Source organism: Macrobrachium nipponense, chromosome 37 (genome assembly GCF_015104395.2).
Source record: "Macrobrachium nipponense isolate FS-2020 chromosome 37, ASM1510439v2, whole genome shotgun sequence".
Lineage (NCBI taxonomy): Eukaryota > Metazoa > Arthropoda > Malacostraca > Decapoda > Palaemonidae > Macrobrachium > Macrobrachium nipponense.
The window spans coordinates 13,982,332-14,084,605 of NC_061097.1; the positions used below are offsets into that span (position 1 = coordinate 13,982,332).

Sequence of the window (102,274 nt, forward strand, 5' to 3'; positions counted from 1 at the left end):
AGGTGGCACGCCAAGACCATACCGACCACGCCACTGAGGCGGTACAGAAGCCTTTGACGCACATGCTTAGGCAAAACATGAGTAGTCTCCCTTAAAGTGGATTTAACCACCGTTTCCTTCAGTGGCAAAAGAAATCAGGACAGCTGAAGAACGAGACGACAGTAGTGTATGCTAGAACAAATTTAAAATAATTCCATGGTCTCTGAACCTTTTCATAATTGGGTCCCCTTGTTTTTAGTGTTGGAGGGGGGGGGGGGTTGGGGGGGGGGGGTTAGGTCCTTGAGGCCTTTTCTTCTATAAGAGGGTGTAGTTGTAACCTAGCAATGGGGTTTGGAGGTTATACTTCTCGGGCATTCCATTGAGGTTTCAGAGATGTATATTTCTGGTGACAGAAGTTCACTCTCGACGTGGTTCGGAAGTCACATAAAGCCGTTGGTCCCGTTGCTAAATAACCACTGGTTCCATGCAACGTAACACCATAAAAAAAAAAATTATACTTCTTGCCTAAGGCAGCCCTGGAGGTAGTTGCAACACTAAGTTACATTCTGCAATTTAACCGAAAGGTGTAGTTGATATATTTTCAAGAAAACAGCCATTATTGCCGACAGCTCTTGTCGCTGAAAGAGATTGGGGAGGTGTTTGGGAACATGGTTGGCAATCCAGCCATACTCAGTGCTGGTTTCCAGCCTGAATAAATGAGGAAGGCTGGAATCAGAAGCGCAGCCATCCATGAAATAATCTGCTAAAGTCAATTAAGAAATCAGCCGTTCAAAATAGAAACAGCTGAAGACGGTTAATTACAAACAGCGGCCCCAAATAATGATTACGTTGAAAAGAAGAACGACCCTGTATTGCGTTGCCTTAACCTTAGTCTTGGTTTATTTGTATCTACAATAGTACAAGAGTAACAAGAGCGCTTATTTGAGAAACCACTGCCGTCGAGGATACACCTCAACCTAGCAGGTAAGCAAAACAGCGAAGGAGGGTTTACTAGCCTGTTAACTCTTCCCAATGAATTCACTAACTATAAAAAAGCACCTTAACTTGCCAGAAGTACTGTAGATGACTATAGAATCATTATACAATAGTATTATAGTTATTATTCAGGTACCTGAATTTTTGCCATATTTGTTCTGTAGTAAGTCATTAGAACCGTCACCAATACATATTATATTACCACAGGGGTGAAAATTAAGTCAATGAAGCCTTGACAAACTCAGCGAACCCCTGTTTATAAAGAAAGGAAATAACGTAAGGGAAATATGAAAAACAAATCACCAATTGGCTTTGCATAAAGGACATAGATAGTGTGAGATAAATTTTACTGTTCAAACCTAATCGCACTTTTAAAAAATAAGGAGCAAGGAACATAATTGAAAATGTGAAGAAACTGGGCTCGGTCACTGAACTAACGAGGCATTGAAGCTTGGTAAGCACTTTCAAGAGCCTCTCCTTCCCCACCCTAAAGTTTTCGAACTATGTAACCATTATGTTTACCAAACTACCATCTTTCATGGTCTCATGATTATTTCGCCCATAGTAGCCTGATCCATAGATATAGAGACGACCCCCCTATATCTATGGGGTGATCTGTCTTTCCATCTATGCTAATCGTTTTGCCACATCACCATATCTCTGCATTTTCATCCTTCCAGTTCTCTTCATTCAACAATTATTGTGCAAATAATTCATTTCACTAGTTCTTATTCTTTTTCTCAACTATACCCATGCTTAATTGGCTCAACAATTATTTATAAGTTCCTAACCTTTAATTTCCTAATTACTTTTCCTCTCCTCGATCCTAATCTCTTGCAGAGATTCTGCCACTTTCCATGTGTCACCCTTCCTGTGATTATCCTTTCTCATTCTACAATCCTATTTCAGTTCCTCCTTCCGAAACACGTTCAAACTATTTCACCATTTCCGCAGTTTTTCATCTCCCACCAATTGACAATGTATCGTCTGCAAACTCCTGTTACTACACATACCGATGGCTCTTTTTCTTACCTATCCTCCAAACTTTCACCATGCACATATGTTGCTTTTATTGTTCCTTGTTTCTCTCATCTTGATATCCTTAAAATATTATAAAATATCCAAAGAGACAGAACTACTATTGTTTGAGACAATCTTTTTTTTTGGCAGCATATAAGTTATTCCTTTAAAGAAAGACACATTCATCTCGAGCTTTGATATTCTAAAACAGATGTTAATCGCTCTGGAGAAAATACCACACACATTCCAAATCGTCCACACTGCATCTCCTGCCAATAGTACAATTAGCACTCAAGTTAATATACACTTCTCCGAACTTTTCACCTGTGTGCGCACTTGTGTGTTAGAATTTATATATATATATATATATATATATATATATATCTATATATTATACGTATTATATCTATCTATATATATATATCTATATATATATATATATATAGATAGATATATATAGGATATTATATATCTATATATATATATATATATATATATATATATATATATTATATATATATATTATACGTATAGCATATATATATAGATATATATATATATATATATATATAAAAGTACAAATGACTAATTAAATTGCAAGTCTAAGGTCTAAGCTCATAGAAACCACGGGCACAAATATATATATATATATATAATATATATATTATATATATATATATAATAATATAATAATATATTAATTTTGCTGTGCAAATTATTTCAATATGTACATTCTAAATTTCTAAACTCTTACAGGGGGAACTCTATATAATATATAATATATATATATTAATATATATATATAATATAATAATAGATAGATAATATATATATATATATATATTATATATTATATATATCTCTATAATATATAATTAATAATATGGTATTATATATATATATATATATCTATATATATATATATTATATATTATATATAATAATATATATATTATAAATGTCAATAACTTAATAATTGCAAGTCTAGGTCTAAGCTCATAGAAACACGGGCACAAATTATATATATATATGATATATATATATATATATATATATATATATATATATATATATTATATATATATATATATATAATTTTGCGTGCAAATATTTCATATGTACATTATAATTTCTAAACTCTTACAGGGGGAACTCCTTACTTGAGCGCAACAAAACCTGTGTTAATAGTCCAGTGAAGTATTGGCGGATTGATACAAAGAATCGTTCCGCATCTGGATAAACAATGGAATAGGTGCGTTCTTTCACACATATTTCGTGTCGCTTTAGTTCTATAGTTATTTCGGAAGATAAAGTAAATTTTACGGAGAAGATTGTTTTGAAACAAAGAAATTTTTATTACAAAAGTTCTGAATTGATTAGTCAATCTCAGTGAGATACCTTTGTTATATTTATTAAAAATAATGAATGCTGTCATGTGTTGCACTTGGATACTGTGTACACCAGCAGTATAAAGGTATTTCTGTTGGGGGTTGAATATATCTTACTATTAGGGCATCTAAAAAGGCAGCCATTAAATGTGAAATATTGAAGAAACAATTTTATCAAAATTTACATTAGCAAGACTTAATATGCAGTATGGCCGCGGCAGTATTTGCTCTGATATATTGGAATGCCTTACTAGAGGTCGTAAGAATATATTTCAGCTCATTGCTATTTTTCATAGAGGAAATGGAAGGCATAATATCATTACTTGTTTTTTTTATACGCACACAGTTCATGATAAAATTGATAAAGGATCTTCCCTCTATTTTATTCTGGTCTAGAAAAGATAATGACTCTAGATTAGTATATTCACCTTGTTTCATCTTCGCTACAGTTGCTATGACTGCAGATAACTCACAGTAAATAATTCAATTTTCCTTCAGGACAAGTTATTCATTTTCTATTGTGTTCCTGCGATAAATTTCTCTCTCTAATCTTATTATATACTGTAAATGATTGGAATAATCTCAATGGCTTTAACATAATGCTACGAATCTCAACAGATATCTAAAAAAAAGTATTGTGAAGTCGAATGAGATTCATTATGCGCATGGGAGAAAATAAAAAAGTCATATTATCTAACTTTTTTGTTGTGTTTATTCATTTGACACCATACGTTTTTTGATAATGCCTTTTGGTATTGAGTTAAATGTCGATTATATATTATAAACATCCTGGAGTGGATTTCGAGGAAGTTTTTATTTTTTCATTTATGCGCAAGCTATTCTTGTTTATGGTGCAGGATACCTGCTCGTAGTTTCTCATTGTTTTAACATTTCTACACTTCGTTGGAAATGTATATTATTATTATTACTTGTGATGGATATATTCAATTTAATATTTTTTCATATAAGATACGTGGTAATTATTTTTCATCTTAAATAAAATGTTATCTAATTTAAAAAATCCGAGCCATGTGTCATTCCCTTGAAGAATTTGTGTTTCATAAATGTTAGGTGGTAATTCTTGTTCATCGCAGATAGGAAATATTAACAAACTGTTAATAAGAGAAAAATAATCTTAGACATGTGTCATAACTACGTACTAAAAAGAATGCAACCAAGAACCTTTAGACTCGCAAGTGCGCTCGAGCCTCCGCGGTGTATTGTTATGATGTTGATGGTTCCAGCGCTGATAGTTACTACTTCTTGGTGACAGAAAAGTCCATCATCATGACTAGTTAGGCAGCAGTGGTTGAAAATGCTGTTTCAGTGTTAAAATATGCTGACGCTTAAGTGAATCCAGAAGCTAAATAATGAAGCGCCAAACACCATCATGCACACCACCATAACTCTGGCATTTGTTATTGTGTTGCCGTTATCATTTTGTACTGGTGAGTGTCATCCATCGTAAGTTAGCTACGACTTGCCTGAATTGGTCGCTTATTTTAAGTGCCGGTATGAAGTGTTTCATGAGAGGTGAAGAAATATAAGGAAGTTAGGTTATAATTGGCGACTATTGTCTTAGTAGGCTCCGCATAGGAATAGGTAGCTACCTGGCTAGTAGGTAACCTTGTGTAGGGCAGGCTACTTTGTACCCTAACAAAGCTTACAATAGACAAGCTTCGTATGGCTAAAGTTTGATTTTTTATTTAGTTACGTGGGTCATGTTGTTTTTCACAGGTCAGGCAGGCTCTCGTGGATGTTAGAATATTGAGATGCAGTGATAGCCTATACCTATTTGTAGCCTAGCTACCTAGGCTAATTACTAAGAAAAATTCCATAGAATAAGATATTCTAGTGTAAAAAATGTATACTAAATATTTACATTTTTACTTTATCAATAAGATTCGTGAAATATTTCGCGAGAGGTTTCGATGTTATTCTGATGAATTTGATGATGACTGGATAAAACTACAATAGGGGGGAACAACCGATTGGACTAGCCGATCCAGTTTCCACCGCGTGTGAAGCCACCATCCGAAAAAGTACTTTAACATGGGGTAGTTCGCAGATCCGGGGACAGATCTGACAATTCCAGAACCATTACTCCAAATAACAAAATGCATAGAATAAAAGTTGTCCAGAATTCCAATATATACCAGAAAAGTCACTTATCCGACTATTTTACGCCAAAATACCATCCGCCGATATTTCCCGTGAAACTAATATTTTTCAAAGTACCCACTTGATGTGAAGGCTGACACGGCGGTCCAGAGCTCCCGTAGTTCTTGAGTTTGGCCGCGGACAGGTGCTGTACGTCGGCCCGCCCCCAACCGGGCGGGGAAATTTTAAACCAAACCAATCCTGTATCAGGTTGACCCAGGTCATTCCCAAGGGACATGGATTAACTTCCTCCCAACCAATAAAACGTGTCCCTGAATATGAATCAGACAATCATACCTGCAGTCACAAAATTTGCCCTTTCCGTTCTACACCGCCGCCATGGATAGAACTCATTTCCGTATGTTTCCGAAAAGTGGTTACTGCTGACCAGTTTGATCAATATACACATTTGTATATTGGTATCCTTCTCGAGTTTTTAAGAAACACGGACGAATTTATGAAGTGGGCTATATAGGGAAGGGCTACTTGGGGACTATTCGGGGAATGCACATCATGCAACACAGCGAACCGACGATTCATGAAACATGGGACTAGCGAGGCCACGGGCCAAGCGATATACATGTGGCGATGTACAAACGTAAGTGTGGTAAGAAGGTATCAGTTCGGCATGGATCGTTTTTTGAAAAGTCGCGTTTGTCTCTTGAGACAATTATATATTAATATTTTGCTTCACAAAGAAGATCCCACAGTGTGTTGTCACAGATTTGATTATGCCCTTAGCGCCGAACACCATGGTCGATTGGTATAATTTTCTTTTTGTAGAGATGTATGTTGCCAAATCCTGTGTGCTTATAATAAGAAAATCGGTGGTCCTGGTCATATTGTTGAGATCGACGAACCTAAATTTGGAAACGGAAGTACAACCGTGGCCGAAAGGTAGACGGATCTTGGGTGTTCGGTGGCAATTGGGACCGGCAGACACGTGAGACCTTTTTCAAGGTGGTTCCCGACCGATCTGCCGAAACTCTGATCCCGGTGTTTGCTTGAAACGTACTTCCAGAAACCACAATCATATCTGATTGCTGGAAGTCGTACAGCAAAGTCCGGGATATATTATTTTGCGCATAATGTCGTGAACCAACAGCGTTAAACTTTGTTAGCCCTGACGGACCCGAATGTACACACGAACACTATAGAATCGCAGTGGCGTGTCCTAAACGGAGCGCGCTACCGAGACACGGTACGCAGAAAGAACTTTACGAAAGCTATTTTTCTACGTACTGTATCCAGAAGCGGTATCTACAAGATGTTCCGTGTCCATTTCGGGCGTTCCTGAAATTAATCAAACGTATCTACCCGCTCAAAAGCCGCCCGACATCCCCCATCTCAAATTGGATTTCCCGGCCCGAAACAATAAGGCCAGGACCTTCTACCAGCGAGACACGTGATCCCTCACCCGTTCCAAAGAGGCCGAGACTGATGCCTTCTTCTACCCCTTCATGGTCGTCAGACAGCAGCGACTTTGAAATGTGAATAAGGTAAGTTGTATATTAATGTTTGTTAGCCTTAAAACTAGTGTTTGGGTTAGTTCGAAGCCAGTACCGAACCAAGCACGTGTTCGAACAGTACTGTTTCGGTTATTTCGAAGCCTGTACCGGAGCACATGTTCGAACAGTAAGGCCGTGACGAACGATGAAGGTGTTCAATGTTACAGTTATGGTGGGGAGAAATAGGCTAGTCGTGGTTTTTTGTATGTACTGTGGCTAATTCACTGTAACCTCTGTGGTTAGCGCGCGCAGCGCAATATTACCTCTTGCCAGAACATGTCTCGCCTGCCAAGAATCTTTAAAAATGCGGATAAGGCGTGTAGCGCCGTTCCGCCACGGCCTACTGTAAGCTCTGTGGTTAGCGCGCGCAGCGCAATATTACCTCTTGCCAGAACATGTCTCGCCTGCCAAGAATCTTTAAAATGCGGAATAAGGCGCGTAGCGCCGTTCCGCCGCGGCCTACTGTAAGCTCTGTGGTTAGCGCGCGCAGCGCAATATTACCTCTTGCCAGAACATGTCTCGCCTGCCAAGAATCTTTAAAAATGCGGATAATATAATGTCGGTTAGTGGTAGATAGCCTAGCCTACGTCAACCTTAAATGCAGAGTAAGGGGTCGGAGCCTATGTCGGTTAGTGGTAGCCTAGTCTAGAAGTTTTACATGTAGGCTAGCCGTTCTAAAGTTTTGCAATGTAAGTGGTCTTAGCCTAGCCTAGCCTACGTCAACCTTGAATGCAGAGTAAGGGGTCAAATTTTTGCATTAAGTGTCACAGTTCTGGGCCTCATAACCGGGAATTGAGAGTTACGTTCGCCGTGAAAGTCGTTCGCCGCTTCCCCCACCCAAAAACCCCGGTTTCCCAATGGGTCCCCCATTACCGTTTGATGTTTTTTACGCTTTTTTTTTACTGGGGCAATTACAAAAAAGGGCAATAAACGTTATTCTCAGATATTTTTCCCGCGAAAATCGCTCGTCCCCGGATCTGTAGTGGCTCCCCATCTCGACGTATGCAGGGTCACTTGTGTCAATAAACTTTCCATTCCATGTGTTAAATCCACGCACCTCTTGTACCCATAGATGCTGGGGCACTTTCTTCACAAAAATTGTAAACAATGACTTCCAACCATGACTTATCCAAGGAAACTACGATTTTTTGGTAGAAGAAGAAGAAGCGTGCACTAGATAATTATTTAAATAAATAGTTAAACGGCAGTATAAGGTCATGAATTGCATAAATTTTTTACATGTTCATTATTATTAATTTGAAAATATTCGTTGTTGAAAAAGTAACTAGATTCCTGACTCAAATATCAACAATTTTGTTGTGAACGGTACCTACGGTGTTCTTTGCATTCTTCTATTGTTTATCAGTATTGCCATTTAGTGTGTGGTTACCCTCCAAACTGGGAAGAAGACTTACACAAAGCCAGGGAAATAAGTAGTAAAATAGCATATCTATTTGTAGTATATATACATATTAGAAAAATTTTATCATTACTGCATTACTATGACAACTAGAATTCATGGAAACAGTTTGTAAATGCATCGGCGTATGTGTGAAGCTCCACTAGATTGGCAACGATGAGTCATTTTGCTGTCTGCTCGTATCTAGGTACTTTAGAAATATCTCATTTTTCGGGGGGTTAATTTGGTTGCAAAAAAGGGATAATAGACATGAATTAGATAAACATTTTGAAGTAACAAAGTAAAGTTAAACCAAATAGTGAGTAAAGTAAACAATTAAGGGAATAAAGCTTTGCTCCTCATAAACCGTGTGCTTGTGTGCTGCCTGTAACTGTGTTTGTGAAGTGAGCGCTTAGGAACCAGGAACCGCAACATGGTTCAAGTGCAGTTTGGAGTGAATCAAACTAAAACATGTATATTGTTCCGACACGGCATACAAACCTTCGGTCCTTTTACAATAGGAAGGTACTAGCGGCAGCTGGATATGGTCGTAAGCTTTCGAACAAGGGGTTCGGTAGTTAACTGCTTGTCCGACAGGCGCGCGCGCGCGACTGGGAGGTAAACAAATCACTTTTGCTTTCGGCCTCACAGCGAGTGGACGTGTGTGTTCGACGCTCTCTGACCCGCTTCTCGTCGTTTGCTTTCTTAAGTATTGGTTGTGTGTGTATGAAAGAGTTAATTGTAAGTACAATCATTCTCTCTTTTCATATTAATTCACCTAATTGTTTATGATGGAATCTCCTCGCCTCGCTACCCCACGGAGACTATGCCCGGGTACCGAAGGGCGTAAATGCGGGAAGTTCCGCTCTTTCCCGGAGATAGACCCTCATATTTTGTGTGCTCGGTGTCGGGGGCGCGAATGCACCCGAGCCGAGCCTTGTGATGTGTGTAATGATTGGTCGGAGGCGCAGTGGACTTTGTATGAGGGCAGGAAGAAGCGAAGGCCTGCAAAGGAGTCGTCGGAAAGCTCTCCCGCGACTCCTTTGGTGACGGACACTTCGTCTTCTTTCCTGCCGCCCGCTCAACTTCCATGTCTCGCGCCTTCCCCTTCGGGGGGGGTGTCTAGGTCCTTCTCTTCTCCTGACTTGTCGAGTGTGGAGGAGGGCGCTAGATACCCTGACGTCCAGTTGTACTCTGGGTCCTCTATCCGTTCGTCTTCGCGCGAGCGGGTAGAGGATCCCCCTAATCACCCGACTTTTGCCTCCTCAGGTGCGGTTGCCGCGAAGGATGACCTCGGACAGGTGTGGGCATCGTTGGGGTTGCAGGGCGTGCCGAGTGTCCAGGGGCTGCTCTACCTCCATCTCGCTGGCGCCGTGGCGGTCACCCATGCAACGATCTCGACCACCACCACGACCCTTACAACACCCGGCTACGCTTCACCTCCTCACCTGGTGTACACCCAGCACGCGGTCTCTGTGACACCCACTACATCGGTGCAGGGGCCAGTCGCCGTAACTCGGGGGTGGGAGTGTGATGCGCCACCTGGGTTTGCCGTGCTGCCGCGACCGGACTTCGTGTGCCCGAAGAGCTCGCCCCTGGACCTCCCACCGGTACCTAGGATGTCTGTGCGCTGGTCCGCCCATCTGGACCGCCTACACAGTCTGCCGTACCTGCCGTGACCACTGCTGCCGTTCCTGTACCTGCTCCTGCTGTCTCGTCTGCCGTTCCTGTGATGCCTGCACCTGCTGATGTTGTTCCTGTTCCTGGCGCCGCTGCTCCCGATGCTGATCTGTTCGGACAGGTGCGTCCGGGCCCTGTTGCTTCGGCAACAGCAGCCCCGGCTCCGTCCTGGATGACAGATCTGACGTCGGTCCTGAGAAGGTTGACGAAGAAGAAGAAGAAAGAGGAGGAAGGTGTCGTCGTCGTCTTCATTGTCTTCTTCGTCGTCGTCGTCGTCTGCCGCCTCTTCCCCTTCTTCTTCTAAGGCTCCCCCGCCGAAGAAGAAGAAGGTCGCCTCCCCCCCCCCTAAGAAGTCTCCTTCGGGAACTTCTAAGGGGCCCGTCTCGCTCTGGTGAGACGGGGGGTTCTTCCGCTGGTCACCCTGCTCCTTCGGGGCAGGACCCGTCTCTTCTTCCGCAAGGAAGAAGACTACGGGGACCAGAGGAGTGCCGGCTAACACCGGCACTTCCTCACCTGCTGTCAGTGGTTCGGCCACAGCAGCAGGGTCCGTCTCGGCCGCTCGTTCGCGAGAGGTACCGAGTGTACGGTCGCCTCACCAGCGACCGTGCAGCCAGGAACCAGACCTCTGAGTCCGTCTCAGCGTCAGGTTCACGGCACGGAGCGGAAGACTGGTGACAGCCGCTCACGCGACTCTCACCAGACCAGCTCTCGCTCTCGCGGCGAGCAGCTGGCTACCCGGGCGCGACGTGACGGTCCATGACCGGCCACGGGCTGAGGCTGGGAAGAGGTCCCCCCGTTCGCCGGCACCAGCAACGGCCTGGTACCAGCGAACTGACGCACCGTGAGGATACGCACCGATCTCACCGTGACAGTGGAGCTCGCGGTCGCCTGACCGTCACTCTCACAGAGAGCGATCGGGTACGGCGACCAGCACCAGCTCCTCTGACACACGAGACCGGGGCCGCTGTTCTCGTCCAGCCGTTCTCCACAGCGAGACGGCTCGACTAGGTCTGCAGCTCGATCGCCACCCGCGGATTGGCGATCGCCTGCAGTCTTCCAAGCCCGCTGGTTCTGCCAGCGAGCGAGGAGGGAGCGTCAGGTCTTCCTCTCCCATACCTTCAACTCCTCGGGTTACACCCGGGAGGGGCGAGGTATTGAGGATTGATCGTGAGGGGTGCGCCCTTCAGGATCCCACCACGTCGTCGTACGTACCAGGTTGCTCGGTTCTCGGACCAGCCAGGTCGTACGCACAGGTGGTTGGAGGAGGACCGAGAGGGGTCTGTCGCTGCTCCTCTCCTTGAGGGAGGAGGGTCTCGGGAGGTGCTCCTGTTTGAGGGACTGGACGGTCCGACTCCGCAGGACGCAGTCACTCCTGAGATCCAGAGGAACTTTGCCGAGGTTATTGCGCTGATTCGTCAGCACAACGACCTCGCGGAAGGATCGCCGCTCCCCCACCATCCGAGCCCACGTCCCGGCTCGAGTCGTTCTGGGGCCCGAAGAGGGAACCCAGACCGACGGTGGGTTTGCCGCGTTCTGAGCTTGCGGACTCAGTGCTGGACCAGGTTGAATCGCTTGTCTCCGGACAAGACGGTTCGCTCAAGTCTGGCAGGTCGAGCAAGCTGCTTCCACCTCCTCTGCTGTCGACAGCGCTTTTTTTTTTTAATTTTTACGTGCCATCCCGAAGACCCGATGCCGCCCCAAACAGGTTGAACCGGAGTTAGCCAGGCTAACTCCGGGTGTGTCTCTGCAGCAGCTCCTGTCCGAGAACCTGTGGTTCTCGCAGCAAGAGGCACTCGGCCTGGAATCTACCGCCATGGCAGCTTTCCAGGCGTCTCCTGGCTAGATCTGTGGTCCCTCAGTATCTAAGGTCGCAGCCAACTCCGGGGGAATTTCTCCCGAAGATGACTCGGCCTTCGGAGGGACTTTGCCAGTCTGGGGGAAGAGCCATCTCCTTCCTTGCCCACAGACGGTGAAAACCTGTGGGCCAACCTGGTTCTCCGACGAAGGGACGCTTGTCCTTACTTGGGTTTCCAGGGCGGCTGGGCGTGAAGCGGCGTTGGGACTTCGCAACGGACCTTTTGACGGAGTTCCACGTCTCTCTTCCCAGGAGAGATGGTGGACCGCTGCGGCGTGGACGAAAGACGGCGCACTGACGACAGTGACCGCTGGTTCACCAGGCGGTCTCGAAGGCTTCTGGGCAGCCTCGGACTGCGGCCAAGTCTAAGAGCTCGGCTAGCGCTTCCTCGGTGGCTAAGACGGTAGCTGCGTCGAAGCCCCAGGGGAAAGACTCTGTCTTCTTCGACTTCTGGCAAGGGGAGCCGTAACCAGCCCTCCTCCCAGCCCTCCTCCCTCCGTGGAGGCTCTGGGAAGAAGTCGAAGAAAGGGGGGAAACGCTAGGGACGGCGTTCCCCCTCACCTGCTGCCGGAAGTGGGGGCGGGGGGGTGCTGGCCAGCCATTGGGCAACTTGGCAGCGCTACGGCGCCGAGACCTGGATTGTAGATGTCCTTCGGGAGGGATATCTATTACCCTTCGAATCTCGGCCACCCCTCACCTCCAACCCGGTCCAACAGCAGTCGTACGTTCCAGGGTCATCGAAGGACGTAGCACTGAGACAGGAGATCAAGGACCATGCTGAGCAAGAGAGTGTCGAAATCGTCACGGATCAGTCACCGGGCTTTTACAGTCGACTCTTCCTGGTGGAAAAGTCTACGGGAGGCTGGCGCGCGGTGATAGATCTCTCTCCCCTGAACCGGTTTGTTCGCCAGCCCGGTTCACGATGGAGACGGCACGCTCAGTGCTCGACTCCATCAGGGAGAACGATTTCATGCTTTCAGTGGACTTGAAGGATGCGTATTTCCCAAATACCCATTCATCAGTCCTCCAGAAAGTACCTCCGCTTCATCCTCCGACGGGACGGTGTACCAGTTCAGGGCGGGCACTTTGCTTTGGTCTCTCAACCGCCCCACAGGTGTTCACGCGAGTGTTCACTCTGGTGTCTGCTTGGGCCCATTCGCACGGGATACGTCTGATGAGGTATCTCGACGATTGGTTAGTCCTGGCGAGCTCCCGCTCGCAGTTGCTACAGGACAGGGATCGACTGCTCGAGTTCTGTCGCGATCTGGGGACGTTGGACTTCGAAAAGTCCGATCTCGAGCCCAAGCAGAGGATGAAGTACCTGGGTATGCTGATCGACACGGTAGCAGGGCGAGTCTTCCCCGCAGACTCGCGGATCAGCAGGTTCAGGGAGGCAGCCAACCAGTTCCTGTCTCGGCAGGAACAGGCAGCTCAGCGATGGCAAGTCGTGATCGGACACCTGTCGTCACTCGAGAAGTTAGTCCCTCACGGGCGTCTTCACCTGCGGTCTCTTCAGTGGAGACTAAAGGAGAGTTGGTCACAGGCGACGGATCCCCAAGCTTTCGTGTCATGACACAGGAGGTGAGGCAGGACCTAGCCTGGTGGCTGGACGACAGGAACCTCTTAAGAGGAGTGCCCCTGCGCACTCCCCCCCGGACATGCAGCTGTTCTCAGACGCATCGACCGAGGGATGGGGCGCACACCGGTGGAGGAGTTGCTGACTTTCAGGAGTGTGGGACGAGAACGACAAGCACCTTCACATCAATGTACTGGAACTCAAGGCAGCGTTCCTCGCTCTCCAAGAGTTTCAGGACCGCTTGATGGGACACTCAGTGGTGTTGATGTGCGACAACACCACGGTGGTGGCTTACGTCAACAAACAGGGGGGACTAGTGTCTCTCCCGTTGTACCAGTTGACTCGGCAGGTGCACGAGTGGGCCGAGGCACACTCAATAGAGCTGTCGGCACGCTACATTCCAGGGAAGAGGAATGTAGTAGCAGACACGCTCAGCCGTCGGGATCAGGTGATAGGAACCGAATGGTCTCTACACCAGGACGTGGCGGAAAGGCTCTTCGACCTGTGGGGGCGACCAGTCGTGGATCTGTTCGCCACCCGGCACAACAGGAAGCTCCAGGTGTTCTTCTCGGCCGTGCCGGACCCATGGGCAGCTGCAGAGGACGCTCTTCAACACCCAGTGGGACAACCTCTTCGCCTATGCCTTTCCCCGTTCAGCCTGATTCGCAAGGTGATCAGTCGAGCACTGGTCACCCGAATCTCAGGATGATCCTGGTGGCTCCCAAATGGCCACAGGCCATTTGGTATCCGGACCTGCTGGCTCTTCTCGCAGGAGAACCGAGAGAGATTCCCCCTTGGCACAACCTTCTCGCCCAGCCACACGTCGAGCGGTACCACCGAGCAGTCCAGTCTCTACGTCTTCACGGCTGGCTGTTATCCACCATCTCTTGCGAACGAGAGGCTTTTCTCGTAGGCGCAAGCAAACAGAGATGGCTGGAAACGTCTGTCAGTCCTCTGCAGCTGGGTGTACCAGGGGAAGTGGGCCGTCTTCTGTGGTTGGTGTCGTAGACGGGGTCTATCTCCTCTCAGAGCCACTCTTCAGCAGGTAGCGGATTTCCTCGTTTTTTGTCTTCGCCGAGAGAAGCTCCTCTCAGTCCCCCACAGTCAAAGGATACAGAGCCGCCTTGGCGCTCGTCCTGAAACTGAGGGGATTGGACATCTCGAACTCGTTCGAGATCTCCTTGCTTATGAGGAGCTTCGAAAGGTCTTGCCCACCCAGGGAACTCAGGCCCCCTGCGTGGGATGGGACGTGACTCTCGTCCTTAGGAGTCTGACTCGAACGCCGTTCGAGCCACTCCGAGAGTCGTCAGACAGGGATCTGACCCTCAAGACCCTCTTCTTGCTGGCCCTGGCATCGGCGAAGAGAGTAGGGGAACTTCATGGTCTTTCCTATGATGTACGACACTCCCAGGGGATGGGGATCTGTGACGCTCGATTTCGTCCCGAACTTCGTTGCGAAGACTCAGAAACCGTCGATCCCTGACGACAGGTTCGAGTCATTCACGATTCCCTCCCTATTGGACTTCACCGATAATGATGCGGATGAGATGCTGCTTTGTCCTGTGAGGGCGCTACGGCGCTATCTGAAGAGAACTCGACACCTCAGGCCTGAGTGTCGACGCCTCTCGTTAGCACCGGGGTCACCAAGAAAGAAGTATCCAAGAACACTCTTTCATTGGCTGGCGTCGAGGTCATCAGAGGGCGTATGAGGCTGATGGTAGTGACAACATCCGTACGTCCCGTCCGAGAGCTCACGAAGTCAGAAGTATTGGCCCCTCGTTGGCGTTTCGTAAGAACTTCTCCGTGGCGCAGGTCCTGAAGGCAGGGGTCTGGTCTAACCAGACTACCTTTACGTCCTTCTACCTTCGGGATATTGCCCACAGGTCCTTGGATACCTTTTCCTTGGGACCCGTGGTGGCTGCTCACAAGTTGTGTAGCTAACCCAGACCCTCGCAGGTGCGAACAGCATCGAGTCCTGGTGTGACTGTGTGGATGGATGTGTGAGTGAGTGAGTGACTGGCTCTCTCTTCCATCTTTTCTCCTCCTCTACCTGTGGGCAGAGGGCCACGGTCGTCACTACGCTGGATGAGGACGAGATGCAGGTGAGCTATATGACAGAGCCCCATCCTATCCCTTTCACTAGGGATAGGAGCAGAATATCCACCACTTTCCTTCTACAAGGGGGAAGTGGATGCCTACAAGAGTCAAACCCATGACTTTATATTTGCTCCTGTACAGGAACAAGTTCTTACATTGCTGGTACGAAGAGATACGCATGCCTCTCTCTTAGTACTCGGTCCAGAGGTCTGACCATTGATCCTGCGGTGCACACCCCGATCAATCGACAGAGGCTTGGATCCCTCCCTCGCTCTTACGACCAGGGAGGCTTCCAAGGTTGGGCGAACACCAGTCTGTTCACAAAAGACTCAGATTCCTCCCACCAAGAAGTGAGTCTTCCTATTGTAAAAGGACCGAAGGTTTTGTATGCCGTGTTGGAACAAATGACAATTTGTCTAAAATTGCATTTTTCCTAACTATACAAACCTGAGGTCCTTTTACACATAGCCCCACCTCATGCCACCCCTCACTCTGCAGTTTTTGCTTGGGCCAAAAGCAAAAGTGATTTGTTTACCTCCCAGTCGCGCTTGCGCGCGTCCTGTCGGACAAGCAGTTAACTACCGAACCCCTTGTCGAAAGCTTACGACCTATCCAGCTGCCGCTAGTACCTTCCCTATTGTAAAAGGACCTCAGGTTTGTATAGTTAGGAAAAAATGCAATTTTAGACAAAATTGTCATATTACAATCAAATAAGCACTGTGGAGTATCAGATGTGCATTAAGATAAAACCACCGATACAAGGTAAAAATGATTTCAGTTCAAACCATGACCCCATGAATAGTTTCATACTTTCACTAATATAGGCAACAAAATGTTTTCATACAATCAACTTACCTGTCAGTATATACATAGCTAAGACTCCGTCGTCCCCGACAGAAATTCAAATTTCGCGCCACTCGCTACAGGTAGGTCAGGTGATCTACCGGCCTGCCCTGGGCGGCAGGACTAGGAACCATTCCCGTTTTCTACTCATATATTTTCTGTCGCCGGTGGTATCAACATCGTTGCTGCCACCTCTTGACTGGAATTCACTTTTCTAAACAATTGATCATCTTTTTGTGGACTTTTTGGTGACGTACCTGGATCGTTGTTTTGGCATTCGCTACTGTGGACTGGATTTGGACTTGTTTTTTTTATTTTTCTTCAGAATGTCTGATTCAAGTGTTTGTGTGAGAATGTGTGAATGAATGTAGGCTGCAAGGTGAGGATACCGAAGCTTCGGGTTGATCCTCACACTGTATGTCGCAAATGTAGGGGTTTTGTTGATTGTTCTATTTCTAACACCTGTCATGAGTGTGAGAGGTTGAATGTTGAGGAATGGAAGACTCTAACTTCTTATTGAAGAAGTTAGAAAGGGATAGAGTCAGAAGGGCTGCATCTAAGATTGCGGGTAGTAGTACAAGGCCTATTGAGCCTTTGGATAATTCTAACTCTTCTCTTAATTATGATTCTGTATCAGGACCCTCACTGGCTTTACATTCAGATTCGGCCTCGGAAATTGCTGAACTGAAGGCTACTCTTCACAGGATGAGATCCAAAATGGCTACCATGAAAGGTAAGGACTGTGAAAGTGATTTTAGTGAAGTGAGTGCCCCAGTGTTGTGGAGGGGGCGGTCTGACCGTCTTCTGCGACGCTCCCAGGCCTAGACCTCTTCCAAGCTCCCAAGCCCAGAGGAGAAGGAAAGTTGAAAGCCGTACGGAGGTTGTGGAGAATTCCCCCCGGTCAGGCGTCCCTTCAGCAGGTGCTGTATATAGACAGACTGCTCAGGACCGCTATCGAAAAAGCGTCCTCAGAGAGTGCTTCTCTTCGTCCGCTTCTCCCTCTCCTAAACGAGGGTGGAAGGATTCGGACTTGTCCAGGCCCCTGAAAAGGCACTGGAGAGATCCTGTATTGGATTCAAGCCCAGAACGCTTTTCGGAAGAAGCGCCTCCTTCCATCAAGAAGGCGAAGAGGGTTTTGACGTCCCTTGATGTGGGCAAAACGCCTTCGAGGTCTCACTCCCGTTCAAGAAGAGCAGGAGAGGCTTCCAAGAGGATCATTTTGGCGGTGCAGGAACAGCTATCCGCCTTGGTAGGAGTCCTTTCGAAGATCCTCCTCGTAAGAAAGACGTGAGACTGCCGATCAAGAAGACTCGTCTTCCTTCTCCCGACAGGAGTGAGGCTCCTGTGGGACGTGAGTCTTTTGAGAATGACTCGGATAGAGACTCTTTGGACGAATTTGATTCGCCAGACAAGCGCGTGGCGCCAGTCAAGCGCGAGGCGTCCTTCAGACGAGAAGCGTCTTCTAGGATTAGAGCGTCAGACAAGCGAGAAACGCTTTACAAACGGGTGGGTACTCCCAGATGGGATACGTCTGCCAGACCAACAGCTTCAGCCGAGCGCGAGGTAACTCCCAGGCGTGAGGATTCAGCCAAGCGCGAGGCGCTAGACAAGCATCTGACATACAAGGATGTGGCACCAGAAAGGCGCGAGACTTCAACCAGGCGCGAGGAGTCAGTCAGGCGCGAGAGCTTTGAGAGGCGCGAGACACCAGTCAGGCGCGAGGCGCCAGCCAAGCGCGAGGAGTCAGTCAGACGCGAGACGCAAGCCAGGCGCGAGGATCCTGCCAGGCGCGAGGCGCCAGCCAAGCGCGAGGAGTCAGCCAGGCGCGAGACGCCAGCCAAGCGCGAGGCGCCAGCCAGGCGCGAGGCGCCAGCCAAGCGCGAAGAGCCAGCCAAGTACGAAGAGCCAGCCAAGCATAGGAGCTCTTTACACTCTCTTAGCCCCTCTCCTATTAGGAGTTTGTCTCCCGTAGAGAGAGTTTTTGAACAGGAAGACCCAGAACGGGAAGTGGCCTCTCCTTCTGATCCTATTTTGGAAGAGGACTCAGAGGAAGAGTCTCACGGCAAAGAAGGACTGTCTAACTATAAAGTTTTGACAGCTCTCCTTCTCCAGGAATACGGAGATGCATTGATCCCTGCCGCTCCTCCTTCGCCTCGTTCACTCTTTTCATGCTCTAAGACGCCGAAATCGTCGGCTTTCCTGAAAATGAGACCGACGATTTCTATGAAAAGAGCTCTGCAATCGCTGGATAGCTGGATGCTAACTAAGAAAGAGCTAGTAAGGACAGTGTTTTGCATGCCTCCCGCTAGACTTATGGGCAAGAGAGGGATTTGGTACCAGACTGGGGAGAATATGGGTCTCACTCTTCCAGCTTCAGCTGAAGCTGACTTTTCCAGTCTGGTAGATGCATCCAGGAGACATAGCCTTCACACTGCTAAGATTACTTGGGGGCTTTCAGAGTTGGATCATCTCCTCAAGGGACTTTTTCACATTCTAGAAGTCTTTAACTTCCTAGATTGGTCCCTTGGGGTGATGTCCAAGAAGGCTCATGCCCCTGAAGGGCTAGAACCGGACGTACTCCTGGCAATTTTGTCATGTATTGACAAGGCGGTGCAGGACGGCTCAGGGGAAGTTTCTTCCTTATTTGGAGCAGGTCTCTTGAAGAAGAGATCTGTTTTTAGCGCTTTCTTGACGAAAGCAGTATCACATCGCAAAGAGCAGCTTGTTATTCGCCCCTAGGTCGATTTTCTGTCCCGTCACAGTTGGTGAGGGATATTTCCCGATCTCTGACGGAGAAAGCGACACAGGATCTTCTCCTGCAATCGTCCAGGAAGAAGAGATCAGTGATAGTGGGAGAAAAGAAAGGGTGTCTACTCCTGTTCGGCCCTTTCGAGAGGCCCTCCCACTAGAGTCCCACCGCTAAAAGAAACGACCGAGAAGAGAGGTCGATCCTCGTTCCGCCCCTTTAAAAGGGGGGGAAAGTGAAGTGGCGCTCCTCCAAACACCAGTAGGTGCCAGGCTCCGGGGATTTGCGGAAGCCTGGACTCTCATCGGCACAGACGCTTGGTCGATGTCGGTGCTTCAGAAGGGATATCTCATTCCTTTCCTGGACAATCCTCCCTGACGTCAACTCCGAGGGAATTGTCCGCCAATTACAAGGACCCTGTGTTGAAAGATACTCTTCAACAAATGGTGGATCAGATGTGACAAGAGAGCTATAGAACTAGTGCTGGATCAAAGCTCCCCAGGGTTTTTTTTACAATCGTCTTTTCTTGGTTGCGAAAGCCTCGGGGTGGAGACCAGTTCTGGATGTCAGCGCTCTGAACAAGTTTGTTCAGAAACAGAAGTTCTCCATGGAAACCTCTGCTTCAGTCCTTGCGGCTCTTCGCCAAGGGGATTGGATGGTGTCTCTGGATCTCCAGGACGCCTATTTTCACGTCCGATCCATCCTTCGTCGAAGAAGTACCTCCGTTTCATGACGGGGGGAAGGATCTTCCAATTCAGAGCCTTGTGTTTCGGCCTGTCTAACGGCGCCTCAGGTTTTCCGAACATTTTGAAAATGTGGCGAGATGGCTTCATCTGAAAGGAATCAGTATATCTCTATACCTAGACGACTGGCTTATCAGAGCAAAGTCAGAGAAACAGTGTTTGGAGGACCTGACTGTGACACTAAACCTGTTAAAGACATTAGGATTACTCGTGAACCTCGAGAAGTCCCAACTGATCCCCAGCCAGAACTTGGTCTATCTGGGGATTCGGATGGATTCTCGGGGTTTTTGAGTATTTCCTTCTCAAGAGAGACTAGTGAGAGGTTTAGAAAAAGTCTCTCTCTCTTTCCTAAGGAAGGAACGGACTTCGGCGAGGGAATGGTTGAGCCTGTTAGGGACCCTTTCCTCGCTCGAACAGTTCTTTCATCTAGGAAGACTTCATCTCCGTCCTCTTCAGTTCTTCCTCAGAAATTCGTGGAACATGAAGACAGGACTCCTCTCGGACAGTTTTCCCATTCCAGATCTGATAAAACGACATGTAGAATGGTGGTTACTCCCACTGAGAGAAAACAAGGGTACTTCCCTGGAAATACAGAGCCCAAACCTTGTATTGTTTTCCGACGCGTCGGAAAAAGGTTGGGGAGCAACTTTGGGAGAGAGAAGTGTCAGGCACTTGGAATGCTCTTCAAGTGTCCGGCACATAAACTGCAAAGAAACTGTTGGCTGTACTCCTAGCTCTAAAGAGCTTCGAACCGTTAGTATGCAACAAAATAGTACAAGTGAATGCGGACAATACAACCGCTCTGGCATACATTCGGAAGCAAGGAGGTACTCACTCGTATGCCCTTTACGAACTCGCAAGAGAACTGCTGTTGTGGACATCGCAAAGGAACATCTCTCTCTTGACGAGGTTCGTGCAGGGAGTAAGGAACGTAAGAGCGGACAGGCTGAGCAGGAGGAACCAGGTCCTTCATACCGAGTGGACCCTCCACTCAGATGTTTGCCACAAGCTCTGGTCTCTTTGGGGGACTCCTCATGTCGACCTCTTTGCCACGTTCCTCTCGAAGAGACTGGAAGTCTTCTGTTCAGTTGTGGAAGATCCCAGAGCTCTAGCAGTAGACGCCTTCCTGCTAGATTGGTCTCAGTAGAACGTTTACCGCTTTTCCCCCATTCAAGATTCTGGGGCAAAAGCTCAGGAAGTTTGTGACTTCAAAGGGGACAAGAATGACCCTGATAGCCCCCTTTTTGGCCAGCTCAAGAGTGGTTTCCCAGAGGTACTGGAGTGGATAGTAGACTTCCCCAGATCCCTTCCACAAAGGAGGGATCTTCTCAGACAACCACACTTCGAGAGGTTTCATCAAAACCTCCCCGCTCTCGCTCTGACTGCCTTTCGACTATCGAAAGACTTGTCAGAGCGAGAGGCTTTTCTAGCAAAGCAGCAAGCTCGATCGCTAGAGCCCGGAGAACTTCCACTATCCGGGTTTACCAATCCAAGTGGGAAGTTTTTAGAAGGTGGTGTAAGTCGAAGAAGTTGTCCTCCTCCAGTACCTCTGTAACAGAAATAGCTGATTTTCTGTTATTTCGAGAGAAGAATCGCAGCTCTCCGTAGCCACTATAAAGGGCTATAGGAGTATTGCTATCGGCCTAGATTTGGGAAACGATAAAGATCTGCATGATCTGATTAGGTCGTTTGAGACCAAGAAGTCTAGGATTACTTCTCCCCCTAACTGGAATCTAGACGTAGTACTGAAGTTCTTGGCTTCAGAGAGATTTGAACCCCTGCATTTGGCCTCGTTTCGTGATATAACGAGAAAATGTTTATTTCTTTTGTCACTGGCGACGGCGGCGAAAAGAGTTAGTGAACTGCACGCCCTTAGTGACAAAGTCGGGTTCAATATGGATTCAGCCATCTGTTCCTTCAAGGATTTATTCTTGGCGAAAAATGAAAATCCTTCGAATCCCTGGCCGAGAAACTTCGAGGTAAAAGGATTATCGGGTCTCGTCGGCAGGGAACCGGAGAGGTCTCTTTGCCCAGTAAGGGCGTTAAAGTTTTACTTGACAGAAAAAGGAACAGTTGGGAGGTTCTAGACAAGGTCTTTGGTGCTCAGTGAAGGATCCATCAAGACCTATGTCTAAGAATGCTTTAGCCTTTTTTGTCAGGAACGTAATTTACGGACGCTCATAAGGCTTGCACGGATGATTCTTTAAAACTCCTGAGAGGAAGAGCTCATGAAGTAAGAGCAGTGGCGACGTCTCTCTCTTTTCAGAGAAATATGTCACTGAAGAATATCTTGGAAGCGACATATTGGAGATGTAATTCTGTGTTTGCTTCTCACTATTTGAAGGACGTGCGTGTGACCTATGAAAAATGTTTTTCCTTAGGTCCGTTTGTGTCTGCGGGCACAATCCTGGGTACAGGAGCTGACAACAATCCTTAATTTTTTTTTACTACTTAAGTCTAATAGATATGTTCTAGACTTTCTGCTGAACAAGTGCAGTTGTCGCACAAGCGTCCAGTCACTTCCGTTCAGTAAGGAACTCTTGTGATATCTTGTATTAGATAAAAAAAATTTTTTTGGAATTATTGTGTGCGTGTGCATTTTGGTTTGAGTTACGGTTGTTGCGAAGAGTTGGGGATAACTCGAAGCAATTTTTAATACTAACATGGTGGTTAGGATCAGGTGGTCGGGATTGGTTGTGTGCTCCTTAATAAGGTGTATTGTCATATAAGTGGATCAGCACCCATTGACAAAGTCCTTTCAGGCTCTGCCGAGTAAGTGGATAAGACCCCTTCGGCAGACCCACAAGAATTCTTGGCCATAGATCACATATCTCGCTAAAGTTTCTTGAGGTGATGCAGACTACGGGACAAACATCCACGAAGTCTACCACCTATCAGGTAGGAACCAAGGTTTTATTTTATACCTACAACAGATGTTGTTTACCTGTCTATTCCAGTAGTAGCTGTCTCTTACCCTCCACCGAAGGGTGCCAATCAGCTATGTATATATCTGACAGGTAAGTTGATTGTATGAAAATGATATTGTTATAATACAATAAAGTTTCATACATACTTACCTGGCAGATATATACGATTAGGGCCCACCCAGCCTCCCCGCAAGGAGACAGGTGGAAGAGAAAATATATGAGTAGAAACGGGAATGGTTCCTAGTCCTGCCGCCCAGGGCAGGCCGGTAGATCACCTGACCTACCTGTAGCGAGTGGCGCGAAATTTGAATTTCTGTCGGGGACGACGGAGTCTTAGCTATGTATATATCTGCCAGGTAAGTATGTATGAAACTTTATTGTATTATAACAATATCATTTTTTGTTCCGATACGTAATACAAACCATTGGTCCTTTACAATAGGAAGGTAACTAGAGGCAGCTGGAACGGTCGTAAGCTTCGAACAAGGGAGTTCGGTAGTTAACTGCTTGTCCGACAGTGCGTGCACTGCGCGACTGGGAGGTGAAGAATCACTTTTGCTTTCGGCCGTGTTGGTGGAGGACGTGTTCGTCATCACTCTCTGCCCGCTTCATCGTTGTATGCTTTGGTTGTGTGTTTTTTCTTCAACTTTGTGTATTGTAAGTACGTGACTTTATTACTTTTTATTACATTGATTATGGATTCTCGTGCAATGGAGCTATCCCCGCGCCCCCCCATCAGCCACAGAGTTTGCCCTGGTGTGGAGGGCCGCAAGTGTGGGGTCGCTCGCTCTTTCCCCAAGATAGATCCTCATGTCATTTGTGCTCGGTGCTGGGGGCGTGAATGCTCTCGGACCGAGCCGTGTAATATTTGTGTGAATTGGTTGGAGGTGCAGTGGGTGCTGTACGAGGGTGGAAGAAGCGTAGACCTGCCAAGGAGTCATCGGAAAGCTCTCCAGCGACTCCCTTGGTTACGGACACTTCGTCTTCTTTCCTGCCCCTGGGCAGCTCCACTCCCGTGTATGGCGCCTTTCCCTCACAGTGTCCAAGGTCGCGGCCACCTCCGGGAATATTACTCCTGAAGGGGACCCAGCTTTCAGGAGACTTTGCCAGTCTGGGGGTAGGGCCATCTCCTACCTCGCCCATCAGACGGTAAACTTGTGGGCCAACCTGGTACTTAGGCGTAGGGACGCAGTCCTTACCCGAGTGTCCAGGATGGCTGGGCGTGAGGCGGCATTAGGACTTCGCAACGGACCAGTACGGAGTTCATCCTCTCTCTTCCCAGGAGAGATGGTGGACGCTGCGGTGGAAAGACGTCGCACTGATGACAGTGACAGTCTGGTAAACCAGGCAGTTTCGAAGGCTTCTGGGCAGCCTCGATCAACTGCGGCCAAGCCCAAGAGTTTGGTTAGCGCTTCCTCAGCTGCTAAGACGGTTGCCTCGTCTAAGCCCCGAGGAAAGACACTGCCTTCGACTTCTGCCAGGGGAGGTTGCTATTAGCCCCCCTCCCAGCCCTCCTTTCCACGTTTTCTGAGGTATCTCGACAACTGGTTAGTCCTGGCGAGCTCCCGTTCGCACTTGCTACGGGACAGGGATCGACTTCTTGATCTGCCGCAATCTGAGGATCGTGGTGAACTTCTAGAAGTCTGATCTCGAACCCAAGCAGAGGATGAAGTACCTGTGTATGCTGATCGACACGGTAGCAGGGCGAGTCTTCCCCGCAGACTCGCGGATCAGCAGATTCAGGGAGGCAGCCGACCGGTTCCTGTCTCGGCAGGAACAGTCATCTCAGCAATGGCAAGTCGTGATCGGCCACCTGTCGTCACTCGAGAAGTTAGTCCCTCACGGGCATCTTCACCTGCAGTCTCTTCAGTGAAGACTAAAGGAGAGTTGGTCACAGGCAGAGGATCCACCGTACTTCCCTGTGTCCCTCACGGAGGTGGTGAGGCAGGACCTAGCCTGGTGGCTGGACGACAGGAACCTCTTAAGAGGAGTGCCTCTCTGCACTTTCCCCCCCGGAGATGTTGCTGTTCTCAGACGCATCCACCGAGGGATGGGGCGCACACCTGGAGGAGTTGCTGACTGCAGGAGTGTGGGACCATCACGACAAGCACCTTCACATCAATGTCCTGGAACTCAAGGCAGCGTTTCTCACTCTCCAAGAGTTCCAGGACCGCTTGATGGGACACTTGGTGGTGTTGATGTGCGACAACACCACGGTAGTGGCATAGGTCAACAAACAGGGGGCCTAGTGTCCCTCCCGTTGCACCAGTTGACGCTGCAGGTGCATGAGTGGGCTGTGGCTCACTCGGTAGAGCTGTCAGCCCGCTACATTCCAGGCAAGAGGAATGTAGTAGCAGACAAGCTCAGCCTTCGGGATCAGGTGATAGGGACCGAATGGTCCCTACACCCAGACTTGGTGGAAAGGCTCTTCAACCTTTGGGGGCGTCCAGTGGTGGATCTGTTCGCCACCCGGCACAACAAGAAACTCCAGGTTTTCTTTTCAGCCGTGCCGGACCCATGGGCAGCTGCAGAGGACACCCTTCAACACCCGTGGGACAACCTCTTCGCTTACGCCTTTCCCCAGTTCTGCCTGATTCGCAAGGTGATCAGCCGAGAGCTGGCCACCCCGAATCTCAGGATGATCCTGGTTTCTCCCAAATGGCCCCAGGCCGTTTGGTATCTGGACCTGCTGGCTCGCTTGCAGAAACACCGAGAGAGATTCCCCCTTGGCACAACCTTCTAGTCCAGCCACACGTAGAATGGTACCACCGGACAGTCCAGTCTCTACATCTTCACGGCTGGCTGTTATCCACCATCTCTTGCGAGCGAGAGGCTTATCTCGCAGAGCAGCAACAGAGATGGCTGGATACGTCAGACAGTCCTCCGCATCTGTGTACCAGGGAAAGTGGGCCGTCTTCTGTGGTTGGTGTCGGAGGCGGGGTCTATCTCCTCTGAGAGCCAATATTCAGCAGGTAGCGGATTTCCTCGTTTTTCTTCGCCAAGACAAGCTCCTCTCCGTCCCCTCAGTTAAAGGATTTAGAGCCGCCCTGGCCCTGGCCCTGAAACTGAGGGGAGTGAATATCTCGGACTCGTTAGAGATCTCCTTGCTTATGAGGAGCTTTGAGAGGTCTTGCCCACCCAGGGAACTCAGGCCCCCGGGGTGGGATGTGACTCTCGTCCTTAGGAGCCTTGACTCAAAGACCCTTCTTGCTGGCCCTGGCATCGGCGAAGAGAGTAGGGGAACTTCATGGTCTTTCCTTCGATGTCAAGCATACCAGTGTTGGGGATCTGTGATGCTCGATTTTGTCCTGAACTTCGTAGCCAAGACTCAGAATCCGTCGATCCCTGACGACCGGTTCGATTCTTTCACAATCCCCTCCCTAATGGATTTCACCAACAATGATACAGGTGAGATGCTGCTTTGTCCTGTGAGGGCGCTACGGCACTATCTGAAGAGAACTCGGCACCTCAGGCCTGAGTGTCGACGCCTCTTTGTTAGCACCAGGGTGACCAAGAAAGAAGTATCCAAGAACACTTTTATTGGCTGCGTGAGGTGATCAGGAGGGCATACGAAGCTGATGGTAGCGACGACATCCATACCCTTCGTCCGAGAGCCCACAAAGTCAGAGGTATTGGTCCTTCCCTTGCGTTCCGCAAGAACTTCTCTGTGGCGCAAGTCCTGAAGGCAGGGGTCTGGTCTAACCAGACCACCTTCACCTCCTTCTACCTTCGGGATATTGCCCATAGGTCCTTGGACACTTTTTCCTTGGGACCCGTGGTGGCTGCTCAACGCGCGTAGCTTACCAAGCACCCGAGCGGACAGAACAGCATCGCAATCTGGTGTGACTGCATGAATGGATGAGTGAATGAGAGTGTGACTGGCCTTCTCTTCCCCATCTTTTTCTCCCCCTCTACCTTTGGGCAGAGGGACGCGGTCATCACTACGCTGGAGCAGGAAACGATGCAGGTGAACTACTCAACCGAGCCCCGTCCTTTTCCTTTCAGTGGGGATAGGAGCGAATATCCACCACTTCCCCCAACAAAGGGGGGGGGGGGGGGGGGGGGGGGGGGGGAAGTGGAAGTCAACATGAGACAAACCCATGACTTCATATTGCCTCTTGCAATAGGAACAAGTTCTTGCTTGCTAGTTTTAAGAGGAACGCTTGCCTCCCTCTTATTACTTGGGTCCAGAGGTCTGACCATTGATCCTGCGGTACATACCCCGATCATTGGGCAGAGGCTAGGGTCCCTCCCTCTGCTCTTACGACCAGGGAGGGAACCAAGGTTGAACGAACACCAGTCTGTTCATAAGACTCAGATTCCACCCACCAAGAAGTGAGTCTTCCTATTGTAAATGGCCGATGGTTTGTATTCGTATCGGAACAAATAACAATTTGTCGAAAATTGTATTTATCCTAACTATACTAATCTGAGGTCCTTTACACATAGTCCCAACTCATGCCACCCCTCACTCTGCGTTTCTTAGGCCTAAAGCAAAGTGGATCTTCACCTCCCAGTTGCGCAGTGCGCGCACTGTCGGACAAGCAGTTAACTACTGAACTCCCTTGTTCGAAGCTTATGACCGGTTCCAGTTGCCGCAAGTTACATTCCTATTGTAAAGGACCTCAGGTTTGTATAATTAGGAAAAATACAATTTTCGACAAATTGTTATTTTTACCTGTGTCAAGGGTTTAGAATTGCAGTCCAGGGCCAAAAATCAATACCAGTATTATTAGTAATGTTGTTTCAGCTAAATGCCAGCAGAAAACCATTATTTTAGATGTTTTCTGAGAAGGTTCTAGGTTGGCATTATATACTTGTAAAGGCTCCTGGAACCTTTTTTCAGGTGGGAGACATTAAAATAAATGAACATTTTGTAGCCTAACCTAACCTGGCCGGGGGTTATGGTTAGGGCATTATCACCCTGCACTCATTAGCTAATCTGAAAGTGAGGGTATACACAGTTTTTTACTGCATTAGAGGAGAACTAAGTGTTTATGGGGGAAATTGATCATAATTACATTGAAATAGGTACAATAAATATCAGCTAAACCCTATTCCACAAGTCTTAGAAAGGACAGTATTGTTGAAAATTATGAAAAAGACTTAAGTACAACATATGTAATTCAATTGTTGTTTATAACACATAAAATGTAGTTCTAGTTCTGTAAAAGAAAACTTTTGAGATGGTTATTTGTCTGTCTGTCTGCCCTTAGATCTGAGGTTAGAGGGCTGCAAATTGGTATGTTGATCATCCACCCTCCAATCACCAAACATACCAAATTGCAGCTCTCTAGCCTCAGTGTTTTTTATTTATTTAAGATTAAAGTTAGCCATGATCGTGTGTCTGGCACTATTATAGGTGCCAACAACACAGCCACAGCCCACCACTGGGCCATGGCTGAGAGTTTTATACAGCATTATATGCTGTACAGAACACTAGATTGCGCTGAAGAAACTTCGGTATATTTTTCACTTATGTTTGCTGTTCATTTCCATTATAAATGGTGGTTTAAACCAGTTCAGGCTCCCATAAATCTCCTATCAAATTTAAAGTGACCCTAAAAACATGATCTCCCTCCCCCATTTCCTGTTTTGTTAGGTATAGGTTAACCAAAAGTGTATGATGAAAACAAATATGAAATTCATCAGCATCCCATTAAAAACTATCAGCAAAATATTTAACCAGTTTTAGAATGGACCATGTTTTTGAAAACTTAAATCACTCACAACAGGGCACTGCAGTGTATAATTTTTTAGCTTTAGACATGAAGTTAGAGAGAAACTTTCATGTACAAGACCAAAGAATGACTGCTGATGATAATGGGAAAGAAACCTCAAGGAATAACATACTACCATCTTACATCTGTAATGGGACTGATAACGCATGAAAGAAAGATCATTAGTGCTTGTCAAATACGTAAAGAAGGAATGTACTAGGGCACATGATGTAATGCTGCATGTGTACACTTATGCAGTGGTGATGTCATGGGTTATGCTAAGTAGTATAGACAAGAAGACGAGTTGCTTGGAAATGAAGAAGAGCAGTAATAGAACATGGTGTTTCAGTGTAAACATAGCTCTCAAATGATTTATAACAAAGCTTTGCATTTGTTTGTGGATTTAAACTGCGTGTCATAACTTCACAACTTTTTACTTTGAGACTCTGCTTCACATCTGTGCCAACTAGTTTAATTGTCTGTTCTATCTGTACAGTTCATGACATCACTACACTTGTGCATGTGTTTTGTTTCATGTAAGTTGTAGAATATTTTATATATATGATAAGAGTAAATTAGAAAATATGAAGTACAGAATCATGGAGTTTGTGGGGCAGTGTATTAGGTGCTCCCTCATATGCATAATTGCAGAAAGGAGCAGTGGCATGAAAAGAAGAGAGTATAAAAAAAATAATGTTGCACCATGACACTCTAAGTTCCTAAGAAAATAGATTGATTAAAGAGGTAACTAAAGACCAGGGTTGTGACCCTGATAAAAATTGATGTTGGAGAAGCATTTAGGGAGTTTGTTATAATCATGGTACTTTATTAACATAGACAAATTAAGAAATGGATAAAACAATTTAGGTGAAACGGTTAAAGAAATGGTGCTGAATAAATGTGATTTATAATGAGGAGAATTGCTCACAGCCTTATATTAAAGATTTCAGACAAAGTTATCCTCATTTTAAAAACTAAATGAAATCCATTTGATGTATAATCAACTCATAGATGAAGTTTGCATTCTCTGAAGAGATGATATATTGATCTTGTATTCTCTTGCTAAAAAAGGGAGAAGGAAGACAACTGGATTGAAAAATAGTTCTGCTTAGGAAACCAAGCAGAAACCTGGGAGAATTTATAATAAGCTATGAAAATGAAGACAGTAAGTGAGTGAGCTTTACAGCCTCTTGTACTTGGAATTAAATACCTAGGGTCAAGGATATATCTTGTTCTTGTTCAATTTTGAGTTTATGGTGAAAACTTAGAACCCTTCTGGGACTTTTAACTTTTCTATCTTCTCCCTTGGGGAATATGTATTGAGTATCAAGACGAGATGCTTTAGTGCTCCATGAAAGGTTTGCAGTACTCTGTACAGAACTTGACATCTTAGTGCCAAGTTTTAATGACTCTATTATCGGCAGGTATAATAAAGTGTGCAAGGTTATGATTTTCTTCTGGTTTTGTGGGTCATCAGGTGGGGTACAGGTCATTGGACAATGGAGGCAACTCTTCATCCTGGACAAGAATCCATAAAGTAGAGAGTGTTCTTTTCCTGGCATTCAAGAAGAACTATTCTGTGGCGCAAGTATTCAGGCAATGTGTGCCTCTTCCAGGCTACCTTTATCTCTTTTACTGTAAGGATGTTGCCCACAATACTTTAGACAATTTCTTCTCAGGATGAGATGGCAGCTCATCTTGTGTAGCTACCCAGTCTTCATTGAACAGGAAAGCTTCTTACCTGAGGTTAAGGGATGATTTGAAATTAGACGAATGGGAACTGGCTCTCCTTCCCTTTTAGTATTTCATCCTGCAGCCCTTGGTTAAGTAATTGCTGGCCTGGCCCAGATGCAGGCAAATTACTTAATAAAGCATTTCTGAAGAATAACAGCTCTGTCATGGCTGAGGTAAAGCTGGGTTTGTTTGTGAAGTCACAGTTGTCCCCTCAGTCTTTTCACCCTAGTACCAGGTGGACCGTTAATTTTTGTTGTATATTCGCAGATTTATTTGTAATATTTTGCAACTATTAATAATTTTAATTATCTGATCAAAAGCTGTATTAATAATTGGCAGGCCAAATAAAATTTGGAATTCAAATAGAGGGAAGTTGCATGCTATTTAGACCTTTGCAGCAGTGTATGGAATAAGAAAGCAAAGCTTAGTGATTTAAAATTAAAAATCATAGCAAAGGTATCAAAGAAATTTTACCAGATTAAATGTGGTACTATAGGGCCACTACACATCTCTTAATCAATAGAAGCCATTATAGGATTTTAAATTTCATTCATTGCAGCGCAATACTTTATTTGAACATAAATATTTGATTTGTGAACTTCCTGTCTTTCCTAAAACCAGCTTGTGCATTTCTAAGAATTTTATCAGTTTTTATAAAAAAATTTTGAGGCCTTACAAAGAAAGTGAAATAACATTCCCTTGTAGCACCACATTCTTATGTTGTGTGGCTGGTTCACTCTACTATTCAGCTGGACCAAGACTAGAGATGAAGCTGAGTAGTAGTAAATTTTCTTCTTTTTGATTGACCTAAAAGGTTGTTTTTGTCTCAAATTTCTGTATAAGCAGAGGGTCATTATGTGCATATGATGATTCACCAGATGCTGCCATCATAAAGTAATTTTGGTGAATTTGGAATGAAGTCAATTTTAAAAGAAGGCTGGAACATCTCACTTGTAAAAGTTAATGGCGTAAGTCAGTGCATAAACAATTAAGCCAGAATTAGGTAGTTCCTTTCCTCAACAAAACGCTGACATTTCTGTTTCACGTCGAATATTTCTCTAGACACTGACTTCCACTGTGGGTGGAACGTCTGCCTAGTTATATTTTTCCCCGGAAGGGGGAAGTGCCGTCAGTGCACCACATCACGTAAGGTTCTTTGCAGCTCCCTTTTGGCCCCTGGCTGAAATCCCTTCATTCCTTTTAATGTACCTCCATTCATAATCTCTTCCTCTGTGTCACTTTCCACCCTCTCCCAAGAGTGGTTTCACGTGCAACTGCGAGGTTTTCCTCCTGTTACACCTTTCAAAATCATTGCAACCTGTTTTAGGTCATTTGCGCTTCATTGTCTACATAGCTGTTCTCCAGTGTGGATGTCTGCTTCTGTCAGAGATTTACCTCTTTTAGGTAAAGCTCGTGGTGGTAGGTTTCTGTTTCCTAATAATAGCATTTAAGACTTGTACCATTGATGGATGATGTCTTGTTTGTCACTTTTTCATGTGTTTCAATATAGATCGCTCACATTAACAATTGATCCGTGATCATCTTTTTGTCCTTGAAATTTAAGGGACGAATAAAGAATCTGAAAAAATGTTCTTGATATAGTACATCGTTGAAAGGATAGAATATTATTTTTAACAACTGGGATAATGATTCACCAAAATATGTACTATATATAGTATTTCTGTATAGTGCTCAAAAGTGATGTTACATAATTTTGTGGGATTCATTCAAAGGTCATTTAGTTGCGACCCGAAGTACACCATATCTATTTAAATTTTAAAGAGAAAATCTATCTTTTGTAAAATGAGGCTATAACGTGTTCCATACAACCAAATGCCGGCAAAAAAATGGGCGGAACATACATAAAATTTTCGTCTATTTGCGGCCTATGCATTCAACAAGGAATGTAATGATCAAACTTCACTCTATATAACATTGTTTTTAAATGAGATATCCAAGAAAAATATCAACTATGAATTTTTTTTAATAAACATTGAATGAAAAGTGCCATGCTTAAAATGCAGTTTGATTTAATGTCGCAAAATGATTAACTTGAACACATTCACCGACATGAACTGGTGGCGTGACCTTGAAAAGTGGCACTGGCAATGCAACTGCGTGGTTTTGTAGGCTAGGCCAAGGTCCAGACCCAGTATATTGGGCTAAGCCTAGCCTAGGATCTAATCCGCTTCTTAACTGAAGTTTGAAATTACAATCGGGCCATATTGCACTACATTTCAAATTCATGCCATATTCATGAAGCTTATCAATTTCAGATTGCCTGTCTGGTTTTTATCGGTGCAAATCACTCGGTTATGGAGTTGTCTTAAAGGCACAGCCACAAATTCAGAAGTCGGAAAACCAGTTTATGATCTCAGGCAGTGTCAGTCACGTCATTTCCAACTGTATAGAATTATTTAGACTATTATTGTGTCAGATATTCGAACGTATGTTTTTCAGGTATTGTGTTGCTGCAAATGCTTTCATTTGTACATATTGAAGAGTTAACTGATCTTGGTAATATTTATGCATTTGTTGCTGGAATGTATTTTTAAAAGTAGAATAGTACCCTTTATCTAGCTGCAAAAGTAATATTCATATGAAAAATACGCATTTTGATTATACCAGTATTGTCTTTCGTAGTGGACGTGGTGGTTTGTTTTTAAAAAATACATGCCATTTACCATGCATGTTACCAGTGTTGCCGTTTTGTGTTTTTTATTTTTATTTCGGTCTGGCCACACTGACTGACGACTACACCTGTCTTGGTAAAAAAAAAAAAACACATAACTTTGCTCTAAATTTTTATAATTAAGCTTTGATACTGAAAAAAATTATAAACAATATATACAAAATGCAGTTCTTTAAAATTCAATCCTTAGATAATAAAAATTAAAAAAAATCGTAAAGTCAAATCGAATTTTCATCTCCTACTGGTAGACATTTATGGAGACAAAAAGTGGATGCAATTTCACTGGCAACACTGACGTTTTGTCATTTTTACCCACACTGAGTGTGGTCAAGGCGGCAACGCTGCGACGTTTCTATACTAACAGTTTCTGGCGGAAAAGCACAAGACGTTCGCCACGGATTCCTGCACTTCAAGTTATAAATTTCTACCACACAAATCAACCAGGAGGACTTTCAAGGAAATAACCTTTCTTAGATGAAGGAATCTAGTTGCATGAGCCTTGCTATTGATACTATAAAGTAAAATAAATATTTTCTCGATATAATTAGATCCTTTCAGAGATTTAAGAGTCGCCTTGTTATTCTATAAAGAGCAAGTAATTTGAAATTTATATAAATCCTTGAGCAAATTAGCTGGCATGTCAGTAGTCAAAGATATTTTGACATGTCCATAACCAATGAAGCGTAAAATTTCAGATATATGAAACTTAATTTGCAGTTCATATGTGAATACTTGAAAAAAATCTGTATGACCACTGCGAGCACAGAATTGAGGGGATTACTAAGCATTGGCTGTTCTGCCAACTTCGGTACACCGAGCTTGTTTAGTAGGGCAGTGACAATCTTTGTCGTAATAAATCGTCTCGGTGTTTAGATAATTACTTTGTAGTTGTGAAATCACAAAGTTATTGAAGTGCGGGAAATTAAAAAAAAAAAATAAATAGAGCGTTGCATATGGAATTCCCCAGTTTCTCCCTGACTCCCTACTCTTAATACCATTAATCAAAAACAAGCTAAATGATGCAGGTGACCCAGGCATTATTGCCCGATTGCCATTGCTACAATTGCATCAAAGATACTAGAGTCGCCGTCTGTTTTTCTTGTGAGACTTCTCCCCATTATATATGCCACAGACAACCAGTTCGCTTTGAAAGCAAACCACTCGATCAACATCTACATATACATCCTGAAAGAATCGCTGAACTAGGCTTATCAACCTCTTCCGTAATCTTATGCTTTGTAGATGTGAGAAAAACATTCGACAGGTAAACTACCCGAAGCTGTACAGTGGGGCTCAAATCTCATGCGACATGATTCTTTTTGTATCGTCCATATTCTCAGACTCAACGTGACATTGCCAAGTAGTGCTATTTTTTTTCCTTTTTTTATTTGTAATGTCATTCATGTCGAAAAGTTTGCGAATTCACAGCTAGCCTTATTTTCCTTATGGTTAAATAGATATGATCCCTTTTATGCATTGGTATAATTCTTAATTTGTGTGATTTGAATTGATTTTGTTATTTTTCTTATCTTTACGTTGCTCAGTTCAAGTGTGGTGTGATAAGGTTAGCGTTGCCAACAATGAAAGCACACTTAACATGCTCCTCGGACTGGTCAACATAACCATGTCTGCAGCATTATGACAGTAGACCTAATAAGCTCAACAGTCATAACAACTTTCAATGTAAGAATATGAATTAAAACAAGTTTTATTTGAATGTTGAAGATTTCGGCTGCGTTTAAGCTGCCTGTATGTTGGAAAATGTTTTATAGGCCTAAAAAAATAATCGAAGCCATCTGAGATGTAATCTGTTACTAATGAATTTATTTGTAGAGATCACCTGTTCTTTGAGGAATATGAATTACAACCAATTTTCTTTGAATGTTGAAGTTTCAGGCTGTTTAAGCTGCCTGTATGTTGCAAAATGATTTATAGGCCTAGAAAAATAATCTAAACTTTCTGAGATGCAATCTTTACTAATGTTTTTATTTGTAGAGATTACCTGTTCTTTGAGGAATAAAAGATGATGGTGATTTTGGTTATATGGAGAAGATGGTTATTAATCGAAATATCATAAGTATTAATATCAAGGCATATGTAACACTTGTTTTTCAACTGGTTTACAATATTATTTTCTTAAAAGTCCTTCTGCTCGCTTTTGGTGTATAATTTATTCTTTCATAAGGTAACTTGAAGTGCAAGAATGTGTAGATAACCTCATTTGCTTTCTGGCCAGAAATTGTTAATATAGAGATGTGAATGTTAAGTGTAAAGTAAAGAAATCTATCACCTAGGCCTAGGAATAGTATCTTGGCTTTGACAAATAGGCGAATATTTGCTAGTATGCTATCAGTTTTGAAATATTTAAGAAAGATAACAAATAATTATGTATGAAAATCCAAATATTCCTTTAACACATAAAGTAAATGTTTTCAAGATAATTTAATGGTCGCTACTCATTGTAGACCTACTCATATACCAGGTGGTTGTTGTTGCACCGACACTGATACGTCACACATGCTCCCCTCTCACGTTGATATCGGTGGGCGCATTCTACTTTTGTATATACATATTTACATTTTTTCAGCGTTGAGGGTAAAAGCAATCAAATAGGACTATTTCAAATTTTATGTTTGCTTTGGAAGCATTATTAATGTTACGACAATTTTTTTCGTTCTTTTTTTTATTTATTTAACATTTGAACTGAAGTTTGATTGCGACTTCGTTTTGGTCAAATGCTTCAGCAATGAGTGAACGAAAGTTTTGAAAATGTTTCGTAAGGGTTTTTCTGAAATTTGGCTACACGTGACATTTTCTTACAATTTTAAATATATGACAGATTTCACTCTTATGAAACATATTATGGCCTTAGTGTATGCGATACTCGCGTTTTCGCATTGAAATAAAAGATAAATATGGAGTATGCTAGGTTGCCAGTTAGTGAATTTTGAACGAAATCCTATGGAGTCATGTTGCATGAGATTTGAGCATCACTGTACAAAAGATACACACCTCCATATTTAATTGGCATTGTATATTGCTGTCTCTCCCACAGCATTTGTGTCAAATGTGGTAATGTATTGTCGTACAACTTCGGGACCCTAAACCGGCTCCTAGGGGATCGTACACAGATGCCCTGAATGCGTAACTGAACTTCCAATCGGATGCTCTCTATCCACTAAACAACAATAAACAACCTCTGTCACACCGACGAAATGGTTCTGATCCCCCCATCATTGCAATGTCTCCAGCGAATAATCGACACTTGCCGCCAATATGCCGAGGAATTTGTTATCCTATACAACGAAACCAAGACCCAATGCATATCACTGCTCCCTAGATCGCTTAAGCATATTGCAGAATCCCAAATTTTCCTCGGAAATTATCGGCTGGAATTCATGCGTGAATTTCCGTATTTGGGCCACATTATCACGGACGACCTAAAAGATACGGCAGACATAGAACAGGCGTCGTAAACAAAGTCCAATCGGCAACCTGATAGCAAGGAGTATTGCCTTTTGTCACCGAGACACGAAACGGCTGCTTTTCCTCTCGTACTGCTAAAGCATATATATGGCTGTTCCCATCTTTTAGATATGCTTACAATATATTTATAGGACCTTGGGTGTTCCCTTTGGGTGAACTACGCGAGAAACCATGAGACGTATCACCGTGGTACACAATGACCTTTTGAGACGTCTGTCTCGCCAATACACCTGATATCACTCTGCGACACAGTTGTTGATAGAAAACCGCGGGTAATCTAAAATTCATTGTCAGGCGAACAATGCCCAGTCTGATCACCCGGAGAAACAGCAGCAATTTGGTCATTCGTTGCATCCTAAGTAGTGAGGCAAGATCAAAATTATGGGAAAGATGGGGACCGTAATGAGACGTCTGTAGTACCATAGAAGTGCTGCGTATTCTTCGCTTACTCTTGTCTGTGCAACTCACTAAATTGTCATACGCATTCTGCTACTATTATAGTCATTACTTTATTACTATTAATTATTACTGATGGTGTTTTTTTATAGTATCACAAAGTTTGTTAATATGATTACTTCTCTTTAACTTTATTGTCATTGATATTGCTTATTTTTTACGTGTTTAGCCCTCTGGGCCTGACTCCACTTAAAGGTCCCCAGCAGGAAATTAGTTTGTACGCTTTTAGTTGCTATAATTTTTTATTATGCTTTTGTTACTATTTTTTCTATTCTCAACAATAATACCAATAATGGAATTACTATTTTTCTACTACTTCAGCAACTGTGTGGATATTGCCTATTATTTTTATCACTAACTCTTGTATCTGTTGTAAAGTTTCTACTTCGTATATTCCATGTATGGCCTCGTGCTGAAAATTATTATTATTATTATTATTATTATTATTATTATTATTATTATTATTATTATTATTATTATTATTATTATTATTATATGACAAATTTCCTATTCTTCTTAGTAATCGCTTTTCTGCCTCAGCAATATTATTTGATAACTGGCCAATATTCATATTGGTATTTAATAGAAATGATATGGTAATATATCAGAGTCCGTGTTCGTGCATGGTTCGTCAACTGCTATACATCCGGTATATTGTATACCGGTATACATAAAAGCGCCTCAGTGGTGTGATCGGTATGGTCTTGGCCTGCACCTCGGTGGCCGCGAGTTAGATTCTTGGGCATTCCATTGAGGGGTAAGAGATGTGCATTTCTGGTGACAGAAGTCCACTCTCGACGTGGTTCGGAAGTCACGTGAAGCCATTGGTCCCGTTGCTGAATAACCACTATTATTGGCCTTGGTTCCATGCAACGTAAAAACACCATACAAACAAACACAAATACAGGAAGGCTGGATGACGTCTTATTGGTCAGTCGATTAATAAGATTAGAAAAATTGTCGTAAAATTAATTCGCTAAACAGCCATTTTTATAACATATGTTTAAAGGAGTTTTTTTTTTTGCCAAGATATTATTATTATTATTATTATTATTATTATTATTATTATTATTATTATTATTATTATTATTATTATTTATATGGCATGTTAAGTACATTGCAGCCCTGATTTTGGACGGCGTAAAGAGAATAATAATATGTCGAATCCGAATCGGTTTAAGCAGTAGGGTACGCGCTTTAATATGACGTCATCTCGAGCGTTATGCTAGACGTTTCGAGAACTTTAGGCTTAACGCTACCGGCATTTCGGATGGAATCAATTATATGTTGACTTAGTTTGAATTTCATATAACCCTCCTCCATTCATGTCTTCAAATACAATGGCCTGCCAGGATTAAATGGGAATTGTGAAAACATTTGTAACACTGCCAGCACATTCTACTCTTAGATTTCATATTTGTATTTCTATGGGGAAATTAGGAAATAAGACGCAGTGTAGTCGAATAATGTATGACACGGCAAATAAGATATAATTTCCCTTGAAAACTTAACCTGTTAATCAGCAATTTTACCCTGGTTTAAGAATGTTCGGCTTTGGACTGTACAGCATGAGATAAAGACGCTACTTACGAAACGCGTACATACAAGCTCCTGAAATGGTATGGAAATCATTGTTTTGTTAACAGCTGTCATCAAGTAGGAAATCATCCTCATATATAGAGTATGAATGACCTTATAACAGCTTTAGTGATTGCATTGAACCATTTCACGCCGAAGAGTATCCAAATTAAAGACTTCATGTTCTTTTTATAGGAAAATTGCAGTTTACTGTAAAAATGCATCTTGTGAAAGCCAAGTATTGCCAGAGGTAAAGATACAAAAAAATCGTTGCCAGATGGGTAAATTTATTCACTAGCTCTGGAGAATCGGTGAAATTTAACCCTCGAACTGTTACCCTTAGTAAACAACCCCTCGACTCCCAGTGGTCAGCCTAACTCGCTGAGTAAATATTTATGATACCCAGATTTTCAGCAAATCGTTGTAATAAGCAAACGCAAACACCTTCAGATATCGCTTAAACATTTCCACGGTATTTCTGAAGTGGTGTTTTACATAGAGTATATTCATACTTGAATTTAAACTAATACATATTCAGTTAGACGCAAGAAAATGCGTTTAGAAACAGTTTTCTGATGAAGTTTTTTTCCCGATATATCAAAACAGGGTTACGACATTTATCAGCCGACACATTTCTTAACAACATCCTTACATCTTCAAGGCTAAAAGAGATGCGACGATGTTGTTACATCTTCAGGGCTAAAAGAGATGTGACGATGGAGAGTCATCAATGTGACGATGGAGAGTCATCAATGTGACGTCATCAACACGTCTTTCCCAAACAATAACACTGCTGGTGGGCTTTTTAAAAAAAGCCTTTCCGCTTCACTACTGTATCAGACGAACGTTGACCATTCAAGTTAACCTGAGCCTTGTTTCTGATTAATGGTTCAGTCGTGTGTTGTTCTGGGATGCACGAATAGCTGGGGGAAAGGGAAGCCTATTATCCTGGCATCGTATTCCCAGTGCAAGTGACAAGGAAAGGAGAAATAAATTGCTCAGGAGGTATAAGGCAGAGCACTTGCTCAGTAAATGAGTCATATTATCACTAAGTTCAAAAGACCCAAACAATAGCCCTACCACCTATCTACACTATTTTCGTCTGCCAACCATTGCAAGAGCGACTTTCCAATAATATTTTCCCGCCACTACCAACACATGGACAAAAGTTTGCACCCATACGTATCTAATTCGTCCTATCTTTCAATTGGAAGGTGGTCTTTATGAAATAATATAATCTTATGCAAAATATTAAGAGCAAAAAACCATTTTTGGATTGAAATATTCAGATTTACATATTTTCGTTGACATCGTTTTCGGGAGACTGCTCAAAATGCAGGCGATTTCACTACGTAGAACATTTAAAACTTATTCCACCACGTACTAACAATAAATACAGAAAAGTGTAATTCCATGTTTTTAGGCAAAAAATAACGATAGACTTCACAGGAGCAACAGTTGGGATTCACAGAAAATGGATCGCGATAAAGGACCAATGAATTTCAGAGTTTCAGAGACCATTCCACTCTTAAGACTGCAATGACACAGACAGCTTGCCCTCGTCTGAAAGTTGTTTGAGACTACTGGATTCTAACCTTCATGGAAAGCAAGATCATATTGATTTTATATTAAATATTTATTGTTGCCAGGAAGTGTTTTTTTCTCTCATGCTAAGTGAAATTAACAGACTGAAAAACTTGAAGCATAAGCAACTTTGAGAATATTGTTTTCACATTTTAAGGAATTAATACAGCACTACACGAGAATGCATATAAAATTGTATAAAGCAAGAAAGAAACCATACCCTTTCGTACATGTGTACAGTGTGCACAAAACACTTGAAGTTAAATTAGGTGAGAACGTAGTCTGCCATATTCGCTTTTGCCCACTAGCGTACTGCCCATCCGCCAGATATGCTTCATTTGTTTGCACTCAATCCATTCTAATTTTGTTGTAGTATACTTTGGCTGGCTTGCGCCACCATCTCCGGTCTAGATTATGGTATCGCGGGTTCGTTTGCCGCTAACATCGTGACAACTTCAAATTTCTATGAAATTGGAGCTCAAGGCTTTGTAGTGACAAGCGTATCCGAAAAAGAAGAAGAAGAAGAAAAAAAAAGCAAAGAATTTGAGAAGTCAAGAGGGCATTGTGGCCTTTACAAATATATATATATATATATATATATATATATATATTATATATATATATATATATATATATATATATCAGGTAAATATTACCAGTAGCACACACACACACACAGAAAGCGCTTGGTTAGAAATTCTGTATTTTTTCCTGTGGTATTCGCATATATATATATATATATTATATATATATATATATATATATATATATATGCATGTTTGTATGTATTTATATAGTATATATGGTGCGGTGTGTATTGTAATTAATATTTACTGTCTTCCTGTTCGTATGCATCTCTCTCTCTCTCTCTCTCTCTCTCTCTCTCTCTCTCTCTCTCTCTCGCCTCTCTCTCTCTCATGTAAACAAGGACCTGCACGACAGCATATAAACCTATATATGACCACAAGGTTGGCTTAGAAAGAAGTTTCATTATTTTGGCCACAAACTGTAATTTACTCGACTGTTGTCTGATTAATGAAATATTTATAAATCCGGCTCGTATAAACAAATTTGGAATATGATTCACAAGACTATACAACTATACTCTGTTTTTTTTTCTGTCTGTCCATCCGCCTGTGGTGTTTTTGTATGGTAACACTGCGTCCTGGGCTTTAGACAGTTAAATTCAGCTTACATTCAACGATTATAATAATATCCTATTTCGAATATTATCGGTGTAATTCGCACACAGTAAATTATTAAAACACTTTTCAGTTGTAAATGTACGCCTAGATATCCTTTTATTTATCTAAAACTTACACATAGCGTAATTATGTAAGCCCGGGACGCAGTGTTACCATACAAAAACACCACAGGCGGATGAACAGAAAAAAAAGAAAAAAAAAAACAGAGTATAAATATCGCCTGGAGTGAAGATATACATGAAGAAAGCAAATTTTAAAAAGAGCTAAAGACTCCTATTCTGCAGGAGCTACGACACTGATGAGAAAATACTAAAAGACAAAATATATAATTTATAAGCAGCTTTAAAAAAAAAACATACTCGGGGGTCGCGAGAGAGGGAATCATCTCTGTGGAGGGCTGTACATAAAACCAAACTTGAAACAAGACCAATATAATTAGAGGAAGCGTTCAAGTGGAATAGCACAGTGAAAGGAGTTTGGGAGGCAATTGTACTTCCATACCTGATGCAGATGTTAATATAATTGGTATTCCGACATTACGTGTTCTTGTTATTGTTTCAAGTTTCCCCTAATGCCAGAACCTGATGAATGGGAGTCCGTCTGTCTTGTGCAGTAATGTCAAAAGTACAACTAACGGCGTTAAGAGTACAAATTCGAAACTCGGTGTTGTTTCAAAAGTTACTTTGTCCAAAAATATATCAGGATTATTTGCTTCGTACATTATTTTTTATTTTTCTTCAACAAATGGCTCTCTCTCTCTCTCTCTCTCTCTCTCTCTCTCTCTCTCTCTCTCTCTCTCTCTCTCTCTCTCTCTCTCTCTCTGACGTCGCGCAGTCAGTTAGCGTGGGCACTAATCCCCATTTTCATTGCCACCTAATTCAAAGGCAACGTTTTATGAGGTATAATTTGGACTCGGTTTTAGTAACTCTATTCATTAAATCCTTGAGGAGCTGTAGGAAGCAGAACCATAAATTGACTGGTTTTTAAAAGGGCATGCTTAAATGTAAAATTCATGAATTTACGGTTTGGGATAGTGAACAAGAGTATATCTGTCAAGCTGAAAGTAATTTTCAGTTATTTTCAGTCATGTCAAGCAATAAAGGACACATTTATTTAGTTTTCTTTTCAATGCAAATATGCATATTTTTGAACTCGGAATTGTGTGATAATTTTTATCAATTTCAAATAATACATCTCATAAATTATCGCTGAACATTTTTACTTGAATCCCTACGGAATTGTGGCCCTGAGTCAACGTTATCATTTTGACTTAAAAGTGATCCTATACGTATATCATGATCAATAATGTGCAATATTTTGTTATTGACGAAAACCACCGAACGTCTAGGGGAAAGTTGAGTCACCGTTGAGAGTGGCTGTTCAGTAGTGATGAAACAGTTTAAGAAGTTGAAATAAGCTCAGTGTCGATTGTCGTGTCCTAGGCTAGAATTTACAGTACACCTCACTTTTTACCATAACTGAAATGATAGACTTGGGAATGGGAAGAACTGAGATCATGTAAGTCTAGGCTGAGATCTCGTTTTATAGAGACAGTCTTATCGAGACATCTACTGGTGACTGCAACTGCTATCTGCTGGACTGCTCAAGCCCAACGTGTTGTCTCAGCAAAACAAACAGTTTCACACTTTATTCCAGGGGCATTTATTTCAACATGTTAATCAAAAAGAGCAATTTCCAAGCGATGTGTTACCCCAGGAGTTTTTCAAGCTTATTGGAAACATTCAAATATGACTCCCTATAAACAGGCGATTTGGAAGGCTGGCCTAGATAGCTAATGTTTGTTATCTTTTTTTATTCTGGAGAATGTTACTCGAGGATATTCTTGGGGTGTTGCTTTTTTTATTTTTTCACTATTGGTGCTTGGATCAAGCCAGCCTTATGGCATGTTTCCTGATTATAGAGCCAACTGTAAGCTGGTTGGTTGAGACTGATTTCCGAGAAAAGGACAGATTACAGTCACGGAGAACATAGTAAACAGACATACAAGCGTTTGGGAAAAGTAAGAATACAAACAAGAAATTGAGCCTTAGTGCATGTTAGTTACGCTTCATATTTAAGTCTCCATACGATTTTTAACCTGGTTATACGCATTGTATATTGAATGAGAGCATATTTAATGTAAATTAGGCTAACAGAAAAGCAGTACCATCGCTGTAACCTGTTTGCTGTGCATATGTACCACATAAGGTTAAGATTTCATTATTAGGGGTACAATATAAATACTGTATGTTGATAGCGCCTCAGTGACGTGATTGGTATGGTCTTGGTCTGCCACCTTGTTGGCTGCGAGTTCAATTCTCGGGCATTCCACTGAGGGGTTAGAGATGTGTATTTCTGGTGATAGAAGTTCACTCTCGACGTGGTTCGGAAGTCAAGTAAAGCCGTTGGTCCCGTTGCTGAATAACCACTGGTTCCATGCAACGTAAAAACACCATACAAACAAAATAATGTATGTTGATATTGAAATGGTATTGTGTTACATATTAGAATGCAAGTAGGTACCATATATAGAACATAAATTTGAAGCTGTTGTCAGATGGGCCTGAATGCTAAAGCCTAGTCTACACTATGCCTCATAAGACAGTTACTGACACTGAAGTTCCTTGAGAGCAGGTGGCATGGAAAACAAGGGCGTGTCCACAGAGAACTGTGAAAAGCCCATATTGACGTAGAAAAAGAAAGAGGGAGGGCAGCTATACATGGTAGGCAACAAGAACCATTTATATAAAAAGTGCAAGATGATTGTTAAAATAAGAAGTTGAATACTACTAGTGCAAAAATGAGGTTTGGTCCATATTTTTGGCAAACTAATTTTTCGAAAAGGATGTAATTTTTGTAAGGAAATATGGTGATACCAGTTAATTAGACAAGAGAGCCAGTAAAAATCAGAAGAGTTCTATTGCTTTTCCTAATTGCTCAATTAGGAAATATAAAGTGAAGTAAAATCTATTTTACTCACTTTGCAATTCACAAATTGTCCTGATTTTGGGATTTGCATTGTGAAACCAACCTCTTTCTGGTTTCCTTTTATATTTTGGTTAAGTTAAAGGAACAATATTTTTGGTTTTTTTCTGGCCACAACAAAATATTTATACTTGAAGCATTCTCTTGTTCACCTTCCATCCTCTCCCCTCTTTTCAAGTGATGTATTGGAGTGGACTGAAGCATTATTGGGGAATACAGGCAGTCCCCGGGTTACGAAGGGTTCGGCTTACAACGTTCCGAGGTTAAGGCGCTTTTCAATTATATTCATCTGAAATTATTTCTGGGGTTACGACGCCTACAATGCTCATCTGGCAGAAGAAATATGACACCAAAAATGCAGAATAATCAATATTTGAAGGTTTTTTTTTATATGAAAAATGCAATAAGAATGCAGTTTACATAGTTTTTAATGCACCCCAAGCATTAAAAGTAAGGTTTTCTTAGTATTTTTGACGATGTTCCGGCTTATGACGATTTTTGGCTTACAACGCATCTCAAGAACGGAACCCCCGTTGTAACCCGGGGACTGGACTGCCTGTACATGAAATTCCCCACAATTCTGTACTCTGCTATCTAAAGGGGAAGACTCTTTGAATATAACTTATCAACAAAATAAACTGTTCATTGTGAAAAAGAAATAAGTTGATTAAAGTAGTCGAATGTCTGGAGTTCACTGTATGCATTGTTATAATATAATGAAAAGTTATATATTTTACAGTATGAGTACTGATGTCTCATGCATGTAGAGGGTTTGAATGTTTGTTGTAGTACTCATTTAGATAAATTTTGATGTGCTTAAAAACAAATACCTGTAGTACAAGTAAGTATTCCATATTTTGAGTAAAAACTGATCCCAGTGTCTTATATATCTTCAGAGTAAACAGGTGGTTATGCTTAGATAGAATGCTACTGATTTTGTTGGCCCTGATACTTCCATTTCCGAATTTCACTGACTATTGAAAACTTTTGTTTTCAAAGGGACTGCAGATTTGCAGTTTGTTTTGTAAAAGTTTTTCGTACAATTTGCATGAGAGATGCTATTCATTGTATTTGTTTTAATTACAAATGTGAACATTTTTCATCTTTGTGTACCATACTGTAGCATTTATTTTCTATTTAGGGTACCCAGAGCTCCTGTTCGCCAACCGCAAGGATATTCGCATAATAGAGGTGGGGAATGAGAAGCAGTCACGGCAAGTAATTGTAAAGGTTAGTACTATCTTTATGTCATGGATAAAGGGAAAACTATCCTGGTTTCAGTGGTCTATGTTGAGGGTATTTGGCATTTTAATTGGCATGATTGGAAGTAAAAGACGCCATACTATATCTGTTTTCTGTTTGTAGTTCTATTCCTTTTTTTCCACCCTTACAGTGATGTGTGTTTAAAAGTACACAGTTCTTGTTTGTATAATAACATTGATATTATTAGAAAGAATTTTGGACATTGATATTATTAGAAAGAATTTTGGTGTTACCTGGTATCACTTTTGTATTATATTGACAGCACACTCTTTGCTCTAATAATTAGGTAGATTTAATGTGTGGGAAAAAAGTGTAGTTTATGTGCAGAAAAGTAAATAGTAGAGGCAGTTCATGCATATTGTTGTACCTGTCATTACTGCCAAAGAACATATGCATTGCTTTTATTTATTTATTCACACTTGACAAAACTGTTTGTGAATGCCTGCGTAAAATCCTGAAAGTTATTGTATGATAATTGAATTGTAGAAAAGTTCACAAATTTGAAACCAGTTACTAATGACCATAATAGTGAAAACTTCTGAATAAGTGCAAGTCAAGTTATTAGGCATTATTTATAAGCCATAGCAGGGGTATTTTCTGTTTAAGTAGATCATTGATCCAGTGATATTGTTTATGCATCCTTTTATTTTCAGGATTTTTTTTTGTGTTAAAAATATTTTGTTAAGAATAATATCAAGTCTGAATAAAGCTTTTTAATACGTGTAGTTATCTTATTTGTGTAAAAATCCAGTCCTGTTGATGGGGGGAACACTTGAAGTGTTAGGTCCACTTGTGTAATGCCCTATTATTAGTGTGGGAATAAATTCTCCTCTCCCAATGTACCTACCCTCTCTCTCTCTCTCTCTCTCTCTCTCTCATCTCCTCTCTCTCTCGTCTGTCTCTATCGTCTCTCTCTCTCTCTCTCTCTCTCTCTCTCTCATATTGATACCTTCAGTTTGTTTTGTGGAATGATAAATGCACATAACTGGATATGTAAAATTTTTAGGGAATAGGTGTTAAAAGCCAAAGATTGTTGAAAAAGTTATTTGAACTAATTGAGTGAAATGTCTAATATGCTTTTTAATACGGTCAGGTATCTTTATTCATTATAACATAAAAATTAATCATTTTCTGATGTTTCCTTAAGGTCTAAGGGTTGTATTAGTGTACATGTTCAGGTATGTACTGTGTATAGAATTTCAGGTAATGTAGGTAAATCACACACTTATTTCAGGATGTGACAGATGCAGCGTCAGTTGATTATTATTATAAAGGACAGCTTGTATGCTGGACCGACATCGACAATGAGCTTATCAAATGTGTGGAAATCAATAAAACAGGTGGTGGAGCTAAGGATCATAGAGAGGTAAGATTCAGTCTAAATTACCTTGGAATCTTTTTATGCCTGTTTGCTTTTTTTAAGTTTCATCCTGGGTATTGCAGATTAAGTTTTGTGTAAGGTTTGATATTTTTTTGGAAAGGGCTAAGGTTTTGTATCTTCATATTAACATAACGCAATAAGTATTGGTGAAGAGGTACTATTATACTTTTGTTTAGGAGTCATATTTTGTTCATACAAAATGTGATTTTTTGAAATTTTTACTAGCTTTGTGTATGACTTAAAGATGCTGCATATTATTTTAGTGTTTTTTCTTATGTATTTAAAGTCTGATTTACCAAATTATTTTCTTTGGAATATCTTATTTATGTGCAGTTTTTTCACAAAACCAATAGGCATGTGCAATGTATTTTCATTTTTAGGTGATAAAGATTACAAGAGGTATCATCTCTCCTGATGGACTGGCCGTAGATTGGCTTGGGGAGAAACTCTACTGGACCGATTCAGATACTAACAAAATTGAAGTGGCTGAACTTTACAGCAAGCTACGTAGAGTTCTCTTTTGGGAAGATCTGGATCAGCCAAGAGCCATAGCCTTAGTTCCTTCAGAGGGGTAAGTTGATTCTCTCTCTCTCTCTCTCTCTCTCTCTCTCTCTCTCTCTCTCTCCCCTTTCACCTCTCTCTCTCTCTCTCTCTCTCTCTCTCTCTCTTCTGATTTTATGGATGTGAAGATTAAATATTGAAAACCCATGTACTGTATTCGTAATTATTTTCAGTTATTATTATTATTATTACTAAAATATTCCTGAGTAAATTGATTAATGGATATCTTTCATCAGAAGTGATATCATATCTTAGTGTTATTTTATTTCTTGTTTTCATTTTTATTAATTTCATTTTAGGTTGATGTTTTGGACAGACTGGGGTGAAAATCCAAAAATCGAGAGGGCTGGAATGAATGGTGATCCTACCACAAGATGGGTTATTGTTTCAAAAGAAATATACTGGCCAAATGGGTTGACTGTTGATTATGGTCAACAGGTTATTTATTGGGCTGATGCCAGGCTCTCTTACATTGCCTCTGTAGACTTTGAAGGAAACAGCAGAACCCTGGTAAGTGGAAGTTTTGCAGTTATATTTTCTTCTGTTGGTAAATCCAATCTGCATCTAAGTTTTTTATTTTTTTAGCCTTTCACTGCTTTAGGGCCAGGTACACTTGATGGTACATATCATTAATAACTGCAAGCAATATGCAGAATATTAATACAGTATTGACAAGACTTCGAATTTCTCAGATTCACAAAACCCATATAAAGAGTAGAGACAATTTTAAGGCATGTGTACCCTAACTGAATTCAAAACAGCTGCGTACAAATTTTGAAATGAATGAAAAGTCATGTGCCATAAAAAACTGTGCAGGTGCTAAGAGAACTAAAAAATTATGTCTTACTCAACAAGTTTCTCAGCTTAGTAGAAACTGCAAACTGATTGTACTGAGATATTGAGTGAAAAATGAAAGCCGTAATGAAATGAAAGTAAATTAAAATGTGAAAAGCTAAAAAGAGATGCTTACAGTAACTTGCACAATAAATTCACCTGAAATGAAAGTTATTAGATGCTTAAAATTAAGATGAATAAAGTAAAAATTGAATTACAGAATTACAATTCTGTAAAGATAAGCAGTGTGATGATGCACTGCTTAGATGAAAGTCATATTTTCTCCTGCTCCTCATATCTCAGGAGCAGTGTACCAAATTGTACTAACCGATTGAAACCTTTCAGAGACAGAATATTTATCAAAGCTCTGAATTACTCCAACTCTGTCTTTAATTTCTTATCATTAATTAAAAATGTCTTTTTTTGTGGTTATTGCTAGTTGTTCGAATTGCTTAATTCAGCACAGGTGAAAATATCATGCCACTTTTTTTTTCTTACAAAATATCAGAAGTCATGAAAAATAAAGAAGGACTCGGTTTTTGGATGCTTGGACTTGAGTAAAGTTCCGAGGAATTAGTTGTTATAATATTGACCTGGGAAGTGCTTAATAGATTTAAAAATCACATACATACAGTCTATTCTTGTAACAATGTTTTTTAGAAGTAATTAGAGTTCTGTATTATTGGTGGTTTTCAGTGAAGTAAGGTTCATCTTTCATAGAATTAAATCTGCCCCCATTAACCAAGCTGGAGACTCGAGAAAATACCAGATGGTGCCTCATTATTTACAGCAGAGTTGACATCATTGGGAGTGCATTAGATTTTCAGAAAGTTTGAAAAGCTTCATTCACTCTTGAGTCCATGAAGCTCAGGAGTAGATTTTTAACATTTCACTTCATCTCAGAACTGTCATTTTTTCTGGGTTCCTTCTCATGGGGATTTGTGGTAATGAGGTAATAGACAGGAAAGTGAAAGAAGATAATGACTATGCAATAATAACATGTCTCACCCCTACTCATGTCCCATCCCTACTCTTATATGAAAAGACCAATTAGGTCATTTATTTCAAGGAAATGGCAAGAGTTGTGGCTGTCTCCAACTCCTTGGCAGTGTTAAGAACTAAAGAACCCTTAGAGATTTTAGCTCATGGCCTAGAAGTATATTGATAGTTACTGAAAGGTTGAAGTTGGCTCAGCCTGAATGAGGATTAAGCATATATGACATATTTTAGGTAGTAGTGGTGCATCTTTGTGTGCTCATTGTGAAAGGTTTCCTGTAATTTGTCTCTCTGCTGGTTGAGTTTTGTTTGTAGCTCTTTTGGGTTATAGCCTGTTGACTTCATAATGAGTTTTAGGTTCAAGATTTAAAGAAAAAGAAAACAATTTTCTGTCATTGCAAGATACAGTGAACAATAATCTTGTACCATATTTATTAAGTAAGCTTTTTGTGTTGCAGGTAGTGCAGGGAAAGTTACCACATCCTTTTGCTCTAACTTATTTTAATCATACACTTTATTGGACTGATTGGGAAACCAGAGCAATCCACTATTGCAATGTTGGAGACAAGGTAGGCATGTTGCACTATGTTGCTTTACAAAATGGGACTATTAGATTAATTTGTGTTCTTGAACTTGAGTGAAATGTAAAGTAGAATTTTTTTTTTTGTGACGGAATGAATTTGCTATAATTACTTTTTTAGTTAAAAAGTTGTAAAAAATAAAATAAAATGTTCCTTGGTCAGTAGCGTTTCAGTAATTTACTTGAGCCCAGCTTTAAGATTTTAATTTCAAAATCCAGTCCGATGAGATTCAAGTGCTTTTTACTCCATGCTCTGATTAAAATGTCTGATAATGATAAAAACAGTAATATACTAATGATAAATGACAACAATAGTAATACTAATAATGATAATAATAGTAATGTCTATCCAGTATATGTAAACTAGAGGTATTCATTTTTAAGAACCTATAATGAATTTCTCTTGTGACAGAGGCTTTGTGAGGAACAAAAGCAGTTGGGGACAAATTTGTCTCCTATGTATATACATGTGTACGATCAAGCTCGTCAGCCATATAAGAAAACACCCTGTCAAGAAAAGAACGGTGGTTGCAGTCATCTTTGTTTAGCAGCTCCAGCACCTAATGAGTTCACCTGTGCATGTCCAACTGGAGTCAAGTTGATTGACAATTTTACCTGCTCTGATGGTAAGCATAATTTATTATCTCTATGAAAGTTTTTCCTTTTTAATTTGGAAATATTTGGGTTCTTATAAATATGTTAAGAACATTCTCTATTCATTGTACCATATATCCATCTGTTACATTGAGTTCAGTAATTAGTCAGGAGTATTAGATTGTAGTTTAATTTGTTGTCTGATTTTTGCTTTTATTGTCATATGTGTTTAGATATATGTGTGACTATCATTAATGTAAAATTTTTTCAGGTCCGGAAGAAATGTTGATATTAGCTCGACGGACAGACCTACGTCGCATTTCTTTAGATACTCCGGATCACACTGCTGTGGTAATGCCAGTATCAGGGGTGAAACATGCCATTGCAGTAGATTATGATCCCATTGATGGTTTTGTTTACTGGACTGATGATGAGGTATAATGCTTGGGACTTTTCCATGTATATATTTTATTTTTCCTTTGACTCAATTACATTGTTTACTTAGACTGCAGTTGCCCCTCTGTGTAAGTGTTATATTGTGATAAGGTTGATGGTAGTAAAAAATTACATCTGTCATAGGTTGTCCAAAGGGTTCTTCAATGAAGATAGCATTAGAATAGGAAAAGTTAAACACTGTCATGATATTTGGTGGTACCACATACTGTGTGCCTCATGCATGCATTCCATGTAGTTCCAATGGACATAGCTTTCCCTCAATACAGTTGCATTGCTACTTTCATTGTATCATTCATCTATTCCATTTGGTCTCTTTGTGCCTAGCATCCTCAACTTCTTCCATTTCACCTTTTTCCAATTTTCACCATTGTTTCTGAAGAAAGTAACTTTGTTCCGATACGTAATACAAACCCTCGGTCCTTTAACAATAGGAAGTAGCTAGCGGCAGCTGGAACGGTCGTAAGCTTCGAACAAGGGGAGAACGGTAGTTAACTGCTTGTCCGATCGTCGCGCGCCGCGCGACTGGGAGGTAAACAAATCACTTTTGCTTTCGGCCGCGGGTGTGAAGGACGTGTTCGTCATCGCTCTCTGCCCGCTTCATCGTCGTATGCTTTGTTTATATTGTGTTTTCTACTAATGGTTTGTTTGACTTGAAAATGAAACTGTAAGTACACTGTTTTCATTTTCATTACTTAATTATGAACCAACATGGAGTTATCGCCGTAGATGCGGCGATTTCCTCTCTTTTCATCAATTGAACCCTTGAATTATGTCTCGGTGCCGAGGGCGGGCGCGCTCGCGCCGAGTCATGTATTTGGGCGAAAGTGTGTAATTGAAAAATGTAAGTACTCTTTTCATTATATTTTTGCCCTGTGCGTTCGTTACCGAGAGTGTGATTGTGCTCGGCACGAGCCTTTTAATTTTGTATAATAGAATGCAATGAAAGTGGATTCGCAATTGCAATATTCTTTTCATTTTCATTTATTTATTTGCATGAAATTTTATTTGGATCAATTTTCGTTCTTACCCGGGAATTGATCCTTACGATTTTTTTATGTGAAAATGAATCGCAAGTGCAGTATTCTGTTTCATTTTCATATATATTTTATGATAGCATCATATTATTGGATCAAGTTTCCGTTCTACCCGGGAATTGATCTTTTCTCCTTAAGTTCTATGAAGTGAATCGCAAGGGCAGTATTCTGTTTCATTTTCATATTACTTTTCACTGCTGTGCGGGGGTAGGGGAAGCGAAGGTCTGCCAGGAAGTCGTCGGAAAGCTCTCCCGCGACTCCCTTGGTATCCGATTCTTCGTCTTCCTTCCTGCCCCCCGCTCAGCTTCTTCATTGTATTTTGTATTTGGGGTCTTCCTTGCGTTCGGGGTGGGGCATGTCTTCCCCCCGTGCGTGAGGGAACCCCTCTTACTAATCTATCTATGTTACCGCAGGTGCTACATCCGTGGGAGACGACCTTGGATGTAGATGTAGATCCTCACGAGGTTGTACTCGTTGTCGGGGGCGAGAGTGCTCCCGCAACGAGCCCTCTGTAACGTGTATGCATTGGTCCGAGGCGCAGTGGGTGCTGTACGAGGGCAGGAAGAGACTTAGGCCGCCCAAGAAGTCATCGGAAAGTCCAGTGACTCCTTTGGTAACGGACACTTCGTCCTCTTTCCTGCCCCCCGACCAGCCCCCACGATTCGCGCCTTCCCCTGCGGGGGGGGTAGCGGAGTCCTTCTCCTCTCTCGATCCGTCGAGTGTGGAGGAGGGCGCCTGCTACCCGGACGTCCAGCGACTGTTGCTTCCGCAGGTGTGCCATCAGCGAAGGACGACCTGGGACAGGTGTGGGAGTCGCTGGGACTGCAGGGAGTGCCGAGCATACAGGGGTTGATTCAGCGGTTGGCGAGGTCGGCAGTGGTCACTCATGGTACGGTAACCACTACAACAACCACAATCTCGACACCAGCATATGAGATGCCACCGCACCTGGTGTACACACCACATGTCATGTCGGTAACACCCACGGCTGCAATCCAGAACCAATTCCTGCCGTGCCAAAGAGGACGGTGCCACCGCCACCTGGGTTCTTTGTATTGCCGACCCCGGACTTCCGCTGCCCCAACCCCCTGGACCTGCCGCCAGTGCCGAGGATGACGGTAGCTGCCGACAGGACGCCTGGCTCTCCTGTGGTACCTGCCGTGCCTGCCGTACCTGTTGCTGTCCCAGCCGCTCATTCCCTTTCAGATCAGGTGCCGGCTGCTCATTCACTTTCAGATGTTCCTGCCGTTCCTGCTGTTCCTGTTGTTCCTGCTGTTGGTGGTGCTGTCACAGTCTCAGGTCTTTCCGGACAGGTGCAGTCGGGCCCTGTTGCTTCGGCAACTGCCCCGGCTCCCTCCTGGATGGAAGACCTGACGTCTGTCCTGCGGAGCCTGGCGAAGAAGAAGAGGAAGAGGAAGAAGGTGTCGTCGTCATCTTCGTCGTCTTCTTCGTCGTCTGCTGCCTCTCCTTCCCCTTCGACTTCTAAGGCCAAACAGCCGAAGAAGAAGAAGGTTGCCTCCTCCCCCCCTAAGAAGACTCCTTCGGGATCTTCTAAGGGCCCGGCTCGCTCAGGCGAGCTGGGGAGCTCTTCTGCTGGTCCTCCTGTTCCTTCGGGAACGGGGCCCGTCGCTTCTTCTGCAAAGAAGAAGTCGACGGGGACCAGAGGTGCACCAGCCTCGGCTGGTGCGTCCTCACCTGGTGCTAGCGGTTCTGCCGCTAAACCAGGTTCCGTCTCGGCCGCTTCTCGTTCGCGAGAAGCACCGAGTGGACGCTCTTCCAAGAAGACCGTCCAGCCAAAGTTTTGACGCCCGAGCTCGCTCGCCGTCAAGACAGCGGCGCCGGAGCAGAAGCCTGCGAGAGTCGTGCACACGACTCTCGCCAGGCCAGTGGACGCTCTCGCAGCGATCAACTGGCTGCTCGGGCTGACGTGACGGTCGCTGACCAGCCACGGGTTGAGGCGAGGAAGGAGTCCCCGCGGCCGCCGGTACCAGCCACGGCTGGTACCAGCGGCTTGACGCGCCTATTCTAATATTAAGCCCGAGCTCGCTCGCCGTCAAGACAGCGGCGCGGAGCAGAAGACTGGCGAGAGTCGTGCACACGACTCTCGCCAGGCCAGTGGACGCTCTCGCAGCGATCAACTGGCTGCTCGGGCTGACGTGACGGTCGCTGACCAGCCACGGGTTGAGGCGAGGAAGGAGTCCCCGCGGCCGACGGTACCAGCCACGGCTGGTACCAGCGACTCGACGCGCCGAGAGGACGCTGGCCGGTCTCGACGCGACAGAGAGCCTAGCAGGTCACCCGTCCGCCGCTCCCGATGGGACCGGGCGGAGACGGTGACCAGCGGCAGCTCGCCTGACGCTAGAGATCGGTCTCGACGTTCTCAGCCGAGCCAATCGCCCCAGGCGAGCGGTAAGGCTAGGCCTGCTGCTCGACCGTCACCGCGGGTTGACGATCAGCAGCAGCCCTCCACGCACGCTGGTCCTGCCAGCGAGCGAGGGGGGAGCGTCAGGTCTGCCTCTCCCGTACCTTCAACCTCCTCGGGCTATACCGGGAGGAGCGAGGTACCGAGGAGCGATCACGAGAGGTACGCCGCTCGTGACCCAGCTATGACGCCGTATGGACCAGGCACGGTTCCAGGACCGACCAGGACATACGCGCAAGTAGCTGAAGGCGACCGTCAGGGGTCTGCCGCTGTTCCTCCTTCTGAAGGAGGAGTATCTCGGGATCTGTTCTTGTTGGAGGGACTGGACGGTCCTACTCCGCAAGACACGGTTACTCCCGAGATACAGAGGAATTTGCAGAAGTCATTAAGCTGATTCGTCAGCATAATGACCTTGCGGAAGGATTGCCGCTCCCACCAGCAGAGCCCACGTCTCTGCTCGAGTCGTTTTGGGGCCCGAGAGGGAACCCAAACCGACGGTGGGTCTGCCGCGATCGGAACTTGCCGATTCTGTCTCGAACCAGAGTCTCTCGTCTCCGGACAAGAAGGCTCTCTCAGTTCTGGCCGGTCGATCAAGCTACTTCCACCTCCTCTACTGCGACAGCGGCGTTTCTACGTGTCTTCGGACACCGTATTTGAATACTCCTTCGGTCCTCCTGAGAGGTTTCGACCTCGACGAGGACTGGAATGAGTCGGAGGACGGTATCGGCTCTCTCCTGTCAGGTGTCGATCAGCCCCACCCAGACGACGTTCACAGTGGCGGCAGACCCTTACCTACAGTGAGAGTTCATAACCCTCCGCGGGAAAACGTTTTCTCCTGACGATACGTTTTCCCAGACTCTGAGAGGCCATCGCCGCAAGGCGATGGCTGTTCCTACTCTTCTCCGACTGCTAGTTCCACTGGGAAGGCGAGCGAGTATCCAATTCCTCCCCCATTTCCCTCTCTCCTTACGGTTACGAGGGAAAGGGGAGGGATCCTACAGAGATTTCTCTGTAGGATCCCACGTTCGGGACTGCGCTACCGGGGGGTGGGACCTTCGGGTCTACCTGACGTAAGCCCCGGTCGTTGAGGAGGAATCCTGCCCCATTCTCGATTTCTACGGGAATCGAGAGGACCACCAGCCGATATCGTTTGGCGAATTCGGTGGGGGTTTCGCAGACTGCTTAGAATTCTACGGAATTTCTAACGCATTCAGTGTTCGAGTTTTACGATCTCCAAACACTTAGGCGAGACCACGGTCCAAAGTGAGCGAGACGAGAATCCCCGATATACGATAATCGGGAACCTCGCCTATGCTCGAATTCCTGGAATTTCTAGCATTGGGTTAAGAAGACTGCTGCTGAAGAAACTATCTCACAGTAGGCGACCAACCTGGACTAGAGAAGATCAGACGGGAATATCCAGTTTGGCTTGAACTATCGTCTTAGTATTCTGTTCACCATTGAAGCTTTCCTTCGAGGAAGACTTCTCCTTCACTCTCTTTGATAGAGATCGAAGGTGGTCGATCTCCAATCCTTATTTTGTTTTCTTGAAGGAAAGAATTTAGGATGGAGATCGTTGTTCAGAATCCTACAAATATACTACGTATATTAACCTCGCGACATGATTCTACTAAGCAGTTGAATTGTCCGAGGGGTAGGCGCATATCCTAGTGAAACTACGGATTGCGACTTATAAGAGAAGTATTCTAATTGAACTGCAACTCGGGGTTGCCTGCAACCTCCCAGGAGTTTTCAGTTTCAATTTTTATATACTTATGGTTTTGTCACGACAACACCATTTCAACTGTTATATTTACCGAAATTCGTTTCGCCTAAATATAATTGCTCGAGCATATCTTTTATGCTCGGTAGTTCTAGCCGAACGCATTCCTTCGTGGAATATGGATTACCTGGCAACTCAGGATGACGAGTCAGCGAGAGCTCAGGCTCAACTACTGCGTATTGAACTGCCTGATAGCAGCTCAGTATCAGCTGGGCCTCCGATATGCACGGTCATGTATGTCTCTCTGCCCTGCTTTGATTGACTACCGAACCGTATCTCTGCCCAACAATCATGGACTTAGGTCTCTGATTAACGGGGATTCTCGCAATAATGAAGGACCCATCTACTGCTGTGACGCTAGATTCCATCGCCTTCGACATTGCGAGAATTTTCAACAGAGATATCTCTTGGACTCTTTTCATCTTTCTGTTTACCGCACGGTAACAGAAGTCTGTACAAGTCTCCCGCTGCATCGCACTGCGATAATGCGAATGATTTTGCAGACATCTGAGTTTGTCTTCAAAATATCTCGTATTCGTAGGTATACAATTGTTCATTGTTCAACCCGAATTACGAGATGTGTCAGAAGACATTGCCAACTCTCCGACCTGACAGCTCTACTTCCAAATGTTCAGCCCATGAGAAGCAGTTCTTCAGGCGGCTTTCCCCTGTGTTTTCATTACTGAAGAACGCCCCGCTTTCATTGCAACTACGACTTCTCACCGGACAGCAATGAAATAGCGGTTAGCGTTTTCAGTCATTTGTAAGCACAGGTTATGAATCTTGAGAATCCTTCTCTCGATTCGTCTGTGAAGACGTAGGTTGCATTCAATATCTACCTTCGTCTTCAACGGTACATAGTGTTGTTTCTCCTTAGCTGAGATTCAACAACCATGAGATGTTTTACCTTCAGGGACCTCGGTCTCTAGAAGGCAATTGACTTTCGCCTGTTGGGCACATGCCTTAAGAGAATCATCACCTCGCTGTCCGGCATTGGTGACAAACAAATACATTATTTGTTTGGTCTCTCGGCATAACCCTTTAAAGGCGAAGGTCACGTGACTTACTCGGATGCTTTGACAACTTGCCTCCTACCGAACGCAGTCAGTCGGCAGCTGTCAGAACGGCCGAGTCAGTTACGAACTACGCTGTTGACTTAGTTCGGTTGTTACAGAGCAATCATTACTTCGTTTAATAGCTTGTCACAGTACCCATACCATTGACACCCACCATGGAGTGTCGGTGTCCTATCCACTACCGAGAACTTCGCTGCATGGGGATAGGAGGATGCGAGAGACTTCGTTGCTAACGGACAGACCGGTATGGGTACTGGACATCACCGAAGTAGAGAAGAGGGATAGGTCATGCGACTATTTCCTTCTTTTCCTCTGAGGATCTGCATGACTTCTCCTGCGAAGTCAAGCATCCAGGGGATGGGGATCCGTGACGCTCGATTTCGTACCGAACTTCGTAGCGAAGACTCAGAACCCTTCGGTCCCTGACGATTGGTTCGAGTCGTTCACAATCCCCTCCCTAATGGACTTCACCGCCTTCGATGCGAAGAGATGCTGCCTTGTCCGCAAGAACTTCTCCTCGGCGCAGGTACTGAAGGCAGGGGTCTGGTCCAACCAGACCACATGCCCTTCCTTCTACCTTCGGGATATTGCCCACAGGTCCTTGGATCTTTTTCCTTGGGACCCGTGGTGGCTGCTCAACACGTTGTGTAGCGAACCCAGACCCTTGCAGGCTGAACAGCATCGAGTCCTGGTGTGACCGTAAGAATGGATGGTGAATGAGAGTGTGACTGGCTCCTCTTCCCATCTCTTTTTCTTCCCCTCTACCTGTGGTTAGAGGGACACGGTCGTCACCCTGCTGGATAAGGACAAGATGCAGGTGAGCTACTTAACATAGCCCCATCCTATCCCTTTCACTAGGGATAGGAGCGTATTATCCACCACTTCCTCCAACAAGGGGAGGAAGTGGATGCCAGCTTGAGACAACCCATACTTTATGTTGCCTCTTGCAAACAGGAACAAGTTCTTGCTTGCTGGTACGAAGATACGCTTGCCTCTCTCTTAGTACTCGGCCCAGAGGTCTGACCATTGATCCTGCGGTGCACACCCCGATCAATCGGACAGAGGCTTGGATCCCTCCCTCGCTCTTACGACCAGGGAGGCATTCCAGGGATGGACGAACACCAGTCTGTTCATCAAAAGACTCAGATTCCTCCCACCAAGAAGTGAGTCTTCCTATTGTTAAAGGACCGAGGGTTTGTATTACGTATCGGAACAAATGACAATTTGTCGAAAATTGCATTTTTCCTAACTATACAAACCTGAGGTCCTTTACATATAGTCCCTCCTCATGCCACCCCTCACTCTGCGTATTTTGCATGGGCCAAAAGCAAAAGTGATTTGTTTACCTCCCAGTCGCGCGGCGCGCGACGATCGGACAAGCAGTTAACTACCGTTCTCCCCTTGTTCGAAGCTTACGACCGTTCCAGCTGCCGCTAGCTACTTCCTATTGTTAAAGGACCTCAGGTTTGTATAGTTAGGAAAAATGCAATTTTCGACAAATTGTCATTTTACTTATGCTGTAACAGATTGTGGATGTCAAATACTGTATGTAGAGTCAACTTTAAAGACACTACCCATTTCATCATGAAGGTTTAGTCTGTTATGGAGCTTGCAGATCTCCAGGGTGAATATAACCAACCACTAATCTCCCTGCTATGTGCAGTAAAGACTCAAGCAAGCAATTTTTTAAAGAAATTTTTGATCAAATAGGCATTCGCTAAACAATCACTCTCCTCCTTTTCCAGTTAGAGTTAATGGACTCATTGAGTTTTCTTCTTAAGTGTAGTTTTCCCACCAATGCAGAACTGATGCATCCTTTTGGGTAAGGGTGAGGGTAATAATATACACAATTTCATAAGACATTTTCAGATGATTTTCGTATGACAAATACTCCTGCAGATCATAAACCACACTCCACTCTTTGGAGCATGTAAATTGTGAAAACATGCAAATAGTGGTAGGTGCATGAAGGGAAAGTTGATAAAGCTGTAGCTCAGGCCACTACCTGGTTCCAAGTCTAGGTAGTTTTTCTTGACATCTTTCCACCTTTGGTATAAGTGACACTTTTATATCATACTTTGATAAATGTTTATATAATTTTCTTCTTTCCCCTACATAGCAAGAATCTGGCATTCTGGAAAAATATGTATTTTTTTCAGGCTCTTTGCATTCAACGGGCAAAACTGGATGGTTCCGAGCAACAAATAGTAGTTTCCGCTGAAGTATTTCACCCGGATGGGGTAGCTGTGGATTGGATTGCCAGAAATCTGTATTGGACTGATACTGGACCTGATCGGATTGAAGTAGCAAGGCTTAATGGTACTTCTCGTAAGGTAATGAAAAGTATGAATAAATAAATTTGTAGTGTTAAAATATAAAGTGAAAATCAGTTGATTCAGAGAGTGCTTGAAAACCTTGAGGGTAAGGAGTGCATAATATCTCAGGAGGTTGGTATTTAGTATGGTTGTTATACATTTTATAGTCAGGCTGAGTTCTGCACACCTTTCACCATTAAGTTTTGATGGGTGATGAAGTATGCTTAAAGATTTATGTGAGTTTAAAGAAAGATTGGTGTATGTTTATACGTATATCCTCATTGCTACGTATTACTTCTAAAAAAAAATCTTTTCTTGCAAGTACAGTCTGGTCCCAAATTATGCGTGTTCGAATTGGGCGATTCCCCTTTTATGTGGTCGCCAATTCTCAAAAATAGATTTTCTCTATCTGTGAAGCTGTTCAAAGTCTGCAAGTCACGTGCCGCAAAACGTATCAAATCTATTGTCTTTTCAAGTATTTTAGATGTGGGGGGTTTGCTGGTATCTGAGAGAAGGGGTGGGGGGAATGGTTGGAGGAAAAAAGCTATTATGTATTCCTCCAAGGGGGAATGCGAGAGAAAGTTTTCCCGCTCAGCCATTAACTAAGACGGAAGGCTCTGCCTCACGCATTCTGACGTCATTGCGCTGTGTGTATGAATGATTGGTATATCATCATCATCATCACCATACGTATTATTCAGATCTGTCGAAGTGTATTCTGATCATCCGCATCGTGTATGCATCTGCCTAGAGGTCGAAGAGGGAGACCTATTTTCTTGAAACTAAAAAGCTTGCCCTTAAGTTAAAGACGAAGGAAGGAGCAACTTTCATTTTGGCAGCAGTCGACAACTTCAACTCCGTCTTTGCTGAACATGAAGTAAGAATTTTTTTTCTAGGTTAACTTGTTTTGACAAACTTTTGGCATTTGATCATTTGTTTTTTTCTATTGTTGAAATAGCGTTTGATGAAATTGACTAGTAAAAGTGATTAACAGAGAGAGAGAGAGAGAGAGAGAGAGAGAGAGAGAGAGAGAGAGAGAGAGAGAGAGAGAGAGAGAATCGTTCGATCTAATGTTTAATTTTGAATTTTTATCATTTCTTTTTAAGAAATTGTAATTTCATATCAAATTTTGAATTTTCATCAGTTCTTTTTTTATTGTAGAATGAATTTATATGAAAACGATTACATAGTGAACGTGCAAGACAAAGAAACTGAGCCAGTCACTCGTAACCAAGTTTGTTAGGCCTAATGGCAGTGAAGACACACATGATCTGCCAGTACCCGTAACGGTTCACAAAGCCTTCCTTCGGCAGATGAACTCTTCACGGAGGATGAAATAGAGGAGTTCGAGGGTTTTTTTTGGCAGAGGATAGGTAGAGGAAATTCCATCAAAAAGGTTTTTTTAAAGGAAATGACTGTATCGTACAGTACACTTGCACCCAATGGTGGCATTGTTTACATGTGGGAGTTTTCACCATCCTGCGTGTAATTTTAAACTTTTTCAAGTTGTTAAAACCTTTTTAATATTTTATTTATCCACAAGAACAATTTCATATTAGAAAAAATTACAGTAAAGTACATAGAAGGTATTGGAAATGGGGAGCATAAAAAATTTTGACTGGGTAAGTTGCTGTTTGCCTGTGTTTCGAAATCTGCAAATTTCCAATTCTGCAAGGCCGTGGGATGACCAAATTCTTCGCATAATTGGGAACCGTTCTGTATTCTGTATTTGTACATTAATTTTTAGAAATTGATATTCAGTATAAAACAACCCCAGTAAGGTTGTGCTGATGGCTGTATGTCAGATTGGCTCAGAGGTCTGGATAAACTAATCCTTCAGAATAATAATAATGTATGTCAGATTAAAGTGATTGCTCTTGTTAAACTAATTTATAATAATTCTGTTGATGTGACTGTCATTATAAACATGAACTGTAACTAAGTTTTTATTTTTTATTTTTAAATGTCATGTTGATTGAAGTAATTTTCCAAAAAGGAAACAGACCCTGCTAATTATATATTTTAGTTTAGCTGCTTGCCTAACATTTTGTTAATTCATGCAGTAATCTTAGCCGTGTCAAATATTGTATATAATAAGTTTCAGAAAGTGCAGTAAGCAATTTTGCTTTAATCATTGCCCTGAAGAAAGTGTAGATATAAAATTAAAAGTTTTTTTCATCCTATGTATCAGATCATCATTGCTGAAAACTTAGATGAACCCCGAGCTATAACTGTTGATCCTGATGGTGGACTGATGTTCTGGACTGACTGGGGTAAAAAGCCTAAGATTGAAAGAGCTGCGTTAGATGGTTCTCTTCGTAGGGTTATAATTGACTCTGGACTTGTGTGGCCCAATGGTGTTGCCATTGACTTTGCCCTAAGAAAGATCTATTGGTGTGATGCCAAAACAGACAAAATTGAAGTAAGTATGATGTTACACAAAATAATCCTTTCATTTGTATATATACTAATGCAAGCTATTTCATTTACTTTTGCCTTAATCTGCTGGTTTGATGAAACGTGCACCCTTTGAAATTGGAAAGAATTTCTAGAAACTGATTGACTGATGTTGTTTAAATATAGGGTTCACCACCTTATTAGAGATGTGATTACTTCTGAGAGTCGTGTTGAAATTGTATTTATACGGAATGATATATCATCCTTTACATCTCTGGTTTTCTTCTTTGTAAGAAGACCTGTCTTAATTAATTTATATTCTTCAACCAGTGAACAAGTTCATATTGTAAGGCTGATCTGAAGTGGGAGTGTCTATTTTGTTTTGTAATATTAACTGGATCATATTGTTAATTTATGGGATGATAAGGAAATGAGAAAGAGTATGAATAATAGTAACAAAAATATGTAGACGAGATGATGCTAGAACAGAGAAAGAGATCAGAATTGTAATTATGTTTAAAGCAGGAATTTATGTGAAGTCCATAAAGGTTTACAAATAAGGCAAGTGTCATATTGCCAGGGTGTGAAACTCAAAATTTTCACAAATGCATGTGGACTTAGACTAATGACCAAGTTGTGGAACAAGAGCTTACCATTACCACCAGTTTTAATTGTCCAGATTTTGTCAATTTCTTATATGTTTAAAGGGCAGTAAAAGCAGGGAGTATGATGGATTGCCATTTACAATTTGGAATTTGGTACATACAGTTACCCTCCCATCATTTTGCCAGTCTGAATAGTCCATAGCCAAGTACTGTATCCAAGAAATACAATTAGGTCAGTACATTTGATTCCAATACAATAGACTCCCATCATCCACCAGAAAGGCCAAATAGTATAGGTTATCAGAAGTAAAATAAAAGTTCCAGATGAACTAGCTATATGCTGATTGTTTAGACATTTTATTAGGTTCCACATCCTGGTCATAAGCTGCAACCATGTTTTAGGCTCTGTATGAATAGGTAATCAGGTTATAGGGAGCTCTATGCAGTCAGTTAATATGAAAGATACACTGTCAACTAATTAGATAAAGGAACACATTACCACATATGTTTAAATTCCTTATCAAAGTCAAAGTTAACTAATGAATGAACTCTCTTATTAATGAAAATTTATAAGCAACTGAAGGAAAATATATTATAAAGCAGTTTCTTGATAAGAAGGTGACAATCATATTAAGTTGTGTCCTTCCTTACAAGCATTTGCAAATCTTCAGAATTGTAAACAGGTCACACTAGAAGTCGTGCAGATTGGTATGTTATAGAAAAAAAGCTCTGTTGAATTGTTTAATGATTAGTGAAAAGTTTGTATACCATATAATATGAATAAGAATATTGCTTTAATGTAAATTTCAAAAGCAGGTTATGTAGTTATAAAGTGATTGCTATTACATAGAGAGATTAGAGGTTTTAGATGTATGCTGATAGCTACATATCCTCCTGAATGCCAAGAATTCAGAACAACACAGACAGTCAAACTTATCTTTTAAGTTATCATCGTCGTATGACATACATCAAGCATCAGACTCAAATCCTTAAAAATTTTGTCATTGTTCCCCTTACATTTCAGTTAATCATTTATTCAAGTTTTAAGGAGTTCTAGTACATATAGTATTAAATAATCTTGATGTATAGATTAATAAAAAAACTCTGAATCAGACCTATGACAGTTAATAGTGGTCAGGTTAAGCAATAATTATTGGTAATAGCTGTGTTTTTTCTAATGTTAACAAATGTGTAAGGTTGAAAAAGTGTAATTGGAAGTTAGAAGTTAAGCATACTATTGAAATATTTTGTAGGTCATTGTTACTTAAAAGTAAATTGTTTTAACAGATGGCATCTTTAGATGGCTCTGAGAGACGAGTGGTAGTGGGCGATCATCTGCCTCATGTCTTTGGCTTTTCACTTTTGGGTGACTCTCTCTACTGGACTGACTGGCAGCGCCGTAGCATTGAAAGGGTTAACAAATTGACTGGTGAGTATGGTCACCTCTTAAAATAACAGCACAAAAGAAGTTTTGTTCGTTTATTTGTTTAAGAAAGCTATCCATCTTACCATTGCCTGATAGTGAGTTTGCAAATCATGGAAGCTCCATTGCCACATAATGTGAAAGAATGCCTATTTGATGGTTGGCAGCAGAACACATGCGTGACCTCACTACTCCTATATTTAACCGTACTGTCAACACAGTTTCTTTTTGAACACTCGTAGCTGAACTTAGCATTCATTTTTAATATCTTTTTTTACACTAATTTATGTAGCTTAAATTTTCCGCTCATGCTTAAAAGTTTTTTTTAACTTTTTTATATATTGTTTTTCATTAGTAATAAGTGTTTTCAAATGCTTTTAGCTGTTTCAGGCCCCATTGTTAATGACAACCAGTGGTTTTCTATAGAGTAATAGTATTGCTTTTATTTGCTGTGCTTTCCCTGTTGTGTTGGGAACCCCCTGTAAGGTTATGTATTTTTGGCTTATTTTTTGTTTTGTTGTGATTCCCTGTCCCTGTGTTTTGGGATTTGTAGAGAATTAATTTAATAGGAGTGTAGAGTAGGGCAAGTTTCAGAAGCTGTGTTGATACTGTGTGATGTGGTCCACTGATCAGCAGTTTCTTAATGCCTAGAGGAGTGTTTACAAATATGTGCCAAGTCCTCAGTTTTTTAATGTCTATAATTTTGTTGAATGTTATATATTAAATTTATATACTAAATTAATGAATATGGCCAGTTGATGCAGAGACTGAAATAAGTGTGTGCTCTCTTGATACTTTGAGTATAATTTAAATTGCACTGAGTACATACATAGCATCTTTATAAAAAGTAATATACAGTATATGGAATTCCCTTACAGGTGGTCAGCGTGAAGTGATAATTGAGCATCTTCCAGATCTTATGGGTTTAAAAGCTGTGAATGTCAGTAAAAAGGATGGTTCCAATCCATGTGGGAAGGATAATGGAGGATGTTCACATCTCTGTCTTAACAGACCCACCAACTATACATGTGGATGTCCAATAGGTAAGATTGGTTGCTGCTGTAGCTATTATACTTTATTTTATATTTTAACATGAACTATAATTTACTTTGAGAACTCTTAATTTTCTATACCATAAATACAAGTTCACAACTGAATTTCTGTCACCCTTGACCAAAAACCTTCCCAGATTATACTGATGTTTCTGGAAAGCAGAAGTAATGAAATACTGTAGTAATTCACCAATGCACCTCTGGCTTACCGAAGAAAGAAATGAACATTCATTGTCAAGGAAGAACCTGTATAACATTAAATGAATGCCATGTTATCTCAGAACTAGAAAACTCAGGATACTGGATAAATTGGAAGAAAAAAAGGGCTTGAATAATTAATTAATAATTTGTGAATATTTTAAGATTGGTATATAGATATCTCAAGTATCAGATCCTTATGCTTCTTGTGTAGAAATGATTTTTCTTCCAGTTACTAGGTGTCACATTCAATTCAGGATATGCTTATGTATTGTTCATTAGTGTGTAATTCAAATGTATAATGTTTGCTCATACTTTGTGCAAGACATCTCTGATTTGTTAATTGCACACCTGTGTCCTTTAAGCACGGTGGAGTACTGTTAAATGTATGTGATGTCAAGTAAGATGAAATTCTCAATTTCAAGTATAGTAAGATGTGGGCAGCAATCAACACCATCCATGGCTGCATATTAGATTAATTAGGTAGCTGCAAAATTTCAAGAGCTCTCTTGTAATTTCAAGTGAATTAAAACAAACCCTGGTCTGTCTTATTTCTAGAAATGGAGTCTCGTGGTTTTTCTTGTCAGTTTTATGTCAGTTTTCAAAGTTTCAATAACATGCACATTTTCATGTTATGAATTTCCAAGTGCCACTCGGTAGTTTTCAGAATATTCATTACCTCCACCAACAAAATTGATTTAGGTTTTTTAAACTCAAGTCTGTCTTTGTGTCTGTACACAAGATTGTTAGAGTGCTGTTGTTGGATTTCTTTTAAGTTTGTTGAGGGTTGGATATGGGCAGAAATTTATTGAAGCGTTAATGAAATATATTGATTGGAATATTTGTAAAATATATGTCTACCAAGGTCTGTGTTTTCTGGAAATTGGAGTCTCTAACTTTAAAGAATATTTGAATAAACTTGTGAATAAAAGATATATGCATATGGAGACAGATTTTGTTGATACTGTTAGAAATAATTCCTTTTTTTGGTATTTCAGTGGATTACTGGTGGATTACTGGTAACAGTAATCCAAGCTATCCTATTCTGTTTTTATGGGGAACTAATATGACAGTGAAATAACATTTTTACCTTATTTCAGGATATGAACTTACACAAGATGAGAAACAATGTGTGGTTCCAGAGGCATTTCTCCTGTACACTCGCAAAGAAGATATTCGCCGCATTTCTCTCCTGACAAGCCATAATGTTCCCATTCCTGTAACAGGCATTCAAGAAGCAATGTAAGTAAAATTTTATGAGTGTATGCAATTTCACACTGTGACAATACCGTTAATTTATATTTCTTGTGTTTTAGTCCACCTACAGCTTCCTTTCCAGATGCTGTTAAGTTATTAGATATGTGTGTTCTTTTTATTTTTAGGTGCTTGTATCAGGATTATTATTGTAGTAAACATTCTTTTTGCATTTTTTTATTTTTTATGAAATATGTTTATTAGATCCTTAAATTTGTCAAGTTTACAGCGAGATGAGTTCATCATTAAATGATAAGATAATGCTAGGAATTAATTGTTATGTAAAATAATTGGTCAGAATTGTCAGACATTATGTGGAAGCTGTGATTTTGCATTTTTTATTTTCCGTTATATGTAATTTGAAATCAGATTGTTGAGTGTGTGTACATATTCACTGTGTAGCTCATATTCCTACTCTTGATGTACCATATAAACCAACTTTTTTCCACATGACATGACTGTTCTTTTAAATGTTTGAAATTAGATTATGATCATTTAAGGTTTTGAAAATGACGATTATTTTCTAAATTGGTTTTAGATTAAGAATTTTCTGTGATGAGTAATGCCTTTCTTGCAATTGCATCTGCAGAAGATTGTTCTTCAAGGCTGATCTAGTAGCGTATAAATTGTTAAAAAAAATTTAGATTCCTTTTGTTTCTGCTCACTGAATAGGTGATACTAGTGTTTAGCGTGAAGAGAAAAATGTTAGTATGTTGTAGATATTTTAAAGCAATGGATTTTTCAGTGTTATGTTAATTATAAATTATATTATCATCTCTTCAAGGACTTGTTTTTATTGAGGGCTGCATTCCAATTCATATTTAGTGAACTTGAGAATTATAAGGGTTTGCCTTTTGATCTTTCAAGTTGTGTAGCATTTTTTGCGCAAAACTTGATTATTGCTTGCCCAGTTTTATATAAGATAGTTTTCTTTTGTGATAGAAAGAAATTACATAATGAATTTGTAGAAGATAGAAAGATTGCTACTTGAAGAATTTGGAATAAGAATTAAATTTAGCTTTAGCAAATTTTCAAAACTTATTCTGTATCATTGACAACAGCTGTCTGTATCATTGACAACATAGCAAATTTTTAAAACTGATTCTGTATCATTGACAACAGCTGCTGATAGTGCTAGGTTATATGTCTCAGTCATTTGATTTGCTCTAGTTGATGATGAGTATTGAGTAATTTAGCCAGCACTGAGTCTCATACACTTGCCCAAAGGGAAGTTCTTAAAGGTCACTAAAACTAAAGTAAGCTTCAATGGACATCAGGTCTGGAAGGGACCAAAGAGAACAGTTTAAATGTCAAGCCAAAAAAGGATGCAGTTGAGGCTGAAAAAGATGGCCACAGGTATCCATTCCTAAGCACACAAAGGACATGATCTTTAGTGGAAAATGGTCTTCATTGTCACGCAGCAAACTTAAATAATAAAACTGAAGGTTCTTCACAGTAACGTGTTACTTATAAAAGAAGGGAGATCAACAAAAATTGAGACAGAAAACAGAAGGATATGTAACAAAGAGGAGGCTAAACTTAGACTAAAAGTATTATAATTTGAAGTAGCAGAGTAATTTACATTTATTAAGTATCAGAGTAATTTACATTTATATTCTCATATTTTTTAGTGAGAATTCAGATGGAAATAGTATTTTGGAATGTTTATTATGTACAGTTTTGTTGTATAGAAATGAGAGCTTGAAATAAAATCCCCCGTTGGAGGTAGTACTGTCAGTGCACCTCAAGCGGTGCACCGTAGGCGTTACTTAAGGTTCTTTGCTGCAACCCCTTTTGTTTCTTTTACTGTACCTCCTTTCATATTCTCTTTATTTCCATCTTACTCTCCACTCTTTTCTAACAATTGATTCATAGTGCAACTGCGAGGTTTTCCTCCTGTTACACCTGTCAAAGCTTTAACTGTCAATTTCCGTTTCAGCACTGAAATACCTTGTATGTCCCAGTGCTTGGCCTTTGGCCTAAATTCTATATTCAATTCCGTCAATTGAAATAAAGTCTGAATTTCTTATTTTTACATTAGAACAGTGAAGTTTATGGCAAAATTATGTTTTGCTTTGCATTGAGAATGACAAATAGAACACAGTAACCTTCATGTTAGTCTTTTGGTATTATGAATATTTGATGTAATTTCTTGTTTAATTTTTTTGAGTCAAAATATAATTTGGAGGTGTTTTTGCTGGCAGGTCTTTCACTATTTGTCTCCTGAAATACCTGGGTTGAGGGAATTTTTACTCTCTTTGAAATTATAAACAACCAACTTTAAAATGTTAAATAATTTGTAGTTTCTATGAGAAGATTTTTGGCAGGAAGACACTATATTAGCCTTGGTAAACCTTTAGTATACATTAGTGAATGTGAAAAATATTTTCCTATTTTTAGTTTTCTTTTGTACATGAAAATTATTTTCTGCCTAATTGCTTTTCTAGTCTAAAATATCCAGTTTCAGGTAATCAGTCCAAACTTTCATGCATCAGATTCACTCTTGCATTGTAGATAGGGAAGTAACTTAATGAAACACTTTTTAAAGGTCCTGTAAATAATTTTAAAAGGGGATAAATAATTATGTAGACCACAGAAGGAGAATGAATGCATTCACTGCTAAGTCAGTAGGGAAAGTAAACTGTAAATGTTGATGAAGAAGGTGGTTAAGGTGTAATGTTTTATTTTCAGGTCCATAGATTTTGATAGCATTGACAATCGACTGTATTGGACTGACATAAGTGTGAAGTCCATATCCCGGGCCTTCATGAATGGGTCCCAGCTAGAACCGGTGATTGAGTTCGGTCTTGAGTATCCTGAAGGAATGGCTGTAGACTGGCTCGCTCGCAACATTTATTGGACTGACATGGGAAACAACAGGTTTGTAAATGAAATTTGCTCTTCACTGTTAACAGGAACTCCAGCCATGCTTCATGTGAATTTAACCAGAAATTACAGCAATAATTATTATAATTTTTAAATTTGTTTTCATGAGAAACATCAAAATAAAGAAAAAAAATCTGTGAATGTAAGAATTGTCAGTGGTATACTAGTTATAACTGAAAAATTGAAAAACATTTAGTGTATGCAGCGTGTTCGCTTTTGTTATAAGTGTCAGCAAGTTTGTGGTTGCTTTGTGAAGGAAAACTCTAGAACTGTTATTCTCTCCTTTCCTGATTAACAGAATAGAAGTGGCTCGTTTGGATGGTACCTCTCGACGGGTGCTTCTTTGGCAGAATATTGCAAGCCCTCGTTCTATAGCTCTTGATCCTGGACAAGGTTTTATGTACTGGTAAGATTGACTTTTCATATTTTTATTATTGTATATTTCCGTGTATAAGAGGACTTTTAAATCCTAAAATTAACTCCTAAAAATTTGAGGTCATCTTACACGACCATTCTAGAAATCAAACCTTCAATTCTAAGTGATGTTTATTGGTAGGCTAGCCTTGGCCTGAGTACGATAACTATGGACATACATGAAAAAATTCACATTATGATGTAAACTGATAATAAAGATAGTAAAACCATTTTTACCTCAAGAAATAATTCCATATCAATGAAATAAGTTGAGAAAATGTAAACATCGAGTTATGATTGAGCTGACAGAAACACTCATCTTTCTGTAACCTTTCAGAAATTTTAATGATAGTGTAATTGCGGTAGTAATAACATACAGGATAACATAACGTTCCTTTTTTAATTAAAAATTCATTATCATTTTGGTGAAGTAACACAATTTTGGATTACATACAGCTATTTAGAATAATTCTGTCATATGAATGATGATTATGTATGATTAGACTAACTTCTTTGCCTCCATATCTTTATCCCATCTTCTAGTTAAATAAGTTAAAAAAAAAGTAAAAGAGAATGATAAAAGTATTGTTATTAACACAATACTCGTTATGTAGATACGCACTGCCACAAACAACCGAACGAAGAGCAGCTGTGTTGTTATGAACAATGAGCTAACAAATTGGATAACGACAACTGTTTTGCTCATATTTCAGCCATCGTACTATAGTAAATAATTACCGTATTTGTTACAAATGACGTTAGGTAGAATGGAACTGATATATTTTTACATTACATTATACTGTATACCCTTATTTGCTATGGAGAAAAGATCTGCAAGAAAATATATTGCAAAATTTAAGCTTCAAAATGTAGCTGAAGCTGAGAAAACAATGTAAACATGGTTGAACCTCCTCTAAACTTCGTTGTGTGTTCAGGCTCTACCGTAAATATAATTGGGGAGAAAAATAATTTAATCAAAACTATGTACTGGCCATGAAAGAACACATTTAGCTGTTTTTATAATGTGTATGGCAAATGGATGAAATTTTCCCCCATGGTTATCTTTAAACGGAAATTGGTATCGTTGTCCACATTCACAAAAACATAAACAATGCAAATGTCACATGATTGCTATGTTTATATTTTATAAAACAATAGTATCATGAGAATACTGTACGTACAATATTATTAGATAAATGAATCAAAGTATAAATTTTTTTTAAATCCATGGAAAAGTTGCTCATTCATTATGTTTGTATTTGATATCATGTTACTAATATGTGAATATTACATGTATGTACTACTTTTATATATTGTGTATGATGCAACCTCCTTAAAATTAGCTTCAAAATAAGGTCTTCGAAAATCTCGTGATACTTGAGTATGCATATACGGTACACACAGATGGTTTTGTAATTTAGTTGTCGTCTTATAGTACAGATATGCGATAAATTCATGAAAGTTTGCCATAATTTTTAACATCATCTTATCTAAAAGTCTTCTTATGCACAGAAATATACGGTAGTTACAGTTCACTTGCTAGGTTGTGTTGGGTTTGCAGAGTTGTTTTGAGAGGCATCTCTTCTGAACAGTTGACAATTGGAATATATGAATGGAATGCTCCTAGTGCACATTAGAGGAGGAAGTGTTCTTTATTAGCTTTGGAAGTGTACACTGCGCTTTTACTATCCTTAGAAGTCATTTTCAAAATATTCACAGCACTGCACACACTAATACAATTGCTCTTGTTATGCTGATTTGCTTAAGAAATCATACTTTTGTTGAGTAAATTGGAAATTGGGAATTAGATACCTTAGTGATGTGTAACAAATATTCTCTTGTATGATAATCAGCAAAGACTATTTTCCAAGTATTGCATTTTATTCATTATAGAGAAAATGGCCCCTTTTTATTCACTTTGAACATAACATTAGCTGGCACTTGCTTTGACAAACGTTGTGTATTAGTTACATACTGTTTTTTTTATTTATTTATTTTTATATTTGTACTCAGATGCTTCTTTTTTTTCCAATTTTTACTCATTGATACTTCTGTCATCACACAGGTCAGAGTGGGGCGAGGAACCAAGAATATCAAGAGCCCATCTGGATGCATCACAGCCTTTAACTATTGTTACTGACATGGGACGTGCCAATGGACTTACCATTGACTTCAAGGATAGCAGACTCTTTTGGACGGACATTGATAAAATGTTGATTGAGAGCAGTGACTTAGATGGTCACAATAGACAGGTATACCCTATGAGTTTAGTTACCACATAATGAGCACAATATTTTGGCCATTCTCTCTTCACATAAGTAATTTCAAGAAGATTAAGCCAAAGTACACTAATCCAAATATTTTCTTCCAAAGGTTATTGTAAGTAATCTACCTCAGCCATATGGTTTGACTCTATATGAAGATTATGTATACTGGGCTGACTGGAAGACAGGCACCATTGAGAGGGCTATCAAATCCAATGGAGAAAACAAAACCAGAATACAGGTATTGTAACTTCATTTATGAAGTGTTCTACTGATGTTACTAATTAACACCAATATCATGAGTATGTTTGAACTCTGGTTTGTTGGAATTTGCAGTGTTGAAGCACTGTATACTAGAAGGGATAGCAGTGTGTTGATTGCTAAAAGACTTTGCCATAATGTGATAGGGCCAAAGTCAACTTGGTTTGCTTTTTCATTATCCAGAAAACCCCAAAATATCCACCATTGCCATCTGCCAGTAACTTTGGGTTCTAGTATGTTATTCTTGATCTAAGTGAAGGACCTTTGTGATGGGAGTGTTTTTGATAACTATTAGTTACAAATGACACACTTCATCATTTACATCTTGATACTTAGCAGGCCATTTGAAGTTATAAAATGAGTGGATGAGACTTGCCTCTATAAAAGGGAAAGCCCTTGTGTCCCTTGCTAAACCGTTAATTTGGTCTTGGTTTTCTGTTAAACCCTTTTGATGGTGTGGCAGTTGTTCAGTTTTCTCTGCTTTTCATCCTTAATCTTTAATTTGGGATCATGATGAATGTTTACACAGTAGTCATCTTATAGCCAGTGCAAAAGTGGAGAGACAACTGGGGGGATGGGGGGGGACTCTTGGTATTCATCACTACTTGGCTGGTTTTAAGAAATGACGTGGAATGTCAGTTTCTTTAAGAGATGACATGGAAATGAGTGAAACTTGAAATATACCGACAGTATACATTTTAAGGTTGTTCCCATGTAAAATTAGGCTTCTTATGGTAAGCTTCCTGTAAAGAAATTTAGGTAGAACCTATTTTAAAGCCTATTTGTGAACCAAAATTGAGCCACCATGACAAACTTGTTCTTTTGCATGCAGGTTATTTTTACTGTTTTTCCTACCTAATCTAAGTTTTACTTATTTTTTCTTTTGTTTAGGGGCAGTTACATTATATTATGGACATCCTTATATATCATTCATCACGCCAATCTGGGAAGAATCCATGTATTATAAACAATGGGGGCTGCTCTCATCTTTGTTTGGCAGTCCCATCATCTACTGGTTCACAGAATCACACTTGCTCTTGTCCTACACACTACAAGCTTGAAAGTGATGGAAAGACTTGTACAGGTAAAATAAAATCTATTTTCTTACTCAACTCATGCAATTTATTTTGTTTGATGATTTTCTGCTTTTTATGACTGTTGTGATGATGCATTGGCAATAACCGTTACAGATTAAATGGATTATGTAAATAATTAGTCATAGTCCTCTTAATGATTTATAATCCTCATAGCCAAACTTTAATGTTCCTGTTAAGAGCTATAAGGATAAAAATTTGAATTAATGACAGATTTCCTTTTTCATCTTCAGCACCAAGATCATTTCTGTTATTCAGTCAAAAGACAGTTGTAAGTAGGCTGGTTGAAGATCTTAGTGAGGCTCCAACTCTCATCCTTCCCATTCATAATATGCGTAACGTAAGGGCCATTGACTATGACCCAGTTGACGAATTTGTTTACTGGATTGATGGACGGGGAAATACTCTTCGTCGAGCTCATCACAATGGAAGTCATTTGCAAACTTTCGTCAATAACCCCATGGAAAAAATCTATCCATACAGCATAGCTGTTGAACCTTTCACTAGGGTTCTTATCTGGTCATGTGCTATTAATAATGTGATCAATATTACCAGACTCGACGGAACTCAGGTATGATTTTCTCTGTGTTATTTTTAACTAAGTAAAATTTGTGCTATATTCTAGAATACATCTGTATTTAAAATATACAAGATGCTGGTTGAGTTCAGTTCACTGACAAAAATTTTTATTTGTATTAAAATAAGGTTGGTGGAATCATTGGGCATGAGGAAGAAAATCAGCCCCGCCATCTAGCTGTTCATCCAGTGAAGGGAATCTTGTTTTTTGTGAACATGGTATCCCCTCCAGTAATAGAACAAGCAGATTTAGATGGCCTTCACAGACGAAAGATCATTACTGAAGGTCTTCAGACGCCTTCTGCTCTTGCTCTTGATGTTAGTGAAGATTTGCTTTTTTGGGCAGACACAGGAACCAAGGTGATAGAAACCTCAACCATTGATGGCGAAGACAGGTATGGGCAAATTTTGGTAGATCATAAGCACAGTAAAGTTGATTTGTAGGACTATTGTGATTTGTAAAATTTCTGTTTTTGATGTGTGTTGTGGTGTCCATGGATTCTAGTACTATTTACATGGGATGTAGTTATATTTTTTTCTGCTGTGCTGCACATCCAGAAGAGCTATTATTTTGATATTTGAAAATTGAGAGAGCTTGATAAAAAATTACCCTTCAGTAAATCTAATGTTATAAACATTCTTTTTGTAACGAGCAAATTTTTTTTCCTTGTTTTCAGTGATATTTTTGCATGAGAAAAATACTAAAGTCTTGGTAGGATTATCATTTTAACTGAACTCGGTTAAAAGAGATTAAATTTATATCTAAGTTTTTCAGCATTATTATTGTGATTCATTATAAGGGGTGGAAGCTTTATTAAGGTATCATCAAAGAAGTTTGATAATCAGGTTTGAAAAGAGGAAATGGATGAAAAAGAAAGTAACAAGTAATGCATCTGGGAGTTGAAAAAATGCAGCAAAGAACTAAGTACAATAATTTTAGATTAACACTGTATTTGAGAATTGTAACTGGTTTATTTAGGCTACTTATTGATAAATGATTGTTTGGGAAAGGAGTAGGCACCTTTGAAAAAGAACTCATTTTGGATTAAAGTATGATAATGAAGAGAACTATATACACTTTGAGCCATGTGTTGTAACATCTCAAGGAAAGGTTAAATTTGGAATTTCTGTGAAAGTAATGGACGCTACTCTTAGAAAGATAATTTTAGCTTTTGAAACTACTTTTAGATAGAAAATTAGTTTTTGTGAGATTTAAATTTTATGTTATGCATTCAATTTAGTATATTGTAGATTATGTTAACATTTGATGTATAGAACCCATGAATCATAAGGAGGTAGAATGAAGAAAAGTCCTACTGTACATGTTCAGCTCAAACTCAAATGCAGTGATTCTAATTTCTCTTCAACTCCAAATGTATGTTGTGCTTCTTTCAACTTGAATATGTTTCCCAGTAATTTTTTTGTTTCATATGTTTTGTTGTTCATATTCTTGCTCAGCCATATTCTGAGTTAGTTTACACAGGGAGGTTTGTATTTTCGTAGATGTTTCAAGTTTTTAATGATTTTTGTGTGTTTGTGTGGGGTGGGGGTTGGGGGGTAATGAAAGGGCAGCCTATTTGCCTCATTCCTTGTTCCCTTCAGCAATGTACTATGTACTCATTTAAATTTTTTTTTAACAAGTTAATTTTTTCACTTAATTTGTGCACTTTCTAAAAGTGTCAGTTATTTGCAATAAAATTTACCAACTATTAAGATAGCTTTTAAAACCCACGCACAGCAAACGTGAAAAATAAAGGTGATTGGCTGTTATTTCTTACAATAGTTGCTGTCTAGTTCTACCCCCCACCGGGAGAAGCCAGAATGTTCACCTTTAAATCAGAAAAACTTTTGCCACTATTGTGAATGCAAGTGTGGTATTTCAGTTTGTTTTTTGGTAAGGCAGTTGCTTTTTTTTTCCAATTACATGAGAGGTCTACCACCAGCAGTATTAGAGATAGGTCTGTAAGGTAATTCTTTTCAGACAGTTGCCTGAATAGGGTGTATTCCTTGACTCAAGATATTCATTCCATACAAAAAGTATTTGTTTGATCCCTGAACTGAATGACAAAGGAATGTTGGATGTGTTGAAACTTTAGATTGGTTTTCCTCATATATACTAGATGTCCATACTGTTACCTAAGGAGGTTCCTTCAGTCATCATTTCCTAGGCTTTTTGCTCTTTTATCATAGCTCCCAGTTTCTCATTGGTTTGCAGGTCTGTTACTAATTGGATCAGCCCCAGCTTCCTGTATAAAACTTGTGCATAGTTGAATGTTTCTCAGGAGGCCCATGCAAACTCAGAATCAGTGCCCTTAAGGCTTCAAGCACCCTCCTATCTTCTGTTGTATAGATTTTGTCATGGGGCTCCCTGATGTACTTAGAAGAGTCCTTTAGTCTTTGCAAGTTTCTTTTGAATGCTTTTATCTACCTTTGAGATGCAAAATCTATGGATGTTTTTTTGTAGTGTGATCATCCTGTCTGGTTGTTCACTACATTTCAAAGGATTCTAGCAATTCCTGATTATGTCATCTTTATGGTCTCATCCCACTAGCATCATAAAGGTTTTTTTTATGGTAGTATCCACTTTTACCTTTCAGTTGTTACTTACGTGTGTGGTATCTTTGGGGTTACATCTGATGCATCAATTACTTTTGTAAGCTACCTGGAATTCAGAGGTTGTTCTTGACTCTGTCAACAGGAATGGAACTTCTTATAGTACCTTGGTCTTTTGTTCTTTATGGAATCTCATCTACTCTGTCCTTCCTTTTAAAATTTAATTCAGGCTATGCATGATGAATGAGTTTCATGTCACAACTTTGTAGCAACAAAACAAGTTTTCATGCAATCCCCATTAATTGTATTCTTCAGTGCCCTCTTCCCTTCCCTTCATGTTCCTCAATGGAGCTTGGCACAGAAGAATGAGAAGGAATAGTTAGCATACAGTGGGTAGTGAACAGGGCATGCATAGTAGGACTTTCCTCCTTTTGGTATGGTTGGATATGCTTCACATGGCTTAAGGCCAATTGTTATTAATATGTTTCACAAAACATCTTGTTTTATAGTAAAAACATTGATTTTTAAAGAGTGCCCATTTTAATATTGTAGAATTTTCAGTAACCTTGCAGTTTAATTAAACTTTACAGGAAGATATTTGTTGATCAGCATATTGGACAGCCTGTGGGATTAGCTGTCCATGGGAACTATCTGTACTGGGTGGATAAGGAATTATCTTCAGTAGAAAGAGTAAATAAATATTCTGGGCAAGAAAGAGAAAAGGTTCAAGGAAGAATCTCTCATCTCTCAGACATCATTGCAGTAACACCAAATTTATTGCAGGTTGGTCATGCTTGTGTTTTTACAAATAGCAGAATTACATGCAGTTCTTAAATATCAACATAAATTTTAAGTATCTGTACAAATTGTCAGAATTGTTTAAAGCATATATTTAGAGTTCCATTGTTCATGCTTGAATTAATGAGCAGTTAGGGGTTTATTATGTTATGCAAAATATTTAAAAGTATGTCAACTCTGTTAATGTTACTAACACAGTAACCCCAGTCATTCTTACTAATACATTTGAAGGGAGATGCAAATACTTCCACAGACAGAAAAATGAATAGTGACTGTAGTAGGTTTCATTTCATTTGTTTACTCAGTGTTGAAGATGGAGACATGCACAATTAGGACATGACGTCAGCTTATTGTGATAAATATTAAGCAGTGTTCAGTAACATTTAAATGATTATGTATACATAAACATGCCAATTTGTATCAACAATAATATACCAACACAAGCACACCAAAGACAATTTTGTATCACAGTCTGCTCACATCAAACAAATGAATGATGATCTTTCAATAAGTATGCCCTGTGGGGGTAGTACCATCAGTGCATCTCATGCAGTGGACTTTAGGCATTACATTCTCTGCAGCATGCCTTCGGCCCCTAGTGGCAACCCCTTTTGATCCTTTTACCGTACCTCCTTTCATATTCTCTTTCTTCCATCTTACTTTCCACCCTCTCCTAACAATTGCTTCATAGTTCAACTCCGAGGTTTTCCTCCTGTTACACCTATCAACCCTTTTACTGTCAGTTGCTGTTTCAACACTAAATGGCCTCATAGGTCCCAGTGCTTGGCCTTTGGCCTAAATTCCATATTCAATTCAGTTCAATTCAATAATTATGATTTATCTCATTAGTATAGCCCAGGCTACGCTTAGACCTGTGCTGACAAACTTCAAATCACAATTTTCTTATCATTCAGATTTTGTTCTATGTTCAATTTTGTGGCATACATTTAAAAATTTATATATCTAATACCACACATGTATTAGTAACTGTGTCTGTAAACTGAAAAATAACTTGTAGTATTATTTACTACTAGAATATGAAGTATGAACCAATGAAGCTAGGCCTATTACGGATTCACCAGATATTTTATTTTACTAGCCTTGTTTTAAGCACACATTCGTTCCATTTCAGTCACTATTACTTTTTCTTATTATAACCTTTTATTTATGCATTCTGTCTTAAGTATTATTCCAGTGCCCAACAATGAATAAATAAGGTGGATGTCTAGGCTAGCTTTTATGCTGTATATTTATGTCGTCAATACTAAGGATGCTGGTAACAGTGGAATTTCAGACCTTTTTCTTTTTTTTGATAAGTCAATAAGTCATCGTAAAGGGTTATATACACAGGAAGTCAATAAGCCATCATAAAGGTTTATATACACAGTAAGCAAATTACTGTATAATATTTCCATGTACAAGACAGCCTTTAGATAAGACAAGATAAAAAATCATTGCAAATTTTCAATTACAAAACTGAAAGATTTTTTGAGAAAAGTGATTATTTGCAAAAATGAAATGGTACAATTATATTTATAATAGTGATTATTTAGGTAAAGGTTGTTTTGCTTGTTGTATCCAATTACAGTACATATTACCATTACTATTATCATATTGTTACTGTAATACAAAATATCTATGGATATATACACCAATTAGCATTTAATATTGTTTATATTCTCAAAATCTCACCTGATTGAGTACGTATTATCAATATCTTCATCACCATTAGTTACTAGAAGAGATATAATTCCGAGATGCATTTTCTCGTGAATTAATGAAGTTTGGTTGAAAACGTACACATATTACTTCATTGTAATAAGTATTAAGTGCGATTCCTTCAGTACTGAACATAACTTTTGCCTGGCCGTTATTTTATTCAGCCTCGGCTATAACCCGCAACTTTAATTTACTAGTATTCTTTCTTGAGATCTCCTCCATTGCATGGTGGATGAACAAAAATGTATTTTATTTTTACTTATGAAACCATTTAGAATTGGCAGGGTTTAACAACTTGACAATTGTAAAGGAGCTCTTAATAAATGCTTGGTAGTACCAGTAAATGACATCAGCAGTCAGCTGTTTCTCAATGTGGTTGTTTGCATCAATACAGGTTTACAATCACTTAATCCAGAATTCTAAAAACCGGAATTTTTTAGGGGAGGATGGAGGCGCATTATTAGTATTACAGTCGCACAGTCGAGGAGAGAGAGAGAAAGACCATTGCCTCGATTATGTTGTTTCTCTTATAGATATCCACTTGCAAAATTTGAATACTAGTTGTGTTGAGAATAATGATAATTTTAATAAAACTTGTTTTACTTTATCTAATGATATTGCATGCATTATCGTATTAAAATATATGAACAGAGCGATGATGTGGCATTTGCATTCTGGTTTTGTTTATAGTCTTTAAATTAATAAACTGGTCACGTTTTACTGATATCAACTGATATCATCACTGTCTTTAGTTACCGAATGGAACTTAATTCAGAGATAAGTTCCTTTCATAAGGTATCAAGGCTGGGTTTAACAAAGCCGATTTTATATTATGTTTTCCATACAGATGTTGCCTAAAAAGGAAACCATTGTTTTGTTTACTTTCATCACCATTCTCAAACAACCGCAAATAACAATACACTAATGAACGATAATTATCGTACACAATTATTGTTCACATGATTAAATTGTTCTAAACACTTACAAACAGCTTTGCATGCTGCATCACTTGATGTTCTCTGCAATTTTGTTATAAAAGCATGGGGGAAAGTGAAAATAGAAAGTGTTAAAAACCATTTAAAAAATGCCATTGATGGTACCAAAGATGATTTGTGTGATAGCAATGACGAAGCTGATCATGAACCAGAACCAGACTGGAATCCCTTTGATAGTGGCATATGTGATAAATTTTGTGATATGTATGAGAAACTTTTAATGAAAAATTAATATTATGTTATCCTAAATATTATTAATACCTTTATTACACTATAATTGAAATTTCTGAAAGGTTACCGAAAGATAAAGATTGCTGCGAGTGCAACTGTAACTCATGTTTACATTTTCTCAGCTGGAACTGCATAGATAAGAATTGGTTTCATTGATATAGAATTATTCCTCAAATAGGCTATTTGTAATAAAGATACGCCAGTATGTAAAATATAAGGTAAAAATGGTTTTATTACCTTTATTATTAGTTTATTTCATATTGTGAATCTTCATGTATGTTGTGGTTATTGCGCCGAGGCTAGCCTACTGATACACGTCTCAGGTTTGATTTTTGAATTGTAGGGAAATGTACAGTATATAAATATACAACATATTCTGAAGAGAAAATTACAATACCATTGCATCATGCCATGTATTCATGCCTTTCAGACAGTATTAAAGTGTCAGTTTCATTTACCTTTCCCAGGCCGCAGACTTCATGCTCTTTTGAATACTATTAACCTTTTATTCACACTTGCATAAATAGACATTTTTTTATTTGCTTGAAGTGAGATAAAAAGTATTCATTTAAAGCCTGTCACTTGTTTTTGTTTGACCTGAGTAGACTGTTTTAAGCTAAATAAGATGTGAGCGGTTCTTAATATAAATATATAGTATAAGCATTCAGATGTAATACTGAAGAAATAGGTTGCATATTGCAGTAAGCTTACAATATCGCAAACATTGATAGCCAACTGAGAGCTATAGTAGATCCACATCAGCCGTGCATCTGATGTCTAGGCCAGTCCCTTACAACACTTCTGATTGGCTGTTGATAAGCCAATTGCAGGGCTAGAAACTTAGTCTCTTGAGAGAGATCACATAGGCAGGATGTATGTTCCACCTCTCTTGAGGGATACTTTTGAAAGATGTATCCCTCAGGAGAGGTGGAACATACATCCTGTTTATGTGAATTCTTGAGAGAGATTGAGTTTCCAGCCCTGTGACTGGTTTATCAACAGCCAATCAGGAGCGTTGTAAGGGACTGGCCTAGAAAATCATTTGCACAGGTGATATGAATCTATTATAGCTATGTGTATTTGCCACATCTACATAAAATTTACATTGGTGAGTTTACGGATGGAATGGAATAAACTATAGGGTAGCCTAGGCTATGCTACCTCTACCCTGGTTAGCCAATGAAAATATTCACTTGACTTAAAAGTGTCATAGAATCAAAAGAAATAAGGATGATTGATGTTGTTTGTTGTAATAAATGTAAAATAAAAATTATGTATGTTGTTTGCTTGTAGTAAATGTATATTAAAAACAAAACATCCAAAAATATGACACTGAAGCTAAATTTGTCATTCAAGAACATGGTCACAATAGCCAAGCCAACCAAAATAATACTATTCTTAATTAAGAAACTAGCATCATCAAACACTAGGCATCCAAAGGTATAATATTTTATGTAAAGTTTGTACCTGTATAATAAATGTGGCATATGCAAAACAGGAAAATATAACTGACCAATTTTCAGTGATGTTGAACAGTAGTGCACTTTTAATTGCAATGTTAATGTTCTGCATGTTCGTTGAACTCTCCTGTTACTTACACTTTTCGTGAATTCCACATCCTATGCACAGTATAGTTCATACTGTATTAAGGTTTATCATTCACTGGTCGTATCATACAATAAGAAAGAATAGGCTGTTTGACTGAGGCAGATTCACTGTCATTTTCCCTCCATGTACAGCTGTTGCACTTGATTAGCTTTTAGTTCCTGCTCTTCTTCCTCATCAGTAAGTCAGTTGACTTTTCTTGAAGCCAGTCTGCATAAATATGATGCTCAGCTAGTTTGCCTGGTTGAGCTTAGGTAGTTTTTGTTATCCCACTCAAAGTTTGATATTTGCTTTGCACATTCATGTTTATGTGTACTTGTGAAATTTTATCTGCACTCATGCCTTTTAGTGTGATTTACGTAATACATGTACCTTGGTGCACATTGAGAATAGAGAAAGATACAGTAAAGGGCACAGTGTGAATGAAAAGGGGTTACTGTACGTAATTAAAGAACATATATTTGTTCCAACTTTAAGCTTTTTACTTACTGTTTTCAGAGAATGCGAGTACATCCTTGCCACAATGGAAGTGAATGTAGCCACTTGTGCCTTGAAAGGGACCAACATCAGCAGTGTGCATGCCCAGAAGGAAAGTCTTTAGCAGATGACTTAAAGACTTGTATCAACCCACCCAGTTGTCAGCCCAAGGAATTCAGATGTCACTCGGGTTCTGTTGATTGCATTCCACTGAAGTGGAGGTATGAATAGGTCTTCCATTTAGTCTTAGGAAACATAGTAAAAACTCTTTAGTCTCAATGAAAGTGGTAGTTCTTTAAACTTTGGACATTGACATTTATTTATACTCACTATTTATCATTCAGAGAAGTAGAGTTGGTGTTTTAGAATAGCTTTTGTAAACATGGCTTTTGTGAATAACTGCAACCATATTTGGTAGAAATACTAGTCAACCAATGGTTCAGTATCATTTTTTGTTTTTAACCATGAAGAAAGTTTGTATTTTAAAGCAATTTGAATGAGATTCAAGGTTCAGAGCTGTAAAGTGGGGTGTAAGCTTGAGATACCTCACAAAAAATTCTCAAAGGTTTTGTAGGTAGATTAACTTACACTGCTGAAGTTTTCTCCTCAGACTGGTGGTGCATAGTGTCTGTGGTAATCCATTTTCAATTAGTCAATACTTTGTGTGTCAGCATAAGAGATTTGAAGATGATCTTTTATATTTTTAAGTTCATATGTATAGGATTCAGTACTTTTGCTTTTAGATAGAAATTTTTGGTTATATTTTATAATTTAGAATAATTTTTTTTACAAAGCACTGCACAGGGATTACTTGGGGGTAGAATGAAATAAGATTAGCAGGTTATCATTTAAAATGTAATTTAACCATACCACAGAGTAACTTTTATAGAATTTTAGGACTGGCCAGAAGATTTTGTTCTTAGATTCACCCTGAGGGCAGTATAAAATTTATATTAAGAACACACCTAGGCTGGGTAAACTTTAAGGCTGGCCAATTAAAAACAACTTCAATGAAAGTAGGAAGATATGCAAATGCTCCCGGTATAAGAAGATAAAATCTTAAAAATATTCTGCATCTTCCATGGGGAGTTGAAAGTGAATAACTCCAACCCAGTGCAGGACCTCTTTTCCAGGATGCTTGTAAAAATATGCTAATTTTAGCAAATGATACATGTTCTTTCTAATGATTTTAAAAATTTTATTTTGTAAAATTTCAATTACAGCTCAAATAATATCATAACAACTAAAATCACTATCAATTTCTGAGTACCTGCATATTTACTATTGCAAAATATTTACGAAATGTACTGGCATGGGGTGGTGGTACCTTTTAATGAGTTATGCAGTATATGTTCTTGGTACATTAATTTGCAAAATTACAATTATAAATAAAATACTATTGTAAAAGATAAGAACTAAAACCAACAGCAATCCTAGGATATATTTAATGGAAAATATATACAAGATGTCTTGGATGTAGTACATTCCCCATGAAAACTCAATCTACACTGGCCTCCCCTGTCTTGGATTGTAGTGTTAGTGTTGCCTTAAGTCATTTATGGCCAGTCAAGTGAATTAAAAATTTTTTTGCAAGATTCATTCCAACTGCATGGCGCGAAATATAGATTTTCCTCTGAGCTAGGCCAGATCGAGCATATAGTGCTATTACATTTATGCCTTATATGATCACACCTTGATACAAGGGGTTAAGGGAGAAAATTAAATCAAGACAAAGTTAATGTTGGTTAGACAGGCTTGAAAATGCCAAAGAAAATGAGTCATAAGTAAATACTAATGAGCAGTGCATCTGGCAGAAGGGTTGCTAAAAGGAGGGGACAGTAAAAAAAAACCCTTTAGCCTTTGAACGAGGCACGCTTGAGTAAATTCTGTGTTGGAAAAATTGGTTAAGATGAATAATGAAATACAAGAGGAGGTGAACTTTGATAAATTGACTCAAGAACAACAGCCCTCAATGAGGGGATCTTGGCATACAATACTGAGGTATGGATTTTTTTTGTATCAGGGAAGTCCTTTGATTAATGGGAGTGTTGACACAATAAGCCACCTTTCAAAAAAGACATGAAAAGACCCTGTTGTCAAATGGCTGACAACCATCAAATTAGATTGAGGGATAAAACACCTTTTAGATGGTAGAAGGCTGATGGAAGAAACACTTATGTTTTGGACTGGACATTGGGTTGCCATGTGACAGGCTTGGGTGCCTTCAATCCATTTTTAACTTGTTGACAAACATAAAAAGGGACCATGTAGAGACCATCTTACTCAAGAGATATAACAGACAGGTTTTAATATGAGGATATTACCTAATGTACTTAAGCATCAATAAATACAATTGATGGATCCACCTAGATATTATTTCTCTACAAACTGCAGCCACATTTTTGCTGGAAATGACATATTGTTGAGAGAATTATAAGATGGTATTAAGACAACAGTTTCCAGACATACAGCCCCTCTTTTCTTAGTTTCCCTCCCTCTTAGCCAAACAAATTCAACTGTTACCATTTTATATTAATGATATGCTTCCATTGGAGCAGGTCATTCATGCTTCTTACAATTGCTTCCATGTTGCAAGTTCAGTAGTCAGTATTAGTAAAGATGGTGAACTGTCTGCCAGTCTGGGGAGTGAAGGTTATATGAATAGTTACAAAACCCTGACATTATCTACTTCTTAGGTATGCACTTGAATAAAGTTGTTTGTTGTTGCAGGTGTGATGGCCAGTCAGAATGTGAAGATAAAAGTGATGAATGGAAATGTGGTCACGAAATGTGCCTCCCTTCACAATTCCGTTGTTCCAGTGGTCAGTGCATAGGTAAGGTTTGTTTATTTTAATTATGCAACTTACCCAGTAATTGCATAGCTATAGTTTCTGTTATTCGCAGCAGTATAGATTCAAAATTCGTGGTAGCGACACCGATAAGTGTGTAGGTGACACAGTCTTCCCCCCCCCCCTAGCGAGAAGGTTAGGAACAACACAGCCAATTAGCCCATTCCGTTTCTGCGACTCCTGGTGTAAACATCTGGTGTCGGCAGCAGTTATTCAATTTTCGCCGGTCATTTACTAGATTTCGGTATACAAACCGAGAGCGGAATAACATCAACGGAAAGCTTCAGGATGAGTTTTTTCCATGTTTTATTGCATTTCACTGAAGTAGTACATCTTTAGTTCGCATTTACAGCGACTTGCAGTTAATTAGTCAACTACTATTTGGCGAATGTCGAACTATAATATGTAAACATTGGTTGTAGTGGACCAATGTTTACACTTGTTAGCAATCAGATATCGTTCGATAACATGTTTCAGTAGCGATCTTTTGATTAAATCATTTTCACAATGAGTAACGCAAAAAAGTGAGATGTCACTTAACTAATAAGGAAGTTGTGTAATAGTGGAAACCCTGCATAAGCTATCTTCCGGATAGAGTAGCGTAATAATGTAAACATTGCATTCGTTATCAGAACGATGTTGGTGTTAAATTTTATTTCCGCAAAAATGTGTGGGCAGGATTAATAATTATTGTTTTAAGGTGTTTTTACCACTTTAGCTTGTTAGCATGTCCACTACTGAACAAATTTGCAATATATTTAAACGCTTATCAATCTTTTCAACTTCAGTGTAAAAGTTTAATGTAGCAGGAGAGAATTAGTTATTATGGATTTTTGGAGGGAGGTCTATTGAAATCCTATTAAAAGCAAGAATAAAATTATTATTATTGATATTTTTAGTGTTGATGTAATAGTATTATTGGAAACAACTTGAAAATGTACAAGAGCCCACTACAGAGAGAACACCCCCATAGAGGGCTGTACTTAAAACCATTAAGGGAACAAAGTAATGTTGATTTAGCATGCGGCCTTAGCTTGAATCAAATCAAAACTGTTAAGTAGCTAGAATGACGATAGAGTACGCTTGCCTTCAAAGTTTTTAGCTTAACTGGGCCGAATTATTCGGGCTGATCTTATCTTTAGCCATATGTTTGATGTAAGATTATGTCATGCATTTATCTCATAGTTTACTGAGCCCAGTAGTGGACGCCTAGTAGCGTCCACAAGCGTCCAGCGGATCCGCGGTGCTGGGCGCCCAGTAGCGCCTAGTAGTGAACATGGTGCAGAGTGCCCAATAGCGTCCATCAGCGCCGAGTGCCCAATAGCATCCATTGGCACCGAGCGCGAAGTAGCATCCATGGCGCCGAGCATCCAGCGGTTCCGAGCTCTCAGTATTGTAGCTACACAGGTGTTCAAGTAGTTTTCTTGTGATACATGGACACCTAGTCAGATAACACTCAATCCCAGTTGTTTTTTCTCTCCTGCTACTAGCTCTTTAATTTTAATGATATAACTTGTCCAGTGGTTGCACAGCTATAAGTTCCACTTATAGCTGTGTAGTTGATGGATAGGTATTATTGAAAAATTATTATTTTAGGAATGTCACTTTTATTGTAAAAATTTAATTTGTACCACATGCTCCTATGCTTGTCTCCCTCGCCTCCTTCCCACACCATTGCCAGTCGTGTTGAGATTAGCAATGTTAACCCTGTGATAGTGAAGTGTTGTGCAGTGGAGGAGGTGCTGTTCGTCCCCTGATTCTCCTAGGCAAAGGTCCCTGTCAAACTCCCCCAGCACCTGGGAGGAGGCATACTGGGAGCCCAAGGGAAGTCAGTGGGATTTGCCCACGAACATTCGCCCCCCTCAGGCGGTCCTGTTGTTAAATCCCAGGTCGTGATATAGTGCTATTGAAAAGGCATCTATAAGGAAGTGTTTTGTCTTTCCGCAAGTGGTTTGAGCCAGTGGCGCTTTATTGCAGAGTCTTGTCCACTGTAAAGGAGGACTCATAATATGTTGCCTTCTGTCCCTCCTAAGAAGACCAGTGTTACAAGAGGACCAACGTCCTTCTTGCAGGTTCTGGGACAGTCCAGAATGCTTTCCACTTAGTGGCAATGGCTTAGAGGGTCAGTGTAGTGAAAGGATACCCTTTTCCTAGATTCGAGGAAGTTGTCCTTTGGGCGTCCATCAGATAAGGTTGCATGCAGGGAAAGTTCTGATTGTCTGTTGGCGCCAGATCTCTTTCCTCCTATGCTCCCTATTCCAGATAGTTCCTTTGTGTTAGAGTCTAGTGTACGGCAATTGAGCGTCTCTTGGTGACTGTGCGTCCTTCTTGAGCAGGAAGAGACTCTGTCCTGCCTTCTGTATCTAAAGTAATTCAAACCTCCCATTTGGGGCAAGAGTGGAAGACCACCCATTGGTGCCTCGGCTTCAACAAGCGGTTGAGCGCTCTTGGTCGCAGTAGTGCCTACTGGTGCATGTTTTACCTCTTCTTCAAGAGCGCTCACTGGTGTCAAGTACCACTGCTGGTGCCAAAACGTTCAATGGCTCCCAGGCGTCCATTAGCGCCCGAGCATCCATTGGCTCCCAAGCGTCCATTGGCTCCTGAGCATCCATGAGCGTCCATTGGTGCCCAAGCATCCATAAGCGCCTGAGCGTCCATCGGCGCCCGAACTTCCATCGGCACCCGTGTAGCTGGATCAGTTGGAAGTTTTTCTCAGCAATGGACAACGCTTACATCTTCTGTCTTACTGACAGTGTCAAGTTATGACTGTCTCAGATCCTTCGACTGCAACCATTCAAAATAAGTTGGACAGTATTTTTGGTTTCAGGAAGTCTTTTGTAACTCCAGTTCAACCTTAAGCAAACTTGTCTCCATTTTCATCGGCCGAAGAAGAAGAGGATAAGGAGTCGTCTCAGACATCCTACAATTCGCTACTTTACTACTTTGTAGCGAATTCTTCAGATTTGTTCTCTCCAAGGCTTCATGAAGCATACTGCTCCTTCTATCCAGCCACAAACAGCCTTGTCCCCTGTTTTTTTTTTTTTTTTTTTTTTGCAAAAGAAGAGGAAGAAGACAGAGATAAGGAAACTCCTACGACTTACAAGTCAGCTCTTCGATATTTTCTAGTGAATTTCTCTGACTCTATCTTGCCAGTAGCTCCAACATCGCCAGTGTCCTCATTTTTTAGAGATAATCAAGTAGATTCGTCTAAGTTGCTTATCTAGTTTTTTTAGGCAATGAAGGAAGCTAACCTTTGGCTTTCTGAAAGAGGTAACAGGTATAAGTTAACTTTAATTTCCCACCGTCACATCTTTTGACAGGAATTAGGCGATGTAATTAAAATTATCTTCCGTGTGGTTGTAGTAGTGGGCTTCCTTGATTGGACTGTTGGAGCTTTGGGCCTCAAGATCAAGGAATGTTCGGTGTTGGATGAGGATTTTTACGGACCTTTAACGAGACAGTTCCATGGAATTGTCTTCTTTTATGTTGGACATTCTGAAGAAGACGAGAGAACTCATGTTCGTTCACCACCAAATAGTGTATCAGACATAGAGGTCTACCCCTCTATACCCTCCTCTGGATAGTCAACACCTTTTTCCTGAGGATGCAGTGATTCAGGTAGCTTCTGAACTTCAGATGAAGTGAACCCCACACTTTATCTCTCTCTCACTCAACCAAGTATTCTCGTGTTACCACTACTAGCTCACACCCTTCTCCTTCCACATGCGCTCAGCTCTTTCATGGCAAGGGAAGTTCTAGGTCATTCCCTAGATCGGGGGAAGAGGACATATTAACCCTCGAACCATTAGGAAATCCTCCTCCAAATCCCTGCTAAGAAGCGAAGAGGCAGTCCTCCGGGCACCTGCAGGGGAAAGGTTCTGCCAATTTGAATGAACTGGGAAGCAAGAGGAGCAGGACCTTGGATCGTATAATGTAGAGAGAAGGCTACAACATTCTTTTCGAGAGCGTTCCACCCTTATTTAGCTCTCCAATAACTTTAGCCTACTCAGGAAATTCAGAATTCAGACATTTATTGCCCAGTCAAGAGAAGTTTCGTCACTTGCAGAAGAAGGCCATGCCATAGAGTTATTAGTAGCCTACTAACTCCCGGATTTTATAACTGATTATTAGTAAATCCCCCAAGGCCTCAGGGGGCTTGAGGCCCTTGTTAAAGGTGAGCGCTTTGAATGTTTTTGTCCAAAGACAAAAATTCGTAATGGAAAGAATCAGACAGTTTTTTGTTCCTTCATCAAGGGGACTGGATGGTGTCCATCGATATGGACGATGCAGAGTTCCATATCCCAATTCATCGAGGCTCAAAGGTGTTTCTTTGTTTTGTCTTCAGAGAGAGTGCTAATTTACAGCTCCGTGCTTCGGGTTTTCAATAGCCACACAAGTGTTTAAGTACTTTCAGCTTAGCCCCCATTGTTAATGGCTGCAACTAGTCGGGATAAAAAATCTCTTTACCTGGAATATTGGCTTCTTCGGTCACATTCATAGAAGAAGTTCACTGAGGATGTGCAGAAAATTCCATCATTGGCAGGAGTTGGGACTTCTGATAAACTTGAGGAAATTAAAGTTAGTCTCCCGTTTGTCTTTTGTCTTTTTGGGGATGAGGATAGACTCGGATGCTTTCGGGCTTTTCCATCCCCACAAAGAGTGGAGTCGTGCCTTCAGTAGGTGGACCATTTGCTAGCCCTTCAAGATTGCTCAGCAAAGGAATGGAGGAGCCTGCTGGGCACCCTAGCCTCTATAGAACAGTTCGTGTCGTCTGGCAGTTTCACATGAGGACCTGTCTTGGTGGAGATCAGAAGACAGGCTATTAGAAGGGAAGTCCCTTCTTCCTGTGAGCCCCAACCTGGTGTTCTATTCAGATACGTCCAATCCAGGTTGCGGAGGCAGAGTACAGGCAGTCCCCGGGTTACGATGGAGGTTCCGTTCTTGAGACGCGTTGTAACCCGAAAATCATCGTAAGCCGGAACATCATAAAAAATACTAAGAAAACCTTACTTTTAATGTTTTGGGTGCATTGAAAACTATGTAAACTGCATTCTTATTGCATTTTTCATAAAAAAAAAACCTTCAAATATTGATTATTTTGCATTTTTGGTGTCATATTTCTTCTGCCAGATGAGCGTTGTAGGCGTTGTAACCCTGGAACATGCGTCGTAACCCTGCTATTGGAAGTTTGCGGACCTGGTCCGCAATAAAGTAGTAACTATCTGCTCGGACAGCCCTCCCTTACACCAAGAAACTGGGAGGAACGCATTTTTTCTCTCTGTGAAGCAGCAAGAACCCTTCTGCTATGGACAGACAGGAACCACACCAGAATCCTAACAAGTTCATACAAGGGAAATTCAGCGTCCTGGCGGTTTAATTAAGCTGCAAGAAGCAAAATCTTCCCACTGTGTTGTATTTTAGCAGAACTAGCTCCTTCTGATAGGAACTCTGGACGGCAACTACATTCAAGTGCAAACCCTGTTCTATCAGAGTCGGAAGTGCTTTATTGCAGGGAGAAGAGTGGAACTCTGGCTAGATGGCCTGGTATTTCCTACCAGATTTAACCCAAGATGTTATGGCGAGGACATATGCGTCTCGTCCTCGGATTAGACATCTTGCCATTTACCCTAATGGTCTCAGATTTAAGAGAAGCATTTACATCTTGTTAGCAAAGCTAATGACATTAAGTACACCCTCTACCTTATTAGTTTTTAAGAGCTATATATCTCATATGTCCATTTTGCATTCGACCTACTGGTAGTGTGATCATTCATCATTTCTCAAGGCGTAAGAGAGATTTTTGGAAAATTGCTAATTTAGGCAATACCTTGGAAATTTTAATTACTGGCATGGTATTGAAAGAAAGCATAGGATTCCCTCCTGTTGTCCGAACCTTCACCTGGTAGTGGAGGATTGAAGTTTAGGGAGCCAAGAGGGTGCAATGTACCCAGAGCACCCGACACATAGTGGACGGGTTGTGGGTTTCACTTGAGTGTAGGTGACATAATAATCTGGTTGTTTTTTGTTATGGTACTGTGCCCAGGGCACGGGGAAATTGTAGTCCTTGTGAGCAATTGGAATCATCCTTGCTACAAGGCTCCCCCTTAAGTAGAGGCGACCCTCGGCTTTACTGCCGCGCCACTGCAGGTTAAGTTGAGCACCAACCAGAGGCAGTCTCTACTGCAAGCTTTCTTAACTAACAAGGAAGGACAAGCATTGTTTCAATGCTAGCAACTTATCTATTTCTAATTCATCACATGACTTAACGTTTTAGAGTAGAGTATGTCCATTTATCCCACCTCCTGTCAATGTGGGAGTCAGCTATGTAATTACTGGGTAAGTTGCATAATTAAAAATGATGTTTTTTATTAAAAAACAAAGTTTTAATTATACTTACCCAGTAATTACATGATCAGAGCCCTCCCTCCTCCCCGCTGATGGACATAAGCATAAACGGAATGAGTTAATTGGCTGTGTTGTTCCTAACCTTCTCGCTAGGGGGCTAGACTGTGACACCTACACACTTATCAGTGTCGCTACCGCGAATTTTGAATCTATACTGCTACGAATAACAGAAACTATAGCTATGTAATTACTGGGTAAGTATAATTAAAACTTTGTTTTATTATAAAAACATAATTTTTATTTTAAAAGTTGAAGATTGGTGCAATTTCTTTTAGCTTCGAGCCTGGGATCAACAAGATATCACCCCTTCCTGGTAAAGTTTTGTCATTTTTCATTAAAAAAAAGGGACGGTGTAATTGTATGTTAGGTCTCCCACCCATTGATGAATTAGCAAAATGCTTTTATAGGAGATATGGCTGCTTGTACTGAAGTGTTCACTCATTCTTTTTACATAATATTTTTAGTTAATTATTAAAATACCAATTTATGCAAGAAGATTATGCTATTGTTAAGACCTCAAGTTTGTTAGCTATGAAAAATACAAATTGTTAAAAATTTGTCATATTGATGGAAAAACATTTAAACTTTTTGTTTTCCAGATAAACCTATGATATGTGATGGTAAAAGACAGTGTGATGATGGGAGTGATGAAGTTGGCTGTTGTGAAAGAGGAGAGGTTTTGTGCATGTCAACTGGTCGTTGTGTTGAGACAGCTATCTACTGTGCCAGAGGCGGTTTATGCCCTGATCATCCCAATGATGCAACTTGTTCCACACTTGTTACTCCAACACCAGATGATCCAGGTAGCAAAGCTCCATACATAGTGGGTGTGGTTGCCTCAGTTGTTGTTTTGATATGTGTAGCTGCATTAGTAGTGTATTATCGGCGTAGACCATCGCTCCTTGATGATCACGAGTTGGAGACTCAGCCAAAACCGTCATCACAGCAGCCCAGACAGTATCAGTTGGTGGTTACTCAGTGGGGAAAGGCATATTCACCTGTACAAGGAGAAGCTCCACATGGGGCAGAACCACCTCATTCATCCTCAATGGCTATAGTAGGTCAGCCAGGTGCTCATCCTGGCATTTGTGTAGGAATAATTAACTCTGGTGCAGGGGGTCGCAGGATCTTTGATCCTACTCCTGTTACTGGGGCATCATCATCGTCCTCCTCAATGACACATTACCCAAGAGAAACTTTGAATCCCCCTCCTACTCCTGTTGCAGAAAACATTGGCTGGTGCCTGGAACCTCATTGCTGTTGTAATTCTCATCATGCAACCCCCTCCACTCTTCACTCCTATCGTCATTACAAAACACGAAATAGGCCACCTCCACCCACGCCATGTTCCACTGATGTGTGTGACTCAGATGTATATTCTTCAGCTGTTAGTCCCCGAGGAGCCCATTGTTATACTCCGGGTTCCACAACTTATTATTCCTCACCACCTATGACAGATTATGATTCCGATCCTCATCCCCCTCCACCCACACCCCAGATGCCGTACATGTGTGACCTGACATCATGCCCTCCATCCCCCTCCACTGAACGCTCTTATTGCACACGTGCACCGTGCCCTCCGCCCCCATCTCCCATAGCCTCTGACTAATATTAGTCAATTCTTTATAGTATTTTTTATTGTAAATAAATATGTAGAAACTTGCTTTACAGTTTATATATTGTTATATCACATGTTGGATGTCCATTGATTTTTTGCAGTTGTTACCTTCATTCAGTGGGTGTTATTTGATTTCATGAAAACCCTCTGTTTGATTGACTGAGTCAGGGAGCATAAACTGTCATTTTTTGTCATTAATTTGATAAGTACATAAGAGTACAAACACGTACAGTATATTTAGGTGATTTACTGTTACTTGCCTTGAAAATGTGATACTCTGCAGGGCTAGTTTCATTTCAGGTGCAAGCTGTCATATGACAAGCTCAGAAAAAAAAATTTGAAGTTGTAGGGAATTTTTTTGAGGGATGGAATACTTAGTCATATAATTTTGGGAAATTAGCCTAAACAGTTTACAGTTGGTCAGTAGAAAGAATTTTGAAGCTGTAAGTTTGACCTCCCCATAGAATTCCTTTCTTCAGTCCTTACGGTCCTCTTGCTGAACTGTGGTCATTCTATGAAGTCTTGTTTGGGCCTCAGCTCCTGTTTCATTTGGCTTCATTGGACAGTCTTGGTCTGTGAGACAAAAGAGAACATGGTCTGTCTTAGAGTGAGATGCCTTGACCAATAACAAAAGTAAATCAATATGGGATGTCCATGGTCCAGTGACATTTTCTGTAAACCTTTTGCTCATGTTATGACTTATAAGAGCACCACAAGTGTCTTAAATTTTTTGTAAGAGGTGTAATGTATGTGAATGAATATGCATTTACGTATACCAGATGTGTCTGCTTTCATACGGTATAGATTATCAGGTGACAATTTACATTGGTCATCATCAGTACACATTTACGCAGAAGCACACATTCACATAAATCATGTGCAATGAACTTTTTTTTTATTCCCATTATACATTACCACCTGAATTCAATCTCCTAGGATCTCATTAGTGTCTTTTGACATGTGCATCATGTATTATTAACATGTCATATAAATATTGTAATTTTTTTTTATTGATTAGTTCAGAACAGTTTCATTGCAATTGGATTTTATCTTTAGGTATTCAAGCAAAAAGGTAAGTTGAATTATTTGAGACAAAATGTCACCCTAGGAAATTGTTTTACAAAGCCCATTAGAATGTATTAGTATGTAAATATTACCTTTCCAATAGCTTTTAAAGGTTTTTATATATGTAAGAAATGGGCATTGTACCCTAGTCAAAAAGAAATAAAAAATTTTCAAAATGGCCTCAGTTGTAATTTAAGGCAATTACAGATATTAATTTACCAGTCAGTAATGTTTTCTATAGTTCATAATGGTTGGTCTAATCCTATTTTTGTATAACTTTATGCTGTTAGTTATGTGTTTTATATATTTTGCAGGGTTTAGATGGCTTGTGCACAATGTTTATGTCTTGTCTGAATGAAGAGTATTAATTGCAAGGTGACTGCTGAAAAATAGGTCAATAAATGAATTTTCATTTATTAATTAAATGGCCAATGTCATAAATTTATATAGGACTCAATGTATATTTTATGCCAGAAATATATCAGAAACTCATTTTTAATGATAGGGCAGTTTTCAAAGCATTCAGAATACATTATAAATATTTCTTGTAGCCAGTCCTTTACATATCAGTAGAGTATATGTAAATTACACTTCTGAGCTAAATTGTTTATTATTTCCATCTCCAAACTATGGGATGTCAGTTTGAAATTTTATTTCTTGAATTTCAATGGTTTTACTTCCCTGTAACCTTTTTGTTATTCACTATTTGGTATTCCTATGTTTGATGACTCCTGAAAATTTACCTCAACTTGTTTACTGTACTTATTTTGCTGTTGTGTGAAGTTTTTCATGTAGGTACTATAGGGAATTATTATTATTTTTTTTTATAGCAGTGCTTGTTCATATGAAAAACCTGGGTGAAATTCTTTCTGTAGCCTGGGTTACTACGTAGTACATATAAAGGAAATCATGAATGCTTAGAATCACATTTCTGATACACTACTGCCAGTCTTGCTTCCATTAAATAAAATTTTGAATTTATTTTAACATTTAGGACTGTTGCATTAAGGAATAAGTTCATGAAAAAGTTAAAGCAAGTTTTTCCCTTTTCAAATATTTGCTTGTGTGCACCTTCAAGTAATCACTTGGTCTTAGGCCGTCAGCCTTCAAGTAACAAAACTTACCCATGAAGAGTTTACTTGGGCCCCCATTATCTACCTCCATAAAGGTTATTTCATGTTTTCCCTTTCTAATCTATCACATTTTACAGTTTATTGGTGTGCTATAATTATTCATTACTTAAAGCTCCATAGAAGGTCCTTTTTGTATTGCACAACACATTTAAATGAGACTTTCAAGAATTGACTTTGAAATACAGTGAAGGGGCAGAGATGACATTATAGTTAGTTTTAAACTGCGTTGTATGAATATCAATTTGACTTTTGTATGCAGATGCATATTTAAATACCCGTAATTGTTTTGTATACATGGATAGAGGAGGCGTTGAATATACACATTATAGCTAATTTTATTCAGATAATTTTCAGTCATGTTATTGTTGAAAATAATTTTGAAGTGATTTTAGTCAGACCCAATGAGTTAATTAGTTTTTAGAAGGCTTAATTACTGTTATTTTTTAGTAGGGTTGTCATTGAATTTATAAGGGATACCATTATTTAGTACATCATTTCAAAAATAGAACTTTTAATTATATGTTTATTTTTATATAGATTTGAGGTAAATTTTCAGAACAAAAGGGGATTTAGCTCTTGGTCACAACACAGTGTTATGTTTTAAGATGTTAATAAAATGCCTCTTCCCAAATTTAATTGAATCACTCGGATTTCTTAGTAAATGCTGCAAATGTTCTTTACATAATCACTATACTTATTAGTTTATATAACCACAGGATTTTCAATACAAGTTCACCCAAACTTAGTCAGTTTGTAGAGTATTATCCTTTATATTGAAAACTTTTTTATCTCTCCACACTTTAGAATTTGAAATATAAATTTTTCTTTATACAGTATTACCATATTGCATGAGTGAAGCAAGAGATCCTTGGGACTTTTCTTATGTGTTGTCCTTTGTGAAGCTCTAGAAAATCCCTCTTGTCTTTAGTATATGTCTGTGTGTAAGAGTGTGTGCATGTCAACTATTTGGTACTGGAACATGAAACCATGATCGTCAAACTCAACTTTATTGCTTTTCTCTGTACTATACACAATTTTAATGTTTTTCTCTCCGTAGATGACATTTTTAATGCATAAATTTGTCAGTAGTTCAACTCTTCATAATTCTTACTTTCAACATCCATCCATCCATCATGTGTAATTAGGGCTGTTAAGAATATACTTTTCATAATAACTTTGGATCTCATCAACATTCCTGGTTGCAAAGTCCTCCTTTGATTTAAAGTTTATTGCTTCCAAAGACAATTTCTATTTTACTTCCTCTGCCGCTTTAGGCTTTTAATGGTAATGAAATGAAACTTGCAAAAAATGGGATTTTCACATTATGCCATTTATGCATTAGAGAAACACATTTATATTACTTTGTATTTAGTTTGCCTTGCTGTGTTTAAAGTAATATTTTTGGATATGGATTGCTTATGATTTTTGTAATCATTGTACTTGAGCATATTCTTTTATGGGCAGTGTTGTAAGAGAGTAAATAAAATTGATGCTTCAGACAACAGTAGTAGTTATATGAAGTACATGTCAAAATTTCAATTTAACTTTAAAATTCAAAGCCTGTGAAGTTGTCAAATTAATCAAAGTCCATGAAGTCAACAAATGCATCCTTTTTACAAAATTAGAAGTGAAAAGGGATAATAACTGCTTCCGAGCTTGGACTAAGTAACATTAAAAGTTTATGCAGGTATGTATGCTAATCCTTCTTCATCCTCCCCTTCATTTTTTACTATAATCCTTCATGCCTTTGTGAATAAAAATATGATTGAGAGAAGTACGTACTGTAAAATTATTTTCATAGGTTTCCTTTACTGTATCAGTACTGTATATGTTTGGACAGTATATTGTTATATATTTGTAGTCTCTCTCTCTCTCTCTCTCTCTCTCTCTCTCTCTCTCTCTCTCTCTCTCTCTCTCTCTCTCTCTCTCTCTTCCTGTGTGCTGCATGGACTGTTTTTCTTTTGTGAGATTGAAGGCTCCTTTGTCCTAAAGGTTTTTGTCTGCATGGTAAAGAAACTAGATATCATGTGGTGAGGCAATTACTCTAACTTTTAAACAAATTTTATTGTGGCCCCTTTAATGACCAAATAATCTTTAAGCATTTCACTTGTGTTGTGATTTTCTGACTATTGTGTAGATTTAGGTCAATATTTTTACCTTGCAGCTATCATACTCTAATGCCACTTAAATGAAGTTACTGGTATTTTATATATAAGGCAAGGTTGAGATGTGAGGATATATACGTTAATACTGTACTAAATTTGTCATCCATTTAGTTGGAATGATCTTTTCATAACTTTGGAAGATTGGTCATTTTAATGAACTGATAGGTTTTCCATGAGATACCATGATGGGAGATGCCTTATTTTGTAGTCATGCCTTATTTTATAGGGTCATGGAAAATTCTATGCATTTTTATACAGTTGTAATGTGCCATAATATTTAATTTATGTATGCTATTATTCTTTTGCATGTTGATTATAGAAATTTTATGCATTCACTATTGTTAAGAGGTCTTGGCTTAAAAGTGGCATGTGAAGTACTGTATATATGTATGTCTGGAAAGAAAAAGTGAAGTAATAACTCAGGAATTAACTCAACTACAAGGATTAAGAAGTGTTGCAGACTTCAAAATAAAGGAAAGACCTTGAGGTGAACCACATTACTAACCCATTCGTCTAATTGGGTTTGACCGCAAAATTTAATAGCCAAGATGGTGGTAGTTGTATATTGCCATAGAATACTAAGTCCTTTGTAAATTACAAAATGAAATCTGCAGAACACATGAGACAATCACTTGAGGCCTTTGTTGGATTGTGATTTGGCAACTTATGCAAAGAAGAAAAATTATTTTACCTTTGTATCTTATTGATGATATATCCTGACTTGCCTGCTGTGCTGTACTACTTATCATGTCATTGCTCAGGCAGAGAAATTAGTTTCGTAAAACGTTTTTGTAAAATACACTTTTTATCCAAAAAAGTATTCATGTAGAATAGGTGATCATTGTATAGGAAGTAGAATCTTGAGTACTTGAGGTCACTGATATGATGAGTAAGAGTTGCAGTGTAAATGTGATTCATCTCCTCAATATTTTATTGTAGTTTTTGATTTTTGCTCTTGTTACGTGACAAAGACAAATAGTATGGATTAAGCAGCTCCAAGGTTAGGTCATCAATTTTCATGAGTGAGTGTGGGCATTAATGATAACATGTATGAGAATAATCCAGAGCTACCTCAATGCCTCATATATGCTGTCACAGAATTGTCTTACATTTGTAAAGAGCTGCTTGCTTCATGCATCATGTATTTTTGTGTTACTGACCATAGACATCTATGGTTATGTAGTATATGATAGGCCAAAGGAATAAACTATTATCAGTAATCATGTATTTTTATTTCCCATGAAAATTTTTCCTCAAGCTATCACTGGTCATATGACTTTTGATAAATTGATATAATTCATGTACGTACCTAGTCATGGTCTGAGCGCCTAAGTGGCGTGGTTAGTATGGTGTTGGCGTCCCACCTCGGTGGTCGCAAGTTCGATTCTCGGCCATTCCATTGAGGAGTGAGAGATATGTATTTCTGGTGACAGAAGTTCACTCTCGATGTGGTTTGGAAGTCACGTAGAGCCGTTGGTCCCATTGCTGAATAACCTCTGGTTCCATGCAATGTAAAAACATCATACTAGCAAGCTAGTCATGGTCTGAAAATGTTTTGTAATTGTTACTTGTGATTATCATAATTTTCAATAACTAATGGTAATGTCTCATGACACCAGATGGGATGGGTGAAGGTTGGACATCTAGAACAGCTTTTCTCGTAATCTCAACATTAAAAGAGTGACCTGACCTTCCATTGTACACGAGAACTTCAACTCTTTACATATATCTAATTATTATTACCTGAGCAGGTATGAAAATAGAAGTGTGTATGATAAGTTAATTTATTTTGCTTGTATGGTAGATCCCCTATTTATTGGAACTAAGTCATGCCTCTACTTGGTGTGTTGATTTTAAAACACTTAAATGTAAAATAACATGAAACACTTATGCAAGATTTGTGTCAAATATCAGAATTGCTAATTTTGTTTGTTGTTTTCTTAAACTAATACATACTTAGGAATAAATGTCGGTTTCACTTTTAGTAAAATATTCTGTGAAGGGTAGCTTCTTTAAAAACCAGCAATACCTTATATTAGCTTTTAATCATAATGAGTTTATTGTTTTGGTAGTTTGATGTCTGCTAAAAGTTACTTTGTTCCTTTTAGATCTTGTGTAGAGAGGAATGGTAAACCAATATAATATATCTGTATTACATGGGTCCTCCAACTATGATTAAACAATTGGAGATGAAAAAGAAGACTCCAGTGAATTGTAATTTGAGAATCTTGTAAAAAGTTTTTAATTACACATAAATTATAATACTCATTCTCTGGTTTACTTAATTTGGTAGGTTGAAACTTATTGAAATTATTAAACCCTGATTTGAAAATTGAAGTCCTTATTTAGAATAATCTGATTAGTCTTTTGTTCTTCACTTGTTTTGTTGGAAAAGCATCGCCTCAGTGGGTGATCAGTATGGTCTTGGCCTGCCACCCCAGTGGCCGCGAGTTCGATTCTCGGGCATTCCACTGAGGTGTGTGAGAGGTATATATTTCTGGTGATAGAAGTTCACTCTCGATGTGGTTTGGAAGTCCTGTAAAGCCGTTGGTCCTGTTGCTGAATAACCACTGGTTCCATGCAACGTAAAAACACCATACAAACAAACAAACATTTCTAATTTAATTTTTTCCAAATATTGCCTTAGAGAGGAAGAGGCATCTAATAAAGTAATTGAAAACCAAGAACGATATGTTATCACATGCCAAACCAGTGAACTGGCCGGTTTTTTTTTTTTTTTTTTTTTTTTTTCTCCATTAGAAGTGTTTTTTTTAGCTCTTAAGTTGATCTCACTTATGACTTAGTTTGTAGATTGCATGAATTTTTTCATGATCCAATCTTTTAATATAATACAGAAAATGTAAAGCAACATAAATGATAAAATGTATATACTGTATAGTGCAACTCTAACCAACTCCAATAGTCTGAATGGGTAATGTCATAGAAATTCGCCTTTTCAACACTACTTCAAATTTTGCATTTCTAAGTTGTAATTTGCTGATAAAGAATTTTTATTTATGTCTAGATAAGAGTCCTTAGGGACCAACAATTGCAACTTAGTTGGTTTGTCATATAAAACAGAAATGAACTAACATTTTCCAGCCGTCGGCATCGTCAAAGCACACAGTCATTCAAAAAGTTAAGCAACAGACAACTGGAAATGTCTGAGGTTCTTATACTGGCAGGCCCATGAGGCACCTCAACAGGACGTAAGGCGAGAAATTTCAGTGGTTTGCGAGTGTGTAGTCATTGACATAAGCCTTGCTACCGAAAGTGTAATCATGCCAAAATATTTAACTATAAAATGTTATGGAAATGAAAGAGGATCCAAAGTGCTAAACTGGTGGAGCTACTTTGAGGATTAATATATATATTTAAATAAACAATAGTGTGCATGGTGAGAAGAAAAATACGCTGGTGAACAGTACAGTGGACGATGCCTCTTACAAATGACCAAATTATTAGCAGGGCAGAATAAAAACCACTAAATTTTAACTAACGGACAAAAAAAAAAAAAAAAAAATCCTAAGTATAATGAGAATTCCCATTACTAAAACCTCTTTCTTGGCAATAATAAAGGGATTTTGACGAAGGAAAAATCTATTTCTGGGCTCAGCCTGTTTCACCCAGTGAAATGTCCCTTTAGCACAACATTTTCTAAGGTAAATAAATATTGCTATAATACCAGAGAAAAAAGCTAATATGGAAATGCCAGAGTATTCTGGCTCGCTCACCTAATTTAAGGTGTCGGTATGGTTTCTGGGGCGAGTGAAACTACTACCAAAGGTCCTTTGCCATTTAGATTCATCCTTCTTCAATATTCCTCATCTATAATAATAATTGCAAGTCAATTCTCCTAACGCTCTCTAGTGACCCGCCGTCAATGGACCTCATGCGGATGCGGTACATTGTAGGTATCACTTAAGGTTCTTGTAGCGTGCCTTCGGCCTGCTGCAACCACTTTAGTTCTTTTTACTGTACCTCCTTTCATTTTCTCTTACTTCATCGGCTTTCCGCCCTCTCCTAACACTATTCATCGTGCAGCTGCGAGGTTTTCTTCCCGTTACACCTTTCAAACCTTTTACTATCAATTTCCATTTCTACGCCGAATGACCTCATTAGTCCCAGTGCTTGGCCTTTGGCCTAAATTCCATGTTCAACTCGACTCGATCTCTTGTGACGTAGTTAAATTCTGATTGTTTGGCGCTCATACATTTAATCTTGAGTCCTACCCATTGTAGATTCCAAAATTTCGGCAAAGGTTAATGTGAGATTCCTTTACTTCTCTAAGGTTTGAAGGAAAACTGTGTAGCCGCCTTATCTATTACGCTAGAGCATTGTCATCAAATGGAGGTAACATACAGCCCTTAATTTTGAAAACGCGGTTTATGAGTTAGTTTCAATAGGAGGAATTCGGTACCTACTTATAGAATTTCTTTTGTTTTTGTCGAGTCAAACCAAGACCACCGGTGGTCTTGGTCAAACTGAGGCACCAGAGAAATAGAAAACTTTCTTTGCACCCAGCGGCCGTGATTTGTTGATTCCGGTGTTCTTTTATTTCGAGAACTAGGCATGATAATACATA

General features: G+C 40.2%; 1 protein-coding gene across 1 annotated transcript; it reads left to right on the forward strand.

The window, feature by feature from the left end:
• Positions 1 to 4,580: 4,580 nt before the first annotated feature.
• Positions 4,581 to 98,909, forward strand: LOC135209032 (low-density lipoprotein receptor-related protein 6-like). Its single transcript, XM_064241575.1, has 24 exons — positions 4,581 to 4,831; positions 45,499 to 45,587; positions 46,855 to 46,986; positions 47,382 to 47,572; positions 47,862 to 48,072; positions 49,851 to 49,961; positions 50,385 to 50,598; positions 50,838 to 51,001; positions 59,497 to 59,670; positions 61,844 to 62,074; positions 63,942 to 64,083; positions 64,956 to 65,120; positions 66,428 to 66,569; positions 69,273 to 69,461; positions 69,766 to 69,873; positions 71,947 to 72,133; positions 72,255 to 72,386; positions 73,298 to 73,490; positions 73,734 to 74,071; positions 74,206 to 74,471; positions 77,220 to 77,412; positions 82,476 to 82,675; positions 85,185 to 85,288; positions 92,308 to 98,909. The coding sequence occupies exons 1-24, from the start codon at positions 4,774 to 4,776 to the stop codon at positions 93,315 to 93,317; spliced, it is 4,944 nt and encodes a 1,647-aa protein (XP_064097645.1). The 5' UTR covers positions 4,581 to 4,773; the 3' UTR covers positions 93,318 to 98,909.
• The last annotated feature ends 3,365 nt before the right edge of the window (positions 98,910 to 102,274 follow it).

Bases quoted from the DNA above. Each gene is read 5' to 3' on its own strand.
- LOC135209032 (XM_064241575.1), top strand. From the start codon at position 4,774: ATGCACACCACCATAACTCTGGCATTTGTTATTGTGTTGCCGTTATCA. The intron at 46,987-47,381 runs GTAAGATTCAGT...TTTCATTTTTAG, and splicing joins GAGCTAAGGATCATAGAGAG to GTGATAAAGATTACAAGAGG. The intron at 77,413-82,475 runs GTTGGTCATGCT...TACTGTTTTCAG, and splicing joins TAACACCAAATTTATTGCAG to AGAATGCGAGTACATCCTTG.